A 144,179-nucleotide genomic window follows, 5' to 3' on the forward strand; every position below is an offset into this window, starting at 1 on the left:
TCATCCCCTAGCTTGCATGAGGCAGCTTTTATAGATCTACGACGCCAACGCTACGATGCTATAGTAAGGCAAGGAAAAAAACTAGAAATGTCGCTATGGCGACTGATGCCTCCGCCATAATGCATGATTCTCCCAATAGGCGTATAGTACAATGTCTTCACAATGTGTTATCCATGACAGTTTCACATAACTGGCAAAATATTGAAATGACAGGTTTGTCAGAAATGTCTTGAACTGGGTTTGCTATAATTTTCTAAGAGTGCAGGTACACATATTTTGGGAATTTTGGGGAAGTTTATGCATTGAGTAATTTCCAAGGTACGAAGAAAGAGTGTGATGACGGTACAAAATAGATTTTTTTTTCTTTGGGGGGGGGGCATTGAAACCTGGCCTTTGACCCTTAACCTTTGACCTTTGACCTTCTGGCTGGAAATTTCCCGGAGAATCTCCATTAGGTAATGCATGTATTAAGTTTTGAAACTAATAATGCAAGCATTGCATATACTAGTATATGAGGGAAATAGTAAATTTTTGAGGAGTTGACCTTGACCTTTGACCCATGACTATTGACCCATGACCCCTAAATTCCCTAGATAATCCCTGCCAGACAGTACATGCATATGTACCAAGTTCCATGAAGATACATTGAACCATTTGCGAGAAAAGTAATATTGCAACATTTTCACCTAACCTTTGACCTTTTGACCTTTGACCTTATGACATGAAACTCTCTCTGGAGAATCTTTACGCAGTAGTACATGTCCACACCAAGTTTCAAGAAAATACCTTTGGGCATTGCATAGATATGGGGGAAATTGCAACATTTGTAGCATTTGACCTTGACCTTTTGACCTTTGACCTCTTGCCAATGTCACTAAAATCTACTCAACTAATTGTCCCATCATACATCATCCTTGGACCAAGTTTGGTGAAAGCTGCTTCATCCAGTTTGTAGTTATCATGTAAACAGATAAATTTTAGGATTTGACCTTGATCTTTGACCTTTGACCCCTGTCCGATTTCACTGAAAGACTAATCAAGTAATTGTCCCATCATACATCATCCTCCAACAAAGTTTGATGAAATTTGCTCCATCCAGTGTTGAGTTATCGCGTAAACGGATACAATTTCATGATTTGACCTTGACCTTTGACCTTGAACTTTAGCCGATTTCACCCAAAATCTAATCAAATAATTGCCCCATCATACTTCATACTTGGACCAAGTTTGGTAAAATTCCAGTAACTATTACTCAAGTCCTCGGACGTACGGACGGACAACCCGAAAACATAATGCCGCCGGCACCACTTCGTGGCGGACGCATAAAAATGATGTTCTGCACATGCCCAAGACAGCCGCTTCCATCGCCCAACGTTACGTTGGAAAAGGAGTCGTTATAGCGTTCTTGTCGCGGATGTTACGCTCAACAATTCCGTAAACACGGCACTGACGCTCGCTAAATATCGAGAGAACGCCACGCGGCCTAAGAAATAGGGCGCCTATGTATGACAAAGTGGTTATAGAATACGGGCAAATTCTGTTAGCCTCGTCACCTTCCTTTCCGTATAGAAAGATGCAAAGGCGGGTTTGACACTACAGTATATCCCTTCTAAAACTGTACGTATATAGACCATAGTTCTTAGGAGCAGCCCCATGGAGTCATGTTTGACCGTCTCGTGACCACTTAGTATAGGTCACAAGTGATTATGATAACAATAATAATAATGGTAATAATCATCATCATCATCATCATTATCATCATAAATTAGAGTGTGTTCATATCACGTCATGTCCACATCACAGTGTATTCATGGTAAGCGTGTGTTTACATCTAATGTTTATGTTGACATATTGCCCATATTGCCCATATTGCACAGTGTGTTCATGGTTAGTGTGTGTCCACATGGGTATTAAAGCCTGTTCATGGCTAGTGTTTGTCCACATCAAGTGTGTTCCATGCCAGAGTGTGCCGACATCACAGTGTGTTCATGTTTAATGTGTGTCCACATCAAGTGTGTTAGTGGTTGGGGTGTGTCCACATCGAGTGTGTTCATAGTTAGTGTTTGTCCATCATGTTCAACAGTGGACTAGTGTGTCCACATCAAGTGTGTTAGTGGTTGGGGTGTGTCCACATTGAGTGTGTTCATAGTTAGTGTTTGTCCATCATGTTCAACAGTGGACTAGTGTGTCCACATCAAGTGTGTTAGTGGTTGGGGTGTGTCCACATGGAGTGTGTTCATAGTTAGTGTCCACAGTTAGCATGTCCATGGTTTGTATGTGTGTATAGTTGTGTGTACCCACAATTTATTGGAGCCCAGAGAAATGTGTGTGGAAGGCTGTTATCAAAAATTTAGGAGTGTTAGTGGCTACAAAAAGGGTCCACAATTAGCCTGTGCTTACGACAAGTGTGAGTTTCAATGATAGTGATCCATGGTTACTTTGTGTCCACAGATAATGTACATGCCTCCACAGGTTAGCATGTATGGACAGTAAGTTTGTGTCCGTGATGTTCATGTGTCCACAGTGTGTTCATAGCTTGAGTGCGTTTACAACCCCTCAGATGTCCACACTTAATGGTACTTAGACACACAGTTATGATACACGCAGATTACCACCAGGTACATTCGTGATACACAGATTAACACCAGGTATTGATATGCATTGGCTAGATTTATTTTCATAAATATATACAGCAGGGAAGTAACAAGCTAATTCTTTCTCTCCTTCTCTCCAAAGAAGAAAGAAACAGAGGAAAACAATTGGTGTCTTTACACTATATGTTGTCTGTACTGATGAAATAACAAATGGAATAATCACACATGAGTCTGGACTCAAAACTAGCAATGAGTTATGACCATACCCTGCAGTCTTGGGTAACACAATATAGTAACAGGTTATGAAAGCAGGTATTTGATTATTTCCTACTGAGGCAGGTATTGCTGTAAAGGAACTCAACATATGCTCTGTTCGATTCCAACCAATCTCTCTAAGGCTACAAAATCATCAACCAAGACTTTCAGAATGATTCATGAAACTTCAAAAATTCAATGAAGAAAATAGTCACAAAAATATGAACATGTATTCCCATGCTGTAAATTTATCAACTGATCTACAGATCCAAGAATAACAAAAGATACCATTCAAACCTTAACAATTGAAGAGTTTGTTTGCAAAAAGCGATAAGTCCATATTTGTCAAATGGAGTTATTTGCGATTAAAGGTCAAGAAAAATAAAGAGAATAATAAGAATTTTTTTGCTTCTTTTGACCATAACTTCAAAAATATACCTTTATGTGTAGTGACCAATATATCATTTAAAAGGTATTATTTTGTATTTTATGACAGATACCGTACTTCAAAATCTTCAAAAATGGACTTATCGGTTTTTGCAAACAAACTCTTCAATTGAATGTGACTGGGAGATACAACGTACTTCACTACACACACATTGCCTCAATCTTTGGCCTGGAGTTACATGCTGGTCATTTTCTCCCCAATTATAAATGCTCCCAAAATAATAAAATTTTCATGATAGGGGTGTGATAAGGGCTTAATAGGGTGGTATAGTTTTGGTTGTGATGGGGCTGCATGTTTCCAACTTTCTTATGAGATATTGAGAAACCTTTTATGAAATATCAAAGAGCATACAATTCTAAGAGCTATTTAAACTTTATTTGATGAAGCTTGGTTTTGACATAGCTACGATATCTAAGAATAAAGAGGTCATAATAAAAGGTGAGACCCACTTTTTATGATGAACTCTTCGTTTTGCTTTGTTTTTGGATACCTCAGCAATTTCAAACTGATTTTCATCAAAGAAACTTTCAATTTCTCTTAGAATTATATGCTCTTTAATATTTTAAAAGCTGCTTTAAATTACCTCACAAAAAGTTAAAATCTGAATCCCACATCTCAACCAAAACTATATTACTATCCCTTTAAGCTCAGAGGACAAAACACTTACATAGTTCCATGATATTGATCACTTGATGTGGCACATGGTCACAGTTATTACAGGCCGTAATGAGTGAAATGGGAAAATGATTACACCTTCTGCATATCACCTAGCACAGCAATCCCACTAAGTATGAAACCCTACTACGGCAATGACACACACAAAGCTAGTCAAGTATCTTTGGACTGTGTGAAGTATTGCTGCATAAATCTCCAGATTTTGCCCCATATTGCTACTTTTAGTTGATGACTTGGCAAGTCCTGGTGACGACTTGATACCCTGCCAAATAAGTTGGAATAGAGCAGTTGAGTGTGCGGATGTGGCCCCCAAAAAACCTTTGAGATCAGTTCAGCGATGGACTGTTGCATAACCGATAGTCGGATGATTGTGGCCTCACTATCAGAAAATTGAAGATTCCATTTAAACACAACAAAAATACATAAAAAGGAATTATGATCTCTTGTCACAAACTTGCCTTTTATATCTAAAACCAAAGTGCGGTGGACCTTTCATAATCACCATTGTCTTGCAGCACATAAAAATTACACCTCAATGTATATCTATATTTTTCCAATGTTGTTCAGCCCTGCCCCTCTCCTGAATTATCATTTGTTAATATCATTAATCATAATCATTAATGCAAATGACATTTATTCTCAACATAAACCATTTCTTTCACCTGTAAGTGACAATTCTGTCTCTGAATTCTTGAGACTATAATCTCTTAATCTGCACAAAGTCAATCATTCACACATCATATAATGACATTGAATTCCATTGCCACATCTCGTTTTTTGTTTTTTTTTCTCCCTTCTTTTACATGAATCACTGATACAACAAGGTCATCTCAAAATTGGCAACACATCAGTCTGGCATCAAGACTCCAGGCTGTCTACTTCCCAAGCATATTCTTACATTTGGACAGAGTCTATGAACAGGGAAATACAGAGGAGTGGAGAATAATGACAGCTCACAGCTTGTGACTAGGTTAGCATTACTTACACCTCCACTGAACTCCCTCACCCTAGAATTTGTCATACAGGATATACTTTCACATTCAACATGAGCCATATATCCGCAAAAACGAATAAAATCACTCGCCACACTAGTCTAGACTCTAGACTGTTTGAAAATCTTCTTTCACTTTAATTATATGGGTGTGATGGCATGATCCCAAGAATCAATCCATCTCAGAAAATGCCATTTCTTGGGATCAACCCACCACACTGCTTGACACCAGAATTACATTTCATACACAATGTACTTCGTACTATGCAGGAAAAAAGTAATACATTGTCACAGTCTAGAATCTAGACTACCTGTGTATCTGTATTTTCCTTTGGAACTCAAGTACGTAAGACAACTTTATTAATTCTTCCATTGCTACTGACATACACTCAATGTGACATGTCATAGGTATTTTCAATGGCTGGTACTAAGAGGTATAAAAGTATTGACTATTGTGATACAAAATGCAACGTGGGTCTGGAACTGACAGACTAAGATATGTGTAGCATTTAACTGATGACTCAACCAATCTGGGTGTCTGATATGTATTTAAAACTGCTCAAAGTGCCCTGTTGAATTACCAGAGCACAAGTAAACTGTGAGCAACGATTAATCAATGCGCATTTAGCAATCCTCCGACAACAATCAGCGATTTGGGGATGTACCCTTGATTGTCTGATTTGTAATCAATTAAAACCCTGGCAAAAACAACAACAACAACAAAAATGGGTCTGTACATTTCAGTGCCAAGTGGGACAACTGAAAGATGTCTTCAACACTCATGAAGAGTAAACACAAACAGACAAAAACAAAAAACTGCATGTGGTGAAAAAAAAACACACACACACAAACAAAACAAAAACATTCAAATTTCTCACAATGCTGCGCTGAAAAGTAAATTTAATTTGGGATCTCCCAATTTGGATGCCTAGTGTCAGAGGATGCCCTGCCACCTGAGGCAAAAAGAGCCCTCTTTTTCTCAAGTGATGCTTACTGAAATTGTACGAGCAGAAGGGAGAATGAAATCTTCCATCTTTGACCAAGTCCACCTGAAGCGTGAGCCAAGGCTTGAAAGGAGGAACTATCAGACCATCATTTCAAGATTAAGACCCTTGGGATAAATATTTCAATAAGAGAAAACACAACTTCACGAGTATCTCTTGTTCCATTACGTTGAACAACATGACAGTATTGTGACACGAGTTCATTGACACATGGCTCAAAGCCCTTCTACTTGAAAAGTCACAGTCCAATGTCCTACAAAAAAAAAAAAAACATTTTAAACACAACTCACTGCTTTGATAGATCTGAAAATGTCAAATATGTATCAGTTTAAACCCTTTCCGGAGAGAAGAAAAACAAGAGAAAAAAAAAACATAAAGAGAAAATGAAAAAAAAAAATACATGTAAGTACATAATGTACAACAATCACATAATCAAATCTGTATTCCACATATAAACATGTATAGTACTGATGACAAAATAAAAAAGGATAAAGAAACTACACGAAAAAGGAATCTAAACATACGAGCTATATCTACAGATTTTGGAAGTCAAGAAGAAAACATCTATGTACAATATAAATGAGTAACAAAGAATGTCGAGGCTGCGGTATTCAGCATTTTCATTAACAATATTGAATGCAATGCGATAATTCCAAGCGAACACACACATATGACAATTTTTTCATAGCACGAATTTGCTCAATGAAAGAGACCACTGATGTACCACCGTAATCACGGACATCGACTGAATCACTTGCATGGAAACTACAAATCTGTAACACTTTGTTCTTCATTGGCGCCAAGCTTTGATACCGACACCAAAGCACAACCAATGATATTTCAGCTGGCAGACCAAGTCGTAGTAAGCCTTTGGGTCATTTTTGGATATCGATGTGAGTGGTGTTTTTAATGGATACTCTATACTGAGCGTGTATATTCATTGAGAAATTCCATCCAACAGATAAAGTTGACTCTGATAAGAAGTGATATCCAACAAAGGAGGACAGTCATAATATCCACTTCAATCAGACAAAACATGATCTCTTTTTTAATGGAACATAACAGATTTGCATGTTTTCCCACAACGGCATTGTTCTTCACAGCCATGTGTGATAATCGGCTTCACATGTCTCCCATTAGCTTGCCTAAAATGTTAAATCATTTTAATCATTTCGCGTTTGTTTGTATTTTGCATAAATTCAAGAAGTAAAAACATCCCCATCAAGTTGCCAGAAAACTGCAACTATCTAGCTATGCTGACTTTGTAAATAAAGGAGTTTACAGTTTCAGAACTTATGATCAAAGGAAAAACTAAAGAATTATCTTTTTTTATGCACCAATCGATGAGACATGAGAATTGCAAAGAAATGCCACTCTCTCCTTGTTTGAATTGCACACACAAATTTTGGCGTGTCTTCGCATTGCAAAAACTTAATGAACTAAAAACTTGCAAGACTTTCTTCTTCTCTGATTTTCATGATTTTTTCGCTTCTTTTGTTTCCAATTTTACATTTGGTTGACCTTCATTCTCTATACTAAAGTCCACTTACACACAAAGTAGAAACACGCAACTCTGCTCTGATGGAACAAATGGAACAGACCTTGTCATGTTCCTGGACTGTTAGCATCGTTATCACAGCTATGATAACTTGGGGCAGTTCACACATAAAATGTTAGTGTGTCATCTTGCTCATGATTCTTAGAGATGAAATTGATACATTCAGGAACAGAGTATCAAACTTTGGCAGTCTTACGTTACAGCTTGGGCTGGAACTAGGGGTGAGCATAGAAACTCGGATCAGGTGAGGTTGTTTAGAATCTGTTTCCGTGGGGATATATGGCTCTGACACCACATTTTGGTACTCCACACATACAGGTGGTACACCATTTCATTAAAATATATTACCAACAACATCCAATTCTTTGTAGAATTCTCAACACAGCAAAGAGCTAAAAAAGGAACAGTATACACTAGCCTACAAAAATATACACTACTTTTGGCTAAACATTTGCCATATGCAAGAACAAGAACAAGAAAACAACATGAACAACTTACAGTTAACATACAAAAAAAAGAATTTAAAAAAATTTTTTAAACAGTGTTCTGGTAAGGCAAGCATTTGAATTTCCTTCTGCTTAAAACTACATAATCTAGCTCAAAAGAATTTGTTGAGAACTATATAAAAAGAAAATGAACTTGAAGAAAACCTTAATCTGATTGTCAAGGATATCACAATTTGTCTCATGATTTGTTCATTAATGAAAAGCTATTAAAAAAAAAGAATGCATAGACAGCTTATTACTGTTATGCTCTTTCCTTGTATCAAAAGTCTTGAGTCTAATCATAAAATGATCTTATTTTTGTCGAACCTTTCATTCAGCTTTAGGCCTACATGTCAGCAGAATGATTCCTATGTGCAAAACAATATGTCTTACTCTATCATTCCAGGAAAAAAAGAAAACAACACCAACAACCATGTGTCATTTTTTTTTCTTTTTTTTTTTCACTGTCATGACTACATATGACATGAAAATACTCAATATCAACATACAAATGGTACAGCAACACTGCCCTGTGCAAAGACATGCAGGATTAGTATGTCACATCTAAACGGAAACCCTATGTAATAAAACCTCCTGTTCAAACAGCAGAGATGTTTAAATCTTCCATATTATTTTCCATGAAGTAAGCTGCACTACCAGGAAAGAATTATTTTATGCAAATACACGCATACATTATGCAAATGCAGGGAAGAAAATCAAGACAAAGTCAGTCTGACAAATTTGATGGAAAATTTTTACTACAGTACTACTGTATGTATTACAAAGCTTGCAAATTTGAATGAACAAATTAAAATGTAGCTAAATGCCAAATAAAATACAAAAATAGATCTTCCAAAATAAGTCCTCTCTCTGCAACATGCCATAAACAATGCAATACAAAGACAAAAAAGACACAGCATTGATTTGATCAACTTTTAACGACAAATGCACAATTCTGATGCTGACATTATTGAACACCTTACACCTACATGCTCTCTCTACGCAGCTACTAGAGTTCATAGATGAAATACAATGCAGAAAAATAGAGCTCTACAATTTCAGACTAACAAATTCTAAACAGCAAAAGTCCAGGCTTTCAAATGGTGAATTATATATGAGAAACTACCACTGCAAAAACAGCTTTACAACTAAATAACTGAAGAAGCCTGGTAGGGAAGCCCTACAATGACTGCACAAAAACCTATTACATGGACTAAGAGGTTAACCTTGATAAGCTGCCAGCTAGGTTACTGGAAAAAAAATGAAGAAAGAGGGGGAAGATCCTTGAAAGTCTTTTAAAAGTATAGGTAAGAGGACAATACCATTGATAGTAAATCCAAGGTAAAGATGATTGTCTGCCAGATTAAATACAAATGGCTATGCTTTGTATCCTTTAGGTAGGAAAGGCTGATCTGCTGTTCAATGCCTGTCCTGTATTAAGAAGGCAAAGAAAATGCTGACATTGTACCATTTCAAGTCAAACAATGGCTTTCTTGTGACCCCTTTTAAACTGGGACATGTTGTATCCTTACTTTGATAATAATGGGAAGGGGGAGGGGGTAGGGGAGGGAAGGGGGCAGGGGAGGGGGGAGGAGGGGGCGGGGGAGGGGGAGGAGGAGGGGTGAGGACTTCATGCGTCCCCCATGTCAATTTTTCATCCAACTGACATCTCACACACTGAATGAATAGATGACCAGGACAATCTCTTCTAAGGTATGAATCATTTGGGACTCCCATAAGATAATGATTAACCCACTGAAGACTAGTGCCGAGTATACTCGGACACGTGTCTATGGGAAATGCCTGTTGTTGTAGCAAAATCATCCCGTCCTCAATGGTTGAGGGAACCAGGATTTTTGATTATTTGTGATACATCATCACAAAAGCCATATAATGTTGGGAAAAATCATTTTTTGTTTGTTTTTGGCATAATTATGCTGCCCTGACAAATGGCTAGTGTGCTCGTATATCTCTACATTGACACATACTTTGGGAATCTTTCTAACAAATGTTCAAAAGCTATTGGGCAAGATATACCCAATCGCTATAATTTTACACCATTAAGATTGGCTGGGTATTTCTTAAGCCTATGAAAAGATTTGCATCTCCCTAAAATAATCTTTATAGCCTCACATTGAATTTAGCTTTTATCTTCTAATATCTTATTCAATGGGGGAAAATGCTTTTGATGTCTACCAATTACTATCTGAAATATTCTTGGCTTCACGTTTTGCTGCAAGGGAACGGTTACGTGGCATACAGTGGTAAAATGACACTGCAAGTACTAAACCAGTTTCCTGCTAAAATCTTCACCTACTACAGACAAAAATTATTTGAGACAGGACATCAAAAAGATTACCTGTTGGTGATCAGGTTTGCTGATTGGTTTTTGTTATCAACAGCTGTTAAAGCCTTGAAAAATAACAAAACAAAACAAAGAAACCTAAAAAAAAGGCACACAAAATGACTACTATGTAAAAGACATGTAACCGGAGGAAAATGTGAAACTTTGCAAGCACAGATGGTGAAAATTATCACAGAACTACATTTGAGTTTCTTTAGTACCCCACACCACCCCCCCCCCCCCCTTTTCCATAAACTCGGTCTGGTTCAGAAGACATTGAGAAAATAAGTATTTCAGTCCACATTATCACCACCTCCGATAAACAGATAGCACAACACGCAAACATGATAGCGAGCAATGCGATGATAAGAAGACTAATTACGGCTAGTGGTACGATGGCACGATGAAGGGAGCGCACGGCGACTGTCAGATTCAAAACGACTTTCAGACTGATGTGGCGTGATTTGAGCGCAAACTGCCACCGGTAGACAGACTAAGCTGCGGACAAGGACGATTGCACAAGCGATTAACAGATAAAAAACAGAAGGAAATAAAGAAAATAAGCAGACATGTCAAGAGTAACTTGACAATGATAGTCCTGTAAGGTAAACTCGAGATAATGTCATCCCATATCCTGCAGGGGCAGAGTTCAGGTTATTTCTAAACCTCTTTGGCCCGATGTCACAAAGGTGGTACAAATGAAACCATGGTTTAAACCATGGACAAAGACTGTAGTTTTTCAAGGGGCGCCAAGTGTCGCATGGTCTATTTCATTATGAAATCAGTCATTTTGTTAACGAAATGACCATGTCGTTAATGAAATGATCATTTCGTTGATGTAATGTTAATATTTCGTAACGAAATGAACATTTCATCGACAAAATCTGATTCAAAAGACTGATTTTGTAACAAAATAGACCATGCGACACTTGGCGCTCCATACAAATTGTCCATGGTTTAAACCATGGTTTCATTTGTACCACCTTCATGAATTCAGGCCTATGTTTCTATTTCTGCTGATGTTGCATTCTGCCTTCATCCTCTGACAGTCTTTCGTACATGCTTGTTTAAAGGTGCATGGTCCCGGTGTTTTAGTCAATTGCGTACGCGGGCGCACGGCGCAAGTTTCCTATAGAGACCTACGCTATTGACTCCTCTTACCCTTTGGCCCACTTTCCCCGAGTCCGAAGAAGTCTGATTCACTGTAGCCAGTGGTCGGATCACAGTTCGGCTCATGATTCAGCTGAGGGGGATGACAGCTTTAGCAAATTGCTTTTGTGATGTCATAATAACAAGCACATATGCACGCACCCTGGCATTACTACAGACTGCACGATGCGCAAAAAAGACAACAAAGGCAACGTTACTTAGCAACACCTACGCACTTAAATCTTGATGACAGCTCAACTTCGGTAATCTTCGTATCAATGCTAACGGCGATGGGCAGTATCATCAACAGCGCCATCTACACTACCGGGACTATGCCCCTTTAACTCTTTGTGTGCTGTGTTCACACACCCAACTCATTCAACGGCTTGTCAACTTCGCATGTTTTGCTCAAACGCTCAAACCCCCACAAACTGATTTGTTTCGAATACTGATTACTAGCAAGAAAACAGCCGTAAATTTGACATAAAATCTGCATCACAGCAAAGCTGGTGAGTAATTTTCTACAATTTTGCTCCACTGCATTTCTAGCATAAATGCTTTTACAAAAAGTTACATGGCTTTTCAAAGCAAAACGTCACTGGGATAAATAAGATCTTGTATCTCAAATTTTGGTGAAAATGGCTTTCTTGGATTAATGGTCAGCTAATCAGTTAAGAGATGTCATGTCCACATCGTAGTTGTCTGAATCCAAAAATGAAGCCACCATGGCAGGTCAAAGGAAAGGCTATCCCATTTGAAATAGTGCTTTGGCTGCCATGTTTTTATGCTCTCCTGAACATTTTACATTCTGTAGACACAAGGTCCTGTCTCCCCAGCAATGAAAATCTTTTCCAAAAGCGACAATGGTTGCGGTCCCAGAACACAGTAAAGTGGCCAACAGGTGGAGTTAACCCATTGAGAACAGGCTGATTTTCTTTAACACACATTTCCCATAGACACCTGTCCAAGTATGCTCGAGACTAGTCTTCATGGGGTTAAATGCCTTCTGATTCACAGAATGCCAGGTGCATGACCCTCCCCTTACAAAATGTCTTCTCCCCCCCCCCCTAAAAGTCCTCCCCCCCAAAAAAAAGTCCTCCTCGCCCCTCTACCCCTCCATGGTGCCACACCCAACAGACAGCAAACAGAATGTGGATCCACTCCAAGCAGATGAGAAAACATTTGTGGAAGCTGGACAATAGAGGGAGACATTCTATAGGACATGGACTATGGAAACATAAACACAGATGCAAAAGGAAAATTGATTTCTAATACAAATAATTTTTCCTGTTCTTGCTAGCAATCAGTGTGGGTGCAAAAAAAAAAAAAAAAAATGCTTCTGTGCTAACAAAGTTACGAAAAAGAGAGAGACAAAAAAAAAAAAAAAAAAATAAAAAAAAATCCCACGAACACAAGACTCCAGAAAAGCAAAGATAACACCAAACTAATAACGGTATACTGAAATGGATGAGCTAAGTGCAACATGGAAAATAGAAATTCCAGTTCTGCTGTAAACACAGTACAATTTCTCTCTGCACTGGATCATGTGATCAAGAACTTTTAGACAGATCCACACGAACCATGCTGGACACAGAAGCCTCAAAATGCTTTGAACAATTGCTCGATGGCAGAAAAACAGAAACATAAAAACCAATAAAGGAAAAAAAAAATGGCAAAGAAGTTTTCCTGGATTCACGTGACGGTTTGAAGTGTTAGAAGAAGAGGGCAACTGAGAGCCTCCAAGGTTCCCACAAAGCATGTCGCCCTCTTTTGTCAGCTATTAAAACAACCTGGAAATCACAGTGAGCTCAAAAGCAAAGAGCTACGCATCAGCTAAGACTAGGTAAATTAAATCTCTTTTTGTACCTGTACAGCAGGTAATAACACATACTTTTGCTACAAATTTGATGAAAATGTTGAGAATTTCCTCAACTTGCAACTACGTATACCTACAAAATATGACCTAGACCATCATAATGCTGCTTGAGTAACATGCAAGACTGGGCAGACAAGGGACTCAATGTTTGCCACTGAACATTGAGAAGAAGAAGAAGAAGAAGAAGAAGAAGAAGAAGAAGAAGAAGAAGAAGAAGAAGAAAATGAAGACGAAAAATTTAATGTTAGAAAAAGATGAAGAAGAATTTAAGCCAGAATGTAAAAAAGAAAAAAAGAAAGAAAGAAAAAAACTCCCTTATCAGCTGTTACTAGTAGTGCACACACTGGGCAAGTAGAGTCTTGCAGCTTGGCAAAATATTCCAACAGTCTGAATCATGCCTCAAATTGGCACCAAATATCAAGTTCATCATCATCAACAACAACAACAACAACCAGCAAACTTACTATGCACACAAATTGCATGATCACGATCATTACATTATAATTATATATAATATGAATATTCATCAGCTGCTAAAAAAAGGGAAATGAATATTCAACACCATTATTACTCTGAATATTCACGACATATCGTACAAGAGAAAAGATCCCTGCCTCTAATTGAAAACCCACACAAGACAATGTATTAGGTGTCAACCTGACATTCCAGCCAACACTAAGATTACATTGCTAGTCTGGAGTATCATGACAGGCCACAATTATGGCATTTGATATGTGCATCATCACAATCCATGTGATTCCACATTCATCACATGAGACTACAATTACAATTTCATGGGGCAAATTATGTCCAATAGGGCCCCATTTCTGTATCTCTTCTTCTTTTTTTTTTCTCTTTTTTTTTGTAACAATCACAACTACTAAGATGTACTATAATTACATTACTTGCTTAGGGAAAATAATTCTTGATATGCAGCCCGCATATCAAATAATAACTCGGCAAGTACAAACACTATCAAAAGTTCTACCTTCAATTTCACTGCTTACATTAAAAAAAAAAAAAAAAAATGTATTTGAGTTTGTTCATAATGCATTATACACTATTGTCAAGTACTCAGCAGGCCTACACTGAAAGCATCAATCTATTGTGGCATTTCCAAAGCTTGATCTAAATTGATGCAAAATTCTATAAACCTGGATGTAAACATCCACTTTGGGAAAAAAAAAATGTGATGACAAATTGATCAACAATAAAAATGGCCCTCAAAATACTGATCACACTGAGGTTTTAGAAAAAAAAAAAAAAAAAAAAAAATCTTGATAAAAAATAGTCCGGATATTCTGATACGATCCCATGATAAATGTCTTCGAATGGGTACACAGCAAAATATCCAACTAGGCTTGGATAAAATGAGAAAAGTCAAACATGAGCAGAACAGAGAAAATCTCAATGATTAAATTGGATATCAACAGCCATCCATACAACACTTTTGAATCTTCAAGGAAAGTGGTGATCTTTTACAATGGGTGAAAATCGGTAATGATCATTTTGCAGACAAGAGGAAGGGATGATGTCATTCCCTCGCAGCTCTCTCATTGGCTGCCACATTCATGCATCCCCAAACTTCTCATCTCAAAATCCACTGACACGTTCAATGTTCTGCGCGTTTGATTCTTATCCTAACGAAAAAAAGTAAACCCAAAGTTCCATGTTCAATGGTACTGAATGCTCAGACAAGATGTGTAGTGACACACACACCACTGCAATACCAACTGATGCATCTACCACACTCAAGATATTTGACACATTGGCCCAAATTTCCAAATGCAGTTCCAATCAAATCTAATGTTTAAATGCAGTTGAGGATTAAAACCAGTGTGAAATGTGCATACCTTGCAAATATGTGTCATCATGCAATCTTTCCTGGGTGATTATTGGCTTACATGGCGCGTGACGCGCACTTTAATGTCATGAATTCATGGACCAGATCTAAGTTGACCTTGTGAAATCTGGCCATTCAGTTCAAGGTTTTGACTGAAATCCTAGCAACCATCACAATGTTATAACTCTCCACACAATATATCTCCCCTCAAAACATGTGACACTGCATTTACTACCATTTCTATTTAATCAATATCAAACTGCTTCAATACTGACAATTATTGAAATTGATAAATTGCTGTACCAGATACTCTTCGTTCAAATATTTCATTTTAGCAAATTTTCACAATTTGACTTGACATTCATAATCATTATTCTATTTAGCATGTTTGAGAAATCCCATATATTTGCTATCATGGCAAATTCTATTTCTTTTCCATCAAACATGGCAATAAAGCGATGGTAATTTTGGCATGATTATGATACTGTACATCAACTTCATATTCATCACCTGTTGTCAATGTGTAAATACACTGGAAGCCATTCTACTGTTAGGTCGCAACTGCTACAAATAAAACTCAATCTCATGGGATTTTTTGGCACAACAGAGACATGCCATGAGCTCATGAATAATTCATTTCCTACATGATACAATCTATGCATATTCAACACTTTGGTACACTGAAACACACCAGAAGTCTTTGTATTTCCTTAAAATAATCACTTGCTCACAGCCGACTGCTGTCATGTGTAATCATCGCTGAGGAAAAGATTAATTTTTAAGCCCGAATCGCCCTTCTCAAGTGGAATTGTAATTAAAATCTGTAAAACGTTGGCACACGTCTAGATCTGATAATGTTGCTTGGGCAGCGGTGAAGCCTGCCCTCACGAGGCAAGGATCTTTAAGACCAGAGAAAGATTTGCAAGAGGGATTGGGGAGACTTTAACGGAGAGGGTGTCTAATCTTGACCCATGACCCTTGAACTCTCTGGAATGAATCCTCACTCAACTCTAGTGATCTAAATATCAAAATTAATCACCAAAGAAAGCCTGCAGAGCTCATGCTGGCATGACTGTAATTACCGGTATGCAAGTCATCATCTGCTATTACTCTGCTTTTACTTCAAGTCTTCCAGGCTATAGGATGTCTCAGTTGCTGGAAATTTTCTGGAAGCATCCACAAGCAACTTTTATTCCTCTGTGACGATTCAGTGGAATTTCGTCATCAATTTCTCACATATATGCATAGTAATTGCCTTGGCATGTCTACGATGAATATTCATGATCACATCACACAAGCATCAGGTCATGAAAATTCATGAGGCTATTCCCACAATGTGTTATTATCTTTTTTTCAGTAGCGATAGAGCAGCTGCCCCTTGGTGTGAGAATTCTGAATATTCACATCATTCCACATGAATATCCATGCCCATAATAAATACATCCATTTTGCTGTTTGGTATGAACATTCATGCCCATAACAAATCTATTGTGCTGTTTGGTATGAATATTCATGCCCATAACAAATCTACTGTGCTGTTTGTTATGAATATTTATAAGCATCATGAATATTCAAGTACACGGATGAACCACTTGGACACTCTTTAGTGGCTCTACCCACTGAGCGGCTGTAGGTCGACTCTAACTTTCTCCTCTGGACTCAGCATCCCGACCGTCGGGTAGAATCCACCGGGGGGTATACTCACATTCTCTCTCCTCCCGATGGTCGTCCCATTGCGAGTGAAGAAGACCTGAGGAAGACATTTTTTAAAAGTTCGCTATTAAAGGGATGGTACAGTATTGGTTGACATGAAAATTGGGATTTAAACTTTTGGGCTTTAAACTTTTTGCGAGATACCAAGAAAACACTTATGAGATAGTACAGAGCATACCATTTTAAGAGGAATTCAATGTTTATTTGATGAAAATCGGGTTAGGAATGCCCGAAACATCCAAAAACAAAGTAAAACAAAGCGATTGTAATAAAAGGTGGGTCCCATACTTTATTAGAATACCTCCGTTTTGGATATCTCAGCCATTTCAAAACCAATTTTCATCAAATAAACGTTTAATTCCTCATGGAATTACATGCTCTTTCATATTTGATAAGAGTTTCTCATTATCTCACCAAAAAATGTTAGAAACCTGAAATTAGTCTCAACCAAAACTATACGATCCCTTTAAACTCTTAATGCACCACGGTGTAAACCCCCTGTATGCCACATTATTCTGAGACTCCATCAGAGGCATGTTTTTCTAAACATTCCATAATTTTTTGTCTCCATGTAACATTTGATAGATTTTTGTTATGCTGGGCTTAGAATGAGAAAGTTGTAGAGAAAATACAAAGTGTTGCTTTGATGTAAATTTTATGAAAAATCTCTAATCATTTTTCTTTCAAATGACCAGTAGCTACAATATTGTCCAGGCATGGTTTTGCTCACATAACAGTGACAACAGGAAACACCACTTGGGCCCGAATTCACAAAGGTGGTACAAATGAAACCATGGTTTAAACCATGGACGAAAACCATGGAGCGCTAAGTGTCGCACGGAATATTTTGTTACGAAATTGGTCATTTCGTCGACAAAATGACCGTTTCGTTAACGAAATTATCATTTCGTAGACGAAATTTTCACTTAAATGTTCACTCAAATGTTCACTTAGTTACAAAATGTTGTCATTTCGCTACAAAATAATCGTTTCATCAACAAAATGACTGATTTCGTAACGAAATATTCCATGCAACACTTGGCGCTCCATGGTTTTGTCCATGGTTCAAACCATGGTTTCATTTGTACCATCTTCGTGAATTCTGCCCATGGTGTTTAATCACCTGTCAATGCATGATATTCATGTGAGAGGAATGGGACTGCCAGTGAGGCTTTTATTGTACCGTGGCATTTGGCGATTTATCAATCAGTTTTGGCAGGTTTGTGCGTTTGAGCAAAATATGTGAATTTGGCACGCTGTTGACTGAGTCAGGCGCGTGAACGTGGCACATATAGAATTAAAGGACAAGATCACCAAAATATATGTGGGGATTGAGCAAATGCTGCAATATCAATACAGCATATCAGTGAAAGTTTGAGGAAAATTGGACAGTCTGTTCAAAAGTTATGCATTTTAAAAGTTTCTCTGCACTTTCTCTGTACAATGATATAAAGGAAATATAAGGAGAAATCCACAAAATACTGTAAAATATGATATATTTGCGGCATGAAATTTTCGTGAATTGCCACTGGCGTTCAATGCATATAGTGTAGATAAGAATTTTCGCGAATCTTGGCGCTCACAAAATTCGAGAAATTAAAATGCATGTGAACATTCGTTTTACAGTATGATTTTTTTTTTTTTTTTAATGAAAAGTACTCATCATAAGCCATCACCTGCTACATACAGCAGAAGGATGCACCTGGAATAACATGTATGCCCACATGCTCACAAAACATGGCACATATAATACAGAGGGAGAGAGGGGGAGACCAAATTCTCCATTAACCTGGATTTTTGTACGAGTCGCTCTCTGTCAACCACCTCTGTTCGGACCCATTTCCTAGTTCTCACTCATGCATGTTCATGCATTTGAAACTGTAAACCAGAGCGATTTTCAGTGTGCTACGGTCTGACTGTGGAAAACCATGACTGCTAATATAAGCCAGTTCGTAATTAGCTCATGTACACATTGGTACAAATGACCTCTCTTTTTTCTCAGTTGGCTAGGCACTTCACTCGTTTTCAAAGCAGCATAATGCAAAAGCTTGCCCAACGAAACAATTTATGGAATTCACGTCCAAACATAGAATGAACTTGTGTTTAGATCAGGTGATAAGAATAGTTTAGTCCATCAGGTGACATTCAATAGCAGGCATCCATTTCTTTTCTTTTTTTTCTTTTTTTTTTGTACTGAATGCAATAACAACACTTTTCTTTTAATATTGCCAAATACCAGGCTAACTGTCAGGTGGATGTGCTGGCAAGTACCATTTAGATAAGGATCACATGAATGATCAGCACATCACAGATGCCTTATCTCAACCAGAACCTTTTTCTGCTCATGAGCAAAGTTGAATTACCAACTGGTCTATTCTCTCAAAACAGGGCACACAATACAGAAAGAGGAGATGGGATAGCCGCATTCACCTGGACTTTCGTTGGAGTTGCTTTCTGCCGACCGTCACCGAGAGGGCCCACTTCCCAGTCCTCGTCAGAAGCATCGTCGTCCCCGCCGTCCTCATCGCCTCCGTCCTCCCGGAAGTCGTAGATGTCCACGCCAAAGTTGTCCTGGCCAAAGTGGCCGGGCCCCTCCAGTCGGTTGGGGTTGGGGTTCCCGGGCCGCCACTGGTCAACGGCTTCTTCCTCCCCGTCACTGTCCTCATCACTGATGGAGATTTTAAAAAGAAAATTCATCTTTACAAGATTACGATTCCAAGGGTACATTTGAGCGCTCAAAAGCAAACCAAAGTGAACCGAACCAGAACGAACCATACCATGCTGTGCTATATTTGGAGTGTTGAGCCCTCTGTGGAGAAAGCGTACCTCAAGAGTTATTTTTAAAGGGGTCACATATTTTGTAGCAATTCATCTGGTGCACTTACACTACTTACAGATGTCCTGGACAAAGAGAATAAACGCTTTGCATTACGACATATAAGTGCATGTTACATTACATTGCTCTTCACATGCAAAGTTTTGGTACCCTTTTGGTTACAATTTTAGAGCACATCTGAAAGTGGTCCATGTCCTGATTCTGGAGAATTAACACTTGCGAAATTCAAATTCAAAAAATTACTTGCGCACAAAAATTACTCTCGCAAAAATATCCACCTTCACAGTATACACTTATCACCAATATTACCATTCAGAGAAAACATCAGAGACTTCAAATTCCCATTAATTTTTTATAACAGGTAGAAATCTCAAGAACCTTCCCATATTCTATTGATTCAACTCTACTCTATTCAACAGAGTCATCTAGAAAATGGTACAAAAGTCCACTTTTTAACCCGACAAAGAAAACTGAGAAATTTGCTGGGAGGATTATGCCAACTGAAGATGGTGCACATGACGTCCCCTCACCTGTCGGCCTGGTAGTCCCGGGGGAACATGATGCCACACCCCATGATGTCCCCCTTGTGGCACTTGGGACCAAACGGATTCCCAATCCCGTGTCCCGTGAATATCTTGCCATCGTCTAAAAACAAACACATCGACAGGGAGAACAAACCAAACATTAGATTGCATATAGTTTCTGAGAGTCAGGCATATTTGTGGAGTGAGGAGAAGGAGATGATAAAAGAAGAACAGCAGTTGTCAGAGGCTAAAAATATAAGCATTCAGTGAGTTTCTTTAATACTTGATCATCACGCAGATAACACACACAATTGATTATTGTTCAACCTTTCCTCATTACCTTGGCCAAGGAGGTAATGTTTTTGCTGGTGTTGGTTTGTTTGTTTATTTTTTGTTTTTCTGTTTGTAAAATGACTCAAAAAGTTACGAAAAGATTTGGATGAAACTCCCAGGAAATGCTGACAATGACACAAGGAAGAAATTAACTATTACATTTTGGTAGCAATTCATAGAACCGTCTGGATCCAGGATCCTTTTTTTATTTTTTTTTGGGGGGGGGGGGTTATTTTGAAGGATAATCATTGGCAAACAGGGTCAACAAATGAAGGAGTTCAAGCTGCATAAATTTGAGGTATGCAAATTGAGTGCACACTTAATACGCAGCATGCATGCAGTAAGCTGCTGATGAAGTTGACTCTGAACCCTAAACAGAAAGGCTTCTTTATCATTGGGAAATATGGGCAAATTTCAGTATGCATACATTGAATGGAAATGAGCTTCTTGGTGGAGGTCAGCACTGTCCGAGTGGTTTCTAGTTATTGTTGTTGTCGTTTTTATTTTTACTATCATTTTTGCAATTACTATCACAATCATTCTCATTTTCAATGAGTCCATCATCTAAAACAAAGTCAATTCCCAGTGGCAAACTTGGGGAAATGATTAATCTGAAGACCGCCAAATTGTTCTTTATCAATTGAACATTTTTTTTTTTTTTTTTTTGTCTAGAGCAATTATGGAATTTAAGTGTTGGTCTCTTGATATTATCATTATCACAATTGCACTATCACTAACAGCATCTTTAACAAAATAATTTTAGATACTGTTGCTTTTTAATCACAACAATCATTATCACATCTATCAGATTGTTTTTATTGGTCTCATTTCTATTATTATTATCATCATCAAGAGATGACCAATAATTCGTTTTCCCTTTTTCCTACTGACCTGCATGGTAGGCGATTGACCCCCTGTCCCAGCCGGGGTGCATGTTGACCGGGTAGTCCTTCCTGGTCACACCCAGCGCCACGTAGCAGCTGCGGCCGGGGTCGACGATCTCCACTTCGAAGTAGTGGTTGGCGGGGCCGAGGGGCTTGCGGCCCTGGGCCATGCCAAACTCGGAGTAGTCCTCACCCCGTCCCGTGTACGTCAGGAGCTGTGAGATCGAGAGTGAGAATAATTCTTCTAAATTATTGATTTTTTTTTTTTGTCATTAAATATGTATTCCCTTTTTTTAATCATTTTTGTTTGTTATTTTGCTTTGTTTTGCTTTTTTTGGGGGGGTTTTTGTGTTTTTTTTTTTTTCTTTTTTTTTTTACAGAAGATTGGCATAAATTTCAAAGACTGCCAGTCGATCAAACACCACACTTTCGCACACAATTCAAATTCTATTCACTTTTTTTTCCTTTAATGGCAGTTGGTGTAATAATGGGACTATCTGTAGATATGGTGATTACGGTACATGATTTTGCTGATGAAAGTAACAATACTTAGTTATCATCTATAAGAATTACTATTACTACTCCTCGTGTCGTCGCTACTCTTCCATGATGCCCCCTATGGGTGTGATCCTGTACTTCACAATAACATCTTCCCCTAACTATCTTTGTTAAAGGCCGGATACAAATGCCTTTTGCAAACATCATGAAAGTCTACATGGCTGTAGAACAATGTCTCCTGACATGTATATAAAATCTCACAGTACACCTCAGACTTAATAATATGCATTCCTTTTGTTTCGAAAATAATGATTGGATTTTTTTTCCCAAATAAATTACCTGGAAATCTATCGTACTGTTTCCTCTCCATCATAAAGATGCTTCCAGTTTTCATATCCTGGGAAAACGTCTGTATTTTATACCAACCTCTTCAACGTACCAGCTTTATGAAAGTAATCTAAATTTTAGGGTTGCAAAAGGGACACATAAACTCCAAAGGGCACCCCCACCTGTCCGTTCATGGAGACATGGTTGATCCGCCGCCACACCTGCTCTTCCCCGACGTCGTCGATCAGCATGTCCTCCTCCTGGCCCGTCCACCGGCTCAGTCCCACGAACTTGACGCTCTGGCCCCGCCCTCCCAGACTAAAGGCTGGATGGAACGGCTGCTCAGGCAACGTGATCTCCTGCTGTAAGATCTGGGGTGAAGGAGGTATACGAAAAAAATAAACAAATAAGGAAGGGATATTCACATCTGTAATAAGCTGTATAAGCCATATATATATTAAGTCTCATTTTCTAGGGGCGTATTTCATAAAGCTGTTCGTAAAGTTACGAATGACTTACGAGCGACTGGTGATCAGTTCTTGTGCTGAATTATGGAAATTCTGATAAGTATAGCACATCAGAACTGATCACCAGTCGCTCGTAAGTTGTTCGTAACTTTACGAACAGCTTTATGAAACAGGGCCCAGCAGCTAGACTTACCAACACATTTGCGAGTGGTTGAATTTGCAATCGCGGAGTACAGTACTGTACAGAGAAATGTATGCATGCACGTCACATTCACATTGGGATCAGAGTCAATATTTTTGTGTGTCTTTACATTCACGAATAGCACCTGACTCGCAAAATTAAAAACTTCGCGAAATACTAAGTGCATACAATAGTCATTTTTTCATCAGATTCTTTTTAGGCTTAAAAAAATATATATAGCATACTCTTATGTAAAACCTATCCCATACACCCAGACAGCATGCCAGGCTTTAATTGTTTTCAATCTTGCTTTGAAGTCTACAATTTTCCTTTGGGACAAAATAGGTACATCACCAAGTACACTCTCTCTGAAAATCAAAAGAAATTTCAATTCTGAGACAATCCCTCACATTGGAATATTTGATACTGGAAATCATTATCTCATGCAAGAACATTTCCTACCTACCTTGAAACAGGAACTTCTAATTTGTACCAAATAGCTTGTTAAACCCCCAAATAATGTCCATGTTTTTCATGTTTGACTCTGTGGGAGGGTTGTGAGGAAAGCCATTAATGCATAATCTCACATGCATTTAATATGAAATTGACAAACATCGGTATAAGAAAAAAAAAATCACATTTTATCCCACTGTGTTCAATAAATTAATCATGCAAAATTTCTATTTTCACGGTTAACTGTATGAAGAGTTAAAGGTACTTCCTATAAGCACTTTTCTGCCAAGCAGCCTACCTTGCTTTCGCGTGTCTTACACGGAGCAGCCAACATTCCCACAACAAATTTGGGGTGACTTCAAAGAGCAATCGGGGAGATATTTATAAGCGCATGCAACGCAAAAGGCCAAAAATGACACCGAAATCAAGGAGGTTTTGCAGTCTTTTGCGTAGGACATGAAGAGACAATATGCAGTCCTTTGGGAGCCTCCAACAGTGTCAGGACAATTTGGCTGCACTACTACACACATAAATATCTGTCAGTCAGTCAAGCTAGAGCTATGTGTTGAGTGACGTACCATGTTTGGTATTATATATTTCCCTAACGACTTGCAATTGCGGTGATGCCAAAATAAACTCCCACTTCCCTTTTTTCGTCCGGTGAGTTAGCCGGTTGTAACTAATGACAACCACTTCCTTCAACCATTCTCGTTGATTCATTTCGGACTTTTAAAAGGAGGGTTCACATTCTAGCATGTCACGGCTTCATTATGACACATACTGCCAGTAAAGCATGGGGTGAGCTACATTTCTAAGTACAATAATGTACAGGAATTCCAATTTCCTGCCATCTTCAATGCATTTCTTTACTTTGTGATATAAACCACATGACACACCAGTCAGTTCAGCTGCACAAATATATCAATGACCTTGATCAAGGATACACGTACACATACATTGTATCTATGGATTTTGGCACTATGTTCAATAGACCAGCTCATCACATATTAAACAATCTACAGATCCATGCATTATATCTAGCAAACATACAAAAAAAAAAAGACGAAAGCAAATATTATTCCACAGAACCAAAAGCTCAAATCTGAAATTTGCCTATAATCCTAGTAAGAATTCTAATTCATAAAAAAAAACCAAGATTTCAAGAAACGATTATAGAGTTCAATTCTGGAAAAAAGAAAAAAAAAAATATATATATACACCATATCTAACAGGATGTATCCATCAATGAATATACTCTAAAACATGATATATTCGCGGCATGAAATTTTCGCAAATTGCAGCCGGCGACCCTTTTAACGGCATGAAATTTTTGTGAATTGCCACTGGCATTCAATGCATAAATAGTGTAGACAAGAACTTTCGTGTGCTTTTTAATTTTGCAAATCTTGGCGCTTGCGAAATTTGGACAAAATCAAAATGCACACGAACATTCCTCGCTTTACAGTACGCATTCAAACAAAAGATCTCCTGAAATTGATCGCCAATTCCGAGAATATCACACGCCATAAACCGGCACTCTACATTATAGCTAAAAAAATTCAGTAGCTAAAATTCTCAATCCACCAAGTTAAGACTATAAGATATGAGGTAACCATTACAGCAACAACAACATATAGCCACAGGTACATACACTGCAAAATCTTGGTCATGGGGTGATGAAAGTTCTGGTGTGTATACAATTAGACATGATGAAAACAAACAAACAAACAAACAAACAAACACACACAAACACACACACACAAAAGAGACTGATTAAAGAAAAAAAAAATGATAATAAATTAAACTTGACGCTAGTCCCCATATTGTGTAACTACGTCAGCTCTTTAAAAATAAAAAAAAATAAAAAAATAATTCCCAACACGTGTATACACAAACACACATTCATGCACCACACACAAACAATCAAACACCAAAAACAACAACTTCCACTTTCTGAGCTGTGTTGTGATTGGAATAAAAACAGCGTGAAGAAGATTACCAAATCGTGACAAATCCTCTTCTTTCAGAGTACTTCAGGCAGTACGAGGAAAAATCCACTCACACAGTGTCCCACACCACAACAACATTGCAGAATGGCCACCGCGGGGCTTCTCGCACGGCTCAAATGGGACGAACACTGGCGGTTGTCTTCAAGCTTCTCTTGAAACTAGAGTCGGAGCTATAGGGGCAACGATTTCATGGGTTGACAGTGCCCACACCAGCGATTTTAACAGTGCCGGAATGTTCCTGAAATAAACATCTCTGTCACCATCCGTCAACCATTTAAAACAATCTCTTCCCATTAGGCGGTTTAAAAAACAACAACAACAACTACTACTGCTGAACAGGTTGGCTACACACGATTCCGACCGTGTCACCCGACCCAGCGAGTAGGAACGGCTAATCCCAGCGGAATTAGCTCCTTGGTTTGGTGACTAACACACAGCATGCTGCCACTCAGCTCTTTTAATGCCCCTTGTCAAAATCTTGCAGGTTACTCGGTGGGGGGGGGGGGGGAACAACTCAGATCAGTCCTTGAAAGAAGCATTTAGGCAGTGAAAGGAGTTGGCAATTTCTCAAACAAATCCCATTTAAATCAATATATCACGTTTATGAATTAATATATCAATTTGAGATGAATATCTTCTCATACAGCATTCTCATTTCAGTGCCACTGCCACTATTTTGTGACATTCTTTGAATACAAAACATGAAATATATTTGCAAAATCAGCCTTTAAACGAGAACAGTGTCGAATGTCACAGAGAATATTTTGTATGAATCAGGGAGATTTTACAACACACATCTAATACAGATACTGGATACCACCGTTCTATTCTAGATCTAAAATCTAGGATACACTATCAGGGCACTGCAAAAATAAACAAAGCAAAAAAAAAATTGTCCAGTTTTGATACAATTTACAAATGCATGGAGTACAATTTTTTACATTCTACAATTCAATGCATAATTCCACATTTTTAAATTTGTAAAGTGAATGATTTTACGACCGAATAAATTTTCTTTTCAAATCAATTGATTTTCTGTTTTGTTTTGTTTTTTGGTCTAGGTTCTATTCATGTTCTAATACTGACAATTTGAGTTCTCATTTTGAATAAAATCTACCCTGGTATGTGTAGAGTGTCTTGGTATGAACATGATGCATTTGCTGCAATTCTGTTTGCCTACAATCAAGATGTATGTCATGGATTTGTGCTTTCGGACCACATTAACATCTAGATCAAAATCTTGATGATTTCTCTTCAAATGAAGTAGTCAGCAAACTTAAAGGGACTGTACAGTACTGGTTGAGGTGGGGATTCATGTTTTGAACATTCCTAATTGAGATAATGAAAAGCCTCTTATGAAAATGAAAGAGCATGTAATTCTACGAAGGATTCAATGTTTATTTGATGAAAATTGGTTTTCAAATGGCTGGGATATCCAAAAAAGTGCTAATAATAAAAGGCAACATGCCACAACTTTATTAGGATCTCTTTGTTTCACCTTGTTTTTGGATATCTCAGCCATTTTGAAACCTATTTTAATCGAATAAACTTTTGATACCCCTTAGAACTGCATGCTCTTTGACATCTCATAGAGTGGTTTCTGAATATCTCACAAAGTGTTAAAAGCTAAATCCTCACCTCAACCAGAACTGTACACACCCTTTAACTATGGTTTGAGTTGCACGACCCCGTTTTACTTTAATAAGGACAGGACATGCAGAGGCCAGTGTATTACACTATTGATCAACTTCGGCAAATACACAATTGTAACTCTTGGGTTATTGAGCACAATTGATCAATTCAATGAAATAAACGGAGTACTGTATGACTTTGAACTTCAGTTTCTCATTTCACCCACAGAGGATGAGCTGATTTTACTATAACATGCATAGAATTCCCCATTGACACTTGCCCAAAGTGTATACTCGGGACTAGCCTTCATCAAGTTAATAGCTCTTTAATATCCAATCAGTTCTGAGATACGGGCACACTGTGTCTTGAGATAAGTAGCACACTGCATTATTCAAAGACAATGTCTAATGTGAGATAAACATACAGTAGTACACATGTACACTGTATGTAATCATACCTTTGAACCTCTATCAAAAGCATTTTTTCATTTTACCAAGACAAGGGGGTACCGTCTTGTGTGGCACCATCTTGTAGACGGTACCCCCTTGTCTTTGTACAACCTTATACTCACACAGTGCAACTGCAATTGTGGCTGTCAAATTTAGAAGTCAGCGATAATGAATATAATATGGAGTTTTTGACTGTAATTACGACAATGATTACAATGACAATTTTGCATACTTTTTCAAAACATGCTACCGTGCAGCTCTGAAGACTAACAATTTTAATTCACTAAATTGCCCTATGGTTACATATTTCATGTCTTCCGTTGACTCCTAAGGCATAGTTCTGTACAGCTATGACACCGAGATCATTGGCCTAGTATAGCAACGAGAGCTGAAAGTATGATGCTGCTGCACTGCCGAGATCATTGTTGCAACAAAATATTCTCCCATAAAGCAGCTACAAATTAATTGGTGTAAGGTGTGATTCATCCAGGTAACGATCAATAAAGGAACAAAATTAAATCAATTCATCTGGACTTCCTGTTTTTATTCCGAGAACGGTTTCATGTCCGATCCTGGACGCTTTATCAGCTCGTCTGACTTCAAACAATAACGTCGGTAGTGCGTCTGCGCCGATTAGCAACGATGCCTTCCCGCCATCAAATCAGACGAGCTGATGAAGCGTCCAGGATCGGACGTGAAACCGTTCTCGGAATTAAAACAGTAAGTCCAGATGAATTGATTTAATTTTGTTCCTTTATCAGTTACAAATCACTTTATCCTATTTTTGGTAATCCAGGGTACAGGACTAAAAAAAAAAAAAAAAAAAGATTTTGTTAAATTAAAAAAATATTAAATGATTCAACAAAATGGCAGTTTCTACTTGGTACATACTCCAGGGTACCCAAAAATGTAATTATAAGAAACTAAATGTACAAACTTGTACCAAACTTCATGGCTTAAAGGGACTGTACAGTACTGGTTGAGGTGGAAATTCATGTTTTGAACATTCCTATCGTATAAAGTGAGATAATGAAAAGCCTCTTATGAAATATGAAAGTGGGCATTTCCACGGTAACTCACGTTACATTTTGAACTCAAAATTAGGTCGTTGAGATCAATATCCTTAAAACCTAATTAGTGATATGAGTTACTATATGTAAATGAGTATCATGCACCTCCATCCTACCTCACAGCAACATTACATCCACAGACTCTTATGAGAACTATGAGAAAAAACACTACAAATGTCGGTAACTCACGTTACATGATTTGGACATGCAAAAATTTGGCATGTCTTATATTCAAAAGTTTCCTCAAACAAGAAACAGAGAGACTTTAAAGTCTATTGTGTCAAAGTCATGGACTAACAACATACATCACTGAGTATGGTAAAAATTCAAATTGTCTTACATTCTCCAGGTATCGTCATGTGAAGCGGTAACTCACGTTACGGTAACTCACGTTACAGTTTGTCCACATGATCACAAGACGATTTTTTGTCTTAATAATCCAAAGAAAACTTACCAAGACAACTTTTTTTCACAAACAAACTCCATGAATAAAGAATCTAAATTGATTTGAACATTGATCTGACAGTAATTAATCCCATTTTATCCATGAGATTACCAAAAGGCAGGAAGCTTTACATTTAAAATACCAACTTGAAGATAAATTTCATTTTTAATTGAGTCGTTTTCCAAGCTTTCATTTGTACTGAGACAAAAATTGTATTCAACAAAATGATATGAAACAGAGTCTATTTCATTAAATTACACTCTTTTCCAGTTAACAAATGCATCAGAAATTGAGGATTTAATTGAGAATTTCATTTGATTGTTTTTTTATTTTACTAGATTTAAATGGATTTCAGGCTATCTAGATAAAACAAGTCATCCATAAACTATTCCATTTAATACACTGAGTCGAGAGACTAGAGACCTGTACATGCAGTCTGTAGAGAGTTTAAAGGTTCAGAAATTAATATTTCAATAAATCTTTTAACTTTTAAAGAATGCAATTTATATTCCAATTATTTGATAATTGTTTGAATTACTCAATAATCAATTGTTTGTATGTTTGATTTGTTTACAAATTCTTATACTAAACTGGTACAGAAATTAGACTTGAATTACAGAAACTGCAGATAAATTTTAGTTATCTCCTACCAGTATTGATCAGTTTAATAAAACATGTTCATAAATGTTTAAACCTTAAAAAACAATGGCTTTGGTCTATGAAATGTCAAGTAGCCATTATTTGAATGGTACATACATGTAAAAAGTATACCAGTATTTTCTAGAGTAATCAAGCAGATTGAAGCAGTAAATCCCAATGAAAAACATGAATAGTAAATATTTTGTGATCAGGAGGCTAACTATTAATATCACAAAATGTTGATAGTTTGCTTTAAGGTACATGACTGTCCAGCTCTTAAAGAAAATGTCTGATAATGAGGTTCACATTCAACAAGTTTTTGGTAATAGATCAGCATGTAAAGTAAATTATAGTAAACATGGAAAAGTTTCATTGTAGGATTTTGCAACAGTATAGCTAAAACCTCAGAGTAGAATAGTATAAAACACATAAGCGTGTCAAATTCACAATGTTCAGTTCTCAAAAATCTCAGAAAAAACAGCAGGAAGTGAGCTCCAATCTTAAAATTCTGTTCACATACAAATGTTTCAGCCTCATAAACAATGGCTTTGGTCTATACAGGTAGGTATAAACTATGAAATGTCAAATAGTAATCACTTGAATTACAAAAACAACAACTTTTCAAGAGTAATCATGCAGTGATTATCCCAATCAGGAGGCTATTAATAGTTATCACAAAATTTTGATAATTTGCTGGAACAAGGTCCATGCAGCTTTAGAGGAAATGTCTTTTAACAACTTTCGTAACAGATCAGTATACATGCACTGTAATATTAGATAGTATATATATGGAACCTGTTGAAGCACATGTGATGAACATGTGTAATTAATACATTGTACATGTAGACCAGTTGGTTTGGTGATAGAGAGAGACCAAGAGAAAACAATCTACTGGAAATAGAATCTTAATACAAGAGTTCAGTAATTATGTACTCATTGGTTACTTACAATCACAACCTTCATATCATTTCTTGGTATTAAAGAAAAATCATGTCGGTAACTCACGTTACAATTTTAAGACCTCTGTTATGAGAATTTTAAGCAAAGACTATAAGTCCCATCATATTTCTTGGATGTGTGCTGCATAGTTATTTGATAATCCAAAATACCATGTCTCAGTTGGGCATAGTAAAATTGCTAGGTTAAAAAGTTCATGTTTCGGTAACTCACGTTACAGCAGCTTCTCGAGCTATGTAAGAGCACGCTGGTGTCCGAAGTACATATCTTATATCGAGGTCTCCACTTTATTTACAGCTAGATTAATATATTTTTGATTTGTAAAACCACACAAAGTTTGATTTGAGCGTCAAATATAAAAAATAATCACAAAGAGCAACAAAAATGCATTTTTAGGGATTTTTAGGTCAAAAAATGCTTTCTGGTTTCAAAAGGTATAAAAATGCACAAAAGGGAACTTTTCTTAAAGGTAAAGTTGGTTTCACACACTTCAAACTATGGCTAACAAAGTAAGATTATCAGTTGTCCTGAAATATGCGGGTAAAATTTTGGTGGTCATGTCGCACAACTCACGGAAATGCCCAAGAGCATTTAATTTTAAGAAGGAATCAACGTTTATTTGATGAAAATTGGTTTTCAAATGGCTGAGATATCCCAGAAAGTGCTAATAATAAAAGGCGACATGCCACAACTTTATTAGGATCTCTTTGTTTCACCTTGTTTTTGGATATCTCAGCCATTTCAATACTGATTTTCATCGAATAAACTTTTGATACCCCTTAGAACTGCATGCTCTTTGACATCTCATAGAGTGGTTTCTGAATATCTCGCAAAACGTTAAAAGCTAAATCCTCACTTCGACCAGAACTGTACACACCCTTTAAGTGTACCGACTAACAGTCAATCAATGCCAATACTGATCAAAATGGTAATAAAAGTAACAAATGATGTAACAATAAAACATAAGGACATTAACTATAATCATAGCTAACAATAACAATGATGATTATAACAATAACAAAGATTTTTTCATCATAATGATGATGATGATGATGATGATGATGATGATGATAATAATTGCAATAACAATAATAATAAAGATTTGGAAAGAAAACTACAAATAAAGATTAAAACAACAATCACAGCACTCGGTGATAATGAGGAAAAACCCTATTAAAAGGTTAGGATTCCTAACAGCATTGCATGTACATGTATACATGCTTATTCCTTTAAACAGAAAACAAACTGTGTGAGATTTAGCAACAAAAGAGCTCGCCAAAAAGTCAAGGTAATTTGCACAATGTACAGCTAGAATGGACAGCATAATTTGGGCCTGTGCCACCTTCACCCTAGTACAGGCCTACTTACACTCAATATGCACCACTAAAACTGAGTGTTAACGAAGTGGGATTATCATGCCATTATCTTTAATGCTCCCCCTCTGCCCACCCCCCCCCCCCCCAGTAGAACAGATTTTGTGTGTTTGCAGATAGACAAGACATGTTATGAGTAGCGCACAAGCAATAAATCCTACATTTTGTTTAAAAAAATATCAAAACAAAAATAAAATTCAACATGATTTACGTGAGAGTACAAACCTGACACACAGTAATACAAGAAGTGCAGCTGTAATACATGTGTAGCAACAACTGGTCAACAATCAACTTGCTGAGCATTTTTTTAAAAGATGTTGCATCTAACATCATTGTGAGTTGCAATGACTGTATGCTGTATACGCAGAATATTTCGCGAGGTTTTTATTTTCGCAAATTTCGCGAGTCAGCTTACTATTTGCGAAATTAAAAACATGCAAAAATATTGACTCTAATACCGTTATGAATGTGACGTACATGTTAACATTTCTCCATTCAGTATGTGACTCCATGATGGCGAATTTAACCACTCGCGAAATAGTCGGGAAGTCTTGATTCGCGAAAATTTAGACTCGCGAAATATATGGCGTATATAGTATTTCTGCATGGTTCTGGGTCAAGGGTCACGCTGTTGCGCAGCAAAACGCCTGCATGTACCCATATGCACACAAGTGGAACACACTGTAATCACTGAGTGAATTCAAAGCACACATTCACACACGCACAGAATCAAATGAATAGAAATATTTGAGGTCTCTATGTCTCACACCAGTCCCATGTCTTGCATGCAACGTGCTTGGAAATTTAATGTTTAGGGTCCGAAAACAGTGTTCACTTGGGCTCAGTTTTTAAATGACACTTGTATTTCATGTCATATCAAAGCTGAGAATCTGCAGTTTTCAGAAAAGTATGTCTGACTTTTCCATAAAATACTGGGTCAGTAAAATGGGAAAGCGCCCTCATTATTTCTCAAGTGATTTGCACATAAACTACTAAAGTGGGGAAATATCAAGTTTTATTATCATAATGGATTACCCTTCTTAGGAGCAATTCATATCTGGCATTCACTTTTCTAATTGCTGTTAAAATTTGTGTCAACGTTTTGCTTCACTTTTTTGGGCAAAAACATGTTTTTCCATACTTTGACAAGAAATTATCACTTTTTCTATATAATAGACTCAAGTTTGGACACTCCTATTCCATAATGTATCAATGAATTAGTGTGGCTCTATATCCTTGTCATTAAATTAAACAATTCTCTATTCATAACACTGTGCCATATGTCCCCCCCCCCCCCCCCAAAAAAAAATACAACGGGAACCTTTGCAATGAGAACTTGAAAATTAAAAAATCAATCCAAATACAGTTTCAGGGTATGAAACTCTAACGTATTACCAACATCTCACAGAAAACCCCATCCGATTTGCTTCAGTGGTCAAAGAGAAATGAGGAATTTTGAAGAGGATGTCAGGAATCCCTTCCCTCCAAGTTCCGTCCATTCTCTTCACACATTATGCAGTTCCAAGAGCATCCCAGTGCTAAACTTGGAAGAATCAGATCCATGACATGCTTTACAACAATCCTCATTTCTCTTTAACCACTTAACCAAATTGAATGGGGTTTTCTGCAAAATATAGCTAAGATGTTATATTTTAAGACCCTGAAGTAGCATTTAGACTGTTTGATCATATTGATAGTTATCAATGCGAAAATCTGATTGTAATTTTTTTTGGGGACATACTGTATTTGTAAGGGTGGGTCTACCTTTTTTCCGTTCAGTACGACCGACAGTGGACACGTCAAAGTCCCCGCCTCCTCATCCAGGTACTCCGCCTTCTCAAAGTGGAGGGCGATGCCCACTCGGTCGTTGGCCTTAGCAGGTGGGTAGACCATCTTGTCTGGTGTGTGGAAGTGCCTGCGTCATGGCAACCGCAAACACAGACAGACGGATGCATGATAAATACCAGGTACAAAATAATTGCCAGTAAACCTTTTCTCTTTTACATTTGCATAACCTCTCTATTAGATACTTATTTACTATACATATTATCATTACTATTTCTTTTGGGGTTTTTTTTTTGTTGCTCATGTTTCAAGAATAAAGCATATAAAGCAATGTAAATGTGAATCTTATATCTTGATGATGTAACACACATGTAGATATTTGTTTTGAATGTCTTTTCAACCACATCAGAGTTGAAATAAATGCTATCCTTAATTTGATAAAGTGCTTTGGTTACCATGTTTTTTTGTTTTTGTTTATTCATTTGTTTGTTTGTTTGTTTTTTTGCTCTCCTGAACCTTTGACATTTTGTACATATGAGGTCTTGTCGCTCCAGTGAGATATAAATGTAAGTAGACTATAGATATATCCTCAGGGTTAGCGCATTACACACAGTGTGCCGTAACATTCTGTGCCGTAAATTCCACATCATCTGACTTTATCAAAAATAATAGAATACACAGACAATGGGAGTCTCACTGTATAATGCTTTGACTGAGATTGCTATCACAGGAATTTCCTGCAAAATGACTTTGACCAGGGCTAAACACTCATTTTTTGCTCTGATGGCCCATTCTGGCCACTAAAATCAATGATATTGAAATGTAGGTGGCCTGAAATAGAAATGTAGTACCACTAAATAAAAGGAAACCATAGCAATCTTTTTTAAATATTACGTGTAGTTGCCCAATGGGGCCATCAAAAAATTGTAGAAATTTGGTGGCCTGACATCAATTTTTAGTGGCCCATGGGCCACCAGGCCACTGCCAGTTTTGAGCTGTACTTTACTCAGAATGATAACTTCCACTTGATACAATTACAAACTTCAAATTTGCTGCCTGGGCCCTGCTTCATAAAGCTGTTCGTAGTTACCAACAACTAACGAGCGATTGGTGATCAGTTCTGATGTGCTATACTCATCACAATTTCCATAATTCAGCACAAGTGGCACAGCACACTTTACAAACAGCTTTGTGAAACATCCCCCAGGACTGATAACTATTCAGGAATGTAATCCAATATTCTATTTCTCACGGTCACTCTTACCCCTTGCCCTCAAAGACGCTGAATCCCACGGATGTTTTCGTGGCCCCAAGGTGGATGTCTGTCGGGTGGTCTTCCGTTGCCATGCCAACCCTTAGCTCTTCACTTTCCCTCCCAGTGCCTTTAATCTCAACCTACAAAAATAAAGCAAAACAACAAACAATTTTATCAACAACAGTTTACAATAGATGTGCAGCAGAATCACACGGCAGTTGATTATTTTGTGGTTTGATACTAACGGCTCAAAAATCATTCAAAACGAGGGGGAATTCCACTTTCCTTCCTTCTTACAGCCACTGTTTACCATTGGGATGAGTGATAAAAAAGATGAACATCTTTTTTATCACTGCTCCCATTGGCAAACAGTGGACATTTGAGTTATCATATTTGATGTACACATGTATGCATATATGTATACAATGTAATTCACTCCTATCACAAAACATCCTACCATATAAAAACTTTGCTATTTCTAAAGTCACAACTATAAGGAGATAATACCTAATTTTCTCAATAAAACATAACACTGTAGATGCTTCATTGTAGGAACCATTTCAATAAAACTGTTGGTCATTTCAACATATCATGGGAGATTTTGCTTTTTTGGCTTTTTTTCTGACTCCTTCTCTAAGCTGAAATGAAGCAAGCTCATCTAGATGTAGGGCCTACACTCAAGCAAATAATATGTAATGAACATTGTAACAGTAATCCTGTAATCATTAAAAGGTGTAGATTCTATGTAAGATCCATGCCTAATTTTTAGTCCAATTTTGTACTGATTCATTGGCATAAGAAAAAAATAACAAGAATTCTGACATTGACTCTATTCTGAGTGGCAAGATGAATTTCATACATTTTTGCTTTGAGCTATCACTGCAAGTCAATGTTCATTTCTATACAAAACTAGAAAGGCACTCAGAGAGTGCAGACCTCTGCCAAGCAGCTCATTTCCACCCATACACGCATGCTAAAAATTGCCCAATTTTCAGAGCTAAGCCTTTGATATGTCATCAACTTCCAGCTAAACGGTGCCTTGCCCAAGCAGAGCACACGCTCTAGTGCGCATATTATGCAAACCTCACATACATGTACATGTATCATGAACTCCAACGTTTATTCATCCTATCTGCCATAAGATGAAAAGTCCTTCAACAATCCATAAAAATTCCCGGATCAATATCAAAATTCAATCATCTTTTCCTTGTGCCATTATCACCTTTTCCTGCAAGTTTCATTCAAATCCGTTCACAACTTTTTGAGTCATTTTGCAGACAGACAGACAAATCAACACAGATGAAAACTCAACCTCCTTCCTTCTACTGCTACTTCTAGGGTGCTTCTCATCAAAGCCTGTGCAGCAACTGGATGAGGGTCTGTGGTGTGGTGTTTCAGACAGTGGATGCAATTTGTGCTTTGTGCTCTTTCGAATGTATAATTATACAGGTGCTCACTGTGCAAGTATAAGATCTCTGCCGCGCCCATTTGGCTTCTATGGCTCTCTCGAACTGCTCAACAGAGGGCAGTTCAATGATGTGTTGAGGAAGCCTATCCCCGTCTCTGATTGTCCTTGGGGGAGGTACAGTAGACTTCCATTATAACGAAGTCCTCAGGACCGTATGATCTCTTTCGTTATAACCGAACACATATTATAAGCAATGAAAATACATAGAGTGGATAATGTTGCGGCCTGAATTTTGACTTCATTGTAACCAGACTTTCGTTACAACCGTGTTTGTATTTAAAAATGGGAGTGCACTGTAATAAAAAAAAATTTGCCCACTTGCATTAACAGAAATTAAAAGCACTCACAGGTAAGACTTTGCTGCTTTGAGGATAAACAACAACAACAACAACAACAACAACAACAATGTCTTTATTTACCCAGGGTAGCCTCTTCGGTGTTGCCACTGCTCTACCAGAGGGTCCTGCTTTGATTATTACCCTAGCATTGCCAGGTACCCATTTATACACCTGGGTCGAGAGGGACAAAGTGGGCAAAAACATCTTGTCCAAGGACGTCAGCACTAGGCGGGATTCGAACTCGGGTCCTCTAACCGGGAGTTGGGAGTCTTATCCACTATGCCACAGCACCCCCACAGGATAAATTAGAGATAGATTATTAGGGTATTAGGATAGAAAGAGATGTTTTCTCTCACCTCAAAGAAGTTTTCCTCCTCCGTCAGTTCCACAACCGCGATGCAGACACCTGGCTTCTTGTTCACGCCAGCGTGGCCGAAGCTCCGCTCCCTGCCATTGTGCGACAGCATGACACATGCTTGGTTCTTGATGAATCGGATGTCGCCGACGTCGCCCGGAAGATCATCCTGCTGCCGGAATTGCAACGGCCGCGGGATGGCGAACGCGGCGGGCATGCCACCGTTCCGCTGCGGGAAGGGGCGCCCGATCAGGAGCCCCTGGGCCCGGTTGGCCCCGATGGCCCGGGGCATGAGCAGTGGACGACGCCCGAGAAGCTGGGCGAAGAGGTCCTCCCCGTTATCGGCCAACCGGCGCCGACGCCTCCTCGGATCCATGCGGGGATCCATGGTGCGAGTTCTTGCTCCTTCTACTGCCTCCTGCTTGTAGGCCCAGAGTGAAATATGAATTCAGTCATACCTGTGAAAGACAAGATATTGTTTCCCAATAATTAGTTTTCAAGCTATGCACATGAATATAATTTCGAAATTCTTGTTTTGCTTTAGAGTTGATTTGGTTTGTTGTTGTTGCTGTTGTTGTTGTTGTCGTCGTTGTCGTCGTCGTCGTTGTTGATTTGGTCGGGGGGGGGGGGCGGATCAGACCTTTTTCCTTGGCTGTCTCTAGTTTGTATAATTTCATTGACAGTGTCAATACAGTGGCTACTAGTTTGTTGAACCCCTGCCACCTTTAAAATAACATGTGACTGTACGCTAATCAGCCGATGTTGACTTGAGTCAAACATGTTTACATCATTTTACTCTAGAACTGTTGGTGTTACCGGCACATTTACTACACACACACACACACACACATTTACACACAAATCTTTTGCAAACATTTGAGGAAACCATGCTTACCAAGAATATTGCATTTTCTACACCACCTTCTCATAACTAATCACTTACATGAATGTTTGACAGCATCCCTGACAAAAAAAAGTTTATTTTATAAGCTCTGTCAATTTTTTTTCTTCCCTTTTTTTGTTAAATTGTTCTGAAAGAGTTCCTTCCTTACATGTAGGTCACCTCCTGCTATTACTTGTAACTCAAACTTGGCCTATGCAGGTTTTATGAAAGAAAAGAAAGAAAAAAATTGAAAAAAATGTTGTAGACTATGTCCCAAATAATTGTAAAATCTAATCCTAACCATACATACTACTGTAGGAACAACTGTAGCTAGAACCCAGTAATTACAGTAACTCTATATTCACCATTTCATTCTTATTAGAAATAATGTTTTTGTTTCAATTTCTTCATGTATTGCAAAATGCACAAACATGGACTGGGCCTAGTCTAGCTAGCGACTGATGACTTGCCCTTCTTGTCAGCATAGATTATACGCATAATGTTTTATTATTGAAATCAATTGTTAGTATACAACTGTGACTTCTGTACATATGGCTTACATATTGAGCCCTCCATAATTTGAGTTATGGCTGCATGACAGTGTAAGCTGTGATTCATATTTCAATTTAAAAAATAAAGGTATTTAAAACAAAAACAATATAATGGCAAAATCGTGAAATCCACCTGCATTGCACATTCTTCTGTGCACTTAACCCATATCGGGCCAACTACGGGATATTCCGTAGTTCGTCCGAACGCCACAGGGGCCACATACGGAAAATCCCGTAGTGAATAAAATGACATATGAATGACGTCATTCACTTTCGCTGAGTACTATGACTGTACTATGCATTGAATGGCAGCATGTTATATACCATATTAAAGATATTTTTTTCTTCTTTCAAATGATATAACTTGTTTATGTTTTTTTCACTGCTTGCTAATGAAGAGCGATTGTTTGGAGAGTTGTCTATTTGTCGGCGTGTGTGCGCAAATGGTGCTGGGCCACTTGGGTGTTTGTACACACGGGTGCGTTGGCCCGATATGGGTTGATAGCAAGCAGGACGCAAAATTTGTGTCCTTCTTCCCACTCCTCACTTCTCTCAGTAAATGTCCTTGCCGTGCATTATGACGTACTAGGCACTGGTTTGGAAAGTGGTCAGTCCCCACTGACCCATTCCACTCACATCTATGTACCCCTTTGTTTTAGACTTCTGCCTGAACACTTGACCAGTACATTCCATTGTGCTGACGACCACTACAACCGAGTAGTGAGTTCATTCATAAAATCTCGTGACCAAATATGGTTTAAGAACTTTCCCCTTCCCAAATTTGGACTGCCCTTCTTAGAAATATCCAGCATTTATGCATTAGTGAATAATAATCTCCTCTTTTATTTTATGCAAAGTGCCAAAGATAATATATTCATCTAAGTTTAAGTATAAATATCACTGTAAACCCATGTTCTTGGTTCTTGTTCAGCCGAACCACTGGTTCTGTCAGTCCTCTTGCCACCCAGTAGAGGGTTATATCCGCGATACACTCCAGCCCCGATTGGGACCACAACAGGGAGTGCCAAGTGTTTATATCGAGATTGTACTTTCACCAAGTGTTTCTGTATTGCGACAAATAAAATATACATTCTGGCTGAACTGGACTCTCCTTGTCTCTTCGACATTGTTATCAAAGTTGTGTCATAGTAAATTCTACTCAACTGTTTGTACGTTAGTAACACCCAGCGAAGTGTTACATTCTGGTGACAACGATACCGTAACACTCGCATGCAAGCCCACGCTTACCACCACAACGATCCAAAACAAGAGTGTTACACTGTGAAAGAAAGCCCTACCGCTGTGCTTATGTATGGTTGAACACCACACTGTGGAGCTGAAAATTCACAAGTATATTAACAGGAGAGCTGCCGCAGTATTAGTACAGACAAGCAGTGGTGGGGCCTACATGTATTTCAGGAGTATGCAAAGCAAACATGACCACACATTGATAGACAGTCTATTTACAGTCACAGTAAAGCAAGCCGCCCACAATTTGACCACAACACAGTCCAAAATTTGACCGCCAGCTACTGTAAACATGAATATCTTCATGTGACATATTTTTCACGCTCGGCCCCGTAAGAAGAGTTTCACGTATTTTTAATTCCGCGGAATCAACACATACATTTACATTTTATTCATACACGATTTTAGTCTCGGATACATTACAGAGTATGCGTGAACATCTCGAATACAGACAGAATTAGTGGATGAAGCATGACCTTGACAACCAGCAAAACTGGCGATATAAACCCTTTGGTGAAATAGGTCTATCTACAGCTGACACGATTGCGGCAACTTATGATAAGGACTTGGGGAACTAAGGAATAGAGTTAAAATGGATCAATATGAATTTGGACGTATAGGACCCCTATAAAGATATTCTGGGATGGCTATTTCCTAAATGATACATCGATACTGGTAGGGATGAATTGAAAGTGACAGAAAGGTCGACAGGAAAGAAATACGTCCAATACAAATAAGATAATTAAATGAGACTTTGAAATGAAAATGAAATTGTATCATCCAATCATATGACAGTGAAATAAGGCCCGTAGAAGTTGTGTATAATATGTTGATTGAATTTGAACGTTCAAAGTGCAAAGTTGTGCTCCTATATTAATGAAATTGAAACTGCAATTTGGCACGCATTTCATTGAATGCCAACTTTGAGACGTTAAAGGTCCAGTTTACCTTTGGAACAGTGATTTTAAAAATTTTCAAGATATCACCTTTGATGCATATCACGTGTACATCTGTTGTATCACAAAACATCCTAAAATATAAAATTTTTGCAATAAATCCTAAAATACAAGGATATATCAGTATTTTTCTCAATAAACCATAACTGTAGATGTTTTAGTCTGGAAGCATTCTTATTATATCTGTTGTTCACATTTTGTGTATTTAACAATACTTAACATCGATTATATGAATTCATATTTTTACAGTGGTTGTTTCTATCCGTAACCACATTTTAGAACTATTTTAAAGCACTAATGCTGGGTTTTAGTTTCATCTGCAAATGGTAAATTATGCCTTTAAATTGAATGAGTTTCTCTCTAAATTGAATGAAATAAAATCTAAAAGGAATGACATGAAATGAAACTGAATACTCAAAGAATTAAAATGAACCGTGAGAGTACAGCAGTGACCAAAATCGCTTGAATTTGAACGCTTTTCATTAATTCGCATGCAAATCAGATGAAATTGGGCGGGAAAACCTATTTATTAGTATGGGTAATACTAAAACTGCCTACATTGTATGTGTAGACTCTTGATGATGACATTAATGTATAAATCATGGATTGATGTGGTGCTAGTGTACTTTCACAGCTGTTTGTCAAATGATCTCCAAAGATGCACAAACTCACCCTTGTTATTCATTAACTTTATACTTGCATCTGAGTCTCCAAAGTCGAATAGATGTTAAGTTTTAACACTTTTAGTATTTACAGGTGTTGGAAAATCATTGGAAAATCTTAATCGCTTGAAATGCTGCTCTGTATACAAGCACACGTGGTACGAATATGTTCAGCGCAAGCTATAGGCCGATTATTTGGTATGAATGTAGCGACACTGTGACTTTTCCTATGGTGTTGTTGAAAAGCTAAAATTTGGGGTTTTTTTCTCTTTTCCTCAGCCAAGTCTTGCGTTAGCGGTTGTAGCTTAAAGGCGGTTGAGGGTGCGTGCGAGTGTGTGCTGCCACTTTTAACTTTATCTTTCTTTTCTATCTTTTCTTCTTTCATTTTCAGGTAGAATCTATACCTAAATTTCCCTTTCCTCCCTATCAATCATTTCTTTGTGGTTTTCCTCCTATCTAACTTTCTCAATTTCCTATAACTGTACTTTCTGCCTAATTGTTCTTTGTTTCCTTCATGGGTTGTTTTTCCCTACAACTGCAAGGGTCTTTCTTTTCTATCCTCTCCAATATCTTTTTCTTATGTGTCATTCTAATGAATCCCTTTATTTCCTTTTCAGCCTGTATAATTTTTCCTTTCCTTCCTAAACATCTTTGCTATCTTCTGGTTTTGATTCATCTCTCATTCTATTATTCTATACCTACATGTTGTAGTGCTTTTCTATTTTCAATCTGTATTTTCTCTTTGCTTTCCCCCCTTTTCTTTTTAAACCATCTTTCCTTCCATTATCTTTTAGTGAACTCTCTAATTTGTGAACATTTTGCTTCACTTTTCAAGGCTTTTTATATCTTTTCTTTCATTTCCTTTTCCCCCTTTTCCTTGCTTTTTTTTTTTACTTAAGGGCTTTATATTTTTTTCACCATTGTCTTATAGTATAATCACATTTTTCACAATCTTCTTTCATGCACACACACTTACACACACACACAACACGAACAACCCCAATCCTCAATCAACTAACTACTGCGACTCGGTACAAGCTGAGAGAAGAGCGGAAAAAGTATTATCTTTTTAAAGATACCATAGAACTAAGTACTTGCTCTGATCACTGTGATAGCTACAGTCAGATCAATCGCGGCGCTCGCTGCCATGCCGTGAATGTTTTGTATAGTAAGGGTACTAGGTCTCGCGCAGGGACCTAATGATCGCGCATAGCGTAACTGCGTATAGCAAGCGATATTACGCGTAGGACTAAGCGCAAAATTTACCGATACGCCCATGGAATAAACATACCTGACTTACCGCTCAACATGAGAAGGAAGAAGGTAAGAAATGTTGATTTCCAACAAATTTTCCACTAAATTTCAAATTTTTTACCTTGCACAAACCTACCTTCCCTTAAAATCTGTTCTAAGGATGTTGTAGCCTAGACGTGTCGTCTCGCTTGTCTCGTTCGTAGTCGATAGAATTCGTAATTTGTTCGATCGATCGTTTACCACGTGACGTCATCATACACAAGAACAATGTATAGGTCCCTACTGCCAGCTACGCTGAAATACTGTTAATAAATGTTGTTTTAAGTCAAATTTTAACACAACGATTATAATATTACAAAGGAATAAATATTTCAGTCTATCGAAGTTGAAGTGTGATTTCAATTTGAATTTGCTTGTGATTTCTTGCGCCAACTTGTGATATATTTGTGACAGGGGAGGGCCATAATGATACTGAAGAAAACAAATTAGATGAGAGTGTGACAAATGGGTGACGAAAATGAGAGGGTGACGAATGGGTAAGCACACACACAAACACACACACAAACACACACACAAAATATATGTTCATATTTTACTTTTTTCCATTTTATATTACGTGTATATTTTTGGTTAAAGTGATTAGAAATATTGTAAGAAAACTTTATAAATGAAAATCATTAACGATTATGAAAATATCAATGATAAAAATAATGATAATAAGAATGATAAAATGATGGTGGTGGAAGTGATAATAATAATAATGAAAATGATAATGATGATGATGATTATGATGATGGTGGTGGTGATAATAGTAATAATGATAATAATAATAATAATAATAATAATAACACATATAATAATAATAATAATAACAACAAATATAATAATAATAATAATAATAATAACACATATAAAAATAATAACAATAATATACACAAGTTAGGTAAAACTGCTGTTGCTTAACAGGGACAAATTTAGTATCAAGTGAAAAAATCTTCAGTCTATTGAAGGAGGCAGACTTAATCAGAAGAAGAAGAAGAAGAAAATATTCTACGAAAGCCGGAGCACGTTACAGCCGCAGAGGGGCAGACACTTTCACGCATGAAACTACAGAGGGCAGCTGCGCGATCTTTACATACCCCGAGAAATTGAACGCATAAAAAAAAGTCCGACATACAAACGGCGACAGCGCACTACTCCGTCATCGTATCATCAGGAGATTCTGGGAGATGATTTTTCTGCATTTTCGTGATATTCATTGAGAAATTCAGGTACGATTATGGAATAACTTCTATTATAAGAGCATTTCAAATTTTCGTGCGCGATATCTAGACCCCTCAACCATACATCAATCATCATGCCATGCTGTCGTCTGTCCCTGTTCAAAAACCACAGTTATTGCAGAGCGAACTAGCTGCGATCGACATATTCCGACAAGTGTTAAAGTGTCAAAAGTCACAAAAAAATGAAAAATTCCTTTTCTATAGCCGGACTTGAATCTCATCCATCAATATTCGACTTCGAGGCTGTTCATGTTGGATATTTAGAGTTTGTGTATGTTTGGAGATCATTTGACAAACACGTCACACTCACAGGTGCGAACGTACACTAGCGCCATTGTTGTTCCTGAGCCTTGAAAATTTCCGGGTGGACGTGGTGTGGGGAAGTCCGAAGATCATCGCCATACAAATTCACACAATCAACACACGGCATCGCAAAACAAACGCAACTTGCCCTTGCTTGGCCACATCACTACAGTACATCGTATCCGATATGTGGGACTGTGATACACGTCCTTTTTCAAACAACACTTGTTCGAGCGATTAGAGCCCATGCATCTACTTCAAAAGTGCATCAGACACATTGCATGAATAAACTGAGAGCCAAAATGAAGTATCGAAATTATAACATCGAAACTAAACACACACATTACAAATTGGCACAGGCATGTGCCAAACATAACAAAATTTTTACGTACCTTTCCTCGCCAATGTTGTTACTCTTTCGGATGATATCATCATTATTTTGCTGATTCATTGTTATACTTACTCTAGTGCATTTTCGGGCGAGCAGTGAACACGATTAGATATCAGCGAAATTGCCGTAATTGGACTGAACTACAATTTAGAGGAGATCATGAAAACAAAATAGATCTTATGTCAGTAATTTATTGTTTATAAAGATTAAAACTGTTTGTTTTCATTAATAAATAAATATAATTATTGATAAAATTATTGAAGTTGGGAACATACAAGGAATAATCGTACAATTATTCGCATGATTGTCAAAGAAATCCCTATTTTAAAATAGACTATTCCCGCTGATTGCAACCTTGCAACGAGACGCCGAAATCTTCCCACAAAATTATCGGTAGGCCTAGTTGCTCAAAAGCTGAAGTTGATATTTGCTGCAAACTTCACGATGGGGTGCTGTTTTTCAGATGGATCAGGGGATAAAGGGGACAAAGAAGATCCACCTCCTCAACAGTACAGTTGGTAAGTTTTTCATTCCGAGCAAATATTCTCGATGGCACCGGCAAAAATTGTCTGATCTCACCGCGTAACGCATAACGTTACTAGTCTACGTACAGTCACAGGTACACTACATAAGATATCATACAACAGCTGCTGCAGCAGCAACAACATCAACAGGCGGCGGGCGGGTAGGGTGGCTCTTCGCTCGTAGGCCTATCCTACTGTGGAGTGGAGTGTGAATAGGAACCTACAATGTACGTTAGGCCCTACCTACCAGCCTACTGCTTTCGACTTGGTATACTGTACGAGCTGAAATTTTCATGTAACTGTTACAGTATTTTCGCAAATTGCTACTTGGAGGACATTTTCGCGTGTTGTTAATTTCGCGGTTACGAGGGTCTAACTGAACTTAGTTAATCGCGCGTTGTTATTTTCGTGGTTCGAAGGCGATTCGCGAAATTCGCGAAATTTAAAATAAAACCACCGCGAAAATTTCAGCTCGTACAGTACCAGGGGCCAGGGGCGGATCAAGGGGTCCGTTTCATGAAGCTATCACATAGATCTAAATCTTAGAATGGCCAAAGTTGCTCATAAACATAGCTAATAAATAACGAGAGACTTTCACGGAGAAGTAAAAACCATTTCACGAAGTCTCTCCTAAGCTATGTAGAGAGACTTTAATTATTTCAATCGTCATGTTCGAAGTTAATACTGATTAAAATATGAGCATGTATCATTAACGTGTTCTCCCTAACTACACGCAGCCGCGACAAACGCGGCTGCACCTCTGTTCCTTCGCAGACGCCATTTTTCAGTGTGGTTGTGCGACTCCTTCATGAATATCTTTATTAATCGTGGAAAACTAAAATACAAGGAATTATCGTAATCTATGACAATCATTATAATCGGTATGCGATTTTTTGCTTAATTACGTCAAAAACTCACCGAAATGTGTGGCTGAAATCAGGTCTGTAAACGTCCTTATTGCTTCACTCCTCATCTGCGTGTTATATGAATGGCATTCACTCTCCTATAAAGCAAGTGGTCCATGATTCGGCAGGGTTCCATGAATCAACCGCTCTTACAAATAAAAATTCACTGAAATTCATGAATAAAAAATGGCGCATATCAAGTGCGAAATTCAAACTATGCAACTATCTCCACACGTGTTCCGAAGAGCATAACAGTGGGCCACGTCGCCAGACCCCCGAAATCGTTGTTGAACCCTCCCGGGTCAACTCGCACAAGCAGTTCAACGGGTAAGTAACAGGTAAGTAAAGTTGCATAGCAACACATATAGACTCGTTTCATTCCAAGTTTTAAAGTTACTAGTCCGTTTATCTGCATTGAATCTATACAGCAAGTACACTTACAGCCATGATTGCAACCGTTTCTGAGATAACTTGAGCGTTTACGCGATATTTTTATTTTGCATGCCACCCGTGCCAGAATTTCCTGCATCACCAAGGTTCGGACGCAACGTGTTGTGAATGCATTGAATCTCTCGCACAGCGTGCGAGTATAAGGATAGTACCGCGCTCTCGTAGTGCGATGTACTACAGTATGTATACGGTTTCGCCCGTGCGTAGCCCGCGCGCTGATACATTCACATAGGCAGGGCGAGCGCACGGCGCGGTACGTCGCGCATGTTGATGCACGGACATATGGGGCCGAACAATGAGTACAGGGGGCCGAACCATGGTTGCAGCGCAAGCGTTCGGATTATGCACGCTATTTTGCTTCCGCTGCTTATGATGACGAACATTGGGCCACTTGCTTTACTACAACCTGAGACGCGCTGTCTTTGAAGTTGTTGTTGTTGTTTATCAAGCATCTTTGAGTGGTCTCAGGTGATGTGCGTAATACGCTTGAGGACCGCGCGCTGTCCATTTGTTTTTTACAGGATTAGCGCGCACTTTCCTGTCTTTTCAGTTAACGTCTTTGCTGTCTAGACTCTTCATGCATGCATGCATGTTCTGTTGAATTTGCCAGCCACTGACTGTGATGAGTAACGATGGGGTCGGCTGGCCGCTAGATTGTCTATACAATTTTGATTGTGGCTTTGTGGAAGGAGTGCAGCAAGTTTGTTTGTTTGTTTGTTTGTTTGTTTGTTTGTTTGTTTTAGGGGGGCCCTTGGTTTTATTTGCTGGTTCTTTCGTGCACTCTTTCTCTCTCTCTCTCTGTCGGAGTGACTATAAAAGAGAGTTCTAAAGAAACCAACAAACAAACTTACTGTACAACCAGTTGAGGGGAAATTGAGACATTTGTCCGGCAATTCTTGACTAATCCGAGAAGTCATCTTACCCTATAAACAAGTCACCACTGCACAGTTGCTAGCTACAAATACAAAAGTTTCAACAGAACGTTTACACTTGCTTGAGGCGTAAACAAGAGTAGCGAGCATATATTAAGTCAGTATCTGTTACTGTAAGGTAGTGTAACATGCGCCCAACGCAACAGTACTACTTGCCATGATATCATTGTCATTTATGGATGGCCATCAAAGAAGGATTCATGTATTGTTCCCATACCGTCTGACCACTACCCATGCAGGGACAAGAGGGAAAAACTGGACATTAAGGACTTCACCTTTGCTGACCGCACCGGAGAGGTCCTGGGTAGGGTTCCGGGAAAGATCAACGGTCAGCGATTCATTGTAGAAAAATGCGAGGTAAAAACTTGCTCACAATGGCTACACTACTGCAGTCAGTCCGCAGCACCCGATAATTTGCTCGTATTTATTCAACTCGTATGCAAGCCCGCTCTAGGCTTGCATACGTAATGAGCTGCGTAAGGGGACTTTGTCCTTGGGATTTCGGCAACAAAAATACACCTTATGTTCACAAATTTGGTATCAAATTCAAGGAAAATATGTGAACTATCGTCACATGTTACTCAAATTATTGTAAATGAAAAATATCATAGCGTAATTTGAGCTTGAAAAATGATGAAAAAGGTAATTCGTGCAGTACACGTTCAAGACGTCAAAAAAATATCAAATTCACCTTGCGTCTCAATGAAAATGCTATATTTGGTAGTCCATCTCCTAATCTTTGTATCCATGTAAATATCTTGACAATTTGTTGCTTAATCCGGTCAGGAACCAGTAAAATATACATCAATGTCAGTGCTGATCAGCTTGAAACCGTGCAATCTCAAGAGTAAGCTCTCTCATTGGACAGCGCTTGCATTCAGTGCTTGCATTACGTCATTACCGTGCTACATAAAGGTTTCATGCCACTTGCGGTTTCTTGGCACGCGTGTAGTTCAAGCGCTGAATGCAAGCACTGTCCAATGAGAGAGCTCTTTCGCGCCACTGTACACTTTGTGTGGAGCATACTTCCGGCTTAGGAGTGAATTTTACAGACATTTCAAAATGGAAAAACTAGTATAAATCATGCTTGCGTCTCCTTGACTCCAATATATGATGAGCATCTAAGTTTCCTCTCTACGAAAAAGCCAAAATCAGAAACAACAGTTTCTTAATCCGGTCAGGAGCCAAAAAAGAACTTTACACGGCAAAATCTTCCGTGAAAAGCAGGTAAAATTTACGCAAATTCAACTGATTATATAGTCATGATAAGATCCGATGTTATACGCAAATTTAGTATCAAAATAAAGATCAAAGTCTGGAGAACAATTTACTGTGACTTGTAGCCATGACGAATTATGTACAAGTCGCTACACTGTGAAAACCATAGCCCTATCAAAGTCTCGCAAAATCTCGCACGACGAGACACCTTTCGAACGCAAAGATCGTCAACGAGAGTGCTGAATAAATCTTGCCGGATCAGCTCATTAGCATACGTGCTGCGGACTGACTGACTGGGCAAAATTGTATTCTATTATCAAAGTCATTTGTCCTTTTTTTTTCTTTTATCAGCCATCGTGAAATGGTGCTATATTATATTTTATTGTTGAACCTTTTCTATTTCCTATTTTCTATATTTTCTTTAACATTATTCTGGAGAGAGCAGCAAGCAAGCACTCTGAGTACATATGTAGTTCATACTGTAACTAGATATAGCACTATATAAGAATTTACTTAATATTATTATTAGTGGAGTAGTAGTAGTGGTAGAAATCATATTGAAATAGGGAAAGTGGTCATCAGCATTCTGTATGCTGGTATGATCTCCCTTATGCAGAGTATTCCAGGCCTCCCAACCATATTGAATTTGGAGGAAAGAATCTGAATTTTCACCATTCCCAGCTCTTGTTTCAACAGGAATTTCCTATCTTTCTGGATAATTTTACTGCACACTCTTACGGAAACTGCTCTTTTTCCCCTATTTTTGAGCCAAATCATCTCTGTTGGGAGGTCTGGGACTATTCATGTAACACTGCTTTACCTTTATAAGAGGTAAATTCTTGAGAAGAAATCATTGCTTGCCAGTAACAAACAACCTATTGCTTACTCTTAGGTTATACCTTTCCTTATTTTGCAAGATCTTTTTGTCTTCCCACTTTTCAATTCCTTCCTCAGAATGGATCTGATCAGTGTAAAGTGCAATTAACCCTCTTACACACAAATTGAAAGTTTTAAGATATTTTATAATTTGTATTCACACCAGAAAGATGAGATTTTACAGAGCAAACTACTCCCTTCAAATTCATGAAATTCTTCTGTTGAGTTGTTTTTTTTTTTAATTGCAACTGATTTAATAACAAATTGCCCTTCATTGACATACATTGTAAATAAGCACTGCATTGATTAATGTTTAAGTAGTAGCCATGACAAATAAAATAATGAGCATATTTGGGGGGGGGGGGGGATTCGAACCTACAACCTCCTGATCTCCAGACAGGCGTCTTATCCACTGAGGATTATTTGTCCCCTCTCTTTTCCCTGGTACGTGTAGGACTGCAGCATCTACCTCTTCGATCACATGGCTACTATCACCGTGGATGACTGTACCAACTGCAGACTGTTCATTGGTCCCAACAAAGGGAGGTAAGGTCTGAGGCTACTACCATGACCTTTGAACTTTTGTTAGTAACCCTTCCTATACCGATAAGTCAATTGTGCACAAATCTCACTCACAAATCTATGGACAGGTAATGAATTTGGCGTGCAGGGGGTCAAACCTTGGACCATTCTTTGATAGTCACTGAATTGAATTGAATTGAATTTATTTCCACTTTATAGGGTACTTTATGAGGTGGTACACCCTGATTAGCTGAGCTGGTTCCCATAGGGGTTAAACACCACTCATTGGGATACATGTATATCCCAAGCAGAGGGATACCTCGGTTCCTGTCTTGGTAGATTTCTGCTGTGTTGTTAGTCTGCCCCCTTTTTTATGCCTCCGCCACGAAGTGGTGCCGGAGGCATTATGTTTTTGGGTTGTCCGTCCGTCCGTACGTCCGTCCGTACGTACGTCCGTACGTACGTCCGTACGTCCGTCCGCTTTCGTTTACGCGATAACTTGAGTAATATTTACTGGAATTTTACCAAACTTGGTCCAAGTATGAAGTATGATGGGGCAACGATTTGATAAGATTTTGGGTGAAATCGGCTGAAGGTCAAAGGTCAAAGGTCAAGGTCAAATCATGAAATTGTATCCGTTTACGCGATAACTCAAGACTGTATGGAGCAAATTTCACCAAACTTTGTTGGAGGATGATGTATGATGGGACAATTACTTGATTAGTTTTTCAGAGAAATCGGACAGAGGTCAAAGGTCAAAGATCAAGGTCAAATCCTAAAATTTATCTGTTTATGTGATAACTCAAAACTGGATGAAGCAGCTTTCACCAAACTTGGTCCAAGGATGATGTATGATGGGACAATTAGTTGAGTAGATTCTAGTGACATTGACAAGAGGTCAAAGGTCAAAAGGTCAAGGTCAAATGCTAAAAATGTTGCTATTTCCCCCATATCTATGCAATGCCCGCAGTTATTTTCTTGAAACTTAGTGTAGACATGTACTACTGCGTAAGGATTCTCTAGAGAGAGAGACATGTCATAAGGTCAAAGGTCAAAAGGTCAAAGGTTAGGTGAAAATGTTGCAATATCACTTTTCTCGCAAATGGTTCAATGTATCTTCATGGAACATATGCATGTACTGACTGGCAGGGATTATCTAGGGAATTTAGGGGTCATGGGTCAATAGTCAGGGGTTCAAAGGTCAAGGTCAACTCGTCAAAATGTTACTACTGTATTTCCCTCATACATGTATACTAGTATATATGCAATGATTGCATTATTAGTTTTAAAAGTGTTTAATATATGTACATGTATTACTTGATGGAGATTCTCTTGGAAATTTCCAGCCAGAAGGTCAAAGGTCAAAGGTTAAGGGTCAAAGGTCAGGTTTAAATGAAAAAAAAAATATTTTGTACTGTAATTACACTCTTTCTTCATACCTTGAAAATTATACTCAATGCATAAACTTATAATAAGGTCGGTCAGAAGTCAAGTAAAAATTTTCAATTCCCCAAATATGTGTACCTGCACTCTTAAATAGACAATTATAGCAAACCCAGTTCATGGAAAGTGAACATTCAAGATATCTCTGACAAACCTGTTATTTCGATATTTTGCCAGTTATGTGAAACTGTCATCACACATTGTCAAGACATTGTACTATACACCTATTGGGAGAATCATGCATTATGGCGGAGGCATCAGTCGCCGTAGCGACATTTCTAGTTTTTTTTTTTTTGTAATTAACTGTACCATACAAAAAAATAGACAGGATCTTCACATGGGCCGAAATCACTAGCTAAGATGCTAGCTTTAGAAAACTTAAATAGCATTCGCAAAGCTCAGAGCATATAATGATAGATTGTGCATTTATGTTATGAACCTTTTCACCAATTTGGGCTCACGCTACAATTTGGATTTTGCTGACCTTCACAAAACTTCAGCTATTCAGTTGTTTGTTTGTTTTTCAATTTGGAGAATCCTTTCACACACAAATTTACTAATTTTTGAGCAGCCAAGTCACTGTTTGATGCTACAGATTTATCTGTGTTATTGTAAAGTTGTTAATATTGATGTTTATGTTTGTATGTGTGAGCACACAAATAAGTTCAAGTTGGTCACCCAAATTATGTGTGTGTGGTTTTGCTTGTGTATTCAAACATTTGCTGTAAAAACAGAAACATTCGTGAGGTGAAACTTGGGAGAATTGCCACTGGCATTCAAAGCACTGTGTAGACAAGATCTTTCATATTCTATGCATTTTGCTTTTGCAAATCTTAAATTGGCCCCTTGCAAAATTCATGAAAGTTTCCGGGAAAAAAAAAGTATTCAAAAAGATTGAAATTTCACAAGATTAAAGTTTCACAAGAAAAATCTGACTTTGCAGCATGCCACGACAAAATACCAATCTCCTGGCAAGACCTGCATTCTGTAGATGGAGATTATAAAGTGTACCTCTCAAACCTTCACTCTAACGTCTATCACCTCTCTTTCCAATCAGTGTGTTCCTGAGGAACTGCAAGTCTATGAAGTGCATCGTCGCCTGCCAGCAGTTCCGCACCCGGGACTGCCGCAGTGTAGAGACCCTGCTGCACTGCGACTCCAAGCCGATCATCGAGTCGTCCACCCACATGAAGTTCGGCTGCTTTCAGTACTACTACCCCGAACTCTACGGTGAGCAGTGAGGGCGGTATTTATTTTTTTTAAAATAGATAAAAGGAAAAATGATTGATTGTGAGATCTGACATACTGAAAGCAACAGCAGAAACAAGTACCGGTACTTGGAAGATACTCATTTACTGTATATATTGCCATATATTTCGCAAGTCTAAATTTTCGCGAATCAGGAAAACCTGACGATTTCGCGAGTGGTTAAATTTGCGATCGTGGAGTCCTGCACTGAACGGAGAAATGTACACACATACGTCATCATTCACATTGGGATCAGAGTCAATATTTTCGCGTGTCTTTAATTTCGCGAATAGCACCCGACTCGCGAAATTCGCGAAAATAAAAACCTTGCGAAATATTCGGCGAATACAGTAGTTGTCTTCAGTTTTGATTAATCTCTCACTCACATCCAATCCATCTTCACTGCTTTCTATTTAAATGATTTTTGTCTCCAGAGAAACCTGATGAAGTTATCCCTCTCCCGCTGCCATTTTTAAACGCAGGAAAATGCAGCAGATCTTCCAAACACTGCAAGTATAAAAGTACACCAGATAGCGGTCTGTACTTCAACCTTAAAAAGAGGAGGAACACTACATTGAGGATGCACAAAGATGTCTGTCTATGATGGTTTGTGTTTTGTTGTTTTCATTGTTCCATTGATTTGCATGTTGAGTGGGCATAAATACAGTTCACATCAGCTACTTCTATCATGGATGTCTGTGGACTAGTAAAAGAGTGGTACCCTACCCTTTCTCAGATCAATTCAGGGCAGCCAGCCTGAAGCCGTACAACAACACGTGGAGCTCCATACATGACTACACACCAGTCCCTGGTGAAGATAACTGGTCTCTACTACCCACGGTAAGACATACTGTAAACTCAAGCATTACCACTGTTATTCCAAATTAAATTTGTAATCAAAGGAGTAAGGAACTTTTTTCCAAAGTAACCAACACCAATTTTCAATTAATGCCTTGATTTCTGGGTTTTTTTTCCTTTCCTTTTGAAAGATATAGGCTCACTAGAGTTTGGAATTTCATATTATGTGTAGTTGACACTTTTGGCAACTTTCAGGTTATGTTTGTGATAGTAGTTATATTTTTATCATTCATTTGTTCTCATCTTCCATCAAAAATAGGAATGCACTATTGCAATATCTTTGTGAAGTTATTCATGAAGAACAATATATTATATTTATTTAAATCAATGGCATTTTTGCGTCAATGTAGGACAATTTATCAAGAGATGCAATAAGATTTATCTATCTGAACAGAAGATGCCAGCTTCTGTTAAACAAGGAATGTTCGCATGCATTTTGATTTTGAGAATTCCGTGAGAGCCAAGATTCACAAACTTCAAATGCACGGGAAAGTTCTTGTCTACACTATAATGTATGCATTGAATGTCAGAGGCAACTCGCGAAAATTTCATGCCGCAAAAAAGGCCGTTGGCTGCAAGACGTGAAAATTTCATGCCACAAAAATATCTTGTTTTACAGTGCTGATTTGGATTTTTCTTTTCTCACCCAAGGATTTAAATCTGGAAGAGTTCTTGCCATTGCCAAACATAGAGGAGTTGTCGTCGGTGGAAGTGAGCCTCGAGCAGGGAAGGAGTGTTGTCCCTGTCACACACGGGACCAGGAGACCTGTAGGGGATCTGGTGAGTGGCTTAACACTTTTGGTGCCCAAGTGAATTAGCTCCGGCATTCTAAGCTGTTCCAGTGGCATCATAAGACCCCCTTCCCCCTCCCACCTCATGAAAATACAACTACTATTACTAATGATAATGATAATATCAATAAAGCCAATAATATTGATAATAATTTAATGATAATAATAATAATAATAGTAGTAATAATAATAATAATGATAATAATAATAATAATAATAATGATTATAAGAATAATAATAACAATTAGTAATAATGGTAATACTACATCCACTTCTTATAATCATCATCATCATCATAATGAAGAAGATAAATAGAACTAAACCCAGACAAACAGTAAGTAAGCAAGACAACGAAATGGACAAGTGACCTAACAAGTTATCACACAAAACAACAAAGTATGTTCAAAAATCACTTGACCTTAAGGCAACCCACTTTCATGTAAGTGTGTGTCCTCTCACACAAAGACCACTGTAATGCAACAGGGATAGGATAATGACTACAATGTGTAATTTCATTTCTCTACCAGTTAATTTCTGGACGTTTGTGTCCTTAATTATAGAGAAATATAAAGTTTGAAGTATGAAGTGCATGAGATCCTACCCCTTTGAGGGAAATTATTGGTCCATATCAGAAAGACAACCAAATTTTGACAAATTTGTGTCTTACGCTGCAGAGCTGTCTGATGCTCATCTTCAAGAGTGACCATTCGGAGGAGAGAATACGAGCAGTTATCAAGGAACTTCACGGGGATGTGAGTATGCAGCTGCTGTCACTGCATGCAGGGCCAGTTTGAGGCTTTGCCACTGTTGTTGCTGCGAGGTTCTTAAGTGTGTGTTTGCTTATATTCTTAAAGGGAGAGTATAGTATTGCTTTAGGTGAGGATTTAGCTTTTAACTCTTTTCAAGATGCTTTGAAACCACTGTATGAAATGTGAAAGAGCATATAGTTCTGGAAGGAATTCAAAGTTTATTTGATGAAAATAGGTTTTAAATGACTGAGATATAAAAAAAAAACACAGAGTAAAACAAAGGAATCCTAATGAAAGTTTGGTCCCACATTTTATTAGGATTGCTCTGTTTTTGACATCTCGCCCATTTCAAAACCAATTTTCATCAGATACACGTTGAATTCCTTATGGAATTACTTGCTCTTTCACATTTCAAAAGAGGTTTCTCATTATCACAAAAAGTCATCATCAAAAAATATTGGAAACCTTAGGCTCCATCTCAGCCAAAAGTGTACCATCCCTTTAAAGAATCACTGAGAGAGAAACTGCCTGAATTCCAGAATGATTTGGGGAAGAGTTGCCAAGTTTCCCTAATTCTGCAGGAGGTTTCCTGAAAACTTTAGTACTTCTTCATTCTTTGGCAAATGAGGAGGTCACAGACATTTTCGCAAGATGATGTTTTTTGTGCAATTAGACACTGAAGCCATCGGAAGTGCACGAACACCTGTCGGTTTACGGTGGCCGCCACTTTACTGTACATGTACAGTGCGTAGTATCTGACTGAGTGCACAAAGATGCGCAATGCAATCAAGACCAGGTGTCAATATCTTCATACAATCGATGTGTTATTAATCAGTTGAGGGTGAGTCCCAAATATACTCGGGCAAGTGTCTATGGGAAATGCGTGTAGTAGCAAAGTCAAACCGTCCTCAACGGGTTAAATTTGCAACCAAACAGTGATTCTCTTTTTTGAAAATAGCAGCTCTTACAGTATAATCTCGATAAGAGAAGCACGATAGATCAAAACAAGATGTCAGACATGTGCAAAAATAAAATTTTGTTGCTATGAGGAGGAATATCTTTTACGTTTCCATCAGGGCCTATGAATGTTTCAGTCCATGTTGATGTGGTTTAATGCAAACTTACTCTGCCTGTTGTATTCAGAGTTCCTGTGTGTTAGTGAAGACGAGACAGACGATGCTGGACCCCCAGGATATCACCAGGATGTTTGGTGGCAACGGGACCCTTAAGGAGGCAACCAAGAAAGGTGAGATGGAGAGAAATAGGGAAAGAGGAAAGGAGAGAAGGGGGAAGAGAAGGAGAGAAGGGGAAAAAGAAGAAGAGAGGGGAAAAGAGAAAGAGAGAGAGGAGAAGAGGAGTAGGTTGGAGAGAGAATGAGAGAGGAGGGAGTTTTACTAACTTTTATCTCTAGGGGCTCATTTGGATAAGAAAAATCTTTATATCTGAAAAGAAATGTAATGGCCAGGAATAGACGAAAACATAACATTTATTTTGAATCTTGAGTGCCCAATCGGACCCCAAAAATCCAAATTTGGTGGCCCAACATCTATTTTTAATGGTCCCAGGCCACAACTGTTGTTGAGCCCTGCATACTCTGTAATCCAATCTCAAATCAATGCACAGCCAAGTTTCCAGGAAACTTGTAATATTGTGCAGGGAATGATTTTCCTGGTATCGCATGGCAATTTGCTATGCATTTTTATACCACTGCTATGCAAACTTAAACGTTTGTGTAGCAGTTTTCTTTAATAGAAATGTGCAGGATACCATTTGAAATATTGTTTCATCAACTGAAATTGTGTATCAAATTTGAGTTGGAAAATAATTCCCTGTTGTGAAAAGACTGCTTCCTTTAGTGGAGGTTAACTCCATCTGGGCCAGGGACTTTGAGCAGTGTGTGTTGCTGTTATGAAGATGATGAAAGGTCAAAGCAGTTGCAGTAATATGCATGATAGCTTGTGGTACTCATAGTAAATAGATAATCATGATAAAGATGATTTTATTCTTTGATAATTATACTGAATGACAATAAAATTGACATAGATTGTAATAATCATGAATGAATATAATTAAATTTTATTTATTCATCGTTATAATTTTTTTCGTTGTTATGATTATCATTTTTACAGATATTAGTCCTATTTTTTATGTCATCATTGAATCATTACACCCACTGAATCTAAAATTGTCATCATCTTGTTGTCCTTCACACATGACCTGCAGGTCTCACGACATCTCTAGAAGTCAATGGAACGGACACCATCGCAAAATGCCAGGCTATCGTCCAGCAAGTCGCCAGTGATGCGGTCACTTACATCTCGCCTGACCCCGCGGCAGCATCCCGAGATCTGGACAACTGGCTCAATTTCCTGGACTCGCAAATGACCATGTGAAAGCACTATGAGAAAAACGATCAGAAGATGAACTCAAGTTTCTGTGGTCCCACTGATAGGAATCAGTGTAAGGGAGGTATGGTCAGTTTCTGTAGTCCCACATCATTGCAGGATTTGTAATGTTTTGATGGGCGGTGCAGCAGTTTGTGTAGTCCCAGATGCAGGGAATAGGTTGAGTGACTGTGCTGAGCATTTTTTTTTTTTGCCTACTTTGTCAAGGTTCTGTCTATAGAGGGTGCTTTACTTATGCACTGGGACTTGTCTGAGTATGAGATTATCATCGGGATGAATACTTCATTTAGTGAGTTGGTATTGAAGTGATTGATTTCAAAGTGCAAGAAGGTGTCCTCGTTGTGTCGACTTAAAGGTTGATGTGAGAAACTTGTCGACTGTATAGAGGATGACATTGCTATGAAAACAAGAATATCCTTTTGAGACAATCTAGATGGCACATTGGCTGTCATCAGTCTCAATCTCTGTCACTTTTTTTCTTTTTGCTGCATTGATGTAGAATTTCAATTGCATAAGGCATTTTTAGAAGGAATTGTGCTGAGTGTGTTGAATAGGGTACAGTGATGGCATGTGAGCCTGCATTAAAGCCCTTTGAGACACAGTGTGGACTCCCCCTAGTCACACGCTTGTGTCAGTGTAAATGTTTTGGGAACATCTTAAAGAAAATCCCCGTCAGAGCTGCCAAGTCCCCCTCATTTTGCTTGAGGCTTCCTGAAGACTTCTCTATCCCTTTATATCTCGATGATAGGCATCCCCCTGCTTCAGGGATTATTTGTGAACATTGAGAAATCATGTATTACATGCACTCATCTCACCGATTTCTCTTCAAAATGGCCCTGATTTTTGAACGGTGAATGTTGGCGGCCCCGATTTCTGTGCATGGTAAAGAAGAGCCAGGGAAAATTGTCAGTTTGCTCTCTGAAAGAGATCATCATATCTCGTGACCGAGTGAAATGATACATACTTTGGGATGGGGAGAAATAGAGAGATAAAAAAACATTTAAAATGAATCTCATTTCTTCTTTGAATTTCAAAGCTGTGAAGAAAACATTGGAAGTCAAGGGGCACTTAGCAGATTATGTTTGTAACAGAAAAGCCTGAGAAGAACTATGACTCAACAAGGGCAAGTGGTTGTAGCAAGTTGCCGTGATAGCATTAGGATTTTCCTCGATTTACCGTAGAGTGTTCTTCATGTACATAGCTGATTCTTCACTCGCCAGTCTTGCTCTTTTTGGCAACTTTGGTTCCAGGAAAAAAAAAACAACAACAACAAAGGTTGCATAGTAAAGTCGCTCATCAGAATTTAATTCTTCTGTGTAATGAAAATTAGGTCTGCATTGTACTATTTGCCGTTTGTTGCAAAGATGATGATACATTTGATGTAGACTTGTAACTGTATTCATGTTATTTAACTTCATTTGCATGTGGAACAGCTTGTTGTACTTGAAGTAGAACATGAAATTGCAGGGTGTTTGTATGTATGTGATTGTTTGTTCATTTTCATTAGTTTAGATATTGACCAAATTGCAACATAGTTGTACAATTACAAGTACAGTTTTAATGAAAAAAAAAAGGATGATATATTGCATTTATGAAGAGCATTGTTATCTGGGGGACTCTTTTTGTGCTGTACAAATTTTTTCCCAACACCACTGGCTTCATATCCAAGTTGATAATTTAATAATACTCCCTCTGAGGGCAAATTTAGCGATACAAAGGTGCCAAAGTTCTGTTATTGGTTTCTTCTTCTTTTTTTTTTCTTTTTTTTTTGGGGGGGGGGGGCAGTATTTTGCACTCTATGTTGTCAAAAATACTGCAGGTTACATGGAAAATGCTGGTTTTTCTCCATAATTGTATTCTTACACATGTCTTTTGCAGAAAAGGTAAGAATATTGTTTTTATGCCTTATAAGCCCGCAAAATACTGCAGTGTTCTTTATAAGGTTGACTTCCCAGGGGATAGTTAATAATCAAGTGTAACATTTAGTCACCATAGATTACACAATTTGTGTTGACAGCTCTTGAACATATTCTGTTGAATGTGGCAGCAAAAAAAAAAAAAAAAAAAAAAAAATATTCGGTTGTATGACCATGTAATCTTGTAGTTGACCTGTAGCTCTATCTTCAGGCAAAATTTTGTGGCGATCACACGATCGGAAGCCGAGATCTGAAGGGGGGATCAAATTGACCCCCCCCCCCCCAGTAAAAACTTGGTCTCAAATAGCCCAGTTAAATTAGGGGTAATCAATGAAATCACGCAAAATTACTCAAATCCAAAGGTATCGCTCAATATTCTTTTAGTGTACAAGTAAAGGATGAGTCTCATTTTGTGATATATTTGTGACAATCAAGCCAGTTCTCCTAAACTTGTATGGGAAGTATTCTGTCGTGTGCTTTTAGAATATGCAGTGTATGATGGTCTTCATAATGAAGACATTGTTTTGGTTTTTAAGACAAGCTGTTCATTCTGGTACATGTGTGGATGGTGTCTAATGAAAACATTCTTGACTGAATCAAAATCAGATAACAATTTAAACATAAAACACTTCTTTTACACTCAGTCTGGTAGGAATGCTGCCAACTTTGGTATGAAATACGTGGGCTGCCAATTTTGCTTATCGTGTTTGTTTCTGGGATTATTCTTTGTGGTCAGTGAAAATGCTGTATTAATGCTTGTGTGGCATATATTTGAGATTTGCTGCCTAGACTGATATCAGTTTTTACCATACCTTCACAAAAAAACACTTTCCTTTTGTGAGGCCATCTGTACATGTGAGACTTTTGTCACATAGCTTTCTACTAGTTCCCGGAAAATATTCTGGGGCTTTAGAGTCATTGACTTGAATTATCCAAACAATATGTTTCTCTTTCAGTGCTATTAAATGTATTGGATATATATGGACTTTAAATTGTAGAGACGTGTGTGTAGAAATTGAAAGCCTATGAATGTATGCTATATTGAGTGAGAAGCACAGAATTTATTCTATATAATAAAATTATTATTGCTATGCGATTAATTCAAACAGTTATTGTTGAAAATGAAGAGCAGCCTTTTTTTCGTTTGCACTTGTTTTGCCTTATGATGTGAATGGATGTACATGTACTGGGATTACTTGTCAAGAATTCACCATTTTGTTTTCATCAGGTCATATCATAAACAAATGCCTATTGAGGTTATTATCTCTCTTCTTTTTTTTTCGGTGCTAGATTTGAGAGTCTGCCTTTCTTTTTCATGACCCTATTATGATACGACAATGAGATTACTCTTATTGTTTTCAGGGAAACTTTGTCACAATGTAACGATGATTTTTTTTTCAAAATTGCCATCGCTGATTATGAGACTCCATGTGAAAATCCAACAGACAAGATTTGGATAAGAAATAGGCTTAGTTGCTTGAGGGTACAAAGCTGATTCGTAAATATAGGTACATTTGCCTACCTGTTAGTGTAACACTGATATAATACACTATTGTTTTAACAAAGCGATTTCCCTTTTAATAGAGTAAATAGATTTAGAATACTTGAGCAGTGAAACTCTTGTAGTGTAGGGAGCGTCTATGATTGTGATTATTATCTAACAAGATGTCATGTGGGCATGTTAGATAGCTGTTGCAGTCACGTAGTAGTGATGTTTGAAAAGCACTACTTATATTTACTGTTCCTGGAAAATGACAGGAAATTTTGCCTTGTTGCAATTTCACAGAAAGGTAGGATACTTCTGTGTAGAATGAATGTACTGTATGATGCATTGTTAATGATGTAGCTATATGAATTCAACATAGTGAGATACAAGTGTAGGGTAAGGAGGTGTGTTTCATTTGAGGAACAGTTGAAGAAATAAAGCATTCTAGGCAACTATGACTGTAGCAACACTACAGTCGTGTAACTACCACCACGACTTTTCCAGATGCCCAGAGGAAACATACCAGACAAACTGATTTATTAGTAGATTGTATCAGATTGGTTAAATGTGTTGTATGAGGTTTGATAATGATGGCTTTTTTTTTATTTAGCACTTCTTTTGCCGTTTGGCAACTTTATCCTCTTTGGCATATTTTTCTTGATAGCAGAATTGTGATTTTTACTGTGTCTTTCAGGGTTGTAAATCTTTTGTTACTTTTTTTTTCCACACTGAATATTTCTTTGAACAACAGCATGTGGTATCATGGCAAGGGTTATTTGTGTGTTTGCTGCTTAACAGCTTCTTGTTTGCTTCATTGTATGCTGGGGTCTGTTTCATGAAAGTCTAATGATAGACTTTATGCTCTTAAGACACACTTGGATATGAGAGACTTCATGGAATGGATTTGAAAGACTCTCATAGAGCTGTGTACATGAACATCTTTGGCCATTCTGAGATATATGTAGACTTTTACGTAATGACTTCATGAAACAGAGCCCTTGTCAATTTTCTTGGCCTACATGTTCACATTTTAGTCAATGCTTGGTGAGATTTAACAGTAATGTAACTTCCTTAAGTGAGAATTTCTTTTTTCCCCCTGATGGAATTGCTGACTGTTCTACATCCCGAAAGCAAAGTACGGTAATTTGGTTTCCCGAAAAGCAGAATGTTTTGTGCGTGCATATGTATGAAGCTTGAGCCGTACTGATGTTCTAATTTTAGAATGAACTCTTGCTGTAGTATGTTGTGTCAGAGAAATAATTTGTGTGTCTAAAAGGAGCCTGTGGTAGTAAATCATAGAGCAAAAACAAAACATGAAACTCATGTTGTAACTTGATGACTAGAAACATGTAGGTGTCTGTTATATGTCTTAAAAATGAAGATTTTCAAAATGTTTATGTCAAGGATTTGTTAATTCCTCTGTTGTGTGTAATTGTATGAACAGCCTTTTATGTACACTGCATGCAGTTTAGGTGCCGTGAAAACAAATTATGGAAATCAATTTGTCAAAGATGTATGCATGTTTTGTATGACTGTGATATAACTGCAATGAATGTGTAACAGTATCTTCTCATTGTTGCTGTTAATTGCAAAAGTACTGTATTCAACTAGTGTCTATCCCTTTCTTGTGCTTCTCCAGAATTTTATACCATTACTGTGACACGGTTTGATATCTTTGAACATTTATGACAATGTACGCTGTACAATGTGAAGCGTGACCTTCGGCACATTTAAAATATGCTGTCAAATCTGTGGTAGTGCCATCAACTTGAACACTGGGAACAGCCTGGTACTGAAAGCACTCGTGCACTGATGAATTACAGTGCACTCCCGTTATAACGAAATGCTCGGGACCGGCAGTTTTCTTTGGTTATAACGAAATTTCGTTATAACCGAACAAATACAATATATAACGAAAACAAGAAAATCACATATATATCACATTCTGTTTGCTGAATACTCATCATACACTGAAAAGCTATATGAAATGTGATGGGATAACTGTATTACAATAATAAACGCAAGTTCCCCTCAGAAACTGTGCGTGACACAAGGAGCGAACACACAGTGATGTGAAGCGTTCACTCATGCAGGGACGCTATATATGGTTGTTCCGCTACGTATTTTCGAAAGCAATTCGCATTTCGTTATAACGGAGCACATTTCTTTTGTTTTTCTTTGTCTGTGGCACTCGGAAAAGACTTCATTATAACGGAAATTTCGCTATAACCATGTTCGTTATAAGCGAATTTTGTACCATAGACTTTAATGGTGATAATTTTGGGACCAGAAGATTTACTTCGTTATAACGAAATTTCGTTATAACCGTGTTCGTTGTAACGGGAGTGCACTGTACTGAATACGCTATGTATTTTACAAGGTTTTCTTTTTTGTGAATTTTGCGAATCAGATGCTATTCGTGAATTTAACCACTCGCGATATTGTTGGGAAGTCCCGATTCCTGAAAAAGATATGGCGGTATACAGTACCTCTAAGTTGTAATCTTTGTCATATTTGAAATTCTCTTTACTACTCCTGATATTATGATTATATCTTTAACACGTTAGTCTTATTTGAAACAATTACATCATACTTCATTGTATCTTCCAGGCTACTGAAAAGGACATGATTTTCATACACATATTTCTAAACATACAGTATGTATTTCTAAACAAACCTGGTATAATTTGTACTGAAATGTATTCTTTAACCCTACAGAACATGTCTTATGGTACACGGCTCCATCGACACCCCTGTAAAACCTCGCACACTTGTATACAGTCCAACCTTGCCTCAAGTTGAATCCATTTGGACTGAAGATATAGTTTTGATGTAGAGAAAATTTGATTTATGAGCGATTAAATTCAGTAGAATATCAAGAGTAGAGGACTTGAAAAGATCTTCAACTTACATTGTAGGTGATTATTCGACTTATGCAAGGTTGACTGTATTTCTTCTGGGTGGAAGTAAACTAATGTATACGCCAAGTATTTTGCGAGGTTTTTATTTTCACGAATTTCGCGAGGTTTCTATTTTCGCAAATTTCGCGAGTCGGGTGCTATTCATGAAATTAAAGACACACGAAAATATTGACTCTGATCCCGATGTGGATGTGACATACGCATGTACATATCTCCGCTCAGTAAAGAACTCCTTGATCGCGAATTTAACCACTCGCGAAATCGTCAGGAATTCCCGAAAATTTAGACTCACGAAAATATATAGCGTATACAGTATGTGGATGCTACTAACTCCAGGTCTAGCTGTGTACTTCAATCGTCAAAATAAAGATTATTTACAGTGCAAATGACTCGTTGAAATCCATTTTGATACTTTAATACAACAACAACCAAAAAAAAAAAAGTAAACCAGGAACTTTTCAATGATTTTTTTTTAGCTTACCATTTATTGTACTGCTACAAGTATTTATCCTGTCGTAACTTGTTTATTCACGAAATGGCAAAAAGTTTTCATTTACACTTTCGACCAGAAAAATCAGCATGTTAAACTAGTGCCAGGTCAGATTATAAAGGGGCAGAGAAAGTCAAAAGATGCAAAGAGAGGGGCAGAATTGTAAGACGGACTTTCATTTGTTGGTTTTTATTCTGAGTTGCAAATATTTTTAAAGGGTATACTGTATACACCGTATATTTCGCGAGTCTAAATTTTCGCGTGGTAAGTCGTGATCGTGGAGTCCTGCACTGCACTAAGAAATGTACATGCGTACGTCACATTCACATCAGGATTAGAGTCAATATTTTCGCGTGTCTTTTAATTTTGCGAATAGCACCCGACTCATGACATTCGCAAAAATAAAAGCCTCGCAAAATATTTGCCATGTACATGTACAGTAGCTGTTCTAAGCTCTAGAGAGCCTTTTGTATCATGAATATTCATTGTGTGATATGAATATTCAGTTTGTATCCTAATGTCTGATGGTCATTTAATGACTTTACATTACAATATGTATTCAAATCTAAACCTTGATATCTTGGAGACGAAAATTGATAAAATGATCTTCTGTGTTTATGGCCGAGTTTTACACTCCATTCTAAAAACCTTGATATGATTTTGTAATCTTGTACTAGTATGTATCGCATTTGGTATTCATTTGTGTGTATATTGGATATTGCATATGACTTCTTCAATAAATTTAACTGCAATTTGACTTGTAGATACTTCACTTTATATCTCTTTGTCTGATTTGTTGTAGTTGTTGTTGTAGCAGTAGTAGTAGTTGTTGTGGTTGTTGTTGTTGAATTAGAGAGAGAGAGAGAGAAAGAGGGATACTTTTTAGGTCAGAGGTTATGTATGCCATCCATTATTCGTGACAATTTATTGATAGCTAATATGAGTGAAAATCCATGTTCAGAACATTTATAATTGTTTTCTATTTTGGATAAAAAATCTGTTTTGCTTTTTTGTGCTCTTTGTGTTTTTTGTTTTTAGGGGGGAGGTTTGTTTGTTTGTTTGTTTTTTTGTTGACATCTACTGCTAGTTCACTGTGGGTAATTGATAAAAACCTAAAATATTGCAAATTTTATGTCACTTCGTTTATGCTTTATGTGCTCAATGGTAAGGTACAAATTGTAGTGGATAGAACTACAGACAGTTCTATCCAGACAGATACCAGACAGATGTACAGACAGATATCACTACATGTATAACAAAACAGTCTGTGGACTGTTAGAAGTAAATAAAAAAATGAATAATGACAATCGTACTAGTAAAATACTCTTGTATCATCGAATCTGGTATTCATATCATTTATTACAGGGTTCATCCATACATTATATCAAATTTACATAATTATTATAATGTATTCATCCTCAGACAAATACATTTAATGCCGAATCATTTTTATTACTGTCATCATCCTTCACACAAATACATTATTGGAAGCGGTTAAACATAATTACATCTACAAGGCACAAATAAAAACAATCAATTTCTAATTTTAATTCATTACCAATTATGCAAATTAAGCTCAAGATTACATTTTAGCCTAATCAAAGGCATTGATAGTCTAATTTTTGATCTGTAACTCTGTTTTAGCATATTCAACAATTGTACATCACAAAAACTTCCAAAACTCATTTCAATTCTTATGTACTTTATTGTTTTCAGAATTTCTTATGTATTTCTGTTTTTCAACTTTTGTTTTTCTTTGTTTTTTCATTGGAAATTGTCACAGACCACTTTTCTACCATAACTAGCACAAAATTAATCAATGAAAATGATTAATTGTAAAAATAATCAGGTTTTTATGACTTTCATGACAGAGCACTGTTTTCCATAGGAAATGTACACAAAATCACAAAATTGTGCCCGTTTTGGGGCGACATTCCATTACAGAAATGGGAGAGGCTTCGCAAAAGTATGTTGCAAATTTGGTCTCAAAAGTTGCGCGAGACTTGAACAAAGTCAAGAAGCCTCGCGACGGGCCTTCTCGCATTACAGAATTATAGTGTGAAACGTCGAGGGGGGGCGGATTCCCCCCCCCCCCCCCCCCCGGCCCTTTTAGGGTTAAACAGGAGGTCACTTGTTGAGAAAGCTTATTCAGTATAAGATTTATGTGTACTGCACTAAATCACATATATATATAAAAAAAAAACAACAACTAACGATCAAAACATATCACAATCATGTTCAGTTTTTAGTTATATTACATATTTGTCTCTATTTCGTCGGCTGAGGGCGTTAAGTTGCCTCTAAACCCATAGGCCTGAATTCACGAACGTGGTACAAATGAAACCATGGTTTAAACCATGGACGAAAACTGTGGAGTGCCAAGTGTCGCACGGAATATTTCGTTACGAAATTGGTCATTTCGTCGACAAAATGACCGTTTCATTAACGAAATTATCATTTCGTGGACGAAGTGTTCATTTAGTTACCAAACGTTGTCATTTCGTTACAAAATAATCATTTCATTGACGAAATGGCAGATTTCGTAACGAAATATTCCATGCGACACTTGGCGCTCCATAGATTTTGTCCATGGTTTAAACCATGGTTTCATTTGTACCACCTTCGTGAATTCGGGTCATAGTGTTCGGGACAACTTAATGCCCTTCTCATTCTCAACAGACGATTTGTTCTTGTCAAGTTACTACACCCATGTACTTAATAGCACTGCACTGTGACTGCCAAGTTTCGGGTGCATACAGGACTTTAAAAACACAGCTGCACTAAATTTGTAACATTTTTTTTTCCTTTTCCTCCTCCTCCTCCTCCGACTCCTTCTTCTTCTTTCTCTTTCTCTTCTTTTTCTTCTTCTTCTCCTTCATCTTTTTCTTCTACTCTCTCATCTTTTTCATCTTTTTTTTCTTTGCCTGCACCTGCTCATAATTTTCCTTTTTATTGTTACTACTTGTATGCATCTACATTGTATGACTAGAAGATCAAAATATACAACCTGAGACACATTCATATTTCAATTGCGGCACTAGGTCACATCAAAAGCCATCAACGCAAGCCTTACATAGCGTGTCTTGCAATATGGCACACTAAACATGGGACACGTATGTAAACATGAAAGGGTTTTCTAATGTGAGCTCATAAGCAAAAGTATGGGCATACCACACACCCTGTCCAAGATCATGGGCACAAGCAAAGGCATGAACATCCCAAACGAAGTGTGGGTACAATATTGTAAAACATTAATACACACACCAGGTAGCATCATATTTACATTAGATGAAATATTAGTGACATGAGATTTGCTCCATACACAATAGCTCCAATCTTATTTTCTCCAAGGACTTACGGATTAGAATAGGTAGTTTGAATATTCGGCTTAGAGTGCAGATGTTTCATGGGAGCAACTGTAGCCGGAGCAAATACCATGGAACGATAATATTATATTTTACAATTTTGAAAATATCAAGAAAAATCAGTTACAAAAATAGAGCATCTCTGAGAAAGCAATGACTGAAAACACAAAATATTTCAATGCAATCTAATATATAATCATATGATCTAATTTCATCATATATGCATCAAAACTGAAGGTGAAAGATGGGAATCTTGAATCAATCTTCACTCATGATATGAAAGCATTCATTTCATCTTTATATCTTATGTAATCATTTTCTCCTTTTTTTTTTTTTTTTGGATATCTTGCAAGTATATATTTCTTGCATAGGAACTTGTACGACTACTTCGAGAGCAGTTGAAATCACCATTGGTTTATCACGGTGACAAAATTTAGTTCCCTAAACATTTTACCTGACATTTAGACTAAATTTGCCACTGGTTACCATGGCAACAAAATTCAGATTCCTAAAACTGAACATGGAATGGCTTAAAAAAAAAAACAAACATGTAAAAGAAACTGGACATGGACCTTAAAAGTTGCATACACACTATGCATCTGATGCTTCCTTAAAATTTAGTCATTTTTTAACCAAAAAATACTCAAAAAATCACTGCATAAGCTACAGATTCCTCATCAAAGCACAAATGTGTGAATGGCAATGCAATATTGGTATCACACTGTCTCATGCTGTTATGCAATTACTGCATGAATTACATACCTGCCAACCCTGAGACTTAATAAATCTGATCAAACAAAGAAAAATTATTTAAAAATCTGAACTTTCATAAATTTCATATACTTTTAGTGTGAACAGATTTTTCCAACAAATGAGATCACACTTGAATTAATGTTTTTTTTTTCTTCCAGTGAAAAATTTGAATATTCAGATTAAAACTGAACAGTTGGCAGGTATGGAATTAAGAAAAGGTACTTCTTCACACTTACAATTACCAATTTCCCACCACATTCATTGCATTGTTGTCTCAGGAAAGGTATTGTATTCTGGCAAGTTGTGTATATACCTTGAAAGATTTGGTGGACTCGAGAAATTTGTCGATACAAAACCTCAGCAAAATTGACATGCATTCAATGCAGTTTTCGGGGGTTTGAAAACCCTGCAGCATTGATTGGGGAGAGAAAACAGGCCAGACTAAATCAACTGCAATTCGCTGCCCACTGACATACAGTAAAATAACGACAAGCGCAGACCTGCTTGAATAAAAGTACCAGTTAACAAATACGCGAATTAAACTGTACATTCGTCGGTAACGTTATACTCCAGTTGCAATTCTTTGTCTGCACATGTACTTGCATTGAGATCAGTGACAGTGCTGTACATAGTTCGTTACACAGAATCCCGAATATATTTGAGTAGGCCCACCCTTTCAATTGCGTGGTATCCCCATCGTAGCAGATCTTTAACAATGACATTGGGATGGATCAAAAAATGCTGAACTACGGGAATGTGCAAGGTATTTTATTACTGGGCAAATTTAGCACGAAAATTTAAAGTATTGATACATCTGTTGATATCAACGCCACAAATATACAGCTTGTAATACCACTACATACAATGTCGCGAAGAGACATCCATGCTCATATACATGTACACTGTACATATGATCCATAATTGACTGCAGCCAGTTAGCGGTTAAGCAAAGAATTTTGTAACTTTAAAAATCATGAGTCAATGTTGTGAAACAAGCAAGCTGGGCCACACAAGCAGCAGAATTCTGAGAAAAAAAAATTAATGTCACTTCTGTATGCAGTATTCAAACCCTTTCTCAACCAAATCATAACAGTCATGGACCAGTGTATCTAATAGAGAATCGCGAAAAAATTTTATGCATTCTACGCAGGGGTGCATTAGCAAAAAGAACGCTAGTGAACTTTGCCTCATGTTCTCAAAAAAAAATATCTGGTACCTTCTGCGAAACAATTACAGTAGGCAGAAGAGAAAAAAGAACATGGCATTTCAGAATTAGGTTCACCTGAATAATTAGAACAAGTCCACTGATAGCGTTGCAATTCAATTCTGCTTGAACTGCCCATGATTCTAGTTTTCTTTATCTTTCCCTTTTAATTCGTATACCTCACTGGTACTTTTATCGACAGGGGAGGGAGACCACACATGAAACAATTCTGTCTCGAGTTGGAGAAAGCGCTCCCTGGTTCCATCCTCCGCTGGCTCCTATTCTGCACCTCGTGTCCTCTGTTACCCTCTGTCTCTTTTACTGCTTCAGAGCTGCCGGTAGGTACCTCTCCATGCCAAAGAACTTCATTCAGAAGACAGAAAGACATATAGGAAAAAAGACAGACACACAGACAGACAAAAAGACAGACAGAGACGGAGATAGACAGACAAAGAGAAAAATAACTTGCTGTAAGAATCATGTTGGAATGTACGTAGTCTCTCTGATAGCTTACTCAGTAATGTCAAAATCATTTCATCCTAACATGTCATGAAAGCAAATATCCAATACAACCCTCCCCAGCCATGGATTAAAGATTGTAGTTATGGCATGAAGGCTGGCAAATCTAAGAAATGGAAGACACATCACCACAATATGAATATGATCACTCTCATCAACAGTATCACTGTCCAAACATACCAAGATTGAAGTTCAAAATGTCATTTTTTTTTCCTTTTTTAATCACATCATCATAGCTGTTATCTCACTGTGGTAATCAGCTCTCAGAATCTTATGATATTCATCAATTTCAAACGATATCATCAATGTCATAGGAAAGTAATTTTATTACAATACTAATCAGTTCATTCTGCATTTCTATGGCAACCATTACATGGAGGGAAAGTGAACTAGCATCACTGGATATTAACTTTAATTCCATCAGTCATTTTGTCGACGAAATGACTATTTCATTAACGAACTGATCATTTCGTCGACGTAATGTTGACATTTCGTAATGAAATTAACATTTCGTCGACAAAATCGATGAAATGACCGATTTCGTAACGAAACAGGCCATGCGGCACTTGGGGCCCCATACAAAACTACGGTCTTTGTCAATGGTTTACACCATGGTTTCAATTGCATCACCTCAAGAGGTCACTCACCTTGAAGACGATGGCGATGAAGAACCCGAGGAGGGTGAGTCTCAGGAAGGTGGAGAAGAATCCCTTCTTCTTGGGGGACTTGGCCAGGATCCAGCGGGCCACCGCTGCATTTCGCTCCGTGTAGGGAGGGTACCGGATCCTAAGCATCAATCAACAGGAGTTAAAAAATGGGCCTTAGAATCTCTACAATCTGATTGGTCAATTGTCAAATTGATTTTTACTGATCCACCCCGAGCCATGCTTCCGGTAAAATCCAAATGCATGGCTCAAGTCTTGTACAGTGTTGTAGGTGTACCGGACACATGATGGGGGGGGGGGGGGGGGATTGGGGGAAGTTGTATTTCATGAATTTATGGGGCCATTTTATAACACAAATGATACACAGGCCTATTTCGTGGATCAGTGAGAATTGGATGCTCTCGTTTTCAAACTTTGGAACAGTCTAAAACCCACAAGTGCAGCGAGTGGGTTCAAACAGTTCCAAAGTTAAACTCGCGCATCCAATTCTCACCGAACCACTCTGTCCTGTGCATCATTTGTATACAGGCGGGTTGAAAACTAGTGACCCAAGAGCAATGTTTCTTAACAGCCTCATTCAAAGTTATAAAGTTTGGGTCAAATTACAGCTGTTTCTGTGTTTTGCTGTTGCTCTCAACATGGAAGATCTCAAGTTAAATCACCATAATACACCAAGTGAAGGACATTTGCTGTTCAAATCAAATAAAGCTTCTAAATTCTTGGATCTGACTGAAAACCAAATTGTTCCCGATTTCCTAATCAACTTTGAATTTTTTTTTTTCAATTTGTTATGCACAATTAGGCCCAAAGTTCCATTTAATCATAAAAAACAAAAAAACAAACAAAAAAAAAAACATTTAAAACAATACAATTTTTTGATAGCTACTTTCACTAGAAAAGCAATTGACTGTGAGCAGCAAGTTGTTGCCATGGTAACTTTTGCAATGGTAACTGCATCTTTAGTCCCCTACAACTATTGCAAACAGCTTTACGGAACATGATAAGGATCAGGATCTTGAAAACTCAACTGAGCCAGAGTTCCATGTTTAACAATTATCTTCAGTATCTCATCAAGGGACAAATACAAAAGGAAAGTAGAAATAAATCAAACAAGAACCACAACAATTGCTTATAAGCAGATTTACCATTGCAGAGTCACACGTTTTCGATCAGCATATATGCCCTTGTTTGGTGACTTGAAAGTTTGGTTTCGGTGAAAGTACTTCATTAAAGATATAACAGCAACAACAATTTTTTTTTCCAAAATTCGAGAGGACTGCCTCACTTTAAAGGTGTGGGATGGATAATAGTTTGAGTTCAGATGGGGCTTCAGGTTTCAATCTTTTTTTGTGAGATAATGAGAAACCTTTTGTGAAATATGAAAGAGCATACAATTCTAAATAAAGAAAAATTCAAAGTTTATTTGATGAAAATTGGTTTTGAAATGGCTGAGATATCAAAAACCAAAGCAATCCTCACGAAGGAGGGACCCACCTTTTATTAAGGCCACTTTGTTTTACTTTGCAGATATCAATGATTATAAAACTGATTTTTTATACCTCTCAGAAATATATGATCTCTAGTATTTCAAAAGTGGTTACTAATCATCTCGCAAAAAAGTTAAAATTTGAACCAACTATATTATGCCTTTAAATCGTTATTCTCCACCTACATAAATGTTTGGTGCAATCATCTCACCCTTGCATCTTCTCCGTCATCCAGACGCTCTTATCGATCAGGACCGGCTTCTTGTGAGAGAACGCTTCGAAGGAGAACTTTCCGTGGTAAGATCCCATCCCTGAGTTACCAACACCACCAAAGGGCATACTCTCAACTGGGAAAAAAAAGTATTAAAATTACACCAGTGCTTATACAGAATACCGATGAAACGATGTGACAGTATTTAGTTTGAGCATGGTTAGCAAATCGTTGTGTTCACAGATATTCAGTTTGCATGAGGCTGCTGAGAACCAATCAACCAATGGCTTTGATGTCACACTTGGTTGTATAAAGAGTTTGACATTTAGCGGTGGCCTGGCAGCCCAGGGCCACTATAAGTTGACGTACAGTATGGCCACAAAACTTACAAAATGTTGACTTTTGACATCCTGATCGAGCAACTAAGATTTGAAGTGGATTTTCATATTTTCTCTCATTTTGGAACACTACAAGCCACCCATAATTTCAAACTTGAAGATTTTAGTGGCGTGAACAAGCCACAGGAGAGGAAAGTTAGAATGGAGCCCTGTTGTATATCTTGTCACGTCTCTGTGCAAAACCACATCTTGTGAGATTAACCTGGTTTGGATTTCATTATTTTTTTCGAGCTTTGTGTGTGTACATAAATCAACTCAAGAGCGAACTATGATATACACAAGGTATATTCATACTGACCGTTCCAGAACTGATCCTGAAAAATTAGCGAAACTGTAAAATGTCAAAACTTCCTTATTTTTCACCCATTTTCGATCAAAATCTCATCATTGAACTCGTAATATTTTACTCTTTTTTATTAGACTAACTTATATTTGGACTGGATTTCCACTTAAAGTAGTCTCTATTCATTGACAATTAGTTTCTACACATCTGCGTCAATTGCCAAACAAAGTACAATATGGGTTGAACATCAATTCAATATGACATCTAGAAAAGAGATGAATACCAAATATCAAATTCCCAAGTGGAAACGATATGAATGACAGTATCATAAAGCTATCTCAACCACAAAACCACCACTACAATATTTTCAACTCGTACTCGCCGCATGGATGAGGCAGTCGTTTCCAACAAATCCGCCGCTCGACGTCTCATGCGCGACCTTCTCCAAGGTTTTCAGATCGTTGGAAAATGCATAGAGGGCGAGGGGCTTCTCTCTGTGTGCAGAAGAAAACAGAACACGAAAAATTGACCTCGAGAGACAATGAAAACTTTGCAGAGTAAAACAAGCAAGAGACCCAGGGATCTCATGCTCACCTGATTATCACAAATTCATCATAAATGCATTTTTGCAGACCACCACTTGTACCCGAGAACACTGCAAACTTGGGGGTGGGGCATCTTTGTGGTGGGCTTATATTGGGGCATGGTGTCCATATGCATACTTCATCACACTGGTAAAAGATAGCTGCAAAGTACACCCCACCTTGTATTTAGACAATTTAACTATGACGTTTAAAAAACAAACACACTACACAAAAACTTATCTGTAAAAATCCCCCCTTCCCCCTTCGATTGCCTCCCAACCCTGGATCTACTTAAGAATAACCTTGAAAGTGCATTTCTGTTATAGATTTACTCATAGTACTTCCAGTTTTAAACAATATGTAGAAAAGTGGATATTCAATTTGGCCTACTGTTGGCTGGTTTTGAGATGGCCGTTCACATTCATTTGAGAGCATCTCCCCTACCCATTAATTCTGAGACCCAACACTAACCTGCTATTGATGAAGTCAATGGCTTCCTCCACACTGTTCACATTGTGGATCGGGAGAATGGGGCCAAAGATCTAGGAAGTATGAGGGATCAGAGGTAGATGAAAAAAGATTAGAATATTATCCATTCACAGAGAGACAATAATAATGACAATGACACACAGCATGTTCAGAGTAAATACTAATGATAGTAATAGACATATAAGTGTAGTATTATTAAAAACAATCACATGTAGTGGTTTAGAGGGTAGAGTAGCAGTAGTAGCAATACATTTAGTAGTAGCAGTGGTTAGTACATGTAGTAGTAGTAGTAGTAGTAGTAGTAGCAGTAGTAGTAGTAGTAGTAGTAGTAGTAGTAGTAGTAGTAGTAGTAGTAGTAGTAGTAGTAGTAGTAGTAGTAGTAGTAGTAGTAGTAGTAGTAGTAGTAGTGGACTAGTATGTACACTGTAGTGTTAAAACAATTATAATAATATTGAAAACAATGTTGCTCATGACGATGATAATATATACAAAAGCATACAAAAAGTAACAATGATACTAGTAATAGTCACAGTAAAAGTAGCAATAACAGGAACAGTAATAGTAATATAATGGCAATAGTAATAGCAATGGTGGTAATAATAAAAGTACAATTTGTACTTAACTAGCAATAGTAACAGTTATAGTTATAATGATGACAATGATGATAATAATGAGAATATTACCAAAATAAATCAGTCAAAATCATAATCATAATCGGTAGTCTCACCTCATCTGTCATACACTGTGCATTCAATGGAGGATTGAGGATCACCGTGGGTTCTATGTAGAGATCAGACTCATCTGTCCGCCCACCGATGGCGATGGTCTGGCCTTCCAACATGGCCGATATTCTCCTGCAAAGAAATTTTTTGTTGACTTGATTTTCTCTTGATTTGCTTTCATTTGTGACAGGCCACAACGGTTTCAGGCAAAAGTCGGGAATTTTGACAATTCATTTTTTTTATTGAATCACATAGCCCATTTCCTAAGCTTTGCATTGACATATAACACTTTTATTCTCCACCACTGTAATTGGGCATATAAAGCAAAATACAATGCACTTTTTTATTTGTTAGCCTGACAAAATTGGGAGAAAACGGGCTTTGAAAGTTCATCTCACGTAGCAACACTGGGCACATTGACGCGTCATCAAAAAGAAGATCGAAAGTGACGAGTGCGATGCAATATAAGCTATTCAAAATTCCATTCTCAATAACAAAACCTTACTCTTATGCCATGAAATTTAGTATAGATGTAGAAAACATACCAAGGATTCTATTTCTGCAAAAAACCAAAATCAACAAAAATACTGGTCAAAATCTTTGTACCCCACCTAGGAGGCAATTTGCTCATGCAACTTTCGCCTGAAACTGTTGTCGCGGGCCACAATTTGTGTCACTTTATTGGATACTGCAATTCAACTATGAATCCACTAGACACTCGGGTCAGTTTCAAGCAATTGGCACAAATTTATCAACTCTGTATGCACCCATGCATTTAGAGTACTGTAAAACCTGAAGCTTTCATGAATTGGAGCCGATAGCCTTTACCGCGACATGAAACTTTCATGATTTGCAGCTGTTACTTTAATAATGCATTGTGTAGACAACAATTTTCATGTGCCTTTTACCTTTGAGAATCTTGGCTCCTCACTTAATTTGCAAAATTGTGTGTGTAATGAAAAATTCAAAACAACACAAACAGAATTTCTGATTCAAAGTGCTCTTTCATTGTAAAGATATATCTTACAACTGTAGGTTGTTATTCAGAATTAAAGGAACACATTTTTTTTTACTCAAAATGCTCTGTCATTTTCATGATAAACCTTGAGTTCTCTACTTTATGGTCTTTTGATAGCTAGTCTCCTCTGCTGATGTGACATAACATTTAATCAAAATGTGACCATGCATCCCAAAACGAACAGAAAGTTGCACCTTTTGATTTTACGTGAGGACTCAAAAAGGGTGAAATGGGTCAACCAAGTCAATGTTGGGTTTTTCATATTTTTCTGAAAAAGCCACCCTTCTTCTTCATCATTCTTAAGTTTGGGATCATAAAATGAACAGGAAAGTGTATTTTCAGCGGTTTTTCTACAACCTTTTTTTCAGAGTAGTGAGATCAGGTATGTCTTAGAGGCCCCTTTTCATTTCTTGAAATCCTTTGCACACTCTTCACTTTCAAGTCTAGTAACTTTTGAAGGGATGATGCTACCGCTTTGAAAGTTGGCATTAATCATAGACAGAATGTGTTAATCAAGCTTGTATAATTTCAGCTTAATCTGATACTCTATTCATTGTTGTTGCTCCGGTGGTTCACACCCTGTTTTTTGTCCCATTCATCGCACAACTCTTGGTGAAGATTAAGCGCTGAAAGCGACCCTGTACTTCAGAGCCTCTTTTCTCCGTTCACACTTTTCCAGCAGGTCCAGAGTGCGTCCTTTCCTTGCAATGTTTAGATAGGTTAGGAGAGTCCATTTCAGTTGAGCTTTACATCATTTTAAAGCTTAGAGTCTGCTCTTTTGGAATCTGCCCTAACTAAAAATCCCTGTCTGGTGACTTTTTGTTGGTTTTGTGATGCAGGGTCACAAATGATCTTTTACTACAATAGTGAAGGCACTGCCCAAGTTGTGGACTCATTTCCTCACTTGAAGTGTCTCGTGTTGACAATCCTGGCATAGTCTGGATGCTTCTGGGGGTCTGCACCGAAGAAATCCTTCAGCGACTTGCGGATGACCTCCAGCAGCTTGTCGTTGAGGCTCGGGTGGCACAGGACGTAGTCGGGTGCGATGCACGTCTGCCCGCAGTTGACGAAGCGCCCCCACGTGGCACGGCGGCCTGAGATTTCCACATCGCTGTTGCGATCGATGTAACAAGGGCTGGATCGGGAAGCAATCAAGTCAGGTTACATAATATGTGTTTGACGAATATCACACAGTGGTAGATTAGGAACTACCTGTAGGCCTAGACACTTAGAAACATTCATTAGGGCTACCAGGCAAGTAGAAGACAGTTAACAGTCGTTTTCAGCAGCTTAACCCGTTGAGAACGAGTCCCGAGTATACTCGGGCAGGTGTCTATGGGAAATGTGTGTTGTAGCAAAATCAGCCCGTCCTCAGTGGGTTAAGATGAGATTGCTACCAATCACACACTGGAAAATCATTTCCCATGTTATGTCATCATATTTTCACCAAATTATCACATTTATTTCTCTTTCCTTAGTAGTGGATGTCTTGATTCCACGGAATTAAAAACACAAGAAACTCATCATACCCGGCAGAGCACAAAAAATTACTTGCTCGAAATTATTCACTATTAGATCACTGGGGCTTCTTCTCTCAATCATCATCATCATCACCATCACCATCACCATCACCATTACCATCATCATCACCATCACCATCATCATCACCATCACCATCACCATCACCATCATCATCATCACCACCATCACCCATACCTGCCAACATTTCAAGACGAAATATCTTACTTGTGGATTGCAAAAATCTTATTTTATATGCAAACTGAAGTTAATAATCTTACTTTCGGTCAAATCTTCAGAAAACACACATGAAAGGTATATCTAAATATTTTTTAAAAATCTGATTTCTCTGACAGAAAATCTGATTTTGCTATTTTTAATGTAAAAAATCTTACTGAATCTGATAAAATCTTACTAGTTGGCAAGTATGCATCACCATCACCATCACCATCACCATCACCATCACCATCACCACCACCATCACCATCACCATCACCATCACCACCACCATCACCATCACCATCACCATCACCATCACCACCACCATCACCATCACCATCACCATCACCATCACCATCACCATCATCATTACGATTAACGTCATCACCATCATCACCATTACCATCATCACCACCATCATCATCATCACCATCATCACCCTCATCATCATTATCATATATCATTGTAATCATTTGCATCATCCCCCTCATCTCCCATATCATCTCCATGATCACTCTCACTCTGCATTTTCCTCCTAAAACACTTCACCTCTTTCCACCCAGTTCAAGGGTCAGAGGGGTCAGGTGCTTGGCCGCTGCTGTCATGACGATCTTGGCCACGGTGATGTTCCCGGTGTAGAGAATGTGATCAAATCTCTGGGCTAGAAGCGCTGTGGCCACTGCAGCATCACCGTTCACAACTTGGTAACAGTCCTTGTAGACCCAACAAGAAAAAAGTAAACAAGCAAACAAATAACAGGAGAGATTAGCCACACGGATGTCACAGAACAAAATGTCTATGTTACATTTACAGGGCGAGTAGGTTTAATGAATTGTAGTTTGGCACTGATAGAGTAACATGTTGTGTGGAAATCTGCTTCATGAATAAGAGCTTGTCAGTATAGAAGTAATTAATGCTCATAAGGGACCCTTGTAACAGAGGTGACGCTGCACCTCAAAACCAACACAGAGTCGCAAGACATGGATTTTTAGCGGAGGGCAGATTCTGAAAGAGCAGACTCTAAGCTTTAAAATGATGTATAACTCAATCAAATGGACTCTCCTAACCTATAGATAGTTGAAAGAAAGCACACACTGTGGAAAATGTGTGAACTGAGAAAAGAGGCTCTTAACTTAGGGTCTATTCAAGCACTTAATCTTACCAAGTCATGCTTGCTGTCTAATGAATGGGACTGAAAACAGGATGTCGAACACCATAGCAACAATGAAGGGATAATCGGATTAAGCTGAAACTAAATATGCTCTATTAACACATTCTGTCCATGACTAATACCAACTCTTAAAGTAGTAGCATCATTCTTTCAAAAGATATTAGAGTTGAAAGTGAAGAGTGTTTAAAGGATTTTTCAAGAATGCAAAGAAGCCTCAAAGACATACCTAATTACACTATTCCACAGAAAAGTGTTGTAGAAAAACTATTAAAAACACAACTTCCCATTCTTTTTATGACCCTAAATTTTTTGACATAATGTCGTGGAAGAATTGATCTTTCAGAAAACATGAAAATATAAAGATTGACAAGGTACACCAGTTTCACCTTATTTTGTGTCCTTATGTAAAAACAGGGGGTGCGACTTTTTGTTGGGTCTTGTGATGCACGGTCACATATACATGTACATCTGCAATGATGCAAGATCTGTGCAAAACTTACTGGATTTCAAGTTTTCTCTTTTTAATCATTATAATGGTCATCGGCACTACTATCATGATGACAATTTCATGATGCAATTAACATTATCATTGCTGTCATCATGTAAGAGAATATGTCAAAGAATACAAGGGCCAGCTCACATTGTCGAGGTACTCTGGGAGAACTTTCTCGAAGAGCTCGGCGGTCGCTGGCGAGAGCTCTGAGGGTTTGATGACGGCCGTGTTGCCAGCAACGACTGCGGCGAGGAGGGGTTCCATGATGAGCTGGAAAGGGTAGTTCCACGCCCCTATGATTAGAGACACGCCCAGCGGCTCCCACAGGTTGTACGCTACCTTGTTGAAGGTCATCAGGTTTGTGGGAACCTGCATGTTTCCATTTCAGTTTCAATTTTGTTAATTTCACAGAGCAATAACACTTCACAAAGCACACAAAAAACAAGAAGCCCATGATGAAATACAGAGCTAATGTTAAGAAGTCATACAACAAATAGTTTAAAATAATTTGAAGGTATAAATCTAACAAAGACTATACAGCAAAAAAGGAAAAATCCACTGTGAATAGCTGACCCATGTGCTATAAAATGTACTTGCATAACTTGAGCAAAATATAACATATCAGTTATGTGGACAAAACAGTAAAAAGTCAAAGGAATACAAACGATAAAAAAAATACACTTAAAAAAGACACAAAGGATAATTGTACAAATTCTAATAACACCGTTTCTAGTATCAATTACAATTCTTTTTTTCCACTGGACAAGTCCAGAAACATACTCTTAGCAAATTTCGCATGTAAGTCCAGTCAAGAGATTTAATTATGTGCTCCCTGATCTTTCACTTCAAATGGTGAAATGAAAGAAAACAACTTTCAAACTGACCTTCTGTGGCTGTGTCCACTCTTCCACCTGGTCAAGAAACTGGACCGCTTCATTTTCGGCCAACATGATCTCGAAGCCGTCCGTCTCAAAGGCGGGCTAGAGGGATGAGATTAACCGATTCAAACAGGAGATGAGCACTTTTGTGTAAAATGACTATACTTCGCTATAGAAACTGAATAAAGTCCTGTTTCATGAATACATTACAGAATATTTTGGCTGATGAACAGAAATATGGAGGTTGTTGTTGTTAGTTTGAATGTCATTATCCTTCAATGATTATGAATATTTCAAGAGTGTGATTGCAAAATGGGCTTAGCACCATTTCAATCACTTTAGAGTAAGTCCATCTTCAAATAGAGAAAAACAATGACTTTCAAGTGATACCTTACTTACAACAAAACATGGAATATTTTTGTAGTTATGATTTAAAATATCTAACATTTTCTTATCACTTTTCATGTTTCCGAAGAGCAGTATTGGGTTTTAATCAAAAATATCTCAAATTAAGAAGACAGAACTAACTTGTTAAGTGATCAAACTCTTCATCCACTTATTGCAGCATCAGCTGCAACAATTGCTGAAATTCAAATTATTCAGTTGATGTCACTGGTCCATTTTATGACTCTTTCACCCTTTCTCTGCCAGGGAAGTTTGGATAGTATGCACAGTACCACAGTTTTTTGTTTTTGCTTGTTTGTTTTTTGTTTTTTTTTGTTGTTGTTGTAAGGATTGACACTCAAAGTATGTAAAGCAAACAAGTCAAGCAAACGTAAAGTTCCGCCTCTCTCCATAGAATTCTGTGCTACTCAACTCAGAGGAGTTGCTTTTAGTGCATATGATTAACAATTGCTCTTTACCTCAGCTCAGTACAATGCATAAGATCTTCAAAGCATTCTGAACCTACTGACTTCGTATCGGGGCAATTACCCCCCTGAGGTCTATTACCCCCCCCCCCCCCCCAAATACTGGTAAGCGATAAGGTGAAAGTAAAGATTAGGGTTAAGGTTAGGTTTGGCATTAGAGTTTGGATTAGGGTTAGGGTTAGGATAAGGTTCAGGATTAGGATTAGGATTAGGGTTAGGTTGTTCAATATACAAAATGTGAACATTAGTTACGATAAAAATATTTGCAGACTAAATCGTCTACAGTTATGGTTTTTCAAATGATGAAATTAGTGACAGCTCCTTATACTTTAGGCTTTATTGCAAAATGTATATATGGTGGGATGTTTTGTGATACAACTGACCTACACATACGAATCAGATGTGATATCTCAAAACATTTTTTATATCACTGCTCCCACTGGTAAACTGTACCTTTAATGGGACCTGGTATTATATCTGATGACCCCCCCCCCCCCCTCCAAAAAAAAACCAAAAAAAAGCATGCCAAAGGGATATCAGAAGACCAGTAATAAATTTTGCACAATGTATGAGTTCTCCTTCACCTTTAAGAATATGTAAAGGTGTCTTGAGGGAGACTATCAATCAAACTTTCAGATGCTGGTATGTTTTTGTTGGGATTTTTTTTTTTTTTTTTGCTGGAGTTGGGAGAATCAAGAATGCAGGACATTTCATCTCTTGCTGCGTGATTTACAGGTTTTATATTCCTGCTCACAGCTGCTAATGCCTATCTTTCATCCTGTGACACCAAACAAAACTGGGGGCTATACCCTTCACGCAGCAAACTTTGCTCAAAATTGAATGCCTTTTTTAAAACAAAGTGAAAAGTCATCCTGTAGGCTGAGCTACTTCCATTTAAGTTTTACAAATTAACAAGAATCATAGTAAAATTCAGAAAAAAACTCTTTGCAGGGAATAATGATGCTACACTTTGTTTGTTTGTTTGTTTATATGTTTGTTTACTGGATAGTTGTATTAGCAAATATCAAGGGATTGACACACAGTGGGTGGGGGGGGGGGGTGTAATCGGAAATGGGATGGGGAACTTTTCTTTTTAATTTGAGCTCTATTCTGTTCATAAACAATTGATTCTTTTGATTGAGAAATCTAAAAAGCCTGGAATTGCTGACTCTGAAATTGATCTTTATTGGCAAGACACATTCACATGTTAGTACTTCTTCCATTAATCACAAAATAAAAACTTTCATGGGTAAAACATTGCCCTCACCTTCTTCAAGTCTTTACGAAGGGCATCAATAAAATCCTGACGCCTCTCCCGCATCATCCGCTGACAGTTCTTGAGGTGGCGTATCCGCGCCTCGCACGGCCGCGTCTTGCCGGCGCGGAAGGCTGCCCTCGCTCGCTCCACGACCTGCGAGTAGGTGAGAGAATGCATTTTCAAAAGACGAAGTGAATCTTCACCCTACCGATGAGTTGACTTTGCTTACACATTCTATTGGAGGTTGGTGATATCACTTTTGTTTTTAAAAGGGAAGGTCTATCCTGATAGTACTGGATACTGTTTTGTATGAAGACAGAGAAATCAGAGAAGTGAAGTCCTGGGTACCATTTCATGAAAGTTGTCAGACCTGAGAAATTGTCAGTCTCTGACTACTACTACCATAGTAACTGTCCGTGACCAGAGCTTCACAATCAATCAAAACCAAGGATTTTTCTGAAACTGCCAGAGACTGACAACTTGTCAGGGCTGACAACTTTCATGAAATGGTGCCCAGTAGATCAGTAAAAATTTGGAGGGAAATATCTGATACACAAAAAATTTACAAACTGTAAAAAGTTTTGAGAGTACCCGAAAGACAATTCATGGCAATTCTGTGTAATTTCCATGTTTGAAGTCTAAAAGGCTGATAACAGTCAAGTTCTTGCTAAAAGTAGCCTCGTGAATCCTACACAAAGACTATGTTAATTTGAGGAATTTGCAGGGAAGGGGTTAAACAACAAAATATATTTTTACTATCTGTGCCATTTAGTGACTTTCACCGACTTTCATAGGAGATGGTAAAATGAAACAAAAACATGCAACAAGATTTAAGAATGGAATGACAATTATGATAAACAAATGCACAAAACAAAAACAAAATGTTAAGCAACACCAGAATCCTATGTATCACAAAATGAATTCAAATTCATCAGAAACAAATGTGTATTCTGTGCTGAATGGAAAGGGCTTTAAGTGATACGAGAAATGGATGTTGCAATTTCTTTAAGGGGGCACTCAGATTTAGTAGCACACTTTAAACTGTTAATCATACTGAGAGCAAACTTACCTCCGCTGCATTGACCGTTGCCATGGCGACCTAGGGTTTCCTTTCAGAATGGTCTTGCGAGATGTCGCGGGACTTTCCCAAACTGTCCAGATGGTGGCAGCCCGTGTTCGATAAACAGAGCACCCTCCTTCTAATAGCGTTTGGATGGGGGGGGGGGGGGGGAGGAGAGGATCTCAAGCGGGACTCTTTTGGTATCAGTTGCAAGGAAATGCTGACCTGTATAAAAGTTGAATAAAATGACCAATTAAAATCATATAGCAATTCAACTAGCATAAACAGTGAGCTGAGATGCTCCTAACTGCTCACTCTCACAATATGAATTACTAGATGCTTTTTCTCCACACCTCAAACAACAAACAAAACAAAACAAAACACACACATACACACACAAACAAAGAAAAACAAATCATGGATTTCCAACCATTAAAAAACACTACAATTATACGCCGTATCTTTTGTAATTTCAGAAGTCGGGTGCTATTCGCAAATTTAAAAACATGCGAAATTATTAACTCTGACCTTGACATGAATTTGAGGTGAGCGCTTTATACACGTCTCCCTTCATTACTATACTACAATGTACATAATCACGAATCTGTACCGCTTGCGAAACTGTTGGGAAGTCCCGATTCACAAAAAAAAAATCAATCACTAAATATGTGGTGCATACAGTAAATAACAGCACACAAAATGCAACAAAACAACAAAACAAGAGACACGCACATGCACCTGTAACATACACATCGTAGGTCTATTACTGTATACGTGGATATTTTCGAGCATTTAATTTTTCACGCTCGGCCGGGTAAGAAGAGTTTCGCGTGTTTTTAATTCCGCGGAATTAAGACATCAACTATTGGAACATATATTGTATGGCAAGCAAAAATATTTGCGTGCTTAATATTTTCGCGTTAGTTTTTGGTTGCGAGAAATGCGCGAAAATTTTAACACCACGAAAATTTCCACTTTTACAGTAATCAAAGCTCCATTGTTTCAAACATGCACACTATGATGTATATGTACAATGTATATTATAACCCAGAATGGCTTCCCATTTCTCTATCCTCTGCATTAAAAAGCCAGAGTTCCTAGGAAATGGGATCAAGTGTTGTATACCGGGTGTCCCCAAAAAAAGCAGAACGGTGGATTTTCAGTACCTTGCGATCTAAAAGTTATATATCTTTTGACATCATTAGAAAGAGCATCTTCCGCAGAAGACTATGATACCAAAATCATCAAATTTGGTTCACTACTTTTTATTCTACACCAATTTCTGAAAATGCAGTTATTGCCAAATTTCGCCGGATTTTTTTTTTTTTTTTTTCACATTGGGCACGGGCCAGGAAAAAACCATGTGTGTGTGTCTGTGTCTGTGTGTGTGTGTGCGCGCTCCCAATATGAAAGCGTTATCTTTTGTTGACATGGATCAACGAGCTTACACAATTCACCGTATGGAACGCATGTCTCACCCAAATTATTATCTCATAAGTCGCAAGAAATTGAAAATGACTACATTTACAGAAATTGGCGTAGAATAAAAAGTACTGAACCAAATTTAATGATTTTGGTATCACGGTCTTCTGCGGAAGATGCTCTTTCTAATAATGTCAAAAAATATATCACTTTTAGAACGCAAGGTACTGAAAATCCACCGTTCCGCTTTTTTTAGGACACCCGGTATAGAATGATGCTGTATAGTGAGATTCTTGCCTGGTAGAAGCCACAGTTCAAATAGCGAGATGGGCCAAAAATACTTTAATCAGATGCTTCGTGACTGTTTACAGGGCAAAGATCATATCAGGGTGGGTGAGACTGATTAAAGAACAAACATGCATTCCTGGTTAGAAATCTTCACACGAGTATAAGTAAGAGATTAAGTGTAAAAATATTGATCCTAAAGGATTCAAACTGGAAAGAGACCAGACAACAATACAAGAATGTTGTTGTTTGTCGTTTTCTTTTATTCAAATACTTTACTGCATTTTTTTTTTTTCTACTACATGGTGATGTCATTTATAACATGAACTTGTCTGAAAATTTTGGAGGTTTGGGGTAGGATCATTTAGGAAATTGATGGGGGAGGGGAGGAGGAGGTTGGATGGGGGTGTAGTCAACTTTCATAGCTTACCATCAGGCTTTTCCAGTCTGCTTTGATCACACACAAGGTGACATAGCCTACAGACTATAGCAACCATAAACCTTTCAAAAAACATGGGAATACCTGGGCTTAAAAAAAAAAATGCAGAGCTATATATTTTTTTTTAATCTTTCTCCTCATTCCCCTGTTCACATAAAATTGAAGATTAGGTACATTGTAGAAAGCTTCATCAATGAATAAAAAGAAAGAAGTTTCTTTCAACCCGTTGAAGACTAGTCCCGAGTATTCTCGGACCGTGGTAAATGGGAAATGTGTGTTACAGGAAAATCACTCCGTCTTCAACAGGTTAATAAGTACTTACAGGATTTAGTAGAGAGGTATTATGCAAGATAAATACCCTGTAATACTGGCAAATTTAAGGCTCTATAGAAGTTTGAAATTGAACAGTTAAAGGGATCGTACAATTTTGGTTGAGACCTAATTTCAGGTTTCTAACATTTCTTGGTGAGATAATGAGAAACCTCTTATGAAATACGAAAGAGCATGTAATTCTATGAGGAATTCAATGTTTATTTGATGAAAATTGGTTTTGAAATGGCTGAGATATCCAAAAAAGAGGGATTCTGATAAAGTGTGGGACCCACACTTTATTACAATCGCTTTGTTTTACTTTGTTTTTGGATGTTTCAGTCATTCCAAACCCGATTTTCATCAACTAAACTTTGAATTCCTTTTAAAATGGTATGCTCTGTACTATATCATAAGTGTTTTCTTGGTGTCTCGCAAAAAGTTCAAAGCCCAATTCTCATCTCCACCAATACTGTACCATCCCTTTAAGAGACATCAGATCACTATCTTTAACAGCAAATACCAGGGTAACAGATTTACAACAACAACAACAACAAAATGTCTTTTACATTTATGTATGTACAAGTAGGAATTTACTGCATACTCACAAAAAAGAGTGGCAAACAACATGCGTTAATAATAATTACCAACATAAATTGGGTATTTAGGACTACAAAAAAAAAAAAAAAAAAAAAACAACAATCGGTCCTATCCAATTAAGCAGCCACCTGTCCAATGCATTACCTTGCATGTGTTTAATGCTGTCTGCAACTGCCTACAGTAAGTAATTCATCTCACACTTCTTGTCTTTTCTTTTTACTTTGTACTTTAGATACATGGACAGAGCGCCTACTAAACTCACTATTAACTTGGCTTTGACTTGGTAATCAGGGATGACCACATTTTCAGTCACTAATGACATCATTCTATCATATGAGTGACCTTTGACAACATTCCTTACATGAACTGTTTTTTTCTTGATTCTCGTTGATTGATTGGATTGGAAATAAACTATGATTGAATTGAACTGAATTGAACTGTATGATGACTAATATTACACTTGTGATCAACCTACTGATAGTGTTCACCTGCTACAGTGCTATATGTTTCTATTATCAGTGATTGCTGTATCATGCAGATTTGATTGTGCACACTTGTCACAGTTCACATCATGATGATAAAGCAACTCGGCCTCATTTCAGAAAGCTCTTTGTCATGCTCTTCATCGATAAAAGATTCATGAAATTATTAAATCAATATCAGAAGAGATGATACAGAATGGTTGTTGACATTACTTTCAAGGCACGTACATTCAGACAGAGAGCTCTTGAGACAAAAAGAGGCCACATTATCACACAATCTTTTTTTTTTTATATTAATGATTTGCAAATCATGGGTTACAGTACATCAATGTATCTGATCTTGATAGATAATGTCTTTATTGACTAACCAGTCAAACCCTGGGAAATTAGATTGCGAGTTGCCAATTTGGTGATGGCAAAATGTCCACTTACAATGTACATTTATGTAAATAAAGAAGTTAACATCAAATTGGCAACTCATATACTGCATGTCTTGCACTTGATTTCACAAAGATTCACGGATGGCACAGATTATGTCCATTAAATCTACACAAAATCATTGTTAAAAAAAAAAAAACAAATAGTTGCCAATTTGAGAGATAACAAGTGTCCTGCCAGTTTATCTTAATACAGGGCTGCCAACTCTCACACGCATTGAGCGTGAGACTCATGCATTTTGGTCCTTTCTCACTCTAAAACTTTATTTCATTTGCATGCATTTCTATTGATCTCACTCATTTTGACTCCTAAATCATAGCATTGGCCTATGGGAGTCTCACTCTCAACTAGTTTCCAATGTTTGCAGCCCTGTTAATAGGCTTTTGAACATTCTGCAACCAATCAAACAATTAAGGTACTATATGAATTGAACAACAAAGACCACAAACAGGAGAAAATGTACCGGTATGAATGCTATTCTACTGATCACAAAAACATTTTTTTTTTTTTTCAAAAATCATAAAAATCCCTATTGAAATAAAAATAAGATACAACATGAAACTAAAGAAACATGGATTCTCGGACTTGGATGTAATGATATTCGTGTTTCTTCCGGGAAGTGTTTCTGCAAGAGGATTGTTGAGTTAATCATGAAGTCTGAGGGCATGTACAGTGCACACAGCTCTTGAAATAAGCCATCCCGGGATCTTTGTGCGTGCCTGTGCTACCACTTGAGACAAATTTAACCTTGATAGCAATGCATCATTCATGTCCTGTAAGTGGTACAGTATTCGCCGCTTAATCGGGTAGTGTCTAGCAGAGCATTTTTTACCCGATTAAGCGGAGTACCCAATTACGCAGATACCACATACTACGGTAATCACACACCTCTCTACATCAGACACACAGCATGGTATGACAGCCACAGCTCATCTAAAGTCACACAGCTGCAGTGTAATTTTGCAAACATCTACAATCTGCTTGCAGCCCCCAAGTCCTCATCAAGCCACATGAACACTCCTATGGACATCTGTCATTTTGAAACTAGATTTTAATTCCTATTTTAAGCACATATGCAGCCAAATGCCGCAATGAATTCTGCTGCGTCCCCATGTCTTTCATTGCGACCTTAAGTTTATTTTTTGTTTTCAATTAAAGGCCTGAAGAAAGGTTAGAGTCTCAATGGAGTTAGATTAAATTTGCTTTTCTCAAGAGCTACCCATGGGCCATAGCTCATAGGCACATGTATAGTGATTAGTGTGTCTGTGTGCATGTGAGTGTGTTGGGTAGTGTCTAATCTAAAAATAGAGTGCACAAACCGCAACTCCGGCACAAGTTAAAGTGAAAACAAAGTTCTGGTAAGGGCCTGAGAACCCGTCTGGCACCATTTCATATTTGCTTGCAATATATCGAAAGAGTCTACAAAGAAACTTACCTGGCTGACGCGGTTTGCCGGAATGGTGAGTCGTTTTGGAGTATTTTGAGAAAAATAATAAAAGTTGGTAGACCGACTTTTATTCCAGAAGGCTCCAGACTAACTCGGTCTCAGGGAAAACTTGACCCTATTTCAGACAATTTACACACAGTTCGTGATATCGCCATGTTAGTACTCTATACTACGGGTACCAAACGAGGCCTTGATGAGCAGACAGGAAAGTGCGTGCTAATCCTGTACAAAACAAATGGACAGCGCGCGGTCCTCAAGCCTATAGTATATAACGCACATCACCTCGCTGAGACGCGCGGTCTTTGAAGTTTTTGTTGTTGTTTATCAAGCGTCTTTGATTGTTTTTAGAGGTGCTTGAGAGGCGCACACTAATTTTGCATGCGCGCCAAAGAGGTTTTTGATGCGCGCGTTGTAACAACTCGGACCATTACTGCGAGTAGCCAGAACGCTACAATGTAGTTTATACAGGCCGCTCCCATATGCATAGTACAACGCTGTACAATCCAGAGGGACAACCAATACAACTCATCCCGCCATCAAGCAAAGCGAGGCCGAGTTATCCCCGAGTCCAAGTCTAGCCTGACCCCGTTCGGGTAAGTTCTGAGACTGAACGTTTTTGGTTAATATTTCCCATTTTCGTCGTTACCCATCGAATATCTTGACTTGTTATTACACTTACAGCGTTATTCCGCACATTTCCTAGGCATACGTTCACATTTTGGAGCAAAATTTGACAACTTTTTGCAGGCGTATCAGAACTTTCTTTGGGCTTTAAAGTCTAAAGAATTGATTGATATGCCTGTTTCTACTTCAAAGATCACCAGAGCCCTGGTGGCCTGGATGTTGGTTGAATTTTACAGCAGGCTAGCCTTTTTCAATTGGCTATCAGTAGCTCCGGCATGGCTCCAGACAATATGAATTTTTATAAAACCCTTTGACCTGGATGCATTCTCTACATCTGAGGATCTGGACACCGTTTCATGAAAGTTGTCAGCTCAGCCCTGACAAATTGTCAGTTTCTCACATTTTCATTCGAATCCTTTGGCTTTATAGGATTGGCTGAAAAGCTCTGGTCACTGACTAAAGTTAGGCCTACAGTGATCATTGTCAGAGATTGACAAGTTGTCAGGGCTGAACATATGAAATGATAAATTAAATATTTTCTTTCTCACCCACCACTGGAACTGTGTCGTGGCTTGTTATGCCCCTGAATCCTGTGTGTGTCCCACCTCGATGAAGCGGGCAATTCAGTGAAGTCTACCCCGATCCACTGGCAGGCCTTGCTGGCGCACAACCGCAAGTGGCACTGGAGGCTGCTGTGTGTATAGCAATAGCCTGTGTTGTAGCGCGCTGCTGATCGATTCTCCGCTCACGATATTGGTTGCTTGTAGGTCACGAGGGAGGGGATAGACGTCCGTCCTTATCTGTCAGGTGATAAGATTTCAGGGCTCCACCCCCCCCCCCTCCACCCCATACACTGTGTTGTACAGCATAATGTAAACAGCTCCATTGCACTTGTTAGCTACTTTTATCAGTTAGCTAGCTCTCTGCACCAACCCACGCCACGCACTCGCTCGCTGGATCCCTGGAACTCGAACTGCAATGTAAGTGCTCGAAAATTGTCTGGCTATCCATAAATTCCTACCTCAGATATTTTCACCTCAAAACGAAGAAAGGAAGAGTAACTAGAGTCTAGACCTACTCTAGAATATTTCGGAGGAAAATAACAGAGGATTGTCGATGATTGTCGTTGCACTAGTTCACGTGTGTGAATCCAAACTTAGTATGACCATCATAATTTTTGGCATCAATTTGACAATGGCATCATCGAGTTATCTCCAAGCAAAAACTAATTACTAGGTCCTAACGTTAGACCCTAAGTAATCATAGTGTAGTGTACGAGTATAAGTAACACGTAGGATCTATATAGGATAATCATAGGGTGCCTATTTGTTTGCAGCAGAGGCCATTTTTTAGGCATCAGTTGATGAAAAGGCCCAATCAGGGGGCTGGGGGAGGGAGGGCGAGGAGGCGGGGCCTAAAAGAGTTTTGTCAGTTAATCAGACAAACTGGGGTGGTATTCTGAGGTCGTAATTAAGTCTGTAATTAACTTCGTGATTAAGTCGTTAAGTTAATAGGCCCTTAATCATGGGGGAAATCGGTATTCTGAGGACGTAATTAAGGTATGATTAAGTCCCCTGTAATTATCTTAGGTCCCTCCCATCTAATTGTTATTCCATCCAATCAGACGCGTTGTTAGAAGCCAAAATGATGATTACACGCGCAAATATGCCCTCAATGCGCGCTCCTCCACGCCCCCTGTAATTACAACCCAAGACCTCCGTGCGCACACTCCGGTATTTGATTACAGCCCCTCACCTACGCACGCGAAGATCTCAACCTCTTTGCTCACATAAAATGACAAAATTCCTCGAAGATCGGCTATATTTCTTTTTTTCTCTGAATTCTACGGATACCATGATAACAAGGTTCGACCGCTCCTCGGTTACCGAAGACGGTAAGCATCGTTGTGGCAGAGAAAACACGATGTAATGCGTGATATCGGAGTAGTTAATGACATTCTTTGGTATCATTAAGTTTTCCATTAACTTTCATACTTAATTACACCCTCGATTCGTAATTAACTCTGTGATTAAGTCCTCTCAGAGGTGCACACACATTGATACGCGCAAACGCGTAGGTCCTTCCCGCCAAAACGCTTGTTGCTATGGTAGTTAATATATCCACTACTTAATCATGCTCTCAGAATACCAATTCGGTAATTAAGTGCTAATCAGACACTTAATTAGCTCTCAGAATACGGCCCCAGGTATAAGCTACTGAAATCCTTGCATCTGATTGGCTGAGAGCAAATTTGTCCAACAACTGAACAGAACGCCCACCCCTCCCCCCTTGGCCTTGATTTTACTTAATTACGGACTGATATTTCGGTCAACAAAGGTGCTTTGCTATGCCACCACTATATAAACCAGTGGCGAGTGCGCGTTAAATGTGGTTAAATGTATATGAGCCACCATAGGAACGCATCGCCAAGAACACAATTTTGTTACTATTAAACCACATCTATTAAATGGTTAGAGGCCTTTAAGTTACATACAAAAATAGTATTGTATTATACTAGTAAATTAAAGTACAGCTTATTAATATTGTATTGTGCTTGTTATTTGAAGGTGCCATGAAAAAATATATCTTTGGATATTATTGGTACTGCTCTCTCTCTCTCTCTCTCTCTCTCTCTCTCTCTCTTAGGCTTACGTAAATAGCATTGATCTGTAGAATCTAGAGATCATTACATTTGTTTGTTCTTGGACTTTTTAATCAACTTTGATATTCAGAACAGCTTTAAAGGGTGTGTGTAGGGCCTACAGTTCTGGTTGAGGTGAGAATTTAGCTTTTAACGTTTTGCGAGATATTCAGAAACCACTCTATGAGATGTCAAAGAGCATGCAATTTTAAGGGGTATCATAAGTTTATTTGATGAAAAATTAGTTTTGAAATGGCTGAGATATCCAAAAAATAAGGTGAAACAAAGAGATCCTAATAAAAGGCGTGGCCTGTTGCCTTTTATTATTATCACTTTTTTGGATATCTGAGCCATTTGAAAACCAATTTTCATCAAATAAAGAATCCTTCTTAAAACTATGGTCTTTCATATTTCATAAGAGGTTTCTCATTATCTCACTTAGGAATGTTCAAAACATAAATCCCCACCTCAACCAGTACTGTACAGTCCCTTTAAGTTTTAGTCTTAGTCTACATAAAAATTATTTTAAGAAATAAATAAATAAAAAATGAACTTCTCCATCCATTTCTCCAAAGGCTCTATATGTAAAGTCTTTTTTCTTGTGTAAATCAAGGTACATATTGTATTTTCTCCATTGTATCCATCTATGATTTTGCAGTAGACAAGCACGGATGATGAACATTTAGATCTTACACTACCTCCTCTAGCTTTATCTACCAGGCAGGACATTACACTTGCAGCATCGGCAATGGCAGATGGAGTAGATGCGAAATCAGTGAGAGTAGTCCAAGCTTCAAATGTTCAGCCTTCTACCATTAGCATAGCCTTTCAACAAGGCGACTCGCTCTGCGTGCCCCCGTATAGCGCGTTTACCCCACAGAGTGGAGCGAGCCGCCTTTATCCACTCGTTCATCAGGGATGTGTACTTTTGTCGTTGTTGTTGCTTTATATTCTTTGACAAATTTGCGTACAAATTTGACGCAGAAAATACACACGGCACCAAGGCAAGCCGCGCGCGCTTGCTAACAAATTTATATTCTTTGACAATTTTGCGTACAAATTTGTTAGCAAGCGCGCGCGGCTTGCCTTGGTGCCGTGTGTATTTTCTGCGTCAAATTTGTACGCAAATTTGTCAAAGAATATAAAGCAACAACAACGACAAAAGTACACATCCCTGAACGAGTGGCTAAAGGCGGCTCGCTCCACTCGCCGGCCAACAGGTTTGTGGGGTAAACGCGCTATACGGGGGCACGCAGAGCGAGTCGCCTTGTTTAAAGGCTACCATTAGCAGGGCTGCCAACTCTCACTCACTGAGAGTGAGACTCACTCATTTTGGTTCCTTTCTCACTCTAAAACTTTATTTCATTTGCATGCACTTTTATTGATCTCACTCATTTTGACTCCTAAATTATAGCATTGGCTATGGGAGTCTCACTCTCAACCAAAGTTTCCAATGTTGGCAGCCCTGCATTAGTATAAGGATATGGAGCAGTGAGATACATCAGGGCTTGACACTAACGGTGGCCCGGTGGCCCAGGGCCACCAAAAATGAAAGTCGGGCCACCAAATTTCAAAAAAAGGCAAATTTGGTGGCCCGCCTCGGGCCACCAAAATTTTTTGAAAAGTATGTCAATAAATTCGTAACTTTTTGCGCCGGAAATTGGCAGTTAAATTTGTTCAAAGGATGGATGAAAAGGACCGAATGAATGCCTGAGAGTCAGTGTTGCAAGTTTGTTGAAGTTTATTTATGAGTAGATATGTCCAACTTCTAATTCTTACTATCATAAATCTTAGATATTTGACTCATTAAAAAAAGGACTTTTAATGTTTTTTTAATTTTGTTTTTTTTTTCGGGACACCAAATTTTTCTCTCGGGCCACCAAAAATGTGAAATTTAGGATTTTGGTGGCCCCATCAGGCCACCAAACAAAAAAGTTAGTGTCGAGCCATGGATACATGTAGTGCCCAGTACAGAAGATCAAAACCCTACCTAGAGATAGCAATCAAACTTGTTGAATATTTAGACTGACAAAGTAAAAAGCATCCATGCAGTGATAGACATCGTGTAATCAAGTGCACTGCTAAAGATGATTCAATAACATGCCAATGAGTAAAAACTATTTTTAACCAAATTTGTCCTATGAACAAACACATGCACAAAGAATCAAAATATTAAATTTTAAAGAATAAGAACAGAAAACCTAAAGAAAAAGACAAGAGAGCGTGAACTGTCAGAAATTTGAAAAGATTTGTGCTCTGTCATCATGATCATTTTCCTCGTCAGATTGTCGACAGCTGTAGGGAGGCTTTTGAAGCAGGCAAGACGAGATCGTACGAGGCCCGAATCCAGAATCTCCACAGCCTAAGGCGACTGTTGGTAGAAAACAAACAGGCGTTTGTCGACGCTGCCAGAAAGGATCTAGGAAAGGTAGTGTGACGATCCTGACAATGATTATGATACTGTACGAGCTGAAATCTTCGCGTACAGATATTTTCGCGAATTGCTACAATGTACTTGGAGGACATTTTTGCGTGTTGTTTATTTCGCGGTTACGAGGGTCTAACTGAACTTACTAAATCGCGCGTTTTCGCGTGTTGTTATTTTCGCGGTTTGAAGGCGATTCGCGAAATTCGCGAAAATAAAACCACCGCGAAAATTTCAGCTCGTACAGTAAGTACGACAATGAGCCTTTTCTTTGAAAACTGTAAACTTTTCCTGCGTCACCTGTTTCAGAATAATGACAAGGATTTAAGTCTACAAAATCGTGTTCTCAAAAATAAGAATAAAAAATTAGAATAATGACTCATAAATATTCAGTCAAAATCACACCCATTTGTAAAAAGGATGAGGAAAATGTCACTGTGTTACATATCTCTCAATTACTTGCTCATAGATTTCAGCAACAATTTCATTATTGAAGTGATATAAAAAATGATATCGTTTCCAACAATTTGTTGGGTTTTTTTTTAATTATGATAAATGATGAATTGAAGACATGCACTGAACGAGTATACGAGTTGTAGACATTTACCTTATTACGGTATACTGAAAAAAAAATAAAAATAACTTCTGAAATATCATTAACCCATTGAAGATAAGTCCCGAGTAAACTTGCCTTATTAATGACACAGAAAGGGTTAAACATCAAAGACAATTTGCTCTTGTAGCCCATTGAGGACGGACTGATTTTGCTACAAGCATTTTCCATAAACCCCTGCCAACAGGTTAATAGAACATGGCCACTGATACACAGCAGTATAATTGTTACTATTATTATTACAAGTGTCTTTTGCCCAATTCAATATCCTTTATCCTTCCCTGGCAGTTAAGGAAGTTGATGTCACCTCTTGTACTACTCCTGTGATTACCAGTATGAAAACTCTTTGTCCCGTTGTTGTAGCCAAGCCATTTAGGTGCATGTCTAATCCCCTATTAACATTGCACTAGCCAATCCTCTGTGTGGAGAGCAGCTGTAGCCCCCTTGGTGATTGTTGTAAAGATTTCAAGTACAGTACTTGAATAGGACCAGGAGAGACCCCTTGGAGAAAGCAGTCTGGGGTTGAGTGAAGGTGACATGAAATGTTTCTCCAAGCAACCAACATGCGAGTTTTAATTGTGTTCAAAATCACTTTTATTTTTTACTTTACTGTGTGTAGGTGTCCATATAAGAGAGGGCTGGATAAATCAAAGTCAGACTGTATGTTGTCTCTTCAACAAATCCGTTTTGTAAGATTACTCAAATTACTCAATTACTGTGAAAGTGGACATTTTCGCAGTGTGGAAAATTTTGCCTGGCGTGAAACTAACCGCCGTTTTTATCTTGTTCTACCATAGCATTAATTCAACTTCCCCACTCTCTTTTGATGTGTATTTTCTATTCCACAGCCCGAGTTTGAAACTGTGAACTTCGAAATCGACTTCTGCTACAATGAGGTCATCACGTACATCAATGAGCTCCATGAATGGATGAAGCCTGAAAAGGTGCGGTGTGGGTGTGGCAGTGAGAATGGTAGTCTGTGAAAGGAGAATGATACCCTCCTATATGTGTAGATTGAGTATACATGCAGAGTTATCAGGAGAGCATGTCAGAAAAGTTTGAGGAAAACTGGTCAATCCCTTTGAAAGTTACTGCTTTTTAAAGTTTAATTGCCACCATGGCATGATGAGAAAGCCATACCGTGAGTAGCTGTTTGTGACATGACAGCAAAACAGAATATACAGAAAATGGAAAGAGAGTTCCACAAAATGTAATTTTTTTTATGAAAGGTACACTGCCCTACTTTGCCAAAAGGAAGCAAGTGACATACCCTCCGAATTTGAGTTATTGATGTTTTCATAATTCACACAATGAGCTCTTCTTCCAGGCCAAATTTCATGCAGAAACACTCATTCTTCTAAGAGATATGTTAGATAAGACATCATGATAGTCCATTTACATCAACTGTGTAAATGACAGACACATTTTGCTCTTTTACGAGAAATGTCACTTTTGTCACTTGCTTCCTTTTGCCAAAGTAGGGCAGTACACATTCCCCCAACCTTTTCCTGACAAATATTAAGGTTGGTATTATTCCCTGGCTCTTTGAAAGAGGTTTGTCGAGTGGTCCTTCATTGTGCTAGAAAAAATGAAAACTAAACGTTAGAAGATAGGCAGAGATAGGTAGATAGATGCATACCTATAGATAGGTAGATAGACAGGTAGATAGATAGATAGATATATAGATAGATAGATAGATAGATAGATAGATAGATAGATAGATAGGTATAGATATTAAAGCAGATAGATTGATGAATGGATTGATATATGGATAGATACACTGTACCTAGATTTATTGGGAGATTGATAGCTCAATTGATTGATGTTCATAGATTGATAGCATACTGAGAGTGAATGGTCAGGTCGAGTGCGATGGTACAAAATTTCGCACAGGGTGAAAAATAGGCGTTCTATTCAACGATGCAGAGGCAAGATGAATAGTGCACCTCATCTTTCACCAAGTGCAAAATCTTGTCCCATTTTGTGTTGGTAAAGACCACACGCTATTTGTTGTAAACGACACCTCCGATGCAGATTTTGGAATGTATTGCAGAAATGGCAGCTATTGTGAAAGGCAAATAAGTAGCAAAGTCAGAGTCAGTTGTTTTTATTTTAGTTTTTGATTATTATTTCTTCCTCTTTGTTTTAAGGTGGGCATGACTGCAGCTGCTATTGGCAAGCATGCCTTCATCCAGACGGAGCCATTGGGTGTGGTCCTGATCATAGGGGCATGGAACTACCCCATCCAGATGGTGGTACACCCCTTGGTTGGAGCACTGGCAGCAGGTATTTTTTGAGGGCCTTTTGCACCTTAAAATGATATACTGTATGTGTAAGGATTTTGGAATTGTGATTCAAAATGAGCTGTTTCACACCGGAATATTGGACATGTTTTGGCATTAATGTAATATTATCTGACAGCTTTCACTTAGTGGGAATCTGCTCTTCGCATTCTCATACCTACCTCTTGGGAAGAATACTCCCACACCCAGCAAGAAGTGAAGAGCCCCTTTAATCCTTAAAAGGGGGCTTACAAGAAAATATGATGCCCTTCGACTGTAGGAAAACATAAGCACAATTTATGTTGTTTTGCTTTGTATTTAAAGTCACTTATCAAGTTGGGCTTCCTTTCTTGTGCCAACTCCTGCCCTATCCATGCTCCTGTCTTATACTCAACTTGATTAACTTTAATTCTTGTTGTCAACAAAAAAGAGTGACATAGTTTTGTCTCTCCACCCTCCCTCATCTTTCCGCCCTTCTCCTCTAATTAGCCCCCCCCCCCCCCATGTATATTGTATACAGGGAATATTTCGCAAGGTTTTTAAATTGTGAATGTCGCGAGTCAGGTGCTATTCATGAAATTAGACATGCAAAAATATTGCTTCTAATCGAGATGTAAATGTGACGTACGCGTATACATTTCTCATGACTCTATGACGCGAATTTAACCACTCGCGAAATCGTTGGGAAGTTCCAATTTGCGAGAATTTAGACTTGCTGAATACAAGGTACAGTATATGGTGTATACAGTAAATCATTAGAATACACTTCATTATCCTGGACCTGTGTCACTTTCATGCCGTTCTCGTGAAAAGTTTTTGATGACTGAAAACATTGAACTTTTATGCCGCCATCTTTCTACTGTCATTTCAGGGAATACAGTGATTGTGAAGCCGTCTGAAATAAGTGAAGCCAGTGCCAAGTTGTTCGAAGAGCTGTTCCCAAAGTACCTCGACCCTGTGAGTAATGTCATAAGTAGAGTGAACAGGGCACTCTGCTATTTGTAACGCATTGATCGCTAGAGATTTATTTGCCCAACGTATACATTGAACACATGGGACTGAGGTGCACTACCTGTGGACTGTCTTCTTTTCATCCTGGCACCTAGTATTATGAGATGACTATCAAGACAAAGACCTATTATAGTAGGACTTTGAAGTAATGGTCATCCAAGGAACCTACAGCAGCAGTAGCAGAAGTGATGGTAGCAGCAGTAGTAGTAGTAGTAGTAGTAGTAGCAGCAGCAGCAGCAGTAGTACTAGTAGTAGCAGTTGTAGCACCAATAGTAGCAGTAGCAGTAGGTAGGCCGGGCATTGTGGTGTGCACCTGTAATCCAGCTACTTTGCAGGCATGGTTGGGGATATGGCTCAGTCGGTAGTGCGTCTACCTTCACATCCAAGTGTACCGGGTTTGAGTCCCGAGTCTCACTGAGCAATATTGTGTGTAAGCATTCCGTCCCCTCTAGTAAGAGGCAAAACACTCTGTTCCCCAGATAGGACATTAAATGGGGGTCCTGTATGTGTGTTAGCCACAACACACACACGTAAAAGATCCCACGTCATTCATTCATCACAAAGAGCAGGGTGCCAACCCGATGAAGTGGTTCCTTACCCACCCACACAACAAAACAGGCGAATGAAGATGCTGACCCCTCGTGGTTCGCCCCAGGTGACTAGCAATAGTCAACAAATGGTATCAACCAGGCACACTGTGCCGTACGCTTGAATGAATGAGTAGCTGATACGTTGTACATGTAGTAATTAGTAGTTGTAGCAGAAGCCTTCTTTCGTAATCTCCAAGTCTGCCAGGACAGCAGAAAATTAACTTCATGGTGACCTAAGCTTAGCATTTAACTATTTCATGTACCTCAGTAGGCCTATATCAGCTCTAGCTCTTAACCCGTTGAGGACGGACTGATTCTGCTACAGCACGCATTTCCCATAGAGACCTGCCCGAGTATACTCGGGACTCGTCCTCAACGGGTTAAGTGTCTAGCCATTTCGTCTGGATTTCTCCATACTGACCATTAATGTGGGCTTCTTTTGTGTGCATAGGGTATAGCTCTTTCACACAGGACAACCTGCTTTAAATCTCCTCAGACAGAGCTGCCAAGTCTCCCTGATTCTGCAGGAGTCTCCCTGAAAATGTCAAAATCTGTTCATGTCTGAATAAGAGAATATTAAAATCTCCCTGAGTTGGGAATTATTCTCGCCCATTGAAACGCATGAACACACTGATATCTCCCTGATTGCTGTGTGGAATCTCCCTGATTTGGATGTGGGAATGTTGGCAGACCTGCTCTGAAAGGCTTGGTAATAAAGATAAAGTCATTGCAAAAGGGCACTATCTGCGGGTTGGGACTCAAATCTCATGCATGTGTGGAAGACTGTGGTCCTATTTGCATGGTCTTAACCAAATTTACGGCGGACTCCCATTATAATGAAGTCCTGGGGTCCAGTAGCTAGCTGTCTTTCATTATATCGAAATTTCGTTGATACTGGACAAATACACAACAAAATCCAAAGAGTGGATGATGTTGCGGCCTGAACGTTTACTTCATTGTGATCGGAATTTTATTATAACTGTGTTTCTTATAACGGGCTGCACTGTACATGACACTGTACATGATAGCCATGACAGCTTCTCCAATTATATATTTTTCTTTCTCTTTCTCATTATTTTTCTTGACCGTTGACTACCCAGAGCTGCTTTCGGCTTGTGAATGGAGGTGTTGCCGAGACAACAGCCCTCCTGGAGCAAAAGTTTGACCACATCATGTACACGGGCAACGGTCGAGTGGCCAGGATCGTCTACTCTGCCGCGGCCAAGCATCTGACCCCGGTGACCCTGGAGCTTGGGGGCAAGAGGTCAATAGCACATTAAAATCCATGTCATTCCCTGAAGAGGGGGAAGCTGTAGGAGTGGGAGGGGGGTAATGAGCGGTCTGAGAGGCACAACTTTACCCCCCCCCCCCCCTCTTTACTTTACTCTCTAATGTGGAGATATGTATGAAGCTGCAAAATGAAGTTTTAAAAAAGAGGTGACTGAAACTTAAAGGACAAGTTCACCTTCATTAACATAAGGATTGAGAGAATGTAGGGGTCAATATTAGTAGAACACATCATTGAAAGTTTGAGGAAAATCGGACAATCCGTTCAAAAGTTATGAATTTTTGAAGTTTTTGTGCAGTAACCGCTGGATGAGAAGACTACTGCAATGTGTGAATAACTTAGATGTCACATGCGTACAATAATATAAGGAAAATATAAAGAGAATTTCACAAAATTTCAACTTTTGAAAAAAAGTACACATTCCCCCGACTCGTTACCAACAAATGTTATGAGTAATATTATTTCCCCTGCCTTTAAAAAGAGGCAAGTCAAGTGCTCTTTTATTATGCGAAAAAAGTGAAAATATGTTGAATTTTCTTTACATTTTCTTTATACTGTTGTACGCATAAGACTCACAAGCTGTAGTAGTCTCCTCATCCAGCGGTTCCAACACAAAAATTTTAAAAATTCATAACTTTTGCATCGATTGTCCAAATTTCCTCAAACTTTCACTGATGTGTTCTACTAATATTGTTGCATTCTCTCAGTCCTTATGTTAATGAAGGTGAACTTGTCCTTTAAAGTTTGAGGTGACTGAAACTTAAAGTTTGTGTGTTCCTTTTGTGCAACCCTTAAACCTGGGGGGGGGGGGGGGCGTTTCATCAACGTGTTAGTCGCAGGTTTTCACCGACAAATTTGCTATCAGCCAATCAGATGGAAGGATTTCAGTAGCTTTTAACAGTTGTCAGTGTAAATCACTGACAATAAGTTTCATGAAACGGTCCCCCTGGATTCCTTTCATATATAAGCTGATATAATGTAGAGTGAGGTAATTCAGATCTTTCCTCAGAATGATAAAACTGAACACTCCTGTATGGTGGATGGGGAAATGGTACTATAGATTTCAAGTGAATTTATGGGTTACCGTTTTTATTTCTCTTTTAAAGACTCTGAGTTGTATTTACCATAAACTTTCATAGTGGGAGAGATTATATAGCAAATCCTGTTTATTGATGACCATTGTACCAATATATCCTTCTACGACCGTCTACTCTGCAGCCCTGTGTACATCGACGAAAATTGCAACATAGACATCGCGGTGCGCCGAACCGTGTCTGCGAAGTTCTACAACGCGGGGCAGACATGCATCGCTCCCGACTACATCATCTGTCGTCACGACATGACGGAGAAGGTGGTGGCGAGCATCAAGAGGGCTCTGAAGCAGTTTTTCGGCAAAGACCCAAAGCAGTCGGGAGACTTTGGGAGAATCGTCAGTGTGAGGCATATGAAGTAAGAGTTTCACGTTCATTTAACCCTTTCTATGCCAGGAACTTTGGACAGTGTGTACAATTCTATGGGGTTTTCTGTGTGTCAATCAACACTCATAAGTACACAATGGGTTAAAGTCAATATCAGCAAATCATGGAATGCGAGCGTTGCAATCATAAAATGATGCATTATGTATCAATTGGTGTGGTTATTTATTTGCCTTTTTTATGAATACTCTATGTTCAAAAAAAAAAAAGAAAAATCACAACAGAACCCTCCACACTTTAAAAATAGTAAATCAATCCAAATACAGTTTCAGGGTATGAAACTATAACTTATTACCCACATCTTCCAGAAATCCCCATTGGATTTGCTTCAGTGGTCAAAGAGAAATGAGGATCTTTGTAACGCATGTCAGAAATCCCTTCCCTCACTGTTCTGTCCATTGTGTTCACACATTATGCAATTCCAAGAGCATCCAAGTGCCAAACTTGGAAGAACCAGACCCATGACATGCTTTACAACGATCCACATTTCTTTGTGACCACTTAACCAAATTGAATGGGGTTTTTCTGCAAAATATAGCTAAGGTGTTATATTTTAAGACCGTGGAGTAGTGTTAAGACAGTTAAATCATATTGGAAGTTATCAATACAAAAGACTGATTGTAATTTTTTTTTTTTTTTGACATACTGTCACAGAACTTACTCATGAGACCAGTTGACATGCTTTGACAACTTCTTTCACTCATTGTTCTCTTTTTTCACCTATGTATTTCCTTTTGTTTCCCCTCTGGGATGTCAAAGACGATTGTTGTCGCTCTTGGAGGACCAGGAGATTGCGATCGGAGGAGAGTCCAATGAGGAGAGCCTTTACATCGCTCCCACAGTTCTTGTTAACGTCAAGGACATGGACAAAGTCATGCAGGAAGAGGTAAGGGCAGTCAGAGCTGGAGGGGGGAGAAAATCAAGGAGGAGGGGGAATAGAGAGAGGGGGAGGGAAAGAGGAAGAGGGAAAGAAATTGGGGGGGGGGGAGAGAGGAGGGGAGGGGATGGAAGAAATGGGGGAGTTCTGCGCCTTGAGCACGTTAGTCATGCGGAATTGGCACATTATAAGTACCCTGTATTAGTATTATTAGTGTAGAGGTAGGGGCAATACGCAGTGGGAATGAATGAAGGGGAGATGGGAAGTTAGAGAGAGGGGGAAGGGGATATCTGGAGGAGGGGGAGAAAGCTGGTTGAGGATGGAGAGTAAGGCAAGACCAAAGAAGGAGAGGAAGGGAGGAGAATGAGGGGGAGTAATCAGGGAGGAGAATGAGGGGGAGTAATCAGGGAGAGGGAAGGGAATGGGGACGGGAGGGACAAGAGGATGGTGAAAGGGGGTAAGGGGAAGGGGGATGGGGGTGGTTAAGGAGAGAGAGATGGAGGTGGTGCTAGTGATGGGATAAAAAAGAGCCGGAGCAATGGTAATGTTTCATAGTGACATGAGCTAGAAGGGTCATGGAAGAGGTCAAAGGCCTGTTGAGGTAGTGGAAGGGGGAGAAAAGTGATGAGGTCAATGACGGGAAGTGGAAAGGGGGTGTGGTCACTTGGAGAAAGCGGAGAAGAAGAAGAGAAGTGAGATGGGGGAGGCTTTGGTTTTACCAGTCAATTGCCAAACAACAAACATGAGATATAGTGATGATTTGAATGAAGTGCAAGTATATTTGCAACTGATATCACAGAACACCTCTGATAAAACCTGCTTTTGATTTGTCGTCCGTGCCATGTTCAGATTTTCGGGCCAATTTTGCCAATATTCAACAGAGACTCTGTGGATGAGGCTATCAAGTTTATCAATCAGAGGTTAGTCACACTTAATACATTATTTGCTTTCTCTTTACATCACACATTTCTTTCTCATGCATATGCATAAAAGTCATGCATATACATGAATGCCAAGAGGATTCTTGCAATCTCAACCTCTGGTCACTGAAGAAAGCAATTAACCCGTTGAGGACGGACTGATTTTGCTACAACGCGCATTTCCCATAGACACCTGCCCGAGTATACTCGGGACTCATCCTCAACGGGTTAACCCTAAAGGGGCCGGCGCCCCCCCCCCCCTCGACGTTTCGCGCTATAATTCTGTAAAGCGAGAAGACCTCATTGCGAGGCTTCTTGACTTTCTTTGTTCAAGTCTCGCGCAACTTTTGAGACCAAATTTGCAACGTCCGCGCATATTTTTACGAGGCCACGCCCATTTTTGTAACGGCATATCGCCCCAAAACGGACACAATTTTGTGATTTTGTGTACATTTCCTATGGAAAACAGTGCTCTGTCATGAAAGTCATAAAAACCTGATTATTTCTATAATTGATCACTTTCATTGATTATTTTTATGCAAATTATGGTAGAAAAGTGGTCAGTGACAATTTCCAATAAAAAAACAAAGAAAAAACAAAAGTTGAAGAACAAGGAAATACGTAAGAAATTTTGAAAACAATAAAATACATAAGAATTGAATTGACTTTTGGAAGTTTTTGTGATGTACAATTGTTGAATATGCCAAAACAGTTTTACAGACCAAAAAGTAGGCTCTCAATGCGTTTAATTAGGCTAAAATATGATCTTGAGCTTAATTTGCATAATTAATTAATTAGAATCAAAAATTAATTGTTTCAAAAAATAGTATGGCACTATCTTGTAGATTATGACGTGGGTGTCACGCATGCCAAATTTCGTCACGATTGCACCTCTGATCGCCGAGATCTCGTGGGGGGGGGGGGGGGGGGAGGGGGGGCGGCGGCGGAATCCGCTCCCCTACAGTCTTTGAATAGCATAGCCAAAAAAGCCCGGCCTGATCAGGGTTAATATATCACTGTATGTTTGGAGAGTGAATCAAATCACGGAGTATAAGATGCTAAGGTGATACAAACCAGGTGGAAAATAGCAAACATATTCACTCGCCCACATTCCACACACATAGACCTACAGTGTACTTGCACACAATCTTGCACGTTTGCTGTTGGCTGTGGACAATGGTGATACAAACCAGGTGGAAAATAGCAAACATATTCACTCGCCCACATACCACACACATAGACCTACAGTGTACTTGCACACAATCTTGCACGTTTGCTGTTGGCTGTGGACAATTCTGCGACTTTCCAGAAAGACCTTCATATGCAATTTCAGCGCAAAAGGGTTCCAAGCCAATTAGCAATTGATATAACTTTTTTGTCAACATTCAAATTTACAAGAAGATTTTGCTAAAACCCGTCTGTGACATTATTATGAAATAGGTGACTTTCTTGACCAGTATTTATGTACACCATTTCATGTAAAAGGTCAAAAGTGACCACCAACAGTCTTTGTTTTGGTCTTCCAGGGACAAGCCACTGGCTCTGTACGCATTTTCCAGTGCTACCAGAGTGCTTGACAGACTCCGTAATGAGACCTCGAGTGGAGCGTTCTGTGGCAATGAGTGTTTTGTGTATGGAGGAGGTAAGAAATGTCACACAATCAGCTTTTGAAAAAATGATAATGACAGGTAATGTTGATGATAATGATGGAGTTCTTTAAGGCACCTAATCTGTGACATGGTGATACTCGTGTCACAGAAAGGTGAGGCCTGTTTTTGACATTGCTTCATTTTGAAAGAGCTACAATTCGTCGTCGGTCACACGAACCGACGAATCACTCGATTTTCGGTCAAATTTTTGATTTTGAGATTTTCAATCATTTCGATAGTAGACATTCCATACTACATATTCTGAAATTCTCAGTGTGTAATTCGGTGTAATTTTTACGTAGTTATCACTTTTGTAGAAGTATGTAATTCCATTTGTGAAAATTATTTGTTTTCCCCATAGACGCGTGTGTTAAACAATCAGGCGATACGACGGTTCGGTGACCGCGCGTACTAGTACGCGCGGTCACCGTACCGACGAATCAGTGCGCATTGACTTGCATGTAGTTTTTGAGATGCAACAGTTCATTGACCGCGCGCACAGTGCGCGTACTATGTAATACATGCGTTGACAATGACAACGCTCAATGTACATGTACATATGGACACACATGGACAGGGCTCGACCTTAGCGGGAGCCCGGGGACCATTGGCTCCCCAGAATCGCTACGGGCTCCCTAGAAATGTATGAAAAAAGCCCGGCTGGCTCCTCAAGTTTTTTTTTGCCGTATAGCCTCACGTTTCAACACAGAATTTAGTTTATGTACCGTACACACTCACACTATCATTTAATTGACGAGCGCGAGCGGCCCCGGCGCGCGCAGCGAGCCCTGACGCCCGAATTAAGTTATTATCCCTGCAATTGCAATATAGACTATGCGCACACGCAATTCGCTGCTTGCGTACTGTGTACACCGAACGGAACTTCGCGCGCCTGAATCCCTGTCGCCTACGGACCCTGGATGTTTACGTCGATCGCCGTGGTATTCCTCTGTGTGTGGCCGGCTGGGGAGCGTGAGTATAAAGCTACACACTGTAGCCAGCTGAAACAGTACCTTATTTCGTTTTGAGTCGGGGTAGAAGCGCTCCGTTGTGCAATATCTGCTTCTTTTTCTCTACTTCTTCCGCCTATCCCTTGCCTCCCATGTACGAAATGATTTTTAGAGTGTTGTGTGTGTTTTTTGTAACGTTATTGCATCATTTTTCTGCAAGGAAGAGGTGAGTTTCTGTTCGTATATTGATGTGCACTGTGCAGTATGTGCAGGTGGAAAGCGTTCGAGCTTTATTTCCCGCGAGTATCGTGGAAACTCGATGTATTTCTAGGCCTATTGAAGGAGATCTCATATAACAGAATACAAACTATTTTCCGGTCAAAATGAATTAATTTCCTTTGTTTTGTATCGTCTCTTGACGATCCCAAGGATCTCGTCGCAATACCGAGTTTCCGATGTGTATAAATTTTCGCGTAGCTTTTGGTGCTGCAAACTTTTGCTAGGGCCTTATCCTACTACTAAACATATCGTTCCATTTCTGTCATTTCTCACACCTCGTTTGGTACGATTTCTTCCATTTTATATCACTTTATCCGTTCTCTTTATACTTTGAAATATTTAAACATAATTCTTTCAAGTGTCTCGCACTGTTATTTTCGTAACGGCGATTTCTCCGATTTGCAGCAATACTTTTTCGAATCGAAGCGACGTGTGTTGTCTTTTCTAAATATTTGTGTTGTTGGGAGGTGTTGATACGTTGTATTTGTTATCTATTTTCCTCGGTGTTTATCTCGAGGGACTATGCATGTTTCTTAATGTTGATAGGAAAAGGCTAAAATGATCTGAGTGATGTCTAATGGTGATGAAAACTATGCTGGTATAAAAAGACGGCTTATTGTGAATGCTGAGCGTACGTGCCTTTCGTTTTATTTCACTTTCCTCTTATTCTTCTTTCCCCCTTCACACTCATCTTCCCCCTCCAAAGAATGATAAAAAAAGAAATTACATACACCTCACAACAAAAAGATCCACGATCTACCAACCTTCGTAAAGTTAAATCTAAATGTTCGATATCAGCAAAGAATAAGGGGAAAGCACGAATGACAATAAATTAGAGCGAAGAGACTGTGAAATACTGAATACATGCAGTGTCTGCGGCTCGAAGAAACTTGACACCCACCCATCTCCCCTTGTGGAAATTTCCACAAGAGCAGGTGCCACACCCAGGTGCGTGCCAGACGAAAGAATGCGCGCGCTGGAATAAACAGCGTGTAAATAGTACATGTATCCTGGAAATATCGATCGAAGAACCAGCTCATTAGTTGAATTAAAGGAATCATTGCAAAGATATCGTGATTCTATAACCTTTCTTTTGGCGTATAGTAGGAAACATCAAACAGTCGAATATAGTGTACTTAATCGAATATCTTATGTTCCCTGAAAAATAAAAAAAAGGATCGATTAAACAGTCAATTAAAAAGGCAATCACAGAAATACTTAAAAGGTCTCGTATGCCCAGACAAATTCACTACGAGTAGGTCCAATGAGATTCAGTCATCACCTGGTTAGACAGAAAAATCATGACCATTGACAATTTCAGTTCATGCTCATCATAACTGCTTATTATTTTTGAAAGTTTTGGCTATCAGCATTCGTTCGTAGGTGTTTTTTTTTTTTTTGTATGTTTTTCCTCATGAAAGACGTAATGACTTCTTCGTATCGAATGTAAACTGCATGTTTACCGTAAACAAGCCATTCAGCTCAGCTATGGCGCATTCGATCCATCGAACTTGCAGTAACCTCTTAGGCTGGAGCACATGGCGCATTCCTTTAAACTTGAAAGTGAAACCACGTGTTTGCACAGTGGCGCAACCACACACAGCGCGGCATTTTGCGATCATCGTTATAGCAGACTTTCCGATTCCAGTCAGGGTAAAAGAAATTGGAATAAGTTCGGAAAATACTGATGTTTAAAATCCAGTACAATGAAAAAGCCTGAAAACAAGGCATGATTATGTTTTATAGTAAACAATAGTTGGAAACACCGAACAGAGTTTTGCATTCGCTCACACAGAAGCTTTCTTGAGAAGATGAAAGCATTCCCCCTCCCCTGCTAGATAGTGGAAGCTTCCATAACCAGCCCAACAAGTTTCTGGAGGTACATACATGTGCTTGTACACATGCATTGCGAGAAAGCAATCAATCAACGCTGAACATTGCATAGTTTGTATTCTTTATCGTGCTGGTGACCAGCTCGATACTTCGGCATGTGTCGTAATTTTATGTTTAGAGTCTGTAAGCCTTATAAGTCGACGAGTTTAATTCAAAATAGCAAAAAGAGGGAGATGGAAAAAAATACGAATTCTGCTGGAAAAATACTGATTTTTTTTGCTGCTGAGTACGGATTTGCGCTTCCAAAGCTTGGCAGCTCTGCTGATCAATCAACATGATTGTGGCGTGACATGAATGTTTCTAACCTAGACCTTGCAGCTAAAAAAAGAAGAACCGAGAAAGAAAGACAATATAATGAACAGACCAGGGTAAGAAATTACAAAGGGAATGGGAGAGGGACCACACAAAACACCTACACACACACACACACACGCAGGTGCATGGCAGGCACAGGCACACACACACACACGCACACACACATTTTGACTGTGCTAAAACCCGTTAGAGACTACGTGTAAGAACAAGGTCTCTTAGGCTTGTGTCTATGGAGAAATGCATGTTATATGTAAATGAAATCTTCTCCACCAGGTTAATACATGTAATAGACCTCTACTGCTGATTGTGACCGAGGGAAACGTGGCTCTCTAAAACTCAATTTGGCTCCCTAAAAAGGTCCCTGAGGAGCCCGGCTGGCTTCCTAGAAAAAAAGTTAAGGTCAAGCCCTGATGGAAAATGACAACGTTCTTTGCAGACCGAAAATACATGCATGCAGCTCTTTGACGATTTCCCGCTTATATGTTAACAATACAATTCGATAAAAACTTCGCAAGTTAGAGCAAGAATTGAAGTCTGATGTACTACAAAAATAATTGGAAATTATAGACATGAAAGTGTAGCAACCATAAGTCAAAAATGGGTTAACTTCAAACGCGATTTTCTCGAATTGTCATTCTTATGCAAACCTGAGGGATTCATCGGTTCGTGTGACCGGCGACGAATTGAAAAGAAAAACATGAAACATTGAATTACTAGAACAGAACAATTTGGGATTTTTTTCTTGAAAAATGGGAATGCAGTCTCTATTCTCCGTTTCAAAGGCAGTACTTTTAGCATTTATTTGTGGGTTGGTGTTTTTTTCCAGAAATTACCATGGTCACACTATTTATTGTCCCCGCCGAACGAGTTCGAGCAGGCGACTATGAAACGGGCTCCGTACGTGTGTGTGTCCGTGTGTGTGTGTGTGTATGTGTGTGTTTGCGTCCGTGTGTGATCAAAATGTTCAATTTGCTACTTCTCTGTCATTTATGAGCCAATTTTGATTTTTTTTTGCTCTATATGATAGCACTACATGGGAGCTTTGAAACTTCTACACAGAATTTCAGTTGTGACCTTTGACCTTGACCTTTGACCTATATTGTACATTTTGCTACAAAATGCTACTCCTTCGCCATTTCTAACCCGATTTCGATTCCGTTTGCTTTATGTGATGGCACTAGGTGAGGGCTTCAAAAGTTCTACACAGAATTTTAACCTTTGACTTCTTTGACCTTTGACCTTGATTTTTGACCTGTATTGTACATTTTGCTACAAAATGCTACTCCTTCGCCATTTCTAACCCGATTTCGATTCCGTTTGCTTTAGGTGATGGCACTAGGTGAGGGCTTCAAAACTTCTACACAGAATTTTGATCTTTGACTTCTTTGACCTTTGACCTTGATTTTTGACCTGTATTGTACATTTTGCTACAAACTGCTACTCCTTCGCCATTTCTAACCTGATTTCGATTCCGTTTGCTTTATGTGATGGCACTAGGTGAGGACTTCAAAACTTCTACACAGAATTTTGACCTTTGACCTTGATTTTTGACCTGTATTGTACATTGGCTACAAAATGCTACTCCTTCGCCATTTCTAACCCGATTTCGATTCCGTTTGCTTTATGTGATGGCACTAGGTGAGGGCTTCAAAACTTCTACACAGAATTCTGACCTTTGACTTCTTTGACCTTTGACCTTGATTTTTGACCTATATTGTACATTTTGCTACAAAATGCTACTTCCGGCGGGGACATATATTACGCACCGCGTAATTTCTACTTTTCCTTGTTATTATTATTATCATCATCATCATCATCATCATTATAAATGATGATATTATCCAAGGATGGTATTGGACGGAGCATAATGTTTTGTAAAGCTAAAAATCTGTCATTTCATGGAAAAGCACCAACATTCACAAAATATTATATGTTAGATAATATTTAATTATTACAAAAAGTGTTTTTTAAAAGTCATTAAGTTTTGGTTCAATCTGGCCTCAGAGAAAATGTATTTCCTTTAGATAATTTTCCTCCCCGTACATGTGAACTGTGGAATGATATGTTATAAACATTCTTGTTTACTAGTAATAATGTTATTTTGTATATTTATTTCCATGTTCACTTGTATAGTCTCTACAAAAACTTGACAATCAACTTTATTTTACCCAGCAACTTTAATACTTATCTTAGGGCCCATGTACATTTTTACTTTCTCCGATGGTGATGACCATGTGCAGTCATAAAGCTGTCATTTACATTGATTATATGATTATTACATTGTGAAATGTCCTGTACAGTGGAGACTCTCCCGTTTGGAGGTGTAGGAGGGAGCGGTACAGGGTGTTATCATGGAAAGTTCACGTTTGACACGTTTTCCCACCGCAAGGCGTGTCTGGTGGACCCGATCTACACTGTGTCTGAAATGGCCCGAGGGTGAGTCTGCAGTGATTGCTATGATGGTGTATGCGGTATAGTGGATTTAAACTTTTGACTTTAAAGTTATTCCATGTGCATGTACACAGTTGAAAGTGTTGATTTTTGCTCTTTTTGGTGAAGTCTGACAAGTTCAAAGGTCAAAGTGATAAGCACCGTACTCATTGTATGGTGGTGTACTCTCAATAACGTTCCACACTATTGAGCTTCGACCACGACACTCACACCACAAGTACGTCACCTAAAGATGCCGTTCAAATTTGAATAGTGGTTAAGTTCGGCAAGGTGAAAAGTGAAAAAGTCAATGAACTTTCCGTGACGAGTACTGTAATTGAAATATTGTGGTGTACTGTCAATAACTTTCCACAGCATTGTGCTATGTTTATGAAACTCACACCACAGGTACAACACCTAAAGATGCCGGTCAAGTTTGCATACTGGTGAATTCCCACATGGTCAAAGGTCAAAAGGTCAATGAACTTACATTGAAAAGCATTATAATCACAAATTGTGATATATATAGTCTGTTGAGAATGATAAGGGCATTAAGTTGTCACTAAACCCATAGTGTTCAAGACAACTTAACGCCCTTCTCATTCCCAGCCGACGAATGTCGGTGTAATATTGTTTTGGTGTTTGCCTTGTTTACAAATCTTTTCATTTGTATCGACATATCTGCAGGCTCTTGTACGCCCCATTCTCGGAGCGGAAGAAAGCGTTAGTGGCCTGGGGTCTGAAGAAGCGGCTCCGTAACAAGACGCTGTGGAACCTGTTACTGCTGGCTGGTGCTGTGGCAGTAGTGGCCGTCGTGTACAGAATCTGTCAGAGTACGAGTAATTAGCGAGACCTGAACAATGTTTGATGTGACGCTCAAGCAGTAAGTGTGTTCTCAAAGAGTATGTTTGAGATGCAATGGTTAACATGTAGCATTTGGTCTAGATCATGTTTGTGACGTACATGTTTGTTGATATGAGGACCGTTTCTCTTTCTTTTACTTCCACTACTGTTACAGCCAGCACTACTACAGTGTAAGTGTAACTCCTACTCGTGCTGCGCGTACCACTACAGGACTCAACATTAGCTGTGGCACTGCTGGCCCGGGGCCACTAAAACTTAATGTCGGGCCACAGAATTTTAAAAAAGCTTACTTTTGGTACCCCATCTGGGCAGAATAAAATGTAAGCATCAATAGTGCTCAGGCATTTTTGCCCCACATAGCCCCTATTTTCTTTTGTTTATATGTGCATGTTTAAAGTTTATGTTGTGTCATGCTCAATATGAACCAGAGTTATCATCTTTACTTTGGCTGTTTGTTTGTTTGTTTATTTGTTTTTCCTGCGCAGCCCCAGATTTGCCTTGGATTATGAATGTTTTATCACTGTAGATATCCATGTATATGTATAATACAATGTCTTGCTTTGATTTTCTTTCTTCTGTAGATGCTGGTTACATACATGTAGTGCAGGATTACAGTCTGTGTTCAGGTTGCCTGCAGAGTTTGACCATTGAAGCAAGCTACCAACTTGCTGCCATAAGGTCAACTATAATGACTCTTGGATTTTGATCTTGAATGAAATGGTAGACTCATGCCAACACTAACTTAGAATGGTGTTTTGAATTTTAATGCTGGATGCCTGGTCTAAACATTTGATTTAGTCATACATAAACTAAACTGAAATTGCTCAAAGAGCTGGGTTTGATGTGAATCAACTTAATTGCCATACTTATGCAGTTTATGTAAATATGATTCACTTTTGGGTTTATTATTATGATGCTGATTTGGTGGATTTGCATTTACCTTTCACTGGTTGTTTTAAGCAGACTAAGGTCTGATGTTATTGCGTAGTGACAGTGTCTTTCCCTTTAAAACATCACTTGAAGTGATAAAACATGCTGTATGAATTGATACTGCTGTTATTTTATGTTGCTGTTCTGTAATTGTGCATCTTCCTTGTCTATGTAATTTTCCTGGCTTACTGTCAGTTCTAAGATATATATATTTTCCCCAGAAATATCAAATCTCTACAATCTTGTTTTAATGAATATTGTGCAATTTCAGTGCTCTAGCAGATTTCATATGAACCTTACTGAATGTATGCATATTATAACTATAAAATTGTAGCCATATAACGCAACAAAATTAAAGGCATCAATCAAACTTTATATTTGAGTGGCTAACCCTCGTCCACTACTATGGACTTACATGTACTCAAGCCAAGTGATTCTGTTGTATCTTCACTGCTTGTCTGGTTTTAACCCTAAAAGGGGGGGGGGGGGGCTAATTCTGTAACGCGAGAAGGCCTCGTCGCGAGGCTTCTTGACTTTGTTTGTTCAAGTCTCACGCAACTTTTGAGACCAAATTTGCGACGTCTGCGCATACTTTCGCGAAGCCACGCCCATTTTTGTAACGGAATGTCGCCCCAAAACGGGCACAATTTTGTGATTTTGTGTACATTTCCTATGGAAAACAGTGCTCTGTCATGAAAGTCATAAAAACCTGATTATTTTTACAATTAATCACTTTTATTGATTAGTTTTGTGCTAATTATAGTAGAAAAGTGGTCAGTGACAATTTCCAATAAAAAAACAAAGAAAAAACAAAAGTTGAAAAACAAAGAAATACATAAGAAATTCTGAAAACCATATAATACATAAGAATTGAAATGAGTTTTGGAAGTTTTTGTGATGTACAATTGTTGAATATGCCAAAACAGATTTACAGATCAAAAATTAGACTCTCGATGCTTTTAATTAGGCTAAAATATGATCTTCAGCTTAATTTGCATAATTAATTAATTAAAATTAGAAATTGCTTGTTTCAAAAAATATTATGACACAATATTGTAGATTATGACGCGGGTCTCACGCATGCCAAATTTCATCGCGATCGCATCACCGATGGCCGAGATCTCGGGGGGGGGGGGGGGGGGGGGGACCCCTCGATCTGAGCATAGCCAAAAAAGCCCGGCCCCTTTAGGGTTAAAGACTTTGGGATCACTGGATAATAGATACAGTGCACTCCCGTTATAACGAAATGCTCGCGACCGGCAGTTTTCTTTCGTTATAACGAAATTTCGTTTTAACCGAACAAATACATTATATAACGAAATCAAGGAACAACGTATATATATCATATTATGCTTGCTGAATACTCATCATACACTGGAAAGTGATGGGATAACTGCAAGTATTACAATAATAAACGCAAGTTCCCCTCAGAAACTGTGCGTGACACAAGGAGCAAACACACAGTGGTGTGAAGCGTTCACCCATGCAGAGACGCTATAAATGCCTGTTCCGCTACGTATTTGCGAAAGCAATTCGCATTTCGTTATAACGGAGCACATTTCTTTTGTTTTTCTTTGTCTGTGACGCTCGGAAAAGACTTCGTTATAACGGAAATTTCGCTGTAACCGTGTTCGTTATAAGCGAATTTTGTACCATAGTCTTCAATGGTGATAATTTTGGGACCAGAAAAATTACTTCGTTATAACGAAATTTCGTTATAACCGTGTTCGTTGTAACGGGAGTGCACTGTATTGTAAAACTAGAAAAAAACTAAAAAGTAGATATTGTAAAAACCATTTCTTGAAAAGTTCATGCCGGAAAAAAAGGCTATTCCCTCCAATTCTCGAAAATTTCATGCTGCAAAAAAAAATCTTGCTTTACAGTAGCTGCCAATATCTATCAAGTCCACAGTAGCGGACAAAACCTAGCCATTCAGATATGATGGTTGGTTGAAGCTTTATTTTTTTGGGGGGGGATAATATACCTTATCTTATCCCAAACAATGAAATATATCTTACCCCAACTGTTAGAAGTTATTACTAACCATACATATTTTATAGTTATACTGCATAGCAGTAATAACCACAATGAATGTCAATTTTTTGTAGAAGTGATCAATGTGTTTAATTTATGGTCAATTACCTTTTGAGTGATGGGTCAGACCATAGAATGTGTCTTTGTCTGTGCAAGTGTGGTGTATTTTTAGTATTAAGAAGTATAGTTTTAATGAGAAAGGGAAGTATATTTGCTTTAAATTGTGTTTTGTATAGAAATGCGACCGACTTTCCAGCTACAATTTGAATACTGAAATGCTATATTGCCAATTTGCATAAAATGATTGAATGTATATGATCTGTGTAACAAGTATGTGATTGGGTAAAAATACTGGAAGTACACAGGGTGTTTTTATGTACATATAACAAGGCTTGACACTAACTTTTTTTCTTTTCGTGACCCAAAACACATTTTTTCTAAAAAAAAAAAGGTGGTGGCTAACTTGTACAGTGTATTTCTGGTGGTGGCCTTTTTCTTCATTTTTTTTTTTTTCGGGGGGGGGGGGGTGGGGGGTGGGGGGTGTGGGGGGGCTGGGTGTAGGAGTTAAGTTCTACGCTAGAAAGGTATTGTAGAGCATGAAAGGACCCTGGATCAAGTAATCGTATTTATTATATCAGACTTTTTGGTTGAGCAGTTAACATTTGACAATTAAAAACCAAGGAAATGCTTCATTTCGAACCAAAGCACCCTTTTATATGTAAGATTCAGATGTGTCATAATGTCTAATTGTAATCAGTTTCCATGGCATCTCGTCTGCCCTGCTACAATGCCATCTTTTATAAGTAATTTTCTTTTGAGGACAAAATTTCCTGTCTAACTTGCTCCAGGCTTGGGTGTGCCCTATGGCTTCTGAATTGATACAGCTCCACTTAACAGGGTCTTATGGTTTTACATACATGTGCAATTCCATTATATTGCTGTAAGTAAAAATACTGCCCTGAGATTACTGGTGGTATGATTGTGCAATTATATCTAAGTGAATACAGTAAATTGTATTATTGATATGTTTCACACCAAGTGTGCTTAAGAACAGGTGATTCTGTGTTGAGAGTGTGGTCATGTTATTTGCATATGAATGTGCATTTTTGTAGATGAATGGAGCTGCCTGTTGAAGTACATGTATGAATATGCATCAGCATGCAAATTCGCAAGATGTATCGCAAATTGCAGTGCAGATTGGCCATGCTCTTATAAAGTGACTAACTTCCACAACTTAGGCAGCAATGCGATTTGACCTGAAATCTTGAATTGCCACTAACATTAACTGTTTAGCATACATGGTACATTATACTGTATATAATGTACAGTATATCAAAATTCTGTTCTGCTTGCATTCCAAATGGATTTTATCTAAAAAAAGAAAAAAAAAGTCTGTGCAAGTCTGCACTTTTAGACTCTTTGTATGTTTATGTACAACAAGCATAGTAATGAACCATCCCACTATGTTTTGTTTTGCTTTTTATTTCCCATGTAGAAGATAATGTTACTGAATTAACAAGTCATGAAATCATGATAGCGACTTGCTTACAGTTAGAGAAGGAATGTGTTTCATATTATACACTGTGAGTTTAGGTGCTGTGTAATATTGTTAATCTTTAAAAGAAACCCTTTTGAGTTGACTTGGTAATTTTTGTCAATCTTTTGTCAGTTCCTATTTGTTTTGTACCAGGTTATACATGGTTCCCTTTTATGGCAAGCTACCCTCATGCCAACAAAATTGTGTTTTTCAATGTTGTTTGCCGTCAAGATTACATTTGCCAAACCCTGAGAAATACAAGCACCCTCTTGTCCACATACAGAATGTACTTTAAGTGTAAGTTTTGAAAGACAACTCTTAAATGAATCTTTGAAAATTTGAACGAGATTGATGAAATTGATGAATAATTATGCCCACATGTTTCAGAAATCTAGCAATCATTAAATTTCAGCAATTGATTTTGTGACATGGTGTATGTGCATGTTCTTGACATGGAAATTTCTCTTTCTTTTTCTCTCCACTTACCTCTTTAATAAATGAAATGTTCTCCTCTGCAATTCAGGTAGAGATTAAGATATATTTCCCCATGTTACGAAGTTTGCTTCTGGAAAATGGATAATCTGGGAGAAGATGAGCATTGTTTGGTTATTTTTTTTTAAACAAATGGAGGAGATGTCTTCTTTATGGCTTTATCTTGAAAGAAAAACTCCTGGCCTGCCCTTATCCACATTTTTTTTTTTTTGAACTTATAGTGATTCATATCAAACTTTTGCAAATTCTGCTGTCAAGGTTTTAAATCTCAAAAGAGAGAACTTTTAGCCTCTTTGGTTTCAAAACTTTGATTTTTTTTTTGTAAGCTACTGAAATCCTTGCATCTGATTGGCTAAGAGCAAATTTGTCACAGAACTGTGGCAGTTGTCACTGATAACAAGTTTTATGAAATGGGACCCAGATTGTGTGTGCAGTAATTTGACTCTTTACTGACCAAAGAATAGAATGTCCAATGTGGGCCAGTTTGCTGTCAATTTTGAAACTGAAATGATACGACTCATGAAAAAGAAGAATGGCAATAATAAATGATATTTTTGTGTATATGTAGTTAACTGGTTATTACACTTCCAGAAATAATTCAGTTCAGTGCCTCAGGTAAGACCTGTTTCTCATAGAGGTCATGACCTTTGATCATGTCCTTCTTTCGTGCATCTATAGAATAATTTGCGTGAACTTAAAAAATGATCTGACAATCCTTAACTGGGTGTATGCGGTTTGCATACCATGCGCTAGAGCTGTGCATGTTATTCACACTCGATTTGTTTTTGCCCCTCAAGTGACGCATCATTTGACGTCGCAGAATACATAATCTCGTCTCTAGTACATTGTACACACTAATGCCCTCTGCTCACTTATACTAGTGTATAATTATATAAGGAGTTTCTACGACTGTACACAGTCATTATTCCTGTTATGGAACTCTGTAAATTTCTTGAATCACCTGTTTCTTTCAGAATGATATTCTATCGCTTAGGGTGTATTTATCAGACATTCAGTTTTAGCAATCAATTGATACACTATGGAAAGGATCTGACCATGAATGACTTTGCATGTAAGTCTTACATTTTTTTAACTATGACCATGTGCTTATGTCATTTGTTGTTAAAACAACATATCTTGGTGCCTAATAAAATGAAGTCATGACCTGTTATCTTTGTCTCTGAGCGATTATGATTTTCGTATGAGAAAGGATTGGGCTTGGATAACAAGCCCAGTACAGTAAAAAAAAAAAAAAAAAAAAAAAAAAAAGTATATATATATATATATATATATATATATACACACACATTATGTATATGCATTTGTATAATGAAGAGTTTGAATGTAAAAACAGATAAACGCTATTGTCAGAGGTTTTCTTAAAGGACAAGTTCACCTTCAAATACATGTGGAATGAGTGAATGCAGCAATATTGTTAGAACACATTAGTGAAAGTTTGGGGGAAATCGGACAACCCTTTCACAAGTTATGAATTTTTAAAGTGTCTGCTCAGTCACTGCTGGATGAGAAGACTACTTCAGTGTGTGATGTCACATGCGTACAACAATACAAAGAAAATATAAAGAGAATTTCACATTTTTATTTTTTGAAAAAAGTGCACATTTCCTCGACTTGTCACTGATGTATGTTAAGGATAATATCATTCCCCCTGCCTTCTGAAAGAGGCAAGTCAAGCGTTATTTTATTAAGCGAGAAAAGTGAAAGTATGTTGAATTTTCTTAATGTTTTCTTTATGTCGTACACATGTGACATCACAAGCTGTAATAGTCTTCTCATCCAGCAGTGACTGAGCAGAAACTTCAAAAATTCATAACTTTTGAATGGGTTGTCCAATTTTCCTCAAACTCTCACTGATGTGTTCTACTAATATAGCCGCATTTACTCAATCCACATGTCTATGAAGGTCGACTTGTCCTTTAAGTAGGGTCATCAAAATAAAGAGAGATAATCTACTTGTTAGCAAACAAATGTTTACGAAGAGTATGAAAATTATACTCATCACAGATACATGCTTTTTGATAATCACTCTTTTCAGCCGCTTTAATCACAAATATATATCATAAATACACACACACACAAGTATATATATATATATATATATATACATCATGTGTATATGTATATATATATATATATACATATATATATGTCATAGCAGTTGCTCTTTTGTGTGATTTCAAATCATGTTGTTTTGATTTGAGACACCTCCTTGGGCCTTACCATTTTCACAAATGATGTTTGAATAAGAATTGGCACATTGGACAAGTACATAGTACTCAAAACTGAATGGAACAGTGAGGGTGACCAACACGCAGACATCACAGACAGTGTGCAGAATTATACAAAAAAGGTGTAATATAGAGGAAAAAGGCGGAGGAGAAAGAAAAGCGCTTAGAGGCATTTCATGTGATAATGCGCTATGTGAATATTATTTATATAATATTGGATTGCCTTGAGGTTAATATAAGGAAATATTTTGCTTAGCGAGTCCAATATTTCCTTGTATTGACCGAAAATAGGACATCCAATATTATCATTATTATCCTACAGAGGATTTTAGCAAAGAATATTTTCACTTACCCTTTCTGTCTCTGAGTGCTGTATGGTCTCCTACTGTAGGCCTACTTGATCCTGACATGGGGTATGATACACTCTTCAGTGCAAGTTAATCCACTTCATTCCCAGATAAAACAGTGATCTATGTATTTTGATGTACATTCCAAAGGAAACTTCGATCAACGTCGAACTAGACCAAAACAACCATATTCTTGTATCCGAGATCTGAGACACAATTCACGTCACATCTACCGTAGATCGTGAAAGATCGAATTAACACATATCGTAACATGTATGCAAATGCAAGCGGCGGCCGGCTTTATGTATATCGCGGGCTACTAGTATCTAGCAGTAGCGCTAAGCTGATCGATCGTCGCCTGCATAAAAAATGCAACTTGTTTTCATCAAACCTAAATTTAATTTCCTGTTATGAAAGTGATATTTTGAAAAATTGTATGAAAAACAATATTAACTAATTAATATATGAAGTTTGTTTGTATAAACAAAAAATTTTTAGAAAAACGATATTTTAGTTAATTCGTGATTGACCAATCACAGACATTTTTACTTCATATTTCGGGTCATCTCGTATAAATTATCTCAACCAATCACGGTGCAGTTTATAAAAAAAAAAAAAAAAAACTTTGGGGAATCCCCCTCTTGCCGTCCAATATTTTAAATATTGGTCATCTCGGGAAAAAAAAGAAAAATTAAAGGAAAATCTGAGGAAGAGAAAAAACAAAACAAAAAGGGGAAAGAAGAGGAACGAATCGTGAAAAGAGGAGAAGATGAATAGGAGAAAGACAATTTAGGTGGATAAGAGAAAGAAGAAAGAAAAAATGACAAAGTAGAGGTAGGAGAGGAAAAGAAGGAGATAGTGTAAGATGAAATGCGTTCCCTAAAACAACAACAACAACAACAACAACAACAAGTTTCGTGTCGTATTCAACCCGTGAATGTTTCAGGGCCAAAACACACACATTGAGCCATCAATTCACCGTCTGACACAATATTACACGTTGTACAATAATTATTCCGCGTCTGTGTCTGTTTCATTTGGGTATTTTGTAAGGCATATTCGTTTGTTTATGGTTCGGGGAAACCTTGTGGATCACCATTGACCAGAACTGAAATAATATCCATGGCTCTCGTGTGAATTGATTTTAATGTATTGAGCATAAATCATGATTATACTTTAAAGTCACCTCGCATTTCTAGTCATTTTGGTCCCCATTGCATGTATGTTTAATGACTGTCAACTCGCTTTAAGTATATTTTGTAAAGCAGTCGTTCCTCCATTTTGCGGCAGAAAAATATTATCGGCAAATAAATTCCGTCCAGTGAATGAATCAGGCTTCATACTGGATGAAATAAATTGTTTATGTGTAACATGATACTATAGTATTGTGATTTGTATCAAGTAGTATTAATAGTAGTACAGAATGACTTATAGTACATATGATTTTGTCAATTAAACAATAAAAGAAATTAATTTAGCTTTGTAGATTTGTAGATTTGTGTGCACGTACATGGGATTACAAACAACAAATAATTATAATCATCTTGTCTGACTTCCATGATGTCATATGAACAACAATACCGTTTTCTCTGACAGTATGTGGATTTTTCAGTTTACCATTACTCTATTGAATTTTGTGTTCTTTAATGTTTAAGATGCATGATATCATTCATGCAGTCGTGTCTATTGATGTTGAAGGGATCGTATAGTTTTGGTTGAGACCTAATTTTAGGTTTCAAACATTTTTTGGTGAGATAATGAGAAACCTCTGATGAATATAAAAGAGCATGCAGGGAATTCAACATTAATATCATGAAAATTGGTTCATGAAATGGCTGAGATGTCCAAAACAGAGCGATCTTAATAAAAAAAAAACACTACCTTTTATTATGATTGCTTTGTTTTACTTTGTTTTTGGATGTTTCAGCCATTCCAAACCCGATTTTCATCAACTGATAAACTTTTAATTCCTCTTAAATTGGTATGCTCTGTACTATTTCATTGTTTTCTTGGTATCTCGCAAAAAAAAAAAAGTTAAAAGCCCAATTCTCATCTCCAGCAATACCATGAATACTGTACCATCCCTTCAACCTTGTGCATGAAGTGGTTGTTGCTGAAGCTCTCATGAAAAACTTTGGCCACAGATGTGAATTCATAATATTTAAATACTTTATAAAAGCAAAACTCCGGGCTTTACATTATCATGCACCACCGTATATTGTAAACATCGTGCATAGAACAAATTACCGCGATTGCAACTGATTGACAAATTGCCCTTCATCGACGTAATCGGGAAAATTACCGCGAGTTATTATAATCATAGTTGAATTTGTGAGGCTGGAACAAATCAATAAAAATCCGAAGTCGCTGAACATTGTATTTAAAGTTGAAGCTACAAACGGTCACTCACCTCAAGGGTTCTGAACAATTTGCCACCATTCATTATTCGATCCATGTATATATTATGCATACCTTGTGACGGTTATTTGTGACAACAACATGCTTGCCCGGTCGAGGCCCTGCGCGCTGAATTCTAGTTCTGAAATGCGTTGATCATAATTTTACAGGTGGATAAAATAACTTAATATATTATTCTTAGGCCTCAGCGGAACCCAATATCCACACGTTTTGAAACCGGAATACATACTAATTAGCCAGCTTATCAGTTTGGACCACTGATCTCATCTGGCAGAAATACTTTATCATAACAAAATATGTGTTTACCGCTGCAACAAACATCAATGACTTCCATACGGGACAGAGCTCAAAATGTGTGCAACTCGGTCAATTTATTATAACGTATTCATTTGTATGCATACTTCTTTTGCAAAAGGTCACAAATCCTGACGGGTTCAACGGTTGGATGGCTTGCCTAAAGCCGTGTATGTACCTGGGACCTGGTGGTTTACCTGGCGAAATATCTGGCAGAGGTAAACAAATTCCAGCTTGAGACACTGATTGATAGAACGCAGGTGCAACGATTGGACGAGAAGGATCAATGCTTGAAAGAAGTAAAATAAAAACGAAACGAACAAAATTGAAATCAAACTATTTGGCAGTCCAGAAAATCTTTGTAACTGGCCATTTGCTTCATACAATATAATAGTCCACACGTTACACTGTCTTCTATACCAACAAACATGAATCACCGTTCATCGCGTTGTTGTCGGTTAAGCGAGCAGCTGCTTCTTAATGAGTTAACTCTTACGGTGCTAATCTTGGGTGCCAACCGGCCCTGTGCGGTGCCAGTGAGTCAAAATGTGCACAAAATAAAGACATAGACCTACCTAAGTGGACAAGAAATTAGTGTGGCATGCAAAAGAGTAGTTAATCATCCGTTTATGATATTAATCTTCATCTTGACCCCTAAGCTTGCAAATCCACTGTGGTTTTGCAAAGAAATTAACAGAGAAACAACAAAAAGAACAATGTTAGTAGGACTCTAATCATTTCCTTTGTTAGAAGCGCAAGAAACAACAACGAAAATGCATCTGATTAACCCTGAGCAATAACTTGCGCTATGTCCTCCAGAAGGTTTTAGGCCTATGCGTGGAAATTGTGCAAGAATAAACCTTCTGAAGGACATTTTTTTTTTTTTTTTTTTTTTTTTAGCGCAAATACTAGTAACTTTACGATTGAATGCAAATCCATCTTATAAAAAAGTTATGACTAAAATTAAGACGGAGAACTACTGACAATCAATCGATCACAGGTTGCGATTGATTGCAGCTTTCAAGAGATTTGTGATTGATTGATTTCTATCACAAGTTTTATAAGACAGGGCCCTGGGCTCCCCGGCCAGTACAGTTTCTAGTAGGAGCGTGCGGTCTAACTCGTACTTTGATAGTCTAGCGCCAGCTTCCGACGGACTCACAATCCCACGCAAATTTGTGCGTAGTCTTATTTAAAAAGAAGAAAAAAACAGTTATCATCCAATATGAAATAACAAATATTTAAATGGCTACAAAGCAATTAGTACAAATTAATTCAATAAAATTTTTATTTTTTTGATTTTTAAAACTAAAAAGTCGGTTAGTACCAAGTAACTGTAATATATCAAATATATCAAAACATCTAATCGTACTCTACAAATTCCCAGTAACCGACTCTGTCATTGGGTGCTATTTTTAGCTCAAGCTTTTCTAGATATTTTAGGGCGTCGCACGCGTAACGAAGCGTAGTAGTTATCGCTGATCTCGGCATATGTACACCGTGTCTGCGAAACGACATTATTGCAACCAATCTGATGAATCATGTGAAAAAAACACACCTTTGACCTTGCCAATAAGTCGATGATAGCTCACTTTCTCTTCGATTTTGAGAATATACGGAGGGTAATCAAAGTGCTTGCTGACATTCCACGGAAAAGAAGTGCTATTACGACGGAGGAGGGCTGCGAAGAGACGTAAAAATGACGGAATACAAGTTGGTTGTAGTTGGTGGTAAGTTCATATCGTTGTGTGTTTATCGCCAGGTTGGCAGCGCGACTCGTATGTGACACTACGGATAACATGGAATTACACATGTGGGTCTACGAGAGAAAAACCTGTCACTACGATCCAGTGTCACTTGTGTACGATGCATGCCACGTAAATGCTGCTTGCAGCTCTTTTTAGTCCATGCAATATGATTGTATGCATTCATGAAAATACTGACAAAATACATATTATTTCATTGATAATGAATTTTCAATACAGCTGTTTATGAAGAAAAAGCTAAGATGATGTGGGACGGACGGAACTTCTTGTGTTTTGCTGTGCGTGGTAATTACAGTACAATGGTAAGGGTACCGGTTTTCGACACTTTAGCACATTTCCTTGTTTACCATCAATACTGCGCCGTTTTACCTCGGAATTTCGATATGAAGTTGAGCTACAAAGGCCAATAATAATATGCCTTAAACGAATTCCCATTTGAATGCACTCACGTTTAATTTTTAAGCGATTTCCGTCACGCCGTCGCTGGCATCAGATTTCGACACCCAGCATCATTTTTCGACACAATCACAGCGCGCATCACACAGAAATCACATGGCGTGTACAGTACGCGTACACTGCATTGTGGACGCAAACTAGCAATCATACCGGCGCAAGAACTTGTTGTTTCCTCTATAATGTGTCTTGATATGGGAATGTCGAAATCTGGTGCCACATTCTCAAAGCCAACTCTTTCTACAAGTTTGCTCATTTATCACGAATTCAGCCATGAAATTACTAAAGACGATTATGAAATCAAACATCAAGATTTGGCAAACAAACTGATACTAAAACAAGATAACCGGCACGGGTGAATTTAATTTTACGGCGATGTATACAAAATGCGTCATATTGTTTTGAACCCCTAAAAATGGCTGACATTAACATTTCTGCTGACACTGTGTTGCTTTTCTCCTAAATATTCTACCGTCGGATTATGATGACAAGTGACAAACGGTGTTAAGACTAGAAATGTGATTGATAACTTGGTTGATTGCTGAAGTCAGACGTTTGTATTGAGTATAAAATTTTATAAGAATTATCTGCTGGGTGTCGAAATCTGGGTCCTGTTGAAAACTGGTGCACTAACGGTACTTTGACTCGACTCGAGTAGTTGTAACGTTAAATAGGGCTAACGTTACGCCATAAAGTTTACAATAATACAAGTTGAAGTACAACGACTACTTTAACGAGCAGCTAGATCTATAGTATAACAAAGTTAATTAAATAAAAGATCTAACAAGTTAGTTGGGAAGTTTGATCACTGATCGTTTGCTCATTCATGTACTCGACATAAGGAAAGGCCACAACCTGACAACAATATTGATTATATGAGGTTTTCAAGAAGGCAGTGTATACAATCACGGAGATCACACGCATGCGTGTACTGTTAAAAACTACAATGTAGCTTTACCATCCAGCCACACGAGTGTGGGTACTGTAAAAGTGGAAATTATCGTGGTGTTGAAATTTTCGTGCATTTCGCGCAACCAGAAATTATCACGAAAATAAAAGCATGCAAATATTTTTGCTTGCCATATGTTCCCGTACTCACTGTCTTGATTCCGCAGAATTAAAAACATGTAAAACTCTTCTTACCGGGCCAGGCGCGAAAAATTAGTCACGCAAAAATATCCACTTTTACAGTACTAGCTGCAAACAATGGACATGGTCATGTCACTATGGTCACTGATGTCCGAGCTGAGTGAGTTGCTGGATACAGCTACTGTACATGGGTGTGAAATGATGACAATAACCTGATTTTTGTTTCACTGGAGACAACTTAATTTTCTTTGAATTGTTTCAAATTCATTTTTGTCTTTTCTATTCCTTTTTTTTCTCACAAACGTTCATCTAATCTATGTTTACTGTACAAGGTTTCTCAAAGAAGATCTTAGTCTTCCTAACCAAAGGTGCTGGCCTTGGGTTGTGTTCTGATTCCACCATTGAGAGCTGAACCAGCAGAAAATGGCCCACTGAAGTAGCTTGATGACAGCATTGCCTTTTGTACCCTGTACAGTACAGTACGCTGTGCATAATCTTGTTCTCGTATATAGTAGTATGCGGCGCATGCACACTCTTTGATTGCGACATACAAGGTGTCTATGCCTGATACGCCAGCAACCAGGGCGGCCCACAGGCCATGCAGCGGAAGTCCAGAGACATTGTGTTGTTGCATTGCGATTGATCCTAATCAAATGGAAATCCACATCAGTTGGAAATCCACCAATCAGTTGTAACTAATAAACACAATAAGAATGGAGTAAAGCGAAAATAATATTGTAGGAAAATAAAGTTGTCTTGAATGTACAAGAAGAAGGTAAAATGAGGTTATTTTCATTGCTTTAGTGTTGCGAGGTGAGCCAGTGGTGTGTGATGTATTCATACAGATGACACTGCCTGTTATCTGTATGATCTCCATATATGGCATGGCGGTATGCAGAGCGCTCTTTTTGTGTGTGTATGGGTTACTGTAAAACGAGAAATGTTCGCGTGCATTTTAATTTCGCGAATTTCGCGAGCGCCAAGATTCACGAAATTAAAATGCACGCGAAATTTCTTATCTACATTATATGCATTGAACGCAAGTGGCAATTCGCGAAAATTTCTTGACGCGAAAAAGGCCGTCGGCTCCAATTCGTGAAAATTTCGTGCCGCGAATATATCACGTTTTACAGTAACATGTGCACACAGTATATTAGACGGGCTTGGTTGTATCAAGTGACTTGGGCCATGGCTACAACCACACTTGCATGGCTGGATGGCAAAGACACACATGTGTGGTAATACTGCCTATGCCAAATATTTCATAAGGTTCTTATTTTCATGAATTTTGCGAGTCAGGTGCTATTCGTGAAATTAAAGACACGCAAAAAAAAAAAAATAACGACTGATCCCGATATGAATGTGACGCACACGTATGCATTTCACTGTACAGTACTGCACTCCACGATTTGGTATTTAATCACTCGTGAAATCGGCAAGAAGTCCTGATTTGCAAAAATTTAGACTCGCTAAATATATGGCGTATACAGTGTGTTGATGATACATTAGGTTAAAATCAATTGAAATCAGTATCGTCGCAGTTTAAATGTTGTGTCACCACTCCAAACATGAAGGCCCCCCTGCTGATCACTTCATCCGAACGGTGCATGCTGCTGCAGCATTTTGCGCACCCCTTGTCTCGCACCAGAGCACAGACATGTTGCATGATAGACACTCACCCCATTTTCATTGCTGTAGACTTTATACACAGTGGAGAATCACCTGTGGCGGTGGTCATGTGGAAAGCAAAAGAGCAGTAATGCTTTTAAAGATGAAGCCATTAGATCTTAACTCGTTGAAGACTACTCCCGAGTATACTCAGGCAAGGGTCTATGGGAAATGCATGTTTATAGCAAAATCAGCCCGTCCTCAACGGGTAGTCAGTACTATAGTACGTAGGAGTTCAATAGACATTGATAATGATGGCCAATACTTCTGTTCTGGGTTACCTGTTGCATTTAATACGTGTGGTACTGCAAACCACTCTTGTGAACAGTCATTTACAATAACCAAGCATCCAGGCCAGCTAGGCAGATGCCATTCACACGAGTCATCCAGTATGCGCCGTGTGGATCTTGTGAAGAGTAGAGTTTTGGATGGAGTGGATGTGAAACTAAAAGCTCAAAGCCATAATCACAAAGTGGCAATCTTGTCCTTGAATAGCTCTGTGGGTCGATTGGCTTGGCGGGACACGCTGAAATGAGTTGAATACAGTGTACTTCATTTATCTCTTTGGCCTGTGCTAGCAGAGATCTGCATTATGTAGTCCACATGTTGCTTTGTTTTGTACAGTGGGTATATTTTGAGATCAAGGTGTGGTTGGGCTATAGATTTGATGCTGTCACTTTCTGTGTTCAACAAATTGAGTCAAACACAATGAAAATATGATCTCACCTCGTTCAACATTCATGTTGATTGTCATAGCTACTGTAGATGTCTACAGGATACATAACAATTTTGATATACCACAGGATCTATAGAACCATTCATGGAGGTGTAAATAGAGGTGGTGTAACGCTGTATGTTTTTCCCATCCAACTTGTAGGGTATACATGCTTACAGCTGTAGATGTGGCTTCCTGTTCCGATCGATTGTATACTTGGTACATGGTATTATGGAATTGACTTGTGCAAGTAAAGTTGTAATTGCCTAGTTGCCCAAGGCTATGAACAATCACTGTCGGGCAAGTTAAAATGAATGGTACAGGATTGTGGCTGTGTATTAGGGCTATTTGCCTGAATGGCCACTCTTGCAAGACAGGCCAGAGTTTTAGGCAATGCTCTTCCCAGAAAGATACATAATGTATGTATGACCCACACAACAAAATCTCTGTAACTTGTGTCATTGTCACTGCAAACCAACAGGAAACAGGAAACGATAACCGTAATTTTAAAACAAGTTTTCAACAGCATTGGGAAACTTGATCGTCATGTGAAATACAGATAAAGGTTTGGGCAAGGTTTCTCTGAAGGACCAACATTTTTAATCAGCCCTGATGAGTATACAAATGTATGTGACAAACACTCTAAAAAGAATACCACAAACTCCTCTGACACCAAATTACATTCAATGTAAGTTTAATGTTTTGTGTGTGGTTTGCACAGTTTTGTTTCAGTGTGAGTTAACACCTATTTAAAACAGTATCATCGCCTTTTGCATTTTTCAAGGATGATCCAGATTCTGAACACTAGCGGGGTCATCATGAACACACACACCCAATATTTCACCCACACTTACTCACATGGGCAAACAGAAAAAAAAAAAAGAGTACAAAATTTGCCCTGTGCTCTCTACAACAGGCGAATGCTGATTCCTGCATACTGTATACGCCATATATTTCGCGAGTCTAAATTTTCGCGAATTGGGAATTTCCGACGATTCCGCGAGTGGTTAAATCCGCGATCTTGGAGTCTTGTAATGAACGGAGAAATGTACATGCCTATGTCACATCCACATTGGGATCAGAATCAATATTTTTGCGTGTCTTTAATTTCGCGAATAGCACCTGACTCGCGAAATTCGCGAAAATAAAAACCTCATGAAATATTCGGCATAAACAGTACATCGTATTCTTGCCTCACAGTGAGATCTAGTAGCCCGGGGGCTAGCAAGCAAGCTGAGAGTTTAGCTGCTTTTCATCTCAAAGTGCTAACTAAAATATTCAGCTTGAACACTAGTATGAATTGTAGAGATGGAACTTCCACAGTTTGTAGGTAAAGAAACAAAGCATACAACGCTGTATTAAAAACAAAACTATATTTCTGGTAGCAGTTATTGTGTATTACATCGCAGGTGTACTCGTAGATAATGAAGACTAAAATGATAATGATTGAAACTGGTAGGGGTAATGAAAATGGCAGATCTGTACATTTGTATGTAGCACAGTAGTCAGGGTAGTATGAACTCAATGCAAAGATTGTGTGATGTGATACTGTATGTATATTATATATATGTGGATGGTCATCTTTTGATTATCCATGAACTGACATGTCCATGTCAGTGATATGACGGGAAAATCACTTTCAAAAGAGATCATGTGAAACTCTTTTCAGTGCCTTCAGCTGCCCCTAGTTTGATAGCTATACATGTAGCTTTAGGGGCTCAGTAGAAAACATGGCGCACCACAGACTGTCAATCCAATGCCTGCAGTTTAAGAGTCCTCCTCTAGCAGCAAATGTTGCATATCATGAATAGTAATTGTGGCCAAAACCACTGCCTTCTCAATTTGCCTACATGTACAGTACTGCAGAATGTAGAGTTGTCAACATGAATAGTTTCTGTAACTGGGTTAAATATACCAAAACACGCTGTGGAGTTTAGCAGCCTCAAACTCTCCACATATCTTGCAGTCTTAAAGCTGTTTTACTACTTTATTCAAATTTATGGATATTTTTCCTCCCTGGACTGATAAACAAGTGAATATTTGATCCATCTGTACCTTCTTAAGTAATGAAAATTATCTGGATTGTTGGAATCCAGTTGCATGAATTTTGTTTGCTACAGCTGTATGTCAGTATAAAGTAGATTACAGTATTTTATGCAATCCAGTGAATCCTCGTGCAAGGATCCTTGTTGTGATTTGCAGTCAATGACATTTGTGCATTAAAGTATTTCATCGAATTTGAATAAATAATGAAATGTATTGGTTGGAGACATACAGTGCATTATGGCACATACTGACACGCATGTTAAAGAAAGTAGATTCCATCTTTTATCAGCTTTTTATCAACAATAGAACACAAAGGGCTTCCTAAAACTTTTTAGTCAGACTAAGAATTATAGTGTGACAGTGTACAAGGTATTGGAAATGTAGTAAGAAGTCACTCCAGGGGGGTGTTTCATCAACGTTTGTCGGCGCTGACAACTTGAATCACCATAGTAACAGTCAGTGACCAGAGCATCTCAGCCAGTCAAAACCAAGGATTTTGCTGAAATTGGTCAGCGGCGACAGTTGTCGGCGCTGACAAGCGTTGATGAAACACCCCCCTGGAGGGCGTTTCATCAACGAGTTCGTCGGAGATTTCACCGACAAATTTGCTATCAGCCAATCAGACCAAGGATTTCATTAGCTTTTAACAGTTGTCAGCGTAAATCCTTGCGTCTGATTGGCTGATAGCAAATTCGTCGGTGAAAACCTCCGACGAACTCGTTGATGAAACGCCCCCCTGATCACAGATTTCTTACAATAATAGTTCACAGATTTGTTAGTTAACCTGTGGTATCGTGTAAAAACTAAACAATGTACACATCTTAAAATGTATCATTTCTTTTTTCTTTTCTATGCTATGAGTATGACATAATTTGTTTGATTTCAAAATCCTACTGATCTGTGTTGATAGGATGATAGAGTTTGGGAATCATGCGCACAAGTACATTGTAGGTTGGCTTTCCACAATCCATCAATTGCCGACTGTAATCTTGAAGTGTTATTCAAGTCTTTGTAAGGACCCTATCTTTGTGAAGTCAGGGATTTTTCAAAGCTTGTTTGAATGCCAAACATTCCAAAGCTGTGAATTTATGCCATTTACAAAGAGGCAGGGATGCAAGCCATAAAAAGAGAGTCTGTTCTACAAGGTGTAGCTGGGCAAAAAAAAAAAAAAAAAAAAAATTAAGCAAAATTACAATAATGTCATGAATTATACTTTGAAATTAAAAATGCATTTCATGTTATTTATGTCAACAAAATCCATGCTTGTGTTGTGGCATTTTTGAAACGCTCCTCAGTGTAATGACCCATTCGGTGCAAAACTCTTCATTCCAAGTTGAACATATGACCTGGAGTCCAGTGCATTGAGATTTCAGTAATCTTTCACATGCGTCCTTTTGCTGTTGATTGGTAGGCGTTTTCCAGCTACGTTCAAAAGCTGTATCATGTTCCACTTGTTGGAGTGTTGAGTGTGGTATTTCCAATACCCTGGACATCTAGGCTGGAGTTAGTTGGTCACGTAATACAATGTATGTTTGTTGAAGTAGACCCTCAAGTTAGTGAACTTCTTGCAGTGTACCACAAAACCACTCCGCTTAAGTTCTCCCTGATAAATAGAACATCAGCGAGAAAGAAAAGAAAATGAACAAAACTGAACAGTGACAGTTTCATCAACTCTAGGAAATAAGGAAGAAAAATTTCATTAGGAATGATATTCAATTCCAAGAATAGTCATGGCTCAGTCAAAGTTGCATGCAATGTTTGTAATCTGAGCGTATAAGAAGAGGAATGTGACCTCACACATTTTTCATTTAAACTTCACATACTTGTTAATACTTGTAATTTGATACATAAATATATGAAAAAATTTTTACATCATGGAAAATTCTCATTGGGTGAAAAGTAAGGGAGAAAAAGAAGGAAGATGAAACGGCAGTAGAGATAAAAACATCTGTTTTGTTCAGGATGACATTTTTACAGCATACCGATGGCTGCTGCTATGGAAACAAGAGTGCAGGATGGTGTGTAATCTGTAAACCAGTTTTGCTTGTTTGTTTCAAAACTGGCATATTTTTGCGGGGAGCAAAACCCAGCAACTGACACACGCATACTCTTCTCCTTAAAAGGGCAGTGAAACCAGGCGACCCATGGCATCAGGGGTTGCTAGGGGCAACAAGGAAATGGGCAAAATGCTGATGCAGTCTGCAGACTTCTCCAGACCTAAATTTATTTGTTGTGTGCCAGGGGTCTGTTTCTTTCTCTGTTGTTGTTTTTTCTATGATATATTATTAAAAATGGTGTATTATCTACTCAGATATTACCCTGTCATCTTTTAATATGCAAGGAGGTAATACATTTTTTTTTTTTTTTTTGATTGCATGGTCCAATAATGCATTGACATAAATGATGAGAATATCCAGGCATGAGATTTCTCCGCGGATGCGCGGATTTCCGCGGATTTTGAAATTCTGGGGAGAAAATACACAGTCGGGAAAATTTCCGTGATTTTCCTCTTTTTCTTTCTTTCTTTCTTTTTTTTTTGCAGCCACCATATCTCACCGTGTGTGAATGGTGATGAGTGCATTTTGTCAGCGGGCAGCTGTGCGATGTTGCATGTTTCATGCGTGAATGTGAAACGTGCGTGTCGATCAACTTGTAGCTACTATACTGTAGCTTGCAGTGTGGTGTGATACGATGCACACGTGTGTGAGGCTGTACCTGCATATTAACGTGTATCATTACTATCAAGGAGCTTCGGCGTGCATGCTGCCGCAGCATTCAGCGCGATGCGTTGACCGAAAGATCGGTCTGTATCTGTCCGTCGGGGAATGTTCCGCGGGGACTGCGTCTGGCTTCACGGATCTCCTCTGTATACGGAAGACAGCGTTATGGCAAAATATAAAAGAGTCCTTCGGACAGACGGATCTTTCTGTCTACGCTTTGCGCTGCTTTTGTATCCCGCTGATTACGTTGGCGTGACCTACATTTAGTATTTTGTCATCGTGATTTTGTGGACCGGTGAGAATATTTCTTTCTTCAACGAGAAAATGAAGACCCTCGATAAGGATGACCTTCGTGTAGCGGATATTGACACAGATGTCTCCAATACAGTAAGTTCAACTAGTGGCAGTGGTTGGAATATGAAGTTGATCTCCCAGAACCAGTTTCGTTTTCTAACCACGTAAGGGCAGCGAGTCAATCGACTTCCTCGGGACCTGGAACTTGTGATACATCATCCGCCGCAAGGATTCGCTTTACATTCTGGACTTCATCCAACAATACTTCATTTGCTTGGTCTACTTAGCTGTTTATGGACTTAACCGGGTCTACAAATTTTTGTACCTCCTGCCTGTAAGGTATAGGCAGTCTAAGTTAGCTGTTGCATGGACGTAGAGACGGTCAACAATGCTGAGCTGCATGTATGATTTATTTTCAGCTGTCTTACATACATGATTCTCTACTACTGTACTAGACTACATGGACCAAGGTTAGCAATACTTTGCCTGGTCTGCGCACTGTAAACTGTCAGCCAACAATGGCAATGCTAAGCTGTGATTTATTTTATTTTATTTTTTTTGTACCCATATGAACTGAATCCAGCAAGACATCACCTGGGTGTACATTACTGTGATTTATTATGGCCTCACATTTGAGTAGGTCCTCGGTATAACAGTTAAGTGTACTATATTCCTTCCTTTAGATTTTGCAAGTGTCATTCATGAGTTCAATTATCACAATGTTTCTCTGTAAAATGTACCTCATAACAATAGTAAATTTGAGTTATAAAATGCATTAAAATGAGTTTTTTCATACCTTGAATTTCAAAAAGTCCTCACCGTGGCAGGGGGGACACCCCCCTCCCACACCCTCCCCCCAACTCGGTCGCTACGCTCCCTCGCAAACTCTCTCCTCTTTTTTCAACTTTTCTCTGTCTCATGCCTGGAATATCGCATTCAGTAAGATTTTGTTTTTGAAGCCATGCGGGTACTGTACTGTAAAATAAATGCCTTATTCAACAATAAAATCTACCTCTAAGTGGTGAATTTACAGGGCCAGGGGATTAGGTTTACTTCCCCGTGTGATTTGCTACAGTACTCATCACACTGATGTTCAGGTATTTACATTGTAGAAGCAATGTACGGAGTTTACCTCAAAATTGCACTTTTTATAGCACATTGTGCACTGTCTCAACATTTGGAGTTAATTGCGCTGTGGATGTTCAGTCCCAAAGCTCGCATCACAATGCAGGAGATGGGGGCAACGCACTGGAGTTCACACTGTTCTATGGAGCACCGTTGTGAGGTTCAGCGAGGCCAAGATACATTTGTACTGAATTTGTTGCACATTGTGTGTCTTGTAAAATGACAGTTGTCATGCAGGATACAATGTACAGTGCTCACAGGGCAGTCACCTTTGCGAAAAGTAGGTTCCGTTTGTGCATCTTCGACTGATTAATGAAATACCCGGAATACTTCAAGCGACTTTCTAGGCGTGTCTTGCATTCTTTGGCAAAGTTCACCAAGTGAATGCTTGATATATCTACTGTATGTGTGTACATGTACACTGCTCTTGAGGGCATGCTATAGGGAAATCAACAAGGGTTGTACATGTTGTTTGCTGTCTAAGTAGGAATGTTGTATTTTGATAAGTTGGTATTCATGTGAGGGGGTGAATTATGCATTACCCCCCAGGATAGTGCCATAACCATTCTGTGATGAATTGTGAAAGGTCAAGTACGTACAGTGTGTTAGAATTCACTCTGAGGTCACAGGCGGTTGTAGTAGGGGGTCTATGTAGTCAAAATCCTGTGCTTTGCATCTATAGCCTACTTATACCAGCAGTCTGATTTTTCAGCCTTCCAGATTTGCAAAAAAAAAAAAAAAAAAAAATGTACATACATGTAATATGTGCTTTGATGACCCTTTGTGTACCCCTCCCATGCCCCCCCCCCTTTACTTGGCATGCACACAAAACAAATACTGTACTTGGGGGATACACACACTGCACACACACATGCAGGTATGCGCATGCTATCATAAAATGCAATCATAATGTAGAAAAATGTACCTTTTCGACCCATAGGATGACGTCATGAAGTGTATTACAATACTCGACTGTAAATGTAAATTTTCTTGTCATCTTCTCAGACATTCCACAAGTGTAACTTTCCTGATGGAGTTGCAATCCATGGCTGTTTGTGTGTTGATTACACTGACAATCCAGTGGACTCCCATGACTAGAATTGAAATACAAGAACATGTTTTACATTCTATATGTGATAGCATACGAGAGCAAGCTGTTGCTACGCACTGTACACCTCAAGATGGTATCCACTGGCTATTAAAAGGAAGACAAAATGACCTTACATTTCCTGATAACAGAAATTACTCGGATATCCAATGTTGCAAAAGGAAAAAAATTGGTAGAAAAACATACAAAACAAAATACAAACAAAACATAGAGAAGGTAAAATGATTAGAATTGCTTTCATAGGGATATATGTACAATGTAGGCCTACATTGTAGGACTTGAGACATTTGTTTTTTAATTTACTGCTACTCCTCCTCCATGAGATACCATATCCATTTATAAAAACACAATCAGCCTGAATTGGAGACTATCCACAGAAAACTGGATAAAATGAAATAGCCGCAGTCTGTCATAGAGAAACCCTTGTTTATTTTGTATGTTTGGGAAAGCACTCTCCTCAAGTTTAGTTTGGCTGCCACATGGCCTGATTCTCAAGTTTAATTTCTGTACACATTAGATAGGAAATAGTGAAAGTAAAATTGCAAGTTATTGCCTTTCGTTCACAGTTTCATATTCTGATTTTTTTTTTTATTTTTATTTTTTTTTTTACAAAATAAAGGAGAGAGAAAAGAGTGCTTTTGGACACCATCTTCGTACTCTATAGAGTGTCAATCATTTAAATGAGGCATGTAGGAGGTGCTAGCTGAATGATTTTGATAAACTGAGACATTGAAATTCGAGCAGTTTTGGACTTGGCAGATACAAAACAGAACAGAACAAAACCATGTGGGTACCGGTAATTATGCCATTTGAAAAAAGCACTTTGAAACATAAGATTCTTTTCAGTGAGATAGACAAAGCCTTCACCTGTTCATGTGGTGTACACCTTTACATGTGTGTGTACATCTGATTTTGATGACATAATTTTTTGTCATTGTTTTTATCTTGATTTGACTCCAAATTCATTCAAACGAACCTGACCATAGTGTGACATGTAATTTTTACTTGCTTGGTACAGCATTTTGATCCCAGAACAGCGTGGCAAACAGCAAAAAGATTGTCCTAATGCAACCCATTCCCAAGAGGGACATGTTTTGTTGTTCCTGGTATACACAGTCCTCGGGCTGCACAGGCCAATAGTGGTAAGATTTGGGAGGAAATCTGATTCTTTGTTCAAAAGAAAACATTTAATACTCAAAAGGTGTCAACTTGACTGCCCAAGGGCAGTTCCAAGAATTTTGGGGAAAGCTGGCTAACAGTAGGTCAGCTTTTGTCATCCAGAGTTTCCCCGAAAGAGGTCAAACAGTTTTTTTCTTTTTTCTTTTTCTTACGAAACTTCATTTTTTACTCCACTACCTCATGGTGACACTAGAAACCTCAGCCTTGTGTTTGTGTGTGTGTTTGTCTGTCTGTACATGTATACATGTTTGTCTTTGCACAAGTTTACTGTATATGTACATGTAGTGTACACATAATTGCTGAGATGAGAAGGTGGAGGATGGATGATAGATGGGAGACTTGATAAATGATTTTTTTTATTTTTTTTTTTATTTTAAGAATGACTGGAAAACCAGAGATACAGTGTACATCTATGTTATAGTGTTATTAAGATAATATACATAAAGGATACTTAACCCGTTGAGGATGGACTGATTTTATACAACACACATTTCCCATAGACACCTGCCCAAGTATACTCGGGACTCGTCCTCAATGGGTTCAGTATGGTACAAGTGCATGAAAAAAATATACAGTATGTGCACATAGGAGAAGAATAAGATGGTCTGACTGAAGAGAAATCTTAGGTACAAACAAATAGACTGAGCAGCAAGGTACAGTGTAATGCAATGCAATTTTATATGTGAGAAATGTGTTGTATTTTTCCTGTTCAATGACTGACTATTTTATTCCACATTCAACTCATACTGAACCCTTCCTTCAATTAAGGGAATCAGAATGTCTTGGAAGTTCAAAAAAAAAAAAAAAAAAAGCTGCTGTAGACTACATCTACATGTAGGCTGAGTTTATTAAAGGGCAAGTTCACCTTCATAAACATAAGGATTGAGAGAATGCAACAATATTAGTAGAACACATCAGTGAAAGTTTGAGGAAAATTGGACAATCGATGCAAAAGTTATGAATTTTTTAAATTTGTGTGTTGGAACCGCTGGATGAGGAGACTACTACAGCTTGTGAGTCATATGCGTACAACAGTATAAAGAAAATGTAAAGAAAATTCAACATATTTTCACTTTTTGCGCATAATAAAAGAGCACTTGACTTGCCTCTTTCTAAAGGCTATGGGAATAATATTACCCAGAACATATGTCAGTAACGAGTCAAGGGAATGTGTACTTTTTTTCAAAAGATGAAATTTTGTGAAATTCTCTGGATATTTTTTCCTTGTATTGTTGTACGCATGTGACATCATACACTGCAGTAGTCTTCTCATCCAGCGGTGACTGCACAAAAACTTCAAAAATTCATAACTTTTGAACGGATTGTCCGATTTTCCTCAAACTTTCAATGATGTATTCTACTAATATTGCTGCATTCTCTCAATCCTTATGTTAATGAAGGTGAACTTGTCCTTTAACCCGTTGAGGACGGTTTGATTTTGCTACAACACGCATTTCCCATAGACCCCTGCCCGAGTATACTCGGGACTCGTCCTCAACGGGTTAACTGCGCAGAAGCACGTTTGTGCGATTGCATTTCTTTTGGTGTTTCAGAAACCTGTTTCTATAAACCCCCATAACAGGTGCGTTCATCAACTGCCAAAAACTCTGTGAAAGTTGTGTGGAAACTGCGGCCAGGACCCTGTGTTATGAAGAGTTACAATTATAATTGATTACACATGTACTATAGGTGATTCCCATGGTATAAGTCTATGGCAGGCTGTGTAGTAAGGAAATTTGCAATCGATTATATCTTTTGATTAAATGGGGCCCAGAAGTGAGTTGATAAACACAGCCATACGGAATAGATGTACACGGTAGCTGCCTCCACCCTCTGGAATTTCTGTGTAAACCCTAAGGCTGCTTTCACATAGAAGTATACTATTCGGGTATTCGGGCTCGTTTTTCGAGGGCACGCGAATAGCTTGAATCGAACGATAGGATTTCCTCACACCGGTTCACATAGGAGGGCACTATTCGAAAGTACCGAATAGCTGCGAAAAGTATAGCAAAGTGGGAATCGAACATGTTCGATTTTCTTGCAGCGTATACCGTCTCTCGTTTATGAAATAATGACAATTTTGGTCTGGATTTGCCCTTTAGCAAAAATAAGCATGTAGACTGACATTCTGATGCAGTTTAGAAATTGTTAATAAGATTTGCTAGGATGTAGGAGGAAGAAATCCTCACTGCATGGGATGGTGAGTTGACGGTGCGGGTGATGGTGTATTCGGGGCCCGAATAGCGAATAGCGAATAGCGAATACCGAATACCGAATACTTCTATGTGAACGCAGCCTAAGAGATGATGATATATTATTGTAAACCTATGCATACCAGTGTAGGATTTTCAATTGTTCAGAGATGGATCTATCACAATGAATGACTTGACAGCTGGGTTTATCAAAGCAAGGCGCTTCAGAGAATAAAGATGGCTGATTGGCTAACTGTGGAATCGTTTTCAGGAGAAAGAACACTGTAGTTTGCACAGATAATAGATAGATATAGTGTACTGGAGACAGACAAAACAGATACCACAGTAGATAGATGGGCAGATAGTAGTAGGATAGTATAAGTGATTGATGTGTGAGTGGAAGGATAGGTACATGTACATGTAGTTTTATGGATGAATGCTGGATTGATTGTGTTGCACTACCATAGGTACATACATTTATGTGTGGATTAAACTCTAGCTCTAACAGTAAAATAATATTGTATGCTAGCTATAAAGGTGTAAATAAATTTATATCAGCCAATAGGTCCAACTACATACAATGTAGTCGATGTAGATGAGTGTACAAAGTAGATACAGAGTGATATGGGGGGGGGGGGAAGAAGATAACATTTCAAGGTATACAAACATGCAGGCCTATACTGTACCTGTACATACTGCACATTGTAGTACTATATGAGGGAATTGATGTGGAAAGCTAATAGATAAAAGGCAGATAGCTGGTTAGATGCACTTGTGATGAATAGGTAGATAGATAGATAGGAACATTTGCAGCCAAGTGATACAACACTGTACGTAAGACATATGGACAAAATAGTGCGCATGCAGGGATGAGACTACTCGCATTATGAGCAGGATGGATTATGAGGTATGACATGGTAGGCAATTTACAGGCAATGTACACGCAAGGTACAATGGCTGTAATGACATTCCGAGAGTGTGTCTACCACTGCACTGCTGGTGTGAAGGCATTCAAAGAGGGAGAGAAGGAGAGAGAGAGAGAGAGAGAGAAAGTAGACCCCACCCACTGCCCTGGATATCCAGGCACCTCCCTTTTTATTCCCCATTGTGTAGTGGTGGAAACCATACAGACAATCAATAATCCCTGTGGGTGAGAAAGTGGAGAAAAACAACAAAAACAGCATGAGGAGATCAATGTCAATATCAAGCTGTGATACATACACACAATTATTGTATGTAAAATCCTATTGCTTTTATGATTTCTGCAGTGCTTTACAGTATACACAACTTGTGCATTGCTTGTTGGAAATGAATTGTGGATTTATTTATTTTTTTCAGGCTTTGCCCACCTGTAGTATCCAATAGTGCAATGAAGTTTGAATTAAATTGGAATTTCTTAAGGAGAATGATACCCAAATATTTTTATGTGAATTGAGGGAATGCAGCAGTATCAATAGAACACATCATCGAAGTTCGAGGAAAATTGAAAGATCTGTTCAAAACTGATGAAATTTGGAAGTTTTTGTGCAGCCGTGGCTGGATGAAAAGACTACTCTGTACAAGACTTGTGATGTTACATATCATGGAAAAAGATGTAAAGGAAATGAACAGCTCTAAGATTCAATGTATTTTCATGTTTTTATAGCATTGGAAACTTTAACAAGTACTTGACTCTATAATCCATATTTCTTTTAGAAAGCAGGGGGAATGCAAATTGAGCCAGAGATGGTGCACTAAAAAAAAAATGGAATTTGATGGAATTTTATTTTCCTTATAAATATTGTTGTACACATGGCACATAAATACACTTGTCCATGTAGTAGCCTTTAATACACCAGAGTCATTTTTAACATAATTAGAGCCGTGTGTTTCTGTACATTAGTCATCATTTCTGTCACATTACCGTACAAGCAAGATTTAATCACTTACATCATCCCAACAAAATAGCTCTGCATCTGGCAGGCAGGAACAACCAATCGTCGTGGAGGCATTTTAAAGGGATCGTATAGTTTTGGTTGAGACCTAATTTCAGGTTTCTAACATTTTTTGATGAGATAATGAGAAAGCTCTTATGAAATATGAAAGAGCATGTAATTCCATGAGGAATTCAACGTTTATTTGATGAAATTGGTTTTGAAATGGCTGAGATATCCAAAACAGAGTGATTCTGATAAGTGTGGGACCCACACTTTATTACGATCGCTGTGTTTTACTTTGTTTTTGGATGTTTCAGTCATTCCGAACCCGATTTTCATCAAATAAACTTTGAATTCCTCTTAAAATGGTATCCGCTGTACTATTTCATAAGTGTTTTCTAGGTATCTCGCAAAAAGTTAGAAGCCCAATTCTCATCTCCACCAATACTGTACCATCCCTTTAATAAAGTCGAAGAAATTCTTCTGCGTAACCTTTGCTCTGTTGTTCTTGACACACCTACATTGTACAGTATGCGATAAATGCCATGAATTGGAAGAGGCATTTATACAGTATTTATGCGGTGCATTGGTACAATATGTCCTCAAAGTGGTTCTGATATAAATTGAAGTCGCTATCAAATGTCGGTTTAATTGTATGATATGTCACATCCACTTTATCCTTTCCTGCCCATTTGGCAATCATATAGTGGGTTGCACACATGTACAGTACATACAGCTGTACATGTACAATGTACCCTTTTAAAATGGTTCATAAAGTGGAATTTGTTAGTGATCAATATGATCATATTTACTCAGAATTTTTCGTTCACTTTGCTGGTAGAATATCAAATAATTCATGTACCAGGTAGATGTTGCAACTTTTTGACACACTGGGGCTAATTTTGTCATGGATATATAAAACTCAAGACACTGTCAATATTGGTGTAAAATGTGCTGTAAGCTGTTATTTTTGCAAGGGTTTAATTTTCATGAATTTTGCAAATCACTGCTAGACCGCAAATTAAACAACACATGAAAATGTTGCCATCAATGCTAGGCTACAGTTGTAATAGTACACTTAAATGATAAGCCTCGGTGTCCAATCGCGAAAACAACATCTTGCAAAAATGTCCATGACCTCCCCATTGGCGAAAATAAGTACGCAAAAATAACAGCTTATAGTTACTATATCAATTGATACAATGTATCTTTAGATTTAAATGTCGGTGATAGCAATTTATCACTCAATTGAAAAAAAATGGGATATTATATTGATGCAAGCATCATTAAAATATGAAAATTCAGTGTATGATTAGCATAATGATATGCAGATATGCAAATATACAGACCTCGTGATGATAGTGATAACAGTGTACAGTGTACAATGTAGTTTCCAAAGCAATACTATCTAAATATGTGCAGTGAATGTTCTTCACGCATAGGAATATATCATCTACAGGTTAGTTTGATAACAGCTCTTTGACGAAAATTTCTGTAGTTAAACAGAAGTGTAGACCTGTAAAGTTTATAAATGGAAAGTCAATGTAAACTCCAGAATTTCTTTCCTGTTGGTAAATTCGTTTACATATTACAGCTTCAGTTTGTAATGCATCGCTCGTAAAATGGGCTGGAAAGGGAAAAAAAAAAGAGAGAGAGAGTGAGAGGAAGAGAAAAGAGACCAAATTTTGTTTCCGTATTTGGTGTTGATTGGGCTGGAGCAGAGAAGAATCTCTCTCCATGTGTGTCCGCTTCTTGCTGGTATCCTGGAATCCTGCAGAAACCCACAGTGGTAGTCTTTTTTTTTCAGACCCTTGTTGCTGATTACGACTTTCTGTGCTGTCTCATCACTGAAAATTGTCTTCTTTAATAGCTGTCTTTTGTGAATCTCATTTTTTCAGACTGTTCTGTCTCTTGGTGCTTCATGATCTCGGTGTTGACGGGAAATTGGCTGTAGTGTTATAATTGATAGAACTTCTCAAACTGATTTTAAGATTCATTGTCTGTACTTCCAACTATTGCTGGTTGTGCTCCCTTTTTATGAAGAAATGAGGAGACTGCCATGAACATTGTCTGCTAGACGTGAAAGTATTCCTTTTGTTCCGTAGAGTCTTTTGTTCCGTAGATACATATATAAAAATGGACTTACACATTTGTATACATTGTATACCAGATGTACAAAGGTTGTAGGTAGGTGGTTTTCAAGTGCTGCATGCTCTGTAAAATACAGATACATGTGACTGTATAAAATGCATAGTGTGTTGTGATGCATGAAAGATGAACTGAAATATGAACTACAAAATTTTGCACACATGGGACTAGCAATATCATTTTTTTTTTCTGTTGGATAGGTGCCCTAGTCTTCTTAATTCTGTTCATTTGTTTTTGTGTAAACTATAATGCTTTTTTTGTTTTTTGTTCCTTTTTTGCTGTTTGGAGGGGGAATTTATCATTTTACTTCCTTCCATTGATAAACTTAAAATTTGATAGTATTTTCTGGATAGAAAACACACTGGTATGTCTGGAAATACCTATTCCACTACAAGATAATCTGTGTGATAGAGTTAGAAACCAACCTACACTATGAAAGGAAAACAAATGGTTAGAATATTTATGTAAAGAAAGGGGCAAACAGGTAATGACAGGCTTGTTATTTACACATTTAAGTAACTCTTAATTTCATACACTATATCTATAGTATTTGATTCAATAACATTGCACCAGATGCCTTTCAACATCTTTTTTTTCCCCCACCTACTTCTGACCTTTGCTGCATGAGAAATGGTGACGAAACGCCTCAGGAATATGGTAATGTTTAGAAGCCACAGGAAATTTTTCATGAAGTCAAATAACAACTGGGAGGAAGCCATTTTTTTTTGGGGGGGGGGGGGTGGGGTGGGGGTTACAAGGGGAAGGGCAGGAGAGATATGTAAGTACAATATGTACAATGTATGACTCCTACTGACGAAGATTAGGTGGGGGAAAAATGCGGTAAAGTCAAGGCTAACAGCAATCCTCTGTTGGATGCAGCAACGTGATGTATGCAGAGATACATAGTACATGTAGGACCTACATTGTAGAACACATTCCTACTGTGTGCTTGGGCTATTTTCAATAAAGAAAAGATCAATGAATTTTGTGTATAGTGGAAAAGTAGTGTTTTTAATGGTTCCATGACATATACTCCTGAGACACTCATCATGAAATATCTGCATGCTATCCATACATTTAAAGCCAAACATACAGGGTTTAAATTCTACCAACAAGCACAACCCTAACCCTAATCCTAATCCCCACAGTCACATCAAGCTAATCCTAAAACCCAATCACAACCCTAATCCTATACCCTGAGTCCTTAGTTGGAGAAAATACTGTTGACTGGAGTGATTGTCGCAGGAGCAAATGTCATGTCACTGTTTT

The 144,179-nt window shown here is 38.3% G+C and overlaps 4 protein-coding genes across 4 annotated transcripts; 2 read left to right on the plus strand and 2 right to left on the minus strand.

Moving 5' to 3' along the window:
* Positions 1 to 16,834: 16,834 nt before the first annotated feature.
* On the minus strand, positions 16,835 to 37,601 carry LOC140226364 (SPRY domain-containing protein 3-like). The gene is made up of 8 exons (XM_072306846.1): positions 37,215 to 37,601; positions 35,062 to 35,192; positions 33,777 to 33,927; positions 22,520 to 22,708; positions 21,520 to 21,727; positions 20,302 to 20,416; positions 19,366 to 19,603; positions 16,835 to 16,972 (listed from the first exon to the last, which is right to left on the minus strand). Exons 1-8 carry the CDS (start codon positions 37,599 to 37,601, stop codon positions 16,835 to 16,837), a joined length of 1,557 nt encoding a protein of 518 aa, XP_072162947.1.
* A 7,550-nt stretch (positions 37,602 to 45,151) lies between these two features.
* LOC140226365 (protein XRP2-like) lies at positions 45,152 to 57,830 on the plus strand. The gene is made up of 9 exons (XM_072306847.1): positions 45,152 to 45,262; positions 47,795 to 47,912; positions 50,104 to 50,195; positions 52,672 to 52,844; positions 53,599 to 53,702; positions 54,372 to 54,500; positions 55,186 to 55,263; positions 56,404 to 56,506; positions 57,484 to 57,830. The coding sequence occupies exons 1-9, from the start codon at positions 45,189 to 45,191 to the stop codon at positions 57,651 to 57,653; spliced, it is 1,041 nt and encodes a 346-aa protein (XP_072162948.1). The 5' UTR covers positions 45,152 to 45,188; the 3' UTR covers positions 57,654 to 57,830.
* An 11,564-nt stretch (positions 57,831 to 69,394) lies between these two features.
* LOC140226366 (aldehyde dehydrogenase, dimeric NADP-preferring-like) lies at positions 69,395 to 83,805 on the minus strand. Its single transcript, XM_072306849.1, has 12 exons — positions 83,652 to 83,805; positions 82,592 to 82,735; positions 80,462 to 80,557; positions 79,725 to 79,946; positions 78,463 to 78,626; positions 77,081 to 77,311; positions 75,164 to 75,290; positions 74,419 to 74,489; positions 73,742 to 73,857; positions 72,683 to 72,818; positions 70,967 to 71,105; positions 69,395 to 70,163 (listed from the first exon to the last, which is right to left on the minus strand). The coding sequence occupies exons 1-12, from the start codon at positions 83,673 to 83,675 to the stop codon at positions 70,119 to 70,121; spliced, it is 1,515 nt and encodes a 504-aa protein (XP_072162950.1). The 5' UTR covers positions 83,676 to 83,805; the 3' UTR covers positions 69,395 to 70,118.
* Positions 83,806 to 93,077: 9,272 nt separating this feature from the next.
* LOC140246833 (aldehyde dehydrogenase, dimeric NADP-preferring-like) lies at positions 93,078 to 112,513 on the plus strand. The gene is made up of 12 exons (XM_072326162.1): positions 93,078 to 93,104; positions 94,614 to 94,757; positions 96,216 to 96,311; positions 97,518 to 97,653; positions 98,521 to 98,606; positions 100,351 to 100,514; positions 101,757 to 101,987; positions 102,773 to 102,899; positions 103,740 to 103,810; positions 105,337 to 105,452; positions 111,197 to 111,332; positions 112,014 to 112,513. Exons 1-12 carry the CDS (start codon positions 93,078 to 93,080, stop codon positions 112,171 to 112,173), a joined length of 1,494 nt encoding a protein of 497 aa, XP_072182263.1. The 3' UTR covers positions 112,174 to 112,513.
* Positions 112,514 to 144,179: the final 31,666 nt, after the last annotated feature.

Source organism: Diadema setosum, chromosome 3, assembly GCF_964275005.1.
Source record: "Diadema setosum chromosome 3, eeDiaSeto1, whole genome shotgun sequence".
NCBI classification, from domain to species: domain Eukaryota; kingdom Metazoa; phylum Echinodermata; class Echinoidea; order Diadematoida; family Diadematidae; genus Diadema; species Diadema setosum.

What these genes read in the sequence shown, in the direction of transcription:
- LOC140246833 (XM_072326162.1), top strand. Translation starts at nt 93,078, where the DNA reads ATGGCAGATGGAGTAGATGCGAAATCA. An exon ending in ATGGAGTAGATGCGAAATCA is followed by an intron (nt 93,105 to 94,613) that starts GTGAGAGTAGTC and finishes TTTCCTCGTCAG; the next exon opens with ATTGTCGACAGCTGTAGGGA. An exon ending in TCCCAAAGTACCTCGACCCT is followed by an intron (nt 98,607 to 100,350) that starts GTGAGTAATGTC and finishes TTGACTACCCAG; the next exon opens with AGCTGCTTTCGGCTTGTGAA.
- LOC140226364 (XM_072306846.1), bottom strand. Translation starts at nt 37,601, where the DNA reads ATGGATCCCCGCATGGATCCGAGGAGGCGTCGGCGCCGGTTGGCCGAT. An exon ending in ATGTCTCCATGAACGGACAG is followed by an intron (nt 21,728 to 22,519) that starts GTGGGGGTGCCC and finishes TCGATCTCACAG; the next exon opens with CTCCTGACGTACACGGGACG. An exon ending in CAACTCCAACGAAAGTCCAG is followed by an intron (nt 16,973 to 19,365) that starts GTGAATGCGGCT and finishes TGTCTTCCTCAG; the next exon opens with GTCTTCTTCACTCGCAATGG.
- LOC140226366 (XM_072306849.1), bottom strand. Translation starts at nt 83,675, where the DNA reads ATGGCAACGGTCAATGCAGCGGAG. An exon ending in CTTGAACTGGGTGGAAAGAG is followed by an intron (nt 77,312 to 78,462) that starts GTGAAGTGTTTT and finishes TTCCCGATCCAG; the next exon opens with CCCTTGTTACATCGATCGCA. An exon ending in CACAGTGTATGACAGATGAG is followed by an intron (nt 74,490 to 75,163) that starts GTGAGACTACCG and finishes CATACTTCCTAG; the next exon opens with ATCTTTGGCCCCATTCTCCC.
- LOC140226365 (XM_072306847.1), top strand. Translation starts at nt 45,189, where the DNA reads ATGGGGTGCTGTTTTTCAGATGGATCAGGGGATAAAGGGGACAAAGAA. An exon ending in CCTCCTCAACAGTACAGTTG is followed by an intron (nt 45,263 to 47,794) that starts GTAAGTTTTTCA and finishes CTACCCATGCAG; the next exon opens with GGACAAGAGGGAAAAACTGG. An exon ending in GGAGACCTGTAGGGGATCTG is followed by an intron (nt 54,501 to 55,185) that starts GTGAGTGGCTTA and finishes CTTACGCTGCAG; the next exon opens with AGCTGTCTGATGCTCATCTT.